At 42.2% G+C, this 142,199-nt stretch overlaps 12 protein-coding genes, 3 non-coding genes and 1 pseudogene across 15 annotated transcripts; 9 read left to right on the forward strand and 7 right to left on the reverse strand.

Annotated features, from left to right (window-relative positions):
• The first annotated feature begins 10,977 nt into the window (after positions 1 to 10,977).
• Positions 10,978 to 16,231, forward strand: LOC100981885 (histone H2B type 1-C/E/F/G/I). Its single transcript, XM_034961591.3, has one exon. The coding sequence runs from the start codon at positions 15,581 to 15,583 to the stop codon at positions 16,175 to 16,177; it is 597 nt and encodes a 198-aa protein (XP_034817482.1). The 5' UTR covers positions 10,978 to 15,580; the 3' UTR covers positions 16,178 to 16,231.
• A 3,396-nt stretch (positions 16,232 to 19,627) lies between these two features.
• LOC112440134 (histone H4) lies at positions 19,628 to 21,297 on the reverse strand. The gene has a single exon (XM_055113251.2). The coding sequence runs from the start codon at positions 21,082 to 21,084 to the stop codon at positions 20,773 to 20,775; it is 312 nt and encodes a 103-aa protein (XP_054969226.1). The 5' UTR covers positions 21,085 to 21,297; the 3' UTR covers positions 19,628 to 20,772.
• Positions 21,298 to 28,092: 6,795 nt separating this feature from the next.
• Positions 28,093 to 29,607, reverse strand: LOC129397928 (histone H3.1). The gene has a single exon (XM_055113248.2). It carries the CDS (start codon positions 29,269 to 29,271, stop codon positions 28,861 to 28,863), a length of 411 nt encoding a protein of 136 aa, XP_054969223.1. The 5' UTR covers positions 29,272 to 29,607; the 3' UTR covers positions 28,093 to 28,860.
• Positions 29,608 to 29,967: 360 nt separating this feature from the next.
• Positions 29,968 to 31,330, reverse strand: LOC112440133 (histone H2A type 1-D). Its single transcript, XM_055113249.3, has one exon. It carries the CDS (start codon positions 31,278 to 31,280, stop codon positions 30,888 to 30,890), a length of 393 nt encoding a protein of 130 aa, XP_054969224.1. The 5' UTR covers positions 31,281 to 31,330; the 3' UTR covers positions 29,968 to 30,887.
• A 197-nt stretch (positions 31,331 to 31,527) lies between these two features.
• LOC100979846 (histone H2B type 1-C/E/F/G/I) lies at positions 31,528 to 33,211 on the forward strand. Its single transcript, XM_003804434.6, has one exon. The coding sequence runs from the start codon at positions 31,596 to 31,598 to the stop codon at positions 31,974 to 31,976; it is 381 nt and encodes a 126-aa protein (XP_003804482.1). The 5' UTR covers positions 31,528 to 31,595; the 3' UTR covers positions 31,977 to 33,211.
• Positions 33,212 to 34,199: 988 nt separating this feature from the next.
• On the forward strand, positions 34,200 to 34,697 carry LOC129397927 (small ribosomal subunit protein eS10-like; annotated as a pseudogene).
• An 869-nt stretch (positions 34,698 to 35,566) lies between these two features.
• On the forward strand, positions 35,567 to 72,538 carry LOC100980546 (uncharacterized). The gene is made up of 6 exons (XM_055114394.2): positions 35,567 to 36,997; positions 42,295 to 42,424; positions 47,974 to 48,121; positions 48,648 to 48,998; positions 56,834 to 57,184; positions 72,199 to 72,538. The coding sequence occupies exons 1-6, from the start codon at positions 36,583 to 36,585 to the stop codon at positions 72,523 to 72,525; spliced, it is 1,722 nt and encodes a 573-aa protein (XP_054970369.2). The 5' UTR covers positions 35,567 to 36,582; the 3' UTR covers positions 72,526 to 72,538.
• Positions 45,756 to 48,489, reverse strand: LOC100985450 (histone H2B type 1-C/E/F/G/I). The gene has a single exon (XM_063605185.1). It carries the CDS (start codon positions 48,323 to 48,325, stop codon positions 47,945 to 47,947), a length of 381 nt encoding a protein of 126 aa, XP_063461255.1. The 5' UTR covers positions 48,326 to 48,489; the 3' UTR covers positions 45,756 to 47,944.
• LOC100980195 (histone H2A type 1-B) lies at positions 48,657 to 49,161 on the forward strand. The gene has a single exon (XM_063605184.1). The coding sequence runs from the start codon at positions 48,657 to 48,659 to the stop codon at positions 49,047 to 49,049; it is 393 nt and encodes a 130-aa protein (XP_063461254.1). The 3' UTR covers positions 49,050 to 49,161.
• On the reverse strand, positions 65,163 to 67,811 carry H1-3 (H1.3 linker histone, cluster member). Its single transcript, XM_034961589.3, has one exon. It carries the CDS (start codon positions 66,577 to 66,579, stop codon positions 65,914 to 65,916), a length of 666 nt encoding a protein of 221 aa, XP_034817480.1. The 5' UTR covers positions 66,580 to 67,811; the 3' UTR covers positions 65,163 to 65,913.
• Positions 72,539 to 83,418: 10,880 nt separating the features above from the next.
• LOC100979499 (histone H2B type 1-H) lies at positions 83,419 to 87,052 on the forward strand. Its single transcript, XM_055113250.3, has one exon. The coding sequence runs from the start codon at positions 83,464 to 83,466 to the stop codon at positions 83,842 to 83,844; it is 381 nt and encodes a 126-aa protein (XP_054969225.1). The 5' UTR covers positions 83,419 to 83,463; the 3' UTR covers positions 83,845 to 87,052.
• A 16,183-nt stretch (positions 87,053 to 103,235) lies between these two features.
• On the reverse strand, positions 103,236 to 104,395 carry LOC100985121 (histone H2A type 1-H-like). The gene is made up of 2 exons (XM_008959808.6): positions 103,991 to 104,395; positions 103,236 to 103,678 (listed from the first exon to the last, which is right to left on the reverse strand). The coding sequence occupies exon 1, from the start codon at positions 104,381 to 104,383 to the stop codon at positions 104,036 to 104,038; it is 348 nt and encodes a 115-aa protein (XP_008958056.1). The 5' UTR covers positions 104,384 to 104,395; the 3' UTR covers positions 103,236 to 103,678; positions 103,991 to 104,035.
• Positions 104,396 to 104,745: 350 nt separating this feature from the next.
• LOC100977261 (histone H2B type 1-C/E/F/G/I) lies at positions 104,746 to 105,385 on the forward strand. The gene has a single exon (XM_003804426.6). It carries the CDS (start codon positions 104,746 to 104,748, stop codon positions 105,190 to 105,192), a length of 447 nt encoding a protein of 148 aa, XP_003804474.2. The 3' UTR covers positions 105,193 to 105,385.
• A 12,909-nt stretch (positions 105,386 to 118,294) lies between these two features.
• On the forward strand, positions 118,295 to 118,366 carry TRNAM-CAU (transfer RNA methionine (anticodon CAU)). The gene has a single exon. It is a non-coding gene; the product is annotated as a tRNA-Met (tRNA).
• A 13,099-nt stretch (positions 118,367 to 131,465) lies between these two features.
• On the forward strand, positions 131,466 to 131,538 carry TRNAR-UCG (transfer RNA arginine (anticodon UCG)). The gene has a single exon. It is a non-coding gene; the product is annotated as a tRNA-Arg (tRNA).
• Positions 131,539 to 137,275: 5,737 nt separating this feature from the next.
• TRNAS-GCU (transfer RNA serine (anticodon GCU)) lies at positions 137,276 to 137,357 on the reverse strand. Its single transcript has one exon. It is a non-coding gene; the product is annotated as a tRNA-Ser (tRNA).
• Between the last annotated feature and the right edge of the window lie 4,842 nt (positions 137,358 to 142,199).

Genomic DNA, 142,199 nt, shown 5'->3' on the forward strand with positions numbered 1-142,199 from the left:
GACAAAAAAAAAAGCAACGTCAAATACTTGAATGAGCTTGTATTATAACATTAATATTATTGAAGGTATCTGCTTTCCAGGCCAAATTTATTCATTTATTATTATAGTGCTGCTTTAGTCCTTTGTACTTTGTGGTAATTATGCTTTCCTTTTCAATACCAAAAAAAAAGTGTATAAAAATAAAAACTTGGGCCGGGCCCAGTGGCTCAAGCCTGTAATACCAGCACTTTGGGAGGCCGAGGCGGGCAGATCACCTGAGGTCGGGAGTTCAAGACCAGCCTGGCCAACATGGAGAAACCCCGTCTCTACTAAAAATACAAAATTAGCCAGGCATGGTGGCACATGCTTGTAATCCTAGCTAGTTGGGAGGCTGAAGTAGGAGAATCACTTGAACCCGGGAGGCAGAGGTTGTGGTGAGCTGAGATCACGCCATTGCATTCCAGCCTGGGCAACAAGACCAAAACTCCATTTTTTAAAAAAAAATAATAAATAAATTAGTAAAAATAAAAATTTGATAAGGCAAAAAAAATGTAAAAAATTTATGAACATAATTTAAAACCACTTTACCTTTTTTATATTTGAAATGCTTGGATGTAAAAAGCATTTGTGCTTTAAAGACTACATAGAAATCAAAAGTACAATCACCTGGCTCTGATACCTTTATAAATGGTAGAACCTTTAAGAATTTCGACAGTTCAGACTAAAATTGACCACTACCCACAGAGACAAAGCCCATTAAAATCCCCTCATAATATCCTGATGGACTTTTCCCAGATATTGTAAAGGACAAAGTGGTGCCACTACAGTTTATATAAAACATTATCCCAGCACATAGCAGCTACTTTTTAAAAAATATGCATTGAATGTATTAATTCATTTGAGAAATCTTAAACTGCAGTCTGTAAAGCAATTCTCTAGTGCATGATTGTTGTTAGAATGTCCGAGAAACAGATTGGGCCTTTTTAAAGAAAACAAACTGAAGCAGAAAAATTAATACAATAAAAATTTTAAATCTTAGAAAATATTGCAGAGTATGAAAAAATTTTTTAAAACGGAAAAAACAAATTAATGAAATTTAAATTGGACAAGAAGTTAAAGCTAAGTTAATAATTTAATATATAAAACTTAAGATTAATGATTAGGTAATAGTAAAAAAAAGTTCCAAGTGTAAGATTAACAGATTAACACTCAGCAGAGAGAGGTATAAAGAAAAGAAATCAAATAGAAGAAATTAGTCATGAAGGATTCGTAAGGAAATTCATGAAGTACGCAAAACTCCCTAGGAACTGGCTTGGGCGCTGCATATACACAGAGAGATATGGTGGTCCTTGACCTCCTGGAGCCCTCAGTTAAGAAGACTTACAGCTAATGGTTTTCATTTACCTTTGTCTTTCACTAAAGCCTAAAAAAGTGTTTCTCATACTCTGGAAATCTTCAGCAAAATCAAATGAACGTGGGCTCATACAGGAACTACCAAATTAATTGCATCAAGGCAAACATATGTATTCTAATTTTTGAGTAATAAAATATTGTTTTAAAATTTCAAAATATTCTTTATAAATACAAAACAATATTTTATAAATATTATAGCCAAGTTACAATTACTTTCTAGGAAATTGGGGAGAGCATGAGAAAAAAGGTGAGAGAAATTGAGAAGGACTCAGAAAAGGAATGGAAGAAGCAAACTCCTACTAAAAAAGGGAGGGGCCAGGTGCAGTGGCTCACAGCAATTTGGAAGGCTGAGGCAGACAGATCACGAGGTCAGGAGTTCCAGACCAGCCTGGCCAATATGGTGAAACTCCGTCTCTACTAAAAATACAAAAATTAGCCAGGCATGGTGGCATGCACCTGTAGTCCTTGAGCCAAGAGGGCGCCACTGCACTCCAGCCTGGGTGGCAGGGCGAGACTCCATCTCAAAAAAAAGAAAAAGAAAAAGGTGGGGGGAGGGAAAGAGCTTGGAGAACTAAAAGAAACCCACAGCAGAATGTGGTAGAAAGATAGAGAAAAAACAAAAAGGGGACATGAGTAGATAGACCTTGTCATATACTTGGTGTCTCAGTTGTGTGTAATACCTGTCAAATAATAACTGAGATATTTCTCACATTTCTTGGGTTAAGTGGATTGATGAAAATGTCACCACATCTGAGAGGTTTTCTCTGACCATCAAATGTAAAATGGCACCCTTCTATCCTCATTCTTAACTTGCTGTGTGCATTCCTCATTATTCTTAGCACTATCTTACATTTGTTTATTGTTTGCCTCCCCTTCCAATCCTGAAAACTGTAAGGTCCATAAAAACAGGGAGTTCACCTGTTTTGCGCTTGTTTCCTAATGCCTAAGGCTGTTCCAGGCACATGGCAGACTCTCAAAACGTATTTGCAGCATGACATAATTTCTGACGTAATTAAAGTGCACAAATATCTATAACTACAGGAATAGAGGCCACTACTGAGTTGTCACAGTGGTTCAACTGAATGAGTGACTCGGATTTTCTGGGTTTCACTTTCCTCATCTATACAAAGAGGATAATAATAGTAGATTACTTCTTAAAGTTATTTTAAGATAGTTCATGTAAAGCTCTTAAAACAGTGATGGACTTTTAGTAAGCACTTCGCAATATTTAACAGTTATTATATTTTCCTTTTCACTGAGTTAAAATAAAAATCAGAGTGTTCAAATCTTTTCAGGTCAAAAATGAAAGGGAGAGAATATGAGCTTTTGAACTATTTGAATCCCACCCAAGAAGGGTAATTGGAGAATTTGAAACAAAGATCACATTATTCAGTGATATTTCTTGACTAAGCATGACTTATTATGTGTTAATGCTACTAAAGTGTAGCTAGAACTGAAGTAGAGATTCCTAATAGTTCATTATAGAAGCACATGTAAAAAGAATCCTCTTTGTATAGAAAATATTAATGGTGATGGCAAAATGGCACCTAATAACTAAACCCTTCTTATTTCTTCAATCAGGGGAGAGACATGAAGACAGAGGAGAAAAGAATGCATAAAATAACTGACAATATGAATCTATACATAGAACTTAGGAAGTCTCATCTGCCTGAAAATGACTGTGTGGATCCCACCCAAATCCAACTCATCCTGGTTTGCTGCACACTGGTTCATCAAAAGAAGGTTACCGAGGGGAAGGAACTAAAGGTGTTTGCACTTCATGTTACTTTTTGAGTTTATAAACATAAAAACAGAATTTACTTCTGTTACAGACCTAGTTACTGGGAATTCATTACTTGCCATGGACTACCTTTGCTAAGAAAAGTCTGAATGAGAAGATGGCAGGACGTCTGAAAAAAAAAGTTATAATTAATAAAATCTGCGGAGAATTGTAAATTCTGCCTTCATTGTTGACCCAAACCTTTCTTCTAAGACCTCCCCTTTCTAGACATCTATCTACCTATTTTCACTTTACTTTCCAGCATCAAGGAGGTCTGAGTGGATAAGGCCTAAGCACTGATGTGGCTTTGGTAATGAACCTGAAGTTAAAAACAGGTTAGCTTATGCTAAGCTGCCATTTGAAAGGTCTCCTCCAGCATCTGAATTAAGGGAAACAATGTTCTGAAGCAGTCACAAAACTTTTCTGATGCATTAGATCTGAGGTAGGACCTGATAATTTGTACTTCTAAATTATGCAGGTGATGCTGATGCTACTGGTCCGGAGACCACTTTGGAGAGTTTTACTTTAAAGGAAATGAAACTGCCCTAAAATGCTAATACTAAATAGCCACACAAAGCCGGAAAAAAGCAAAGAATTTCAAACCGAAGATGAGAGGTCCTGAAAAATAACAGCGGTCATCCTACTCCCGGTGCGGCTATGCGGCCATGAAAAGGAGTCTTGGGGCCGGTCGTGCCCCTCCACGCAGGCTCCCTCATAGGGTCATCCCATCAACCCTCGCCAAAAACGCCGGCCCCCTCATAGGGCCGTCCGGCCACGCCCCTCCGTGCGCTAACCACAGAGCCACACGTTACGCCGCCGCCCCGTTACGCCCATCCGGCTCCCGCAAAGGGCGTCACGTACGTTTAACGTCGGCCCGGCGCGCGCGTCCGGGAGGTTGCCCGTAGGCCGCTAACTGGTGGTTCCCAGTCCCCGCCGACTCGGCCTCTTTCTTCTGCGGCCACCAGATCGCGGGACATCGGAGACTTCGAACAATCCACTGGAGTCCTTTACAGTTTAAAAACAGAGGACCGGCCGGGCGCGGTGGCTCACGCCTGTAATCCCAGCACTTTGGGAGGCCCAGGCGGGCGGATCACGAGTTCAGGAGATAGAGACCATCCTGGCTAACACCGTGAGACCCCGTCCCTACCAAAAGTACAAAAAAATTAGCCGGGTGTGGTGGCACGCGCCTGTAGTCCCAGCTACTCAGGAGGCTGAGGCAGAAGAATCGCTAGAACCGGGGAGGCGGAGGTTGCAGTGACCGAGATCGCGCCGCTGCACTCCAGCCTAGGCGACAGAGCGAGACTGCGTCTCAAAACAAAAAAAACAGAGGATCGAAAATTTTGAAGACTGAGAGCAAGGCAACAATCTTCCCTTGACCTTTTTGCTCCTCTCACAAGGGTTTTTCAGACGGCTGAAACCAACGAAAAGAGTGAGGAAGCAGGCAGAAAATTTCAGCTTTAGTCTCTCAGCATCCTCCTGCTTTCTTCTCGGGGAGCTGGCACTTCCCCCTTCTCTAGTAGCTGTAAATACGCCTCCCAACTCCAAGGAGACCTTTCTTGCACCTCCCTTACTGTTCTCACGCCTGTAGGGCTCTTCGTGTGAGGATTCAGTGTATGTATGTATGTATATGAATGTGTGCGAATAATTATTTCCTAATTGAATTTTTTTAAAAAAAATCATCTTCCGGTACACGCAGTGCCGTACTCCGTTAAACAGCAGGCACGGTGTCTAGGGTCCGCAGTTCTTTTGGAGGCTCATGAAAATATTTTAATTTCTTCTAAAGTCAGAAGGAAAAAAATGAACATTTAAGTCGAAGAAGATGTTACATATTAATCTTCATATGACTTTAATTTTTTTTTTTTTTTTTTTTTTTTGAAACGGAGTCTCGCTCTGTCCCCCAGGCTGGAGTACAGTGGCGCAGTCTCGGCTCACTGCAAGCTCTGCCTCCCGGGTTCACGCCATTCTCCTGCCTCAGCTTCCCGAGTAGCTGGGACTACAGTCACCACGCCCGGCTAATTTTTTTTGTGTGTTTTTTAGTAGAGACGGGGTTTCACCGTGTTAGCCAGGATGGTCTCGATCTCCTGACCTCGTGATCCGCCCGCCTCGGCCTCCCAAAGTGCTGGGATTACAGGCGTGAGCCACAACGCCTGGCCTATGCCCACTAATTCCAATTCTTATTTGATCTAATTGTTTATAGATTCTTGTGAACTTTTACCTTGACAATTATGTTATTTTCAAAGATAATCATCTTTTCCTATTGAATCCTTGCTCCTCTGACTGCCTGTTCCTATCTCATGGTATTGGCCAAACCCTGTGATGCCGTGTGGAATAGGAGTACTTTCTCACCACACTTGTCTTCCTTCCGCCTCTATGGGAATCCTTCCAAAACGGCACCATTAAGTGTTATACTCGCTGTAGCTCCTCCTTATGAAGTTCTCTTCTCATTATAGTCTGTTAAGTGTTTATGATTAAAGAGTGTTATATTTTGTTAAATGCTTTCTCAGTATATTTGGAGATGATCATGTTTTTTCTTTATTAATCTCTCTTTTTTATTTTATTTATTTTATTTTTTATTATTTTAGTTTTTATTTTGAGATGGAATCTCACTCTGTCTCCCAGGCTGGAGTGCAGTGCCCTGATCTAAGCTCATTACAACCTCTACCTCCCAGGTTCAAGCGATTCTTCTGCCTCAGTTTCCCAAGTAACAGGGACTACAGGTGCGTGCCACCACATCTGGCTAAGTTTTGTATTATCAGAAGAAGATAGGCCGCCATTGGCCAGGCTGGCCTTGAACTCCTGACATTAAGTGATCCACCTGCCTCGGCCTCCTAAAGTGCTAGGAATACAGGCGTGAGCCACTGCTCTGGGCCTTCCTTTATTAATTTCTTAAACTGGCAGATTTAGAATACTCAACTTCCTTCTATTCTTAGAATAAACCCTATATAATCGGCTATTTATTTAAATAACATGGTCTCTGCAATTTCTCCTGGTTTCCATTTTTTCTCATAATAGGCATTTTTTTCTAAAAAACAAAAATGAATATTCATTAGTGAGACAAAACTATAATTTTGTTTTTTTCCTCTTTCTCTCTTCCTTCCTTTTTAAAATTTGTATTCTCCTCCAGTTTTGCTAATAATGTTATACAATTTTAAAAGAAAAAAGTAAGTAGGAGAGCTATTTTTCTATAGTAACAGATTCTGTGAAATAGGTATCATGCCAAGTGAGGTGGCACGTCCCTGTAGTCCCAGCTACTAAGGAGGTGAAGCAGAAGGACCACTTGAGCCCAGGAATTGGAGACTGTAGGGTGCTGCCAATCATGCCTGTGTATAGCTTCTGCGCTACAGCCTAGGCAACGTAGCGAGAACCATCTCAGAAAAAAAAAAAAGAGAGAGATAATCTATTCCTCATAAATTCACTAAAACTTGGAAAATCTGACCGGACTTGGCAGCATTTGGGTGGAAGGACGTAGAAAATATTTTTTAACTGCCTACCTTATTTTCATAATCATAATTTGTTTAGTCAGCGTGTCTCTTTTCTTCTTTTTCTTGAAAATTATTTTCCACTGAGTTTAATTTTTTGTAAAAGTTACACAGCATTCTCTTGTCATTCTTTATATCTCCGTTTTTGTAGTTATGTTCCTTAATTTCTGTAACTTTCTGAAACCAGGGTTAATTTGTTTTGAAATTGTCCAACGTGTGCTTTGAAAAAAAGAAGGGATGTTTTCTGTGTCAAATGAAGGTAATCATAGATCAAATTTGCTTATTGTCTTGTTCAAATCCTAGAAAACCATTAGCATTTTTCTTTGCTTGTAATATGAGAATCTAACACTCATACAGAATATTGAAAGGTTACCCTACAATTGTAAATTTGAAATTCTCCTTCTAATTCTGTCAGTTATTTATTGACATAGTAGTGGTTCTGTAGTCAAGTGCATATAAGGTTTTAAATGTTACATCTTATTTTTGGATTTTTATTTTATCATTATGGAGTATAGCAAAGTTCTATTTTGTTCTTTTTCAAATGTACTTGGTTTTGATTATCCCTTGGTCCTTGATTGTTTTATTATTCTATTTTTTATTTCATTAAACTTTCAGTAATAGTGATTTTTATAGTCTGTATCTAATCATTTCAATATCTGAAATCCTTTGTTTGCCTAGGGATCTAGGAGGAAATAGAAGGCTCTTTGCTTATAAGCCAAACTCTCCATAGTGTCTGTTTTTCTTCGATTTTGTGACATTTGTTATAAACTTATATTTAAACATCCTAAGTTCCTGACAGAGTGTCTGGCATATAATAGGTGTTCAGTAAATGATTGCTCCATAAATAGATAATGTGTGTAGATGTAGAGAACTTGGGTTCAAGATACTTTCTTCCTGTAGGGGTTTCTTTTGTCTTCATCAGGCACAAGGGGGCACTATAAGCCTGAGTCAGTTTAATTTCACGACTTCTTCACTGGAACTCAAGACTTCATTTATACTTAGGGTTAAATCTTTGGGGCCAATTTTCTCCATCCACCTCCTCAGAGTCAGAGTCCTGTAGAGACAAACAAGGTTTTATCCCAGAGATGTTTACGAGTTTTTTTCTTCTTTTTTCCTTTTTTTTCTCCAGTCTACTCCTTTTTCAAACCATTCTGGCTTTATGCTATGTCTTCACTTTTGTTTAAGAGCCTAGAATTCTATTCCCCAGGGGGCAGACTTTTAATTCCCAGAGCTCATAATCCTGATTAATGTTATTTGCCCCCAGAGAACCAAAGATGTCCTATTTGTCACCCTAGTTTCAGCTTCTAAGTTTTATTGTTCTGGATGGTTTCTGGGAATTTCCCTTGTGGGTTTTTTTTTTTTTTGCTTTTTTTTTCTTTGGGATATGTGTATGTTTGAGACAAGAGTCTTGAGCTGTCGCCCAAGCTGGACTGCAGTGGCATGATCTCGGCTCACTGCAACCTCCGCTTCCCAGGTTCAAGCGATTCTCCTGCCTCAGCCTCCTGAGTAGCTTGGATTACAGGCGCGCACCACCACGCCCAGCTAATTTTTGTATTTTTAGTAGAGATGGGGTTTCACCATGTTGGCCAAGCTGGTCTCCAACTCCTGACCTAGAGTGATTCACCCGCCTTGACTTCCCAAAGTTCTGGGATTACAGGCATGAGCCACCGAGCCTGGCCCCTTGTGTTTTTTTGTTAATTGAGTAACTAAGTACTAGTTTGTTGGTTGTAGTTTCTCTAGTTCATAGGTGTATTGCTTCAATAGAGTTTTCCAGAATATCTTCTTTTCCACATTGCAGATAAGAGTCCTTACAGTGTCCCTCTCTATCTCTATGAACACCTTTGCTTTAATATTTTCTCTGATATTAATATTGCTAAACTAGCGCTGTCTTGGTAAACATTTATTTTCCAGGGATATTTGTCCCTCATCTTCTTTATTATTATTATTATTATTATTATTATCTTTTAAAATCCACGCATGATTTGTTTTCAGGCCCAAATAAGAGGAGTACTCTCTAAGGCACATTATTACATATATTCTTTGCTTCAATTAAAAAAAATCATAAAAAGATAAAATACTGTTCATGTTCAAAAACTGACATTTACTTTTTTTTTGAAAGGCAAAATAAAACTTATAAAAATTCCATGAAATTGCAACCATATAGCAAAATACCTTGGATATATTCCATTTAATTTAATATCTTGCATCATTTTTGAGTTTTGTTGTAGGTAAACATGAAAAAAAATCACTGTTCTTGGAGCTGGAGAGAACTTTTATGGGAAAAATTTCTATCAGAGAAATCTACTTATTTGTAAGCATACTAGCCAATTTTGTTTTTAAAGTAATGATCCTGTGGTCCAGGTAACACCCTTCAGCTCATCATCAGTGATTACTACCTCAGAAGAGTTAAGAGCAATTGGGATTCAGGAAATATGACTAGACAGGCAATTTTCATTATATCCAACATATATTGCTTTAAATAATATATGTCAGTAATTTCTGATTACATTAAAATAAAACCAAATGTATTTAATCTTTTACATTTTTATTTTTTTAAACATCGGACCCAGTGAGATTTAAATGATATGTCATTGATTGCAACTGATAATATTGATATTATTTTTCATTTTAATTTTGCCTATTTTTTAGGCAGTGTTCAATGGCCTATTGACCTTTATCTGAGCTCTGTGATAAAAAAAAACAGCAATGGTTAGCAAAATCCTCCCCACCTTCTTTTGTTCCAAAAATGGCTTATTGCAAAAACCACCCTTCATCATATGTGATTTAAATAAGACTCATGGGTCAGGCATGGTGGCTCAGGCCTGTAATCTCAGCACTTTGGGAGGCTGAGGCGGGCAGATCACAAGGTCATGAGATCCAGACCATCCTGGCCAATATGATGAAACCCCATCTCTACTAAAACGACTAAAATTAGCCAAGCTTGGTTCAAGCGATTCTCCTGCCTCAGCCTCCCAAGTAGCTGGGACTACAGGCACGCGCCACCATGCCCAGCTAATTTTTGTCTCGATCTCTTGACCTCATGATTTGCCTGCTTCAGTCTCCCAAAGTGCTGGGATTACAGGCATGAGCCACTGCACCCAGCCAGGGAGGACATCTTCTATAGGGAGGTTTTATCTCCTAGGAAGAAAAATGGGAGATCAGAGTGAAGGAAAAGAAAGACCCTCTCATATTATTTTATATTGTTTTATACTCAGTACCTGTTTTAAGAAAAAACAACAAGGAAGTAAAACCAAAGACAGGCAGCCCGGCGCCAGGCCTGAAACCAGGCCTGGGCCTGCCTGGCCTAAACCCAGTAGTTAAAAATCAACTCATAACTTAGAAACCGATGTTATTCATAGATTCCAGACATTGTATAGAAGAACATTGTGAAACTCCCTGCCCTGTTCTGTTTCTCTCTGACCACCGGTGCATGTAGCCCCTGTCACGTACTGCCTGCTTGCTCAAATCAATCACGACCCTTTCATGTATAATCTTTAGTGTTGTGAGTCCTTAAAAGGGACAGAAATTGTGCACTCGGAGAGCTCGGATTTTAAGGCAGTAGTTTGCCGATGCTCCCAGCTGAATAAAGCCCTTCTTTTTACAACTCGGTGTCTGAGAGGTTTTGTCTCCGGCTCGTCCTGCTGCAAGAGCATCCTTCTTGTATCTGCTGTTTTTAAGTCCCTTTAGCTCAAAATAATCCTTATGCCACAATGGCATATTGTAATCTGGAATATTCTGCCACCTTTCACATGTTTATGTGAATGTACTATGTGGCAGGCACTATTCTAAGTGCTAGATACACATCAATGGACAAAACAAGCAAAAATTCCAGCCCTCTTCGATCTTAACATTTCTGTAGGGTTGTCATTCATTTTGTTTCTTTAACTTAAACAACCAAATCCTACCTGAATTAACACTGAAAATTTTCATTACTGATGCTTTATCTGTGTGTTGGTTGAATTATTTAAAAAAGAAATTCATGCAATTTATCTTATCAATGAAGGCAACTAATCTAATAAGATTAAAATTCACTAATCCATCTCTACATAATTTCCAGGAAAAAATGAACAGATTTAATTCATAGGATTTTGTTTTTAAAGTTCTTATCATCAATAGCAATCAAAATATCTTTAAAAGATTAATCAGGCCCGACGAAGAGTGGTGGCTCACACCTGTAATCCCAGCACTTTGGGAGGCCAAGGTGGGCGGATCACCTGAGGTGAGCAATTCGAGAGCAGCCTGGCTAGCATGGTGAAACCTCATCTCTACTAAAATATAAAAATTAGCCAGGCATGGTGGCATATGCATGCAACTCCAGTTACTGAGGAGGCCGAGGCACAAGAATTGCTTGAATACAGGAGGCAGAGGTTGCAGTGAGCTGAGATCAAGCTACTGCAGGCGTGTGCCACCCACAAAGGGAAGGGAAGGGGAAGGGATGGGAGGGCAGGGCAGGGCAGGGCAGGGAAGGGAACTCGGAAGCTGAAAAAAAAATATTACCTAGTGAGAAATAGGAAATGGAAAATGGTTCTCTCCATCCAGATATTTTTATGGTCGGTATTTATGATGGTAAGGGACAATTATTCAAACCTTACAAAGACATTAAGGGTTGAGGGATGGCAGGGTGGCCTGCCATTTTTCTATGCCAGGCTTCAGCCTTGAGCTCTAGATCTGTAGATGTATCTTCACCCTGAGCAGCTCTATGTGAATGTTTCAACCAGCCTCTCACCTTGTTATATATATACTAGAGAAATGTGTGCACATCTACACCAGGAAACATGTGCAAGAAAGTTCACAGAAGTAATGACCTCGATAATCCCAGACAGACACAATATGAAGGTCTGTTATAATAAATTGAGTAAACCAGTGTTACTATATATTTAGCTATTTAAAATAATGAAATGATGGTACTGGAGTAACATATATGAACATGAATGAATCTCAAAAATATTGGTTTGGATAAAAAACATCATAAAATTATATACAGCTTGTGATTCCATTTATGTGAAGATAAAAATAGGCAAAATGAAATGACTTACAATTTATGGATCCATTCTTAGATATTTAAACTAAGAAAAACCAAAAAACAAGCAAAAACAAAAATAAGATTGATAAAGACAAAATGTAGGGCCATGCTTGGTGTCTGACACCTATAATTTCAGTGACTGGGGAGGCTAAGATGGGAGGATGCCTGGGCAACATAGTGAGATCCCCTTCTCTAAAAAAAAAAATGTTTTTTTTTTTTCTTGAGACAGTGTCTCACGCTGTCTCCCAGGTAGGAGTGCAGAAGCACACAATCTTGGCTCACTGCAACCTCCACCTCCTGGGTTCAAGCAATTCTCCTTCCTCAACCTTCGAAGTGGCTGGGATTGCAGGCATGTGTCACCACGCTGGGCTAATCTTGCTATTTTTAGTAGAGACAGGGTATCACCATATTTGCTAGGCTGTTCTCGAACTCCTGGCCTCTAGCGATCCACCCGCCTTGGCCTCCCAAAGTGCTGGGATTATAGGCGTGAGCCAACGTGTCTGGCCAAAAAAATGTTTAAATAAAAAACATATATATAGGAGAGTTATACAAGGACTGGTTAATTACTAATGACATTCTAGTTTTTTTTTTTTTTTTTTTTTTGAGACATAGCCTCACTCTGTGGCCCAGGCTGGAGTCCAATGGCACAATCTCAGCTCAATGCAGCTTCCATCTCCCAGGTTCAAGCGATTCTCCCTACCTCAGCCAACCAAGTAGCTGGATTATAGATGTGTGCCACCATGCCGAGCTAATTTTTGTATTTTTAATAGGAACAGGGTTTCACCATGTTGATCAGGCTGGTCTCGAACTCCTGACCTCGATGATCCACCCGCATTGGCCTCCCAAACTGCTGGGAATTATAGGCGTGAGCCACTGCGCCCAGCCCAACATTCTAGTTCTTAAACTGCCCTTTATTTTGATGATGTATTTGTGTACTCTGTGAAAAGTGAGATATACTGTTCATAAGATTGTGTGAGTGATCGCTGTTCGCCTAGCTCGAAGTTCTTCCTGTCTCTCCCACGGAATTGGGGAGAGTTATATACAGGGCCTACTTAATTACTAATGACATTTTAGTTCTTAAACTGGGTTTTTAAGTACCAACCATTTATTTTACAATTCTTGTTTATGTTGCATATACCCTTTTGTGCAGATATAATATTTACGATAAAAATGTTTAAAACTCTCCTGAGATCTCAATCAGAGACAGGAAACCTCAATGCCACTCTACAGTTTTTGTCATTTTTTAAATTTCCCCTATCTTTTTCTTACTTATGTGCCACATCACCATTTTTATTCATATAGATATAAAAGTGCAATAATTTTAGTCTTTAGCAGGAATTTCAAAAATCACAAATGGCAATGTTACCTGCCTCATTAAAATAATTTAAGGGTCTCAATCCAATCTTGTCAGTTGAATATCTGATATGTGTAGTTTGGATGTAGCTAAGGGCCTTCATCTGCACTTTTCTTTCTGTTTCTTCTTGCAGTTGCACATTGTATCACTGGACTCCTCTCCCTCTGGTTTTCTTTGTGTATGTTCATTTTGTGTCTCTCCAACGTATTAGTTCATCCTCTTTAGGTGAATTTCTTTCTTTTTATCCTACTCTTCACGTCTGTCTCTCTTTCCATTGTGTCTGTTTCTTTTTTTCTCTCCCTCTGCCACTTTTCCCTTAATACGGTTTAAATTTTCTCTCATTTGTCTTTCTCCTTTTTCTCTACTGACTAGATATACCATCAGAGGTTTTTTTTTTCATTTCTAACAACCTCTTATAGTCATTAAAGAAATGCTTCATTTTCCATTCTTTTAACATAAGAAGAACAAGAAGCATTTTTCTCTTTTTGCAACACAGCCCACCAAGGTAGGTGAAGGTGTTTTCTAACAGACTAGATCCAAGCCAGACTGCCTAAATCATCATTCTGGTTACACCTAGTATAAGCGATGGGGTTTGGGGCAGGATGCTGCAACTTGGGTACTCTAATTTCCCCTTCTGTTAAATGAGAACAAAAGTAATATCACATGTTTTTTGTTTGTTTGTTTTGTTTTGTTTTTTGAGATGGAGTCTTGCTGTTGCTCTGTCACCTAGGCTGGAGTGCAATGGTGCGGTCTCGGCTCACTGCAACCTCGGCCTCCCGGGATCTCCCTCAGCCTCCCAAGTAGCTGAGACTACAGGCATGCGCCACCACGCCCGGCTAATTTTTGTATTTTTAGCAGCGACAGGGTTCCACTATACTGGCCAGGCTGGTCTCAAACTCCTGATCTCGGGATCCGCATGCCTCGGCCTCCCAAAGTGTTGGGATTACAGGCGTGAGACACCACGCCAGACCTTTTTTTTTTTTTTCCTCTCTCCCTCTTTGAGACAGAGTCTCGCTCTGTTGCCCAGGCTGTAGTGCAGTGCCAATCTCGGCACACTGCAAGCTCCGCCTCCCAGGTTCACGCCATTCTCCTGCCTCAGTCTTCCGAGTAGCTGGGACTACAGGCGCTCACCACCACACCCAGCTAATTTTTTGTATTTTTAGTAGAGACAGGGTTTCACCGTGTTAGCCAGGATGGTCTCGATCTCCTGACCTTGTGATCCGCCCGCCTCAGCCTCCCAAACTGCTGGGATTACAGGCGTGAGCCACCGTGCCCAGCCCTTTTTTTTTTTTTTTTTTTTTAAGAAGGAGTTTTGCTCTGGTTGCCCAGGCTGGAGTACAGCGGTGCAGTCTCAGCTCACTGCAACCCCCACCTCCCGTGTTCAAGCGATTCTCCTGCCTCAGGCTCCCAAGTAGTTGGGATGACAGGCGTGTGCCACCCTACTCAGCTAAGTTTTTGTATTTAGTAGAGACGGGGTTTCACCATGTTGGTCAGGCTGGTCTCGAACTCCTGCCCTCAGGTGATCCACCCGCCTCGGCCTCCCAAAGTGCTGGGATTACAGGCTTGCGCCACTGCGCCCGGCCCAAGATTTTTTGATTAAATAAATACAAATAAAGCACATTAGCTATTATTCTGAACACTGCTACATTAGCTACATTGAAAATTAAAAAAGATGTTAAACAGATTTTAAGGTTTTCTCGTCATCACTGAAGTGAGAAAAACAAATTATTTCGTGAAACAAAGATAAGACACAATAAATTCAGAGTACACTTTTGTTAGATGCTAACCCACAGAGCGGAATACTTTTTGCGCAGCACCTTCATTCCTGGAGACTTAGGGCCCGGGAAGTGGGAATGGTGGCAGGAGAGGAGAAGGGCTAGGGGGCTGGGGAGCGTGCGGTGAAGGAGTGGGGGCTTAAAAAGGACAGTCAAATTTAGGAAGAACAGTTTCTTAAACTGAAGTTAGCTAAGCAGCGGGCTTCAGCCAAAGATAATAATACTAACTTGAAAGTAAAGCTGTTTGTTAAATAGGCTTTCATTTTAATTTTTTAAAAAATATTTTCACTAGTTAGACGGAATATTTATTTCTGATCCTCGTTGTAGGGCTAAACTAGGTGTGACTTGCTTTTCCATTAAGGACTGTAGCCCTTTTGGCTAAGAAAGTCTTTCCTGTCTTAGCTCTCTTCAAGAGATGCTATTTACTTTTTTGTTGTTGTTGTTTTCTCCGGAGCTTTATTGCCTGCCCTTTATTTTCACGATGTGTTTGTGCATTCTGTAAAAAGTGGGAAACACTGTTCTCGGGATTGTGTGGGTGATCGCCGGTCGCCTAGCTTGCCGTTCTTCAGGTATCTCCTGCTGCTCCAGAATCTACATCTGAAGGTCAAGGCATAGCTTTTCCAGGAGCTTTTAAACCGACCTTTCAATTCGAAGACGTAACTGCGCCAGGAGCTTTGTCTCCCTGGCATATAAAAGCATAGAAGAGAGCAACTTCTGGTTTTTAAAATAAGTAAACTAATCTGAATTGTTTGCAATGGTAGGAACTTGTTATATAAAATGTTAATTAGGTGGCCCGCGCTCGAAAACTGCTCTCAGGATATGACCAATGGGAGAGTAGACCTAGGCTCCTTCATTTGCATGCAGAGTTCCCGACAAAATAACGAATCAGAGATGGAGAAACTAAATCTTCATTTACATAACGTTGTCTACAAATTCCGAGGATCAGGAGATGTAGATTTCGTTTTCTTTCCTACCTGCAGAACAGCAGATAGCATGCCTGAGCCAGCGAAATCCGCTCCCGCCCCGAAGAAGGGCTCCAAGAAGGCCGTGACCAAGGCGCAGAAGAAGGACGGCAAGAAGCGCAAGCGCAGCCGCAAGGAGAGCTACTCCGTATACGTGTACAAGGTGCTGAAACAGGTCCACCCCGACACCGGCATCTCCTCTAAAGCCATGGGGATCATGAATTCCTTTGTCAACGACATCTTCGAGCGCATCGCCGGCGAGGCTTCCCGCCTGGCGCATTACAACAAGCGCTCGACCATCACCTCCAGGGAGATCCAGACGGCCGTGCGCCTGCTGCTTCCTGGGGAGCTGGCCAAGCACGCTGTGTCAGAGGGCACCAAGGCCGTTACCAAGTACACCAGCTCCAAGTAAACTTGTCCCTGCAACTGCCTTAGTAAACCCAAAGGCTCTTTTCAGAGCCACTCACCTTTTCACAATTGGAGCTATATACTGACATGTGAAGATACTAGAAACTCCTGCAGCTGAAATAAGCATGTTTTTAAAACTTAAAATGGCACTCACTGTCTGGGCTGGTGGCTTTATGAAACTCTGGTTTCCATGTTTTATGAGGTATCACTCGATAGCACCTAAGAGGCAATAGTAATTTGATAGTTTTGCTCTACGAAGAGAAACTTCGTTTCTCAAGAGTCCTTAAAAATACGGGTTTTACTAAATAAGCCCATATTATGGGGGGCTGGAGCGGGGGTGGGGAAGGAGGAGAGGAGACTACTGCTTTCAAGTAGTTCTTAATGTTGAATTTGCTTTTTTCCTTTCCTCAATTACTTCAAAAAGGTCTTAATTTGGATTTTTATTTTAGGTTCTAAAGAAAAAAATAAAACCCTCTTCCCTCCACCGCCTCACCTGTCTGGTTTCACCAATTAGACTTGAACAATTCTCAGTGTGCAACCACACTCGCGCTCGCACACAAACACACATACACACATTGTTCATTGATCGACAATCCCCATCTCATCTTAATCATGTTCTTAGAGAAGTTGGGTCTCCATTGTTAAGGATTCTCCTAATCACAAAAACTGACTATATACCTATCCCCAATCCAATCATTAATAAGGGGCATGTGATCTTTAGGATAGGTGTAGTCAAATTAATCAGATCCCTGAGGCTAGAAGGAACTCTGCCTTCTCTGGAGAACAAGTCAGGGAACAAAGAAAGTTGTATTAGGAAGAAAGGAGGGGAAATGACTTTTGGGGAGGAGGCATCTGCACTGCCTGATACAAGCAGCTTCCAGGCGAAGGTGGATGGAAGGAATATCCAGTAGGTTGAAAATGGGTAGTCATTCCTTCATATTCAAGTGCCAAGCAGTGAATTTTGTACTGAGGACTTTTGCACTGAGAATAGTGGTTCTCAGACTTCAGTGTGCATCAGAATCACCTGGAGAGCTTGTTAAAGGAGATTGCTGAGATAAAGAATATGCTAACCAAGCCTCCTGCTCACGTGGAGTTTTCTTGTGATAAAGATGTGGGAGAAGATTGTGAAGAGTCTGAATGTCAAACAATGAAGTTTAGATTTATTTTGCAGACAATAAAGTTATAGAAAGCTTGTGAGCAAGGACTAACAAAATTATAACTAGTTCTAGGAATATGCTTCTGGTGGCAAGAGACTGGATGCAGTGGAGGGAAATGATGTTGAAGGAGGATAAAGTTTCAAGCCAAAGAAATGGCAGGAGTAATGGAGCAGGGGATACAATAAACAAATCAGAGAGTAGTTGAAGGGATTTCATTCAGTATTTCATCAAATATTGATTGCATTCCCTCTGTGCCAGGCATTGAAATACTTCAGTGAGCAAGACAGACAAGAGACTGCCCTTCTGAGGCTCATATCCTAGTGAAGGAAGAGAGATGATAGACTGGGCATGGTGGCTCACGCCTGTAATCCCAGCACTTTCGGAGGCCAAGGAGGGCGGATCATCTGAGGTCGAGATTTCAAGACCAGGTTGTCCAACATGGCAAAACCCTGTCTCTATTAAAAATACAAAAATTAGCTGAGCATAGTAGCACAGGCCTGTAGTCCCAGCTACTTGGGAGGCTGAGGCAGAAGAATAGGAGAATTGCTTGAACCCAGGAGGCGGAGACTGCAGTGAGCCAAGATCACACCACTGCACTCCAGCGTGGATGACAGAGGGAAATTCCATCTCAAAAAAAAAAAAAAGAAGAAGAAGAAGAATATAGGTCTATTTCACTCAGCAAATGGTAACAAACTCACTCCTGTTCAATGTATTATTTAGTATTATGTCTGTGATTCCTCTCTATCTTTAAATTTGGGATCTCTAGATCTCAGACCCTGAAATCCTAGACTTCTGGTTGTTGACAGGAATCCATGGAGCCCTGGGAGTTCCTTGAGTTTCTGAGAATAAATGAGCCTCATAAAATATCTATGTTCATATGTCTATTTTCAACAGATTCTCAAAGGAGTTTTTGATCCATCTATTACTACGAACTACTCTATTTTTTTTTTTTTTTTTTTTTTTTTTTTTTTTTTGATACAGAGTTTTGCTCTTGTTGCCCAGGCTGGAGTGCAATGGCACGATCTTGGCTCACCACAACCTCTGCCTCCTGGGTTCAAGCGATTTTCCTGCCTCAGCCTCCTGAGTAGCTGGGGTTACAGGGATGTGCCACCATGCCCAGCTAGTTTTTTATTTTTAGTAGAGACAGGGTTTCTCCATGTTGGTCAGGGTGTTCTCGAACTCCCAACCTCAGGTGATCCCCCTGACTTGCCCTCCCAAAGTGCCGGGATTACAGGTGAGAGCCACCGTGCCCAGCAGAACCACTCTTTAAGGGAAGTCAGCCCATTGAAATATACAGGTTACCACTGCTGAAGACATATGGACTATCTAGTCTACCCATTGATAACTTTTTTTTTTTTTTGAGATAGAGTCTCACTCTGTGACCCCGAAGTTGCTGGGACTACAAGCATGTGCCAGCATGCCCGGCTAATTTTTGTATTTTTATTAGAGACGAGGTTTCTCCGTGTTGGCCAGGCGGGTCTCAAATTCCTGACCTCAAGTGATCCACACACCTTGGCCTCCCAAAGAGCTGGGATTACAGGCGTGAGCCACGTGCCTTGCCTGATACTTGTAATTAGCCCCACTCTGTTCTGTCTATAATGGAACCCAACAGAGGTGATACCAAGTCGACAGGCTCATTTGGCATCAGCTTTTCTGTAAAGAGCTTTCAGGTCAATGGAAGGACATTCCACAATACTAAATAAGTTTAGTAACAAAACTGAATTTTGTGTGATAAAGTTATGCTGCTTACAAAGAGACTCAACAATAAATAAGCTTAAAGACAGATACTTTTGTTTCATGGAAGAAATCCATTGTGATTAGTCCAGCTTTGTGAAGCAGCTCTGCTCCTTGTGATCAATCAGGAAATTTCGTTCCTTCCAAGTCAATGTTCTGTCATCTCCTAGGGCCTGATGTTCTCTAATTGCTCAAAATGAAATCAATACCATTATACTTGGGGAAGAAGGTAACATGGAAGTTTCAAAGCCCAGACCTGGTAGTAACTTTTCTATGTGTCTCACCTGTGTTGGAAATAATGTAGCCACATGCTTACATCTGCTCCCAGAAAGACCAGGAAATGTTGTCTCTTGCTAGATAGCCACCTGTCCAGCTTTCTTTCTATTATGATAAAGTGAAAAAACTTTATTGGAAAAATAAGGGTTTACTCAATATTCTCCACAAATTAAAATCCATTTTGAGGACAGCGAATAATACAGTGGCATACTGATAGTCCTGAGATTGTAAGGACTGGAGTAACCCACCAGGGAATGGCTTACTTATTTTTGTCTCATTTCCTGAGGTGTAAAGGGAAAGAAGGTGGGAATTTAATCATGACAACCTCGGTTTTAAACGCCCATTCATGCAACCACAGTAACCTGATCTATGATTTAAGGTAAAATGACTTGTGTTAATAATAAAGTCTAAGACTATTTAAGATAAAAGGACAACAAAAAAAGAACTCGTTCAACATACCTTTAAATTGGCCACGGGTACATAAATAAAAAGTCCTTTTAAATTCAACAATAGAAAATCAGTAGATCTGGATGGAAGGCAGCTCAGAGGAACAGAACCAAACAAGTTGGCCTCTCACCATTCCACTAAAAAATGTTGAATCTTGTGTACTTTCATGGTTGTTTCTCCCACGGTAATTACTACTCTCTTCTTTAAAGAATGTATTTGCCAGTCAAGTGCCTCCAACACACCTCCCATCCCCCCACACCAATAACCATCTGAATGCCATTTTGTCTTCCTTTCATATAACAATGCCTTGGTAGGAACTAGTAACTACCTCCATTTTTTTCACTATTCTTCACGGCAGCATCAGCCTTTACCACTTGCCTTCTGAGATACAGGTTTTGCTACCTTGTTTCTCCAGCAGCTACAATCTTTGCTACCTTGTTTCTCTGATAGCCATGAAGAATGTTAGCGGCAGTTTGCCATGTTTCTTTACAGAAATACAGAAAACACAGGCCAAGCGTGGTGGCTCACGCCTGTAATCCCAGCACTTTCGGAGGCGGAGGAGGGAAATCTCTTTTGAGCTTGAGTTCAAGACCAGCCTGGGAAACATGGCGAAAACCCATCGCTGCAAAAAATACAAAGATTAGCCGGGTGTTGGTGGCGCAAGCCGGTTGCCCCAGCTACGCAAGAGGCTGAGGCACAAGAATCGTTTGAACCCGGGAGGCGGAGACTGCAGATTGCCGAGATCGCGCCATTGATTACTCCAGCATGGGCGACACAGCAAGAGTGAAAATAAGCTTTAATACACTATCCTCACTGGCCAGTAAGACATGAAGCCAAGGCGAAATAAGACCATTTAACTTGAAAACCGGAGCTACTAAACACGTGAAACTACATTTTTAGCAGTGACTACTACTCTTTCTGCTGAGTGGATAGGTGGCCCTGAAAAGGGCCGTTGGTTTTGCGGTAGTGTACTGTACAGGTAAGTTCAGCCGCCGAAGCCATAAAGAGTGCGTCCCTGGCGCTTGAGCGCGTACACCACGTCCATGGCTGTGACTGTCTTGCGTTTGGCGTGTTCCGTGTAGGTGACAGCATCGCGGATTACATTTTCCAGGAAAACTTTCAGCACTCCGCGAGTTTCCTCATAAATGAGGCCAGAAATACGCTTGACGCCGCCGCGGCGAGCCAGGCGGCGGATAGCGGGTTTGGTGATTCCTTGGATATTGTCACGCAATACCTTACGGTGACGCTTGGCGCCACCCTTACCTAGACCCTTTCCGCCCTTCCCGCGGCCAGACATCTTGAAAGTACAGCTGTTAAATCTGCAACGCAATACGTCTGGCAGAGCCACGCAGCACTTTTATAATAGCATGACGGACCTGTTTGAAAACCTCATGAGAAGGGGCGGGAACCACAGTCAGTTCCCGCCCTTCTGTGCAATTCTCCCTTGCTCAGACTGGAGGAGACCAGGAGGGGCCTGAGGCAACAAAAGAGCCTCAGCTGGGATTTAATAAATACTCCTAGGTATACACGTGTATATATATATATACACACTATACTTGCAGCCATTAACTGAGCCATCAGTTCATAAACTTTCGACAAAGAAGCCTGACAGTTGTCCCCCACTTTTCCCAGAATATCAAATAATTAGTACTGTTTCCCTCACAGGGTGCTTTTTTTTTTTTTTTTTTTTTTTTTTTTGAGACGGGTTCTTGCTCTGTTGCCCAGGCTGGAATGCAGTGGCACAATCTAGGCTCACTGCATCCTCTGCCTCCCGGATTCAAGCAATTCTCCTGCCTCAGCCTCCCAAGTAGCTGGGGTTACAGGCGCCCGCCACCATGCCCAGCTAATTTTGGTATTTTTTTAGTAGAGACGGGGTTTCACCATAGGCCAGGATGGTCTCGAACTCCTGACCTTGTGATCCACCTGCCTCGGCCTCCCAAAGTGCTAGGATTACAGGCGTGAGCCACCGCGCCGGGCCATAAGGTGCTTTCGAAGTATTTTAAGTAACTCATATCTTTATTGTCTCTGAGATTATTTTTATTGATTTATGCATTCCTAGTTAACCAAGCAGGGCTCTTTGGCATGCAGGCTAGATAGTGCTACTGAGGGAACTAAAAGTATATGAAAGTTACACATTTAGAGGTCAAATTAGGATAAGATCACTGAGGGCCGATTGAAAACATGACTATGTACATCCGTAAAAGAAAACCTTGTTGGGCTGAAATTTATGAAAATTTATGCTTTGATTGTGCCTTTAATCATGGACAGATTGTAGCTAGCACTGCATCATTCACCATATTCTATTACTCTAGCAAATTGGCATCATAGTATCCCTCCAAACTATCATAGAGACAGCCTGCTCGACATACATGCTGTGGGGGTGACCCTGGGCAAGCTACACTAAGTTTCCTTGTTGTAAATGTATTTTTAAAAATCTAACTTGTAAGTATTTGTTAAGTTGAAACAGATAATCCTATCAAAATGCTTAGAATAGTGTCTAGATTCCAAATAAGCAATGACTAAACATTAATTATGGTATAGTACAATATTGTGGGTGTTTTCAATTCCTATCCTTAAGGTTCACCCTTCTAAAGGGATGAGAGAGAGTATTCTAATTTGCTAAAATCTGATTTCGAGAACTCCTCAAAATAATAAATAATTAAAAACTTAACTCATCATTAATCCCCATAAAAAGTTCCAGGTCGTTTGGGTGGAATATTTGGCTTTTCCTTCATGACTTGTGAGGAGAACCAAGTTTATCACAGCTGTTTGCTGTTTGTTGAGTTTATGGTACATGGAAAAGATTGCAGAGTAAGGTTCTTAGCCTGGGATACATAGAAAGTCTTCAGGGGATCTGGGAATGAGTATAGAAAAAAAAAAAAAAAAGTCAAATCTTTGCTTTTTCTTTTTACTATTCTCCAACAGAAACAGCATTTTTTTCTGTGTATGAACTCAGGCAACAAACAGTGTAATTGGCAGGACAAGTGCTTTTATTTATATCACATTCTCATTGCCAATATCTCGAAATTTCATTTAAAAATCTCAATCCTAAAGCCGGGTGCAGTGGCTCACGCCTGTAATCCCAGCACTTTGGGAGGCAAAGGCGGGAGGATCACGAGGTCAGGAGATGGAGACAATCCTGGCTAACACAGTGAAACCCCATCTCTACTAAAAATACAAAAAAATTAGCCGGACATGGTGGCGGGCACCTGTAGTCCCAGCTACTCAGGAGGTTGAGACAGGAGAATGGCGTGAACCTGGGAGGTGGAACTTGCAGTGAACAGAGATCGCGCCACTGCACTCCAGCCTGGGCAAAACAGCAAGACTCCATCTCAAAAAAAAAACAAAAAAAACAAAAAAAAAACCTCAATCCTTCAAAACTATAATAAGTCTTAGTCATATGGGTAGATTATTATTTAATGTATTAATTTAAAAAGGACATATGCCAGGCCATGGCTTATGCCTGTAACTCCCAGGTCTTTGAAAGGCCCAGATGGGAGGATCACTTGAGGCCAGGAGTTCCAGACCAGTCTAGCCAACATGGCAAAACCATGTCTCTACTAAAAATGCAAAAATTTATCAGGCATGGTGGCGCACAGCTACTTGGGTAGCTAATCGCTTGAACCTGAGAAGCAGAGGATGCACTGAGCCAAGATCGTACCATTGCACTCCAGCCTGGGCAACAGTGAGACTCTGTCTCAAAATCAGTAAGTAAATAAAATAAAAAATTTAAAAGCACATATGTTAATATTTCACCAATTTAGATTTTTTATAATTTGATAATGGCATACTAATATAATTGTTTCACTTTGCATTCCTATATATTATCTAATGCATTTAAAACCATTATTCTGCGCAGGGCATGGTGGCTCATGCCTGTCATCCCAGCACTTTGGGAGGCCGAGGTGGGTGGATCACCTGAGGTCAAGAGGTCGAGACCAGCCTGGCCAACGTGGTGAAACCGCGTCTCTACTAAAAATACAAAAATTAGCTGGGCATGGTGGTGCATACCTGTAATCCCAGCTACTTGGGAGACTGAAGCAAGAGAATTGCTTGAACCTGGGAGGCAGAAGTTATAGTGAGACAAGATTAAGTCACTGTAATCCAGCCTGGGTGACGAGTGAAACTCCATCTCAAAAATAAATACATAGATAAATATTATTCTGGCCGGGTACGGTGGCTCACGCCTATAATCCTAGCACTTTGGAAAGCCAAGGCTGGTGGATCACTTGAGCCCAGTTCAAGAGCAGCCTGGGTAACACAGAGAAACCCTGACACTACTAAAAATACAAAACATTAGCTGGGCATGGTGGCATGCTCTTGTAATCCCAGCTACATGGGAGGCTGAGGCACAAGAATCACTTGAACCCGGAAGGCAGAGGTTGCAGTGAGCCAAGATTGCACCACTGCACTCCAGTCTGGGCGACAGAGTGAGACTCCATCTCAATAAATAAATAAGTAAATAAATAATATAAAATCCTTCTTAGAAGGAGAGGCATAGTATGGGCCACTCAGAGCTAAATGGTGAAAACTTGAGCAAGTTACCTATTTTATAATTGATCTGCATCCTCAGTGGTGTATAATGTCTCACCTAGTTATTCAGTTTAAAATGAAAAACAAGAGTCAAGCACTACTATGTCAACAATACTGCACAGGGCATACTGCTGCAGAAAACAATCATTTGGGGAGTAGCCATAAAGGCAAAATAAAGAAATGGAAAGTTAAGGACACTTGAGTTATGTTCTGGTTCCACACAATTCCCTGTATGCATTTCTGCAAGTTTTTTTACATAAATATTTGTATGCCGTACTATAATACTAATCTGTACTTTTAGATGTTTGTAAACTACTAGGAAGATTTAAAAGTGGACAAGTATGCAGATAATACAAGACAAATTATAATGGCCTTTTACGAAATCGATGTAGGGGGCCTGGTGCCGTGGCTCATGCCTGTAGTTGCAGCACTGTGGGAGGCGGAGGCGGGCAGATCACAGGGTCAGGAGTTAGAGATCAGCCTGGCCAATACAGTGAAACCCTGTCTCTAGTGTCTACTAAAAATACAAAAATTAGCTGGGCGTGGTGGCGCGCGCCTGTAGTCCTAGCTACTCAGGAGGCTGAGGCAGAAGAATCGCTTGAACCTGGGAGACGGAGGTTGCAGTGAGCCAAGATCACGCCACTGCACTCCAGGCTGGGCAACGGAGTGAGAGTCCATCTCAAAAAAAGAAAAAAAAGAAAGACATCAATGTAAGAATTCAAAACAGAGAGAGATCTCATCTATTTTGAGAGATGGGGAATGAAAAATATAAAAATTTCAAAGTATGTCATTAGATTAGTTTGAAGTTTAAAACAGGGTGGGGGAGAGAGAAAAAAAGAAGAAAAAAACTGAAAAAAGATACTCTGCAAGGTAATATAATTAGACCAAGATCACATAGCTCCTAAGGGGCAAAACAAGACTGAAATACATGTCATCATGTTTGCAAATTCCATGCTTCTACTAAACCACACTGCCAGATTGTTGATTTAAGGCCATATAAAAGAGTTTGATTGCCATACTAAGATTATTCTTAAATCTAAAGCTATATGAATCCAGCTTTTTCTTCACGGCTTATAAGAATAGAGAAAACCAGTTAAGTGAAGAAAACATAAAGCTACAAGGAGATGGGGCATATAAATTTGAAGCTCATATGAAGAATATTTCACCCAGAGCAATGAAGAGAATGAATGACAGCACAAAGGGATGAGAGAAAGGAGCCACCCATAAGAAGGCTATAAAAATAGCCAGTCCAAAGAAGAGATAGAAGAGCAAGAATTACAACCATGAAAAGGCAAATAAACAAGGAAAGATGAATTTAGGAAGAATTCACCAAACTTAGTAACAGATTGGATTTGGCAACAAAGGAAAGGGAATAATTGAAGTGTCAGTTAACAAAGCAATAGTGTTGTTGTGAACAGAATATATAGGAATGTCACTTGAAAGGTTGCTTCCTAGATGTGGTTGGATATGTTGAGGGTGTGATATACGTAAACAATGAAGCCAATATCCAGCAATCTTAGACAGAAGCTACTTAGATGAGGATGGTCATACTGAGAGTCTGGTATAGAAGATGAACAAGCAGATATCCAGCAATCATCCAGAAATCCAAGTTTGATACTTAGGCAAGAGGACAGGCCTGAAGGGAGAGACTTTAGTTACCTGTAAGAAACTAACTCACAAACCCATGAAGGCAAATAGGACAGTACCTTAGAGAATTCCTGCAGTTGGAAGGCTACAAGTCAGTTCTTCCTTTGTTGGTGCTCCAGGAAATCAAATATAAGTATAAAATATAAATATAAAATGGGTCAAAGCCATTTTAAGATTAGAAATACATGGGCTCCATAAAAAGTGAATACACACTCAAAGTAAATGTGATTCATATTTAGCTCATGTCTCATCTCAAACATTTGATTTTAATTTTTATTAACATTTATTAATTTGTTCATGTCCTAGTTTAATTTGCTACATGAAGTCATTTGTATTTTGATGAGATCAAAAAGTGTGAAACCCTCACCTTTTGGGCTTTACTCTGTCTGTTCCCAGCATTTATCTCCTTCATAGTCTTAGTAAAACATAGAAATGTATATGCTCCCCAGATCAGCATACGTTCAAGACATTGAGGAGTGAAGAAAATCAGTTAATTCACTTTCTGCCATCACTCCATTTTCTTCTCATATCGAACATAAGCTGTACTTCATCACTATAAGCCTATATCCTTGTTTAAACAAGAAATGTAGTACTGAATATGAAACATGGCTGTTTTTTAAATTTCTCTCTCTAGGGAATTTTGTGTGTGTGTGGTGCTTGTGTGTATATTCTTTGATCCTGGTACTTTAATTGTTTGCCAAATTCTATCTTCCCCGTGTCACCAAGCATGACAGACCCCTGAACCCAAAGACTCATGAATATTTTAATAACAAATTTCCCCCAGTAAAAATTAAAAAAAAAAAATTTTTTTTTGACCCTTAAATGAGTCAAACTCTCTCTCTTTTATGTCCTTTCGTGGATCTCTCCTGAGTTCAGCTATGCAAACAGTCCCAATATCAGGAGAATCACTGATCATTGTATTTCCCATTTTCCCAAGGAAACGTTGAACATTTACTGGAACCCTCCCAAAGTAACTAAACGTCCAAATAGTTACAAGAAGCTATCATGAAATATTTTCAGCCCCAGCTAATTTTATCAGAAAGGGCTGTTGTTCTAAGTATCCGTACTGCTGTTCTTGTGGAGAAATTCAAAAAGAACCTGTTGTTTCTCTTCTCATATAAAACAGATTTCCTCGTTAAATCTCAATGAAAATCAAGTAGTTGTTCAATGTATGAGAAGTCAAAAATGTGTAGCCTATTATTAGAAGACAGCAAGCAATTGAAGACACGAATGGAAGAATTTATATTTTAAATGAAAATCAAGAAGTTGTCCCTCTGAACTGTGAATCTCTGAAAGTTGGAGCTTTTGATAAAGGTCGAGGCTGCCTTAAATAAAAACTAGAGAAAGAAAATGTAAAGATCATAACACCGTAGCCGTTCCAGTTCATTGTAGAATAGAATTGGTGTGATTCCTCCTCAGGAAATTTAAACTATTTTGATTTTCTGAATTTCCGCAAACACAACTCAGAAACAGGGTTGAGACTAGGTTGCTGCCAAGCTGAAAGACTGAGCTGGGAACCAATCAGCGCGCAGCGTGTCTGTGTGTTACACACACGTAATCACAGACACACTCGCAGCCTGACTTTTTTTTTTTTTTAACTGTTAGATATCCAAACCTACAATCACGTCCGAGACTCCTGGTCTATCTCCCAAGTCAAAGACTGAAGTAAAGAAAAAGGTTTGCAAGTCCGAAGTTGCAGTGAAGTGCAAGATGTCCAGGCCCCTCCGGTATGTGAGTTCATCACTAATGACTTAGCTGTCTCCAAGAAGCGCAGCGGCCTTCTCTGTGGCCGCGCTCAAGTAGGTGTTGGCGGCTACGATATGAAGAGCGGCCCTTGCCGGTCGCGGTGGCCTACGCTTGTAATCTCAGCATTTTGTGAGGCCAAGGCGGGAGAATCTCAAGCTAAGGAGTTGTTTTTGGTGGTTTTGTTTGTGCTTGGGGATTTTTTTTTTTTTTTTTTTTTTTTTTTTGACGGAGTCTAGCTCTGCTGCCCAGGCTGGAGTGCAGTGGTGTGATCTCGGTTCACTGCAACTTCCGCCTCCCGGGTTCAAGCCCTTCTCCTGCCTCAGCTTTCCATGTAGCTGGGACTGCAGGCGTGTGCCACTACACCCGGCTAATTTTTGTATTCTCAGTAGAGACGAAGTTTCAATGTGTTGGGCAGGCTGGTCTCGAACTCTTGGCATCACGTGATCCGCCCGCCTTGGCATCCTAAAGTGCTGTGATTACAGGCCTGAGCCACCTCGCCTGGCCAAGCTGAGGAGTTTTGAGGCCAGCCTGGGTAACACAGTGAGACCTCGTCCCTAAAAACAAATACAAATTTTTAAAAATTATTTGAATAAAGTTGGGCCTTGAAAACAAACGAGGGCATCTTCGTGCTAAGGAGTGCAGCGCCTCGGGTTCGTTCCCGCCAAACCAGGCGGTGTTAGGAAAATCAAGACCGAGGCCAGAGAAGCCGCTGCAGTCATGCCCAAGACAGCTGTCCTGGCAGCCGAGAGGCCCAAGAAAGCTTGGGGCGTCCTTATTCCGAAGAAGAGTACTAAGCAGACCCCAAAAGCTTTTGCTGGTGGAGGCTGCTGGAGAAGGTTGGTTGGTCAAAGGTGGCCAAGAAAGTTCCCAAGCCGGAGGCATCCAAGCCTAAGAAAGCGGCCCCCAAAACAAGGAGATATAAGAGTACCTTAAAGGCTGTTTTAAGAACTCCCCAATTATAATAAAGCTTTTTGCACCAATTCCGTGAGGGGAGGGGAAACGGATAGAGGCAAGAATGCTTACTTACCTTGAGTGAACAGAGGTTCCAGTTTACGGACAGCAACAGTAAACAGCAACTTTTATAGAAAAGGTGGTTGGCTCTGAAAAGAGCCTTTGGGTTTTGGTTAGCACACATTCACAAGACAATTTACGCCCTCTCCCCACGAATGCGGCGAGCAAGCTGGATGTCCTTGGGCATGATAGTCACTCGCTTGGCGTGAATGGCGCATAGGTTGGTGTCCTCAAACAGCCCCACCAGGTAGGCCTCGCAGGCCTCCTGCAGCGCCATCACCGCCGAGCTCTGAAAGCGCAGATCAGTCTTGAAGTCCTGCGCGATCTCACGGACCAGACGCTGGAATGGCAGTTTGCGAATCAGCAGCTCGGTCGACTTCTGGTAGCGGCGGATCTCGCGCAGAGCCACGGTGCCGGGCCGGTAACGGTGGGGCTTCTTCACGCCGCCGGTGGCTGGAGCGCTCTTTCGAGCAGCCTTGGTGGCCAGCTGCTTGCGTGGCGCTTTCCCACCCGTGGACTTGCGAGCAGTCTGCTTGGTACGAGCCATTGCGAACTTCTAAACCCTGCTAAATGACGAAGAAACGAAAGTCTAGCCTTTCGTACCCATATATATAAAGACAGCCCTGTTCTGATTGGACAAGGCAGCCTTTCCCCTGCAGCTCGATTGGTGGAGACGCCCACTCCCTCACAGAACATCTCCTGCATGTAGACCAAATATTAAAACTTTCCTCCGTCCATCTCCTTTAACTGCTGGTGTTTTCAACCCTTTCCCCTCTGTGCCATGTTTCTAGCTTTTATTTAAAACGTACTTTGGTTTTCCTTGGCAAAATTGTGTCTAGCTACTAGGATGACGTGTCTTAATTTTTTTTTAAATGTTGGCGCTGAAACTGGCTTTGATCAACGTTTTAAAAAGACGCGCGCTAGTTGTGATTGGCCAAGTGATTTCTTTTTACCCTCTTAGGTTTAGAAAGGTTAATTTCATATCTTGATTTGTCTATTTAAACTTGGAGATATTTTCAATAATTTGTTCCAAATGCACCATGACTATTAACTCATAAGTAACAATATGAAACCTGATGTTAAGCTACATGAACACATTTAATTTCACCACAATATGACATCCTCATATGAAAGCACTCTCTTATCTTTTACAAGTTCAACTGGAATTTGTGTAATCTGCTGTAAAAAAATAAAATAAAATAAAGATAAAAAGCCAAATTTATAAATGGCACAAAAAGACCAGTGTGCCCTTTTAGTCATGCTGAACACTGTGCTAAGAAGCTCCACCTAAGGGCCGTCTGGCTCCAGGGGATGTAGGTTTGTATTCCTATTGATAATTAATTAGGGTTAGCTCAGTAGAGTTGAAAGTGGCTTGCAAAAACAAACCCAAAAAATACTTACAAATTACAGGTTATTTCGTATCATTAAGATGCATACAAAAGACAATAAAAGATTTGTTCTGGTTGTGTTGCTTTAAGTCACTAACTATATTTTTATGTAAATGTAAACACTGACAAACATTAACTTCTCTCCTGTATGTCTCAGGCCTTTTAACAGCTTTGCAATCCTAACGAGCTGCTGCATTGATCGATTTAAATTACATGTGACATAAAGTCTCTTTGCATTTTAATTAGTTTGCTTTTTGGGGTTTTTGTTTGTTTTGAGACAGTCTCGCTCTGTCGCCGAAACTGGAGTGCAGTGGCGCGATCTCGACTCACCGCAATCTCCGCCTCCGGGGTTCAACCTTCTCTCCTGCCTCAACCTCTTAAGTAGCAGAAATTACAGGCGCGCGCCACCACGCCCGGCAAATTTTTTTATTTTTAGTAAAGACGGGGCTTCACACCATGTTGGTCAGGCTGTCCTGGAACTCCTGACCCTGTGATCCGCCCACCTTGGCCTTCCAAAGTCCTGGGATTACAGGCGTAAGCAACCGCGCCCCGCCAATTTGCTTATGTATTTTTATGGCATCTTTAAAATGGACGGTTAGTTTCACGATTCAGTGTTAAGAACACCCACTTATAAGTGTAAAAGTTATTAAAGAAAACTGCAAAATAGCTACTTACACAGAGAAAATGTGAGCCCTTTTAATGAATACATGGGTGGCTCTGAAAAGAGCCTTTGTTAAGATTGCTTCCGTAAAAAGCCAATATAAGAGTTCTCGTTTTACTTGCCCTTGGCCTTGTGGTGGCTCTCAGTCTTCTTGGGGAGCAGTACAGCCTGGATGTTGGGCAGAACACCGCCCTGAGCAATTGTGACTTTACCCAGCAACTTGTTTAGCTCCTCGTCGTTGCGGATGGCCAGCTGCAGGTGTCGGGGGATGATGCGGGTCTTCTTGTTGTCGCGGGCCGCGTTGCCCGCCAGCTCCAGAATCTCGGCGGTCAGGTACTCCAACACCGCCGCCAGATACACTGGCGCGCCGGCCCCGACTCGCTCGGAGTAGTTGCCCTTGCGGAGCAAGCGGTGCACGCGGCCCACAGGGAACTGGAGTCCGGCCCGCGAAGAGCGGGTCTTAGCCTTAGCTCGGGCCTTTCCGCCTTGCTTGCCGCGTCCGGACATTTTGATTTCTTAAAAACGATGTTAAGCAATGAAGACAAAAATGTAAAAGTGAGTTTTGTTAGCAAGTGAGAAACTATTATACTTGGAGGTCGAATTGTAAATAACGCTATTTGATTGGCTAGAACAACCAACCAATTGCAAAGAAACGCTAGAATCACCTAATTTGCATACCACAGGGCACACAGAGACAATTCATCCAATCAATGTGTAAGCTTTTAAATGCCAGTTTACGATAGGAGCTCTACAAATATTACCAGCTGCAGAGTGAGGACACTTGCATTTCTTTTTAGGTTGTGGACGAAGTGTTTATTTATCATGCCTGAACCTGCTAAGTCCGCTCCTGCCCCAAAGAAGGGCTCCAAAAAGGCGGTGACCAAGGCGCAGAAGAAGGATGGTAAGAAGCGCAAGCGTAGCCGCAAGGAGAGCTATTCCGTGTACGTGTACAAGGTGCTAAAGCAGGTCCACCCCGACACCGGCATCTCATCCAAGGCCATGGGCATCATGAACTCCTTCGTCAACGATATCTTCGAGCGCATCGCTGGCGAGGCTTCCCGCCTGGCGCATTACAACAAGCGCTCGACCATCACCTCCAGGGAGATCCAGACGGCCGTGCGCCTGCTGCTGCCCGGGGAGCTGGCTAAGCACGCCGTGTCAGAGGGCACCAAGGCTGTCACCAAGTACACCAGCTCTAAGTAATTCTAACGTCTTCATACCCAATCCCAAAGGCTCTTTTAAGAGCCACCCACTTTTTCAGCTATAGAGTTGTAATTACCTGCATATTTTCTGTGTTTACCACCAACAGGTTTGGTTTTATCCTCATTTGAAGGGGTTGCTGCTGTGTAGGTCTAGACCACAGTTCTTTTGACTGGTTGAAGGAAAATGCTGTACTTAATCGTAGCATGTTTGTTTTACCCCAAGTGCTGGTTAGAAGGCTAGCCCATTGTGCTGATAAGCACATTTTCCTTATGTTGTGCTGTGATGTGTCCCTTGTCAAATTGGTTTCATAAGAAAACTTTTGAAATATCTCTTTTGCTACTGACATAGTGTGAGGGAAAGGAATGCCTTCCTTAATTCCGGTTTAGTCATCGCAGCATTGGCGAATTTAGCTGGTTAAAATAATGTAATCAAATTCTTCAAAATATAAGGAAAGCAAGACAAGTAATGTGCATGAAAACTGAAAAAATGTGAACACCCGAGCCTGGATGCAGCACTAATAATCAACATTGTTCTTGGTTTAGTTAAAGAAAATTTGGCCACTGGCAAAATACCATTTGGGAGTAATGAGACACACCCCTAATCCTAAAATATTTTCTTGTCACTTCCTCAAAGTTGTTTTTGACTTTTTTTCCTTCAGGGTTGACTTCATATGTGTTCATTTTATTCTAATAAGCAAAAGTTGTAATTTTTAAGTGAAAAAATAATTTATGTCATTCTACTTACAAATACAATTTTTCTATTCTATATACTCATATATAAAGATACTGAAGTTTTACTGTATTCTTGGTAATTACAAGCCTTACTTAAGATCATAAACTGTTATGAATGGCATCCAGTGTAGAATACTTAAAATTTTTACAAAATGTTTTTGTATCTTAAAAATATTTAAAATATTATATATAAAATATTCTTAGAATTTCAACCCAGTTAAGAAAAAAGGAATAGTATTCTATATTATTACTTTTTTTTTTTTTTTGAGGAGGAGTTTCGCTATTGTTGCTCAGAGTAGAGTGCAATGGCGCAATCTCGGCTCACAGCAACCTCTGGCTCCCGGGTTCAAGCGATTCTCCCGTCTCAGCCTCCCGAGTAGCTGGGACTACAGGCGCGCACCACCAAGCCCGGCTATTTTTTGTATTTTTAGTAGAGACGGAGTTTCACCATGTTGGTCAGGCTGGTTTCGAACTCCTGACCTCAGGTGATCCACCATCCTCAGACTCCCAAAATGCTGGGATTACAGGCGTGAGCCACCACACCCGTCCCATAATTATTTTTCAACTTCCCACTCCCTGTCCGGCACATAAATGGACACAGAACACAGCACATGCAAAGCATATATAAACATTCAAATAAACAAAACCCAACTGAAAAAATGAAAGCAACAAGAAAAACCTAGGAAAATGAAAACTAAAAATACTAAATGGCTTCATGTGCCAATTTACATTGGCATAGCAGTCGATTTTTGCTTTCTGTAGTTCCAGAAGTAAATATCTAAACTAAGGTCTACATCAGCTTGAGGGGAATACAACAACTTTCTGAAATTATATGCAGAAATGTGGCCATATGTGTTTCCCCTTCCCAGAACAAATTATATAGCTTTCTATCAGATTCTAAAAATATTGTGATCCACTATGTTAAGCAGAATAAGGATACCCCAGTGATGACCACATCCTAATCCCTGGAGTCTGCAAATTCCTGGAGTCTTTGTTAGGTAACATGACAAAGGGCAACTAAGGTTTCCATGGAATTAAGGCTACTAATTGGCTGACCTTAAAGTAAGGAGATTATATTGCATGTTATGAATTAGCCCAATTACAAAGATTCTTAAAAGTGGAAGAGGGAATTGGAATAGAGAACTAGAGATATGGCAGCATGAGAAAAATTTGGCCATAAATTGCAGACTTTGAAAATGAAAGAAAAGGACCATGATCTAAGGAGAGAGTGGCATCTATCAGTTAAAAAGGCAAGGGAAAAGATACAGGCTCTTTATTTCTTTACTTAATATCAAGCCAACACCTTGACACTTTTGCTCAGTAAGATCTGTGACTGAGTCCCAATTTTTAAAACTATATAATTATAAATTTGTATTTTTTAATCATAAAATGTGATAAATTTTCAAACCAGCAATAGGAAACCAATAAACCCATGCAAGTTTAAAAACTGAGTAATGTACCAGCCCCGGCCCGGGACCCTACAGCTGCTGAGATGTTGATGCGTAAGAAGAACTGGATTGCCATTTATGAACTCCTTTTTAAGGAGGGAGTCATGGTGGCCAAGAAGGATGTCCATATGCCTAAGCACCTAGAAATGGCAGACAAGAATGTGCCCAACCTTCGTGTCACGAAGGCCATGCAGTCTCTCAAATCCCGGGGCTACTTGAAGGAACAGTTTGCCTGGAGACATTTCTAGTGGTACCTTACCAATGAGGGCATCCAGTATCTCCGTAATTACCTTCATCTGCCCCCAGAGATTGTGCCTGCCACCCTACACCACAGCCGTCCAGAGACTGGCAGGCCTCCGCCTGAAGGTCTGGAGGGTGAGCAACCTGCAAGACTCACAAGAGGGGAAGCCGACAGAGATACCTACAGACGGAGTGCTGTGTCCCCTGGTGCTGACAAGAAAGCCAAGGCTGGGGCTGGGTCAACAACCGAATTCCAGTTTAGAGGCAGATTTGGTCGTGGACCTGGTCAGCCACCTCAGTAAAACTGGAGAGGATTGTTTTGCATTGAATAAACTTACAGCCGAAAAAACTTAAAAAAAAAAAATTCAGTAATGTATTAACTAATGTTCTATTAAATTACAATTTTATATATATAATACAAATATGTAAATACTATTAAAATTATTATAGAAGCATGTAAATTCTTCCTAAATATCACAGTCTCACAGAGTTTTGATATTGCTGGCATTTTAACAGCAGCGATTTACAGTTCCTTTTTGTTTAGTTTCTACATATTTGATTTCTTTTCACAGTATAAGTCCTAACATTTGCATGCCTAGCAGGGCATACAAATTAACTAACATGTACCCAGTAGCCTTCGAACTGAAGACCCAAAGATACAGGGGAAATCATACATTTTTATGCTTAGATTCAACAAAGTAGGGACAGCTGTGTAGAAATATGATTGGACACAAAGGGTACGAGCTAATGCTAATAGACTGAGCTAATGATACTAGCCCAGCAAGGCCTGTCTATATTCTTGGACTTTCTGGGCAGCATTCTCTCCTCCTGGGAATAGGACAAGCCCTCTCTTGAATCGGGGTCTTATGACCTACAATCAAACGAGGTAGGCCAGGCAATTTCTTTACTGCCAGTTTTTACACAAAAAGGCAGAAGGAAAGTTGGATTCATATTTTTTAGGTTTTATGGCTAGCTTTGAGTCTAGCTTTCGTTTATATGTTCCATCTTGGGAAGGAAGCAGTCTAGTTCCTATAGCTAGCTTCGGGGAAGAATGGGAGGGAGAAAGAGGAAGGTAGGAGAAGGAGAAAAAGTTACTACGGAGGCCTTCATTTTGTAGCATTGTTTTCTGAGTCCCAACACCTTTTATTTTAAAAGCCTGTAGGAAGTCGCCTATTTAATAACTTGGCCCATTACACGTTGCCAATTCTCTTGTGATAAAGGCTGCTACCAGCATCAAAGAGAAAAGAAAACTAACAATAGAGAAGTAAACATTAACACACCAGTGAGTTTCTAGGTTTAGATGTGCGAGTTGGCTAGATATTTTAATGAGAATTATAAATTTTAATAAACAGGGAAGAAAGAAAAATAAGCCAAAAATGTAATACGGGCGTCCACAGCGAGGACCAGAATTCATGGGATCAAAGATTTTTTTTTCTTTTCTTTGAGACGGGATTCCGCTCTTGTTGCACAGGCTGGAGTGCAATGGTGTGATCTGGGCTCACCGCAACCTCTGCCTCCTGGGTTCAAATGATTCTCCTACCTCAGCCTCCTAAGTAGTTGGGATTACAGGTATGCGCCACCAGGCCCGGCTAATGTTGTATTCTTAGTAGAGATGCGGTTTTTCCATGTTGGAGACTGGTATTGAACTCCCGACCTCAGGTGATCCGCCCGCCTCAGCCTCCCAAAGTGCTGGGATTACAGGCGTGAGCCACAACGCCCGGCGGGATCACTAATTATCCGTGTTTTTCTCTTCGGGAGGAAAATCCTTTTGGTCAGATTTCCCTTGGCTTGGTGGTGGAGAGGGTGAGATCTTGCAGTTTTCAAACACTTCCTAAGGGGGTTCCGTCCCCAAGAGAGCAAGCAGCAGAAATGCCAGAGGAACCGTGCCTATGGGGACAAAGCTGAACTCCTCATGGAAGGAGATTGCTGCAGTTCCGGTCTTGTGAGCCAAAGCTCCTGTTCTATCGTCCTAGAGCATCCCAAGCAGCAAATGATTTTGAACATGTTAATGTATTTAATCTCATTTAGTTGTTAAAATATGCCTAAATTTCCTCTTTGGGAACACAAGACTTGCAGAGATGACTCCATGGAGAGCGGACTCTGCCGGCGGGAACTGGAGTCGTTGGTGACGTCATCCCAGTCTGATCTGTGAAGGGTAGGGCCAGCAGGCAGCACCAAAGTTCCCGTATGCGCGTTTTCAGTCTTCATTTAGGTCCGAATTCCCGGCATATAAGAATACTACCGTCGCTTGTTTTCCAGATTTCTGCGGCTATTTTCGTTGGTGTGTTGGTCATGTCTGGTCGCGGCAAAGGCGGAAAGGGACTGGGTAAAGGAGGCGCTAAGCGTCACCGTAAGGTCCTGCGAGATAACATCCAGGGCATTACCAAGCCTGCCATCCGGCGCCTTGCTCGTCGCGGGGGTGTCAAGCGCATTTCTGGTCTCATCTACGAGGAGACTCGCGGGGTTCTGAAGGTGTTTCTGGAAAACGTGATTCGTGACGCTGTGACTTACACGGAGCACGCCAAACGCAAGACAGTGACAGCGATGGATGTGGTCTACGCGCTGAAGAGACAGGGACGCACTCTTTACGGCTTCGGCGGCTAAAGCTACCGCTTAAGCGACTCAGCATCTCGACTTCCCAAATCAAAGGCCCTTTTCAGGGCCGCCCACAGTTTTCCGCAAAAGAGCTCATGACTTGTTAGACGATTGGTTAATCTCTTTATAAGTTAATTGTTCCTGTCAACAGGTACGTATATTTTTCAGCCGTTTTTTTTTTTTCGCTTCAAATTACATTTGGGGTTTCGGCGTACGATTTTTTAGGCTACGATCCTTTTATGTTGTAGTAGGGCCTTAGATTGCACTGAAAAGGCTACGGTAATAGTGTCTGTTTACCTTACCACTTATATTTTGAGTACTTAAAAATGCATGGTTTTCGACATAAGTGGGAAAACCGCAAAACACTGCGTAACCGCTCAAAATGGCGGAGAGCGAAGAACAAAGCCGGTGCCTGGCAATGGGCCGGACCCGCGAATTAGCGCAACCAATCATCTTCCTGGGAAGGAGTGTGGGCCTTGAATCCTAGCGGCCTGTTTTCTATTACTTAACCTAACGACCGAGTTTAGGTGTGTAGAAGCTCCTGGGTTAGATAAGCTCACGCAAGGAGAGGTTGCAAGCATGCATTTCGGAATTCTATTAAGCCAACCCAGTTGTCCCTTAGAAGTTATGATATTTGCTGTTTTTTTAATAAAAGAATTTGACTCTCTTTAAACCCTAAAGCTTGAGATTTAGCATTTATCTCACATGAGACAAATGTTTAGGAACTCATGTTTAGGAACTCATGTTCCTGCCTGAGGCAAGGAACTGAAACACCAGATCACTTGCATCCAGACCGTGAGACTCCCTATGTCTCATCCATCATGATTGCGTCCTTATCCCTCCCTGATTTCCTGTTTTCTCGCCCTTCTCGCTACATAAGCCCCCCAATTTTGGTCGGGGAGACGGATTTGTGATTTCATCTCCTCCCTCATGAATACTCAGAATTTTTCCAAACCTACTGAATCTGTATGTAAGGTTGACTCTGTAAGGCATATATACATTCCAGCTCCCCTTCACTGCCACAGAGCGCTCATTCCATCCTGGGATTACTTCTCCCTCTGAAAATAAAGTCTTTGTTACTTCCTGCTTGGATCTCATTGTCTATTGTTCAAAAAAGATATGTCGTCATTCCACATTTATGCCCCAGATGTCTTGGAGATCTGGTTTGTTTAAAGAAGGATCCAGCCATAACTTCCGTTGTGTCTCCAGTTTTCTTATCTAAAACAGGCTCCTCTCCCCTACTTCCCCATTTTTGAACATTGATTTCTCGGAGACCAGACTTACAGAATGTTTTTGTTTTGCTTTTGTTTTGTATTGGCTTGATTCTTAATCGTTTTACTTGGCTTCTGTACTCTCCATGTCCTGTAAAGTACAAGTGACTTTCATACACTTAATTGAAATCGGGTGAATATGCCTGTCAGGAACAGTTTACAGATGTAATGTACATAGTGCACTACATCAGAAACACATGATGTCCGGTTTATGTAAATTCCAAGTGATAGAAAAATCGCAAGTTTGGGCTGGGCACAGTGGCTCATGCCTCTATTCCGAGCACGTTGGGAGGGCAAGGTGGGTCGATCACCTGAGGTCAGGAGTTCAAGACTAGTCTGGCCAACATGGTGAACACCTGACTCTATTAAAAATAAAAAAATTAACTGGGCATGGTGGCAGGCACCTGTAATCCCAACTAATCAGGAGGCTGAGGCAGGAGAATCGCTTGAACCCAGGAGGCAGAGGTTGTAGTGAGCCAAGGTGGTACCACTGCACTCCAGCCTGGGCAACAGAGAAAGACTGCCAAAAAAATTAAAAAAAAAAAAAAAAAAACCGTTGGTTTAGGGTGATAGTTCCATTGAAAATCAGATTTTTCTTCTAGCCAGCAAGTTGTCCGTAGGCTGATACTTTGAAATCAGGAAAATAAATAGTTACTTTGAATGTCATTTTTAAAAAGTGTGAGCTCGTGCATATATATGAAAAGCATCATGTTATTGGTGCTAAGGCACTAGTTTGAGGAGAAAAAGTTTTATGAGGATGTTAATGTAACAACAGCAACAAAAAAGGAGCACATAGCATGTACCAAGCATTGTTCTATGCTCTGGGAATTACAGCAGTGAATGAGAAAGAACAAAACAATATGTGTGCATAGAATTTATATTTATTGAGTGGGGGTACACACACAAAATAAGTGAAACAGTGTGTCAGATGGTGCTGACTGCTATGAAGATCACTGAAGCAGGAAAAGGCATAGCATGTGGAGGGAAGAGGTGATATTTTAAATGATATGGTCTTGGAAAATTTTACTCATAAAGTGATAAAGAAAAAATACATTGAGAAAGTGAGAGAGTATTCTAAACAGAATACCCAGCAGGAAAGCCTGGAGGTAAAAAGCAGGTATTATGACTGGAAAAAGGGGCAGAGGTGAGGCAGACAATGGAAGGCAGGACAAGGGACCCCTCCACACTTGTTTACTTGCTGTGCTGACTACAGCAGCACCCAGCTCCATAACCTTGCAGCCACTGAAGCTTCCGCTCATAAAATCAGCCAATCAGACATAAAAGAAATAGAACACTCTAACCACAAACATCCTCGCCATCAGCATAGGGACTTCCAAAAGACCTTCCCCAAATGAACATGTGCTGTAGGGACTTCGATTATCCTAACCTAACTTTTGCATCATGTTAATGATAAAATTCATACCCCTGCGTGGAGATTTAAGCTGCCAATGAGACCTGAGACACAGGAAAAAGCATGACAAGGGACTGCAAAGGTGTATCCAACAGACCACCCCAAACATGCCATGATGTCACCTAGACGAAGCTCAGAGAAGAATAACAAACTAGACTAGCTTGCTTTCAAGGAGCCAGCTGCAAGTATAGCTCTGGTTGCTGTCTCCCTTTCTGCTCAAGCCGAAAGCCCTAATAAACTTCCTTGCTCAAGTCCATCTTAGATTCTTGGTCGATTTCTATTTTCTGAGGGTCAAGAACCCACTGCCAGTATCAGACAGGGTGCAAAGAAAAAGCAAATATGATCTGCGAGGCAAATGGAGACGAGTCTCTATATGGCCTTGCAGACCAGTGTGACTACTGTTTTACTCTGAGTGAGATGGGAGCCACTGCAAGGGTTTGATCGGAGAACTGACATAATCTGATTTATAGACACACACACACACACACACACATATATATATATATATTTTTTTTTTTTTGAGACAGAGTCTCAGTCTGTCGCCCAGGCTGGAGTGCAGTGGCGCAATCTCGGCTCACTGCAACCTCAGCCTCCCAGGTTCCAGTGATTTTCCTGCCTCAGCCTCCCAAAGCGCTGGGATTACAGGCGTGAGCCACCACACCGGGCCTGATTTTTATTTTTTTAATGAGCTATCTGGATGCCTGATGAAGAATAAACTATGATGAGACCAGGATAGGAGCAAGGAGACCAGTTCGGAGGGTACCACAGTAATGCAGTTGAGATGGCAGTGGCTTGGACCAGTGTGTTAGTGGTAGAGGCTGTGAAAAGTGGTTGGATTCTATATATATTTTGAAGTAAGGTTGATAGTTCTTTTCTGAGCTACTGAATGCGTAGAGTATGAAAGACAGACAAAAATGTATGGATGATTCCAATGATTTTGCCAAAGCAACTGGAACTGGAGGTATCAATTGCTAAAATGTGGAAAAATAAGGAAGGAACAAGTTTTGGAGAGGATTCAAATTCTTAGTTTTGGATATCCAGAGAGAATTTAAGATGCCTGTTACATATCTAAGAGAAAGATATGAAAGATATGAAATAGGCAGTTGGCTATAAAAACCTGCAGGTTAGAAAAGAAACATGGAGATATAATTCACAGTCGTCAAACCATAATTGCCATAAGAGTGAAAAAGCCACAAGATGGGATTAAATCTCTTAAGAAAGAAGGTAGATAATAAAGAGAAAAAGTTTTGGGTCAAAGAAGTAAAGAGTGTTTTTTTGTATACATGACACGTGAATTCCTAACTTACAGTTTTACAATTTCTTTCTCCAGTAATTTTCCTTTTCTCCTGTAATTTTCAGAACAAACAATAAATATTATCCCTATTTTACAAATGTGGAAAAATTCCCTTACTAATAAGAGTATGAAATAACACTGGAATCCTCACTTAAATAATCTATTAAAGTTAGAGCCATGGGGAGATCACTTTGGAGATCCAGTTATAGATATTCACAGTTTTTCCAAAATACACCCACTCTCGCCACATATTTGGGGACATTTGAATCCCCTGATGCAATTCTATGTGTTCTCAGGCATCCTGAAGCCTATTCGTGGAAACCAGCTTCAGAGCTCTGTATCTGATGCTGCCTTTTCTCTTCCCTTAGCACTGCCACTTCTGATGGCTCTGAGAAGATGGACCTGGAGAATGAAAATCTCCATCTGATTCTTTTGAACTGATATTTCCTTGTTGCTGTGGAGATACTATATATATATATTTATGTCATGAACACTAAATGACCAGCCTACAGCGTTGTACTCCATACTCAGAGACCCTGTTATTTACTTGAAAGTCCAATTAATATGAACTTCCAATTTCAACAGAATCTCGTTATCTTTGCCAAACAGCTAATCTCATCATCTTGAAATTGCTGAATGGCATTTATACACTTTTAGTTGGAATCATCTCTTTTTCTTTCACATCCTACATAATAATCTATCAGTAAGTTCTATGAGCTCTTCCTTGAAAACACAAACAGAATTCAACCATTTCTCATTCCCACTGCTGCTACTCTGGTCAAGCCCTGCCATCTCCTACCTTTATTATTGCAACACCATCATCACCTGGTTCTCCCAGAGGAATTCCAATAAAGGGCAATTCAGATCAGATGACTCCTCTGCTGAAACCCCCCCAAGTGGTTCTCATGTCACTTAATGAAAAACTCAAGGCCGGGAGCAGTGGCTCACGCCTGTAATCCCAGCACTTTGGGAGGCCGAGGCGGGCAGATCACGAGGTCGGGAGATCCAAACCATCCTGGCTAACACGGTGAAACCCCGTCTCTACCAAACATACAAAAAATTAGCCGGGCGCAGTGGCGGGCCCCTGTAGTCCCCAGCTACTCGGGAGGCTGAGGCAGGAGAATGGCGTGAACCCGGGAGCCGGAGCACGCAGTGAGCCGAGATAGCATCACTGCACTCTGGCCTGGGCCAAAGAGCGAGACTCCGTCTCAACAACAACAACAACAAAAAAACACCTCAAGGTCCTTTCAGTGGGTTACAGCGCCACACTGTCTGATCCTTGTTACCTCTTTAGCCTCAAATCCCGCTACTCTTCCTCTCCTTCCTAGCCAACTCGACTAGTTCCTGGAACTTGCTAGAAGTACTCATCACTCTCAGGAAGGACGTACTAATGGTTCCCCTTGAGTGGTCCACTCAGCTTCTAGGTTTCTGCAGGTGTTGTTCAGTCACTTCCTTCAGGTTTGTATTCAAATATCATAGTCTTCTTGAGGCTATCCATAACAACACTGTTTAGCATTACAACCCCTCCCCACCACCTCCCTCTGTATTTTTTCCTGCCCTTGAGGAGCTTTCAGTCTATTTGGTCAGTCAAAACATGCCCTCATGGGAAGCAGAGCAGGAATTAAATATTATATAGAATGTCAGAAAAGAGGCCAGGCACAGTGGCTCACGCCTGTAAGCCCAGGAATTTGGGAGGCTAAGGTGGGTAGATCACATGAGGTCAGGAGTTCGAGACCAGCCTGACCAACATGGTGAAACACTGTCTCTACTAAAAATACAAGATTAGCCAGGCACAGTGGCTCACATCTGTAAGCCCAGGAATTTGGGAGGCTAAGGTGGGTAGATCACATGAGGTCAGGAGTTCGAGACCAGCCTGACCAACATGGTGAAACACTGTCTCTACCAAAAATACAAGATTAGCCAGGCATGGTGGCACACGCCTGTAATCCCAGCTACTTGGGAGGCTGAGGCAGGAGAATTGCTTGAACTCAGGAGGCAGAGGCTGAAGTGAGCCGAGATCGTGCCATTGCACTCCAGCCTGGGCAACGAGAACAAGACTCCATCTCAAAAGAAAATAGAAGTTCAGAAAATAGTATAAATCATGTCGGTATTGGAAGAGATGGTTGATGCTTGGACGAGTGGCTTTGTGCCAGGTTTGGAGGCATGTTAGGCCAATGACAGGAATGTGGACTTTCTTCTGAACATCGGGAACCACGCAAAATCCCTTTCCTGACCCCTCAACTGTTCTGATTATGTAAAACAATTCTCATATCTTTTACAAAACTATTTCTTGCACTGAGTATATTGAATTCAAATTATGTGTTTAATTTATCTGAACAAGTGCCTGAATGGATATGAATAAAATAAATACAAACCTAAATGAATTTACAAATGATAAAATGAAATACTTCAGCGTACATGTGAAGTATTTCCTTTCCCTGGCAGAAAAGGAAAATATTTCAAGAAGAATCCCTTACAAAACAAGTCTCACAGGCCGGGCGCAGTGGCTCAAGCCTGTAATCCCAGCACTTTGGGAGGCCAAGGCAGGCAGATCACCTGAGGTCAGAAGTTCAAGATCAGGCTGGCCAACATGGTGAAACCCCATCTCTACTAAAATACGAAAATTAGCCGGGCATGGTGGCACACATTTGGCCTGTAGTCCCAGCTACTCGGAAGGCTGAGGCAGGAGAATCACTCAAACCCGGGAAGTGGAAGTTGCAGTGAGCTGACATTGCACCACTGCACTCCAGCCTGGGCGACAAAGCGAGACTCCATCTGAAAAAAAGGGGAAAAAGGGAAAAAAAATCGAGTCTTATATAGTAGCAGAGATTTTTGTTAAGCGCTCACTCTTTTTTCAGCATCTACAGACTTTTGGAGTATAAGGGGAGATTTCCTTTTTCATAACCAAATTTTTGCTATAAGCAATATTTCATAGTTTACAGAAGTTCTTTTTATAGAAGTTGAAGTGACTTCTCCACAAACATGTTTGTACATTATTTTTTCTTGTTTCTTGTTTGTACTTCTAGATACATTTAAAAATGTAACAAATCGATATACAAGTTATAAAGAATAATATGATGGCCATGCTTGAACCCAATTGTCAATCAAATATATTTGTTATATCTGTTATATTTGTCATATTACCAAAAACTGCTTTGACCTCATCTGTCATCTTCCTGCTACTGCCCCCAGAGGTAACCATGACCATAAATTATGTCACTTTCTGGCCTTAATCCTTCTTGTTCCTCTGTTCCTTACAGTCATTTTGTACTTTTTAAATTAGCCTTCCCATTTGATCCTCTTTGAGGTCATTAGGACATTATTTCATAAACATGAACATGTGCTCAGAGTCACACATATTATTAGGTGGTTCACAAATAATTCTTAGTCTATTTTTTCCTGGTTTATTTCCTTTTATGCTAGGATATTCTATTCTCTTGATTTTCGATTTCTTTAGTCAGCGTATCTTAAATTTACTCTATTCATGTTTATATTGCATAGGATAATAGCTGGTATGTAGTTGGTGCTCAATAATTACTTGTGGAATAAATTAATTTTTCTTAACATACAGCAGGGAGACTTGGAGAGGAAAGGGCCTAGGGAGAGTTTCCTATTTCTTAACCACACCATTGATAGTTTGGGATAGAGACAAATAGAGAAAGTTATCTTTAGAGGAGCTGTCTGTTGCACCAAAAAAAAAATGTAACAGCACTGTTAACATCTTGACATTGACGCTTATAGTCACTCTTTTTTCCTAAAACTATAGTGTGTGTGTGTGTGTGTGTGTGTGTGTGTGTGTGTGTGACATCATGTAAATAAGAATACACTACTTGGCAACTTGGATTTACCCCATACAATGCCATGAGCATATTTTATGTCTTTTTTTTAAAGCATTCTTTTTTAACAGCTGCATAATATTCCATTAGGGATAAAACCTAGTTTTAGGCAAAGTCCAACTCTTCAACATTAGTATTTCCAGTTGTTAGCCACAGTAAACAAAAATATGGACAATATTAACAAAATGAGAAATTAAAATCAATGAGTTTGTATATTTTTAAATATTTGCAGAAAAGAAAAGGGAGTAGTCTGGAATGGGGACTAGATTTCAAACTTGGATGAGTAAGTGAAGCCAGGTAGAGTATCATAAGGTCTGTCTTGGTTGTGCTGAGTTTCAGATGCCTGTGAAATACTTATTTCATGTACTATTTAGAAGCCTAATCACCATAATTTTTGATATTGACTGAATTGCCTGACTGAAATCCAAGTCAGCCCACAATTCAAACATTGAAGTCCAATACCAACTACTTGAAAATGTGACTATTTGGAGATAAGGTCTTTAAAGGTGTAAAATGAGGTTTTAAGGGTGGGTCCTAATCTATTCTGACTGCTGTCCTTATAAGATGATATTAAAACACAAACCACACACACACAGGGAAGACCAGAGAGGGGAAAACCCAAGGAGAGTGGCCCCAGAAAAAATCAATCATGCTCACTGGTTTGATCTTGAACTTGTAGCCTTCAGAATTGTGACAAAATTAATTTTTTTAAGCCACACAGTCTTTGGTAGTTTGTTTTGGCAGCCCTAGCGAACACACTTCTCAAACATTTTCATTCTGGGAATACTTTTCTCCACACCTTTTCTATGTTATGCTGGCTTTTGTACTCCACAAAGACAAACACACAGAACACAGATGCACACCCACCCCTACTGTATGTTGTAGGGGAGGAAAGAGCGTTTCCTTTTACCCATCTTATGTTCATTGGCTGGGGCCCTGAAACAAAATACAGATTAACAACAGAAAAATATACACTTTATTTTTATTTTGATTTATTTATTTTTGAGACGGAGTCTTGCTCTGTCGCCCATGCTGGAGTGCAGTTGCCCGATCTTGGCTCACGGCAAGCTCCACCTCCCGGCTTCATGGCATTCTCCTGCAGCAGTCTCCCGAGTAGCTGGGACTACAGGCGCCCGCCACCACATCCGGCCAATTTTTTTCAATTTTCAGTAGAGACGGGGTTTCACCGTGTTAGCCAGGATGGTCTCGATCTCCTGCCCTCGTGATCCGCCCGCCTCGGCCTCCCAAAGTGCTGGGATTACAGGCGTGAGCCGGCGTGAGCCACCGCGCCCGGCCAAGAGAAAAACATTCACATTTAATATGAAGTTTTACATGACATAAGGAAATAAGGACCTGAAGAAGGGCTTAAACCTGAGTGTGTTTGCACTAGGTTTGATGAAGAGAGTCATGCAGAAATATAACAAGACAAAAATAATATGAGCTAAGGATAATAAACAAGGAGAAATCTAGCAAGGTTTATTTGTTCAGATTCCTCGCATACTCTGCAAGACTCACAGGAGGGTCTTAAGACCTGCTTCAGAGGAAGGTCATACGAACACTCCTGTCTATGTTGTTCTACTAATGTCTTAGAATATTTACTATGTCAAGGCGCCATACTTTGGAGTACTATGTTTTCAGAAACCTGAGGTTGCTCATGGAGTACTATGGAGTAGTGACCTTTTTCTTTTTTTTTGGTACCATTTTAGAAATTTGATTAATGAGTATAAACTAATGGTTTCTATGTTTGAGACGGAGTTTCGTTCTTGTTGTCCAGGCTGGAATGAAATGGCGGGATCTTGGCTCACTGCAACCCCCGCCTCCCGGTTTCAAGCGTTTCTCCTGCCTCAGTCTCCGAAGTAGCTGGGGTTACATAGGCGTGCGCCACCACGCCCGGCTAATTTTGTTATTTTTAGTAGATACGGGGTTTCACCATGTGCGTCAGGCTGTTTTTGAACTCCTGACCTCAAGTGATCCACCCGCCTCGCCTCCCAAAATGCTGGGATTACAGGAGAGAGCCACTGCGCCCACCCAGCCAAAACTGTAATTTTTTTTTTTTTTTTTTTTTTTTTTTTTATGAGATGGAATCTAGCTCTTTCGCCCAGGATGGAGTGCAGTGGCGCGATCTCGGATCACTGCAACCTCCGCCTCCCGGGTTCAAGGGACTCTCCAGCCTCAGCCTCCAGAGTAGCTGAAACTACAGGTGAGTGCCACCAGGCCCGGGTAATTTTGTTTGTATTTTTTTAGTAGAGACAGGGTTTCACAGTGTTAGCCAGGATGGTCTCGACCTCCTGACCTCGTGATCCGCCCGTCTCGGCCTCCCAAAGTGATGGGATTACAGGCGTGAGCCACCGCGCACGGCCGAAAACGAGATTTTTTAGCTCAACTTTACATTGCCAATGCCCATGGTATTCCCTCCACAACAAACTCCATAAGAGTGCTCAGAAAAGTCAAACTTGTTGTCAGGTGATCTTTAGGGACCCAAAGACTACTCTTCCTACCCTTTGCAGTGTTGCCCAGGCTGGAATTGCACTAGCGTATTCACATGTTCCTGCAGTCTCTAGCTCGAGAGTTTAAGCTATCCTACCACCTCAGCCTACCGAGTAAATGATAGTACAGACGCAAGCCGTCACACCTGGTTAGCTTCATTGTTTGCAGAGACGAGTTCTATGTTGCCCAGGCAAACCTGTTAAGTCCTGAGCTGAAGAAAGCCTCATGCATCGACCTCCCAAAGTGCTAGGATTACAGGATCTTGCCAACACAGGAGTTATCTCCTGATCAACTTTTTTTGAGACGAAGCCTCGCCTTTGTCGCCCAGGCTAGAATGCAAAAGCGCCATGTCTTTTCACTGCAACCTCTGCTTGCTGGGTTTAAGCGATTCTCCTGCCGCAGCCTCCCGAGTCGCTGGGATGACACGCGACTGCCCCACGCCCGGCTAATATTTGTATTTTTAGTAGAAACGGGATTTAACCACGTTAGCCAAACTGGTCTCGATCCGCACGCTTCGGCCTCCCAAAGTGCTGGGATTACAAAACCGGAAAAATTATTCCCTAGAAAACGGTGAAATTCAATATTAAAGCTCTTTATGTGAGAGTTGAGTGGCTCTGAAAAGAGCCTTTGAGTTTTAAAGCACCTAAGCACACATTTACTTGGAGCTTGTATACTTGGTGACAGCCTTGGTACCTTCGGACACTGCGTGCTTGGCCAGCTCTCCGGGAAGCAGCAGGCGCACGGCGGTCTGGATCTCCCTGGAGGTAATGGTCGAGCGCTTGTTGTAGTGGGCCAGACGGGAAGCCTCGCCTGCGATGCGCTCGAAGATGTCGTTAACGAAGGAGTTCATGATACCCATGGCCTTAGATGAGATGCCAGTATCGGGGTGAACCTGTTTCAGCACCTTGTACACATACACGGAGTAGCTCTCCTTACGACTGCGCTTGCGCTTCTTGCCATCCTTCTTCTGCGCCTTGGTCACAGCCTTCTTGGAACCCTTCTTCGGAGCAGGAGCTGACTTAGCTGGCTCAGGCATGCTGTCAGAAAACAATAACAGCAGTGAGAATGAACGCACTTAAATAAAAGCTCGTGTCTAGAGTCTCTCCTTTTATAGCCCTTTCATGCAAATAAAGAATTCAAAATATCCAGCTCTGATTGGGCAATGTGTTAGTGACGCATACATGTAAAATAGCCTTCACCTTATTTCCTTTCTAATTGGTTGGCTCGTCAAAGAACAATTTTAACCAATCAAATTGCGCCTTTCACAATTCTACCGATGACTATAACTAGCTTCTTATTCGTCCATCGAGCCCATTCTTTTTCCTTATTCTGTGGATTGTTAGTTCTTCTGCTGTTAGGAAGCCAGTATGTCTGGACGTGGAAAGCAAGGCGGCAAAGCTCGGGCAAAAGCTAAAACGCGTTCTTCCAGGGCCGGTCTTCAGTTTCCAGTTGGCCGTGTGCACCGCCTCCTCCGCAAAGGCAACTACTCCGAACGAGTCGGGGCCGGCGCTCCAGTGTACCTGGCAGCGGTGCTGGAATATCTGACGGCCGAGATCTTAGAGCTAGCTGGCAACGCGGCTCGCGACAACAAGAAGACCCGCATCATCCCGCGCCACCTGCAGCTAGCCATCCGCAACGACGAGGAGCTAAATAAGCTTCTAGGTCGCGTGACCATCGCGCAGGGCGGTGTCCTGCCCAACATCCAGGCCGTATTGCTGCCTAAGAAGACGGAGAGCCACCATAAGGCCAAGGGCAAGTGAAATGATTACTAGTCAAATCCGTCAGTGATCCCGAGTCCCAGAAACCAAAGGCTCTTTTCAGAGCCACCCACCCTTTCTGTAAAGTGCTGGAATACACATACGATGCTTGAAATCTCAATGTTCACTGTCCTAGTTTTTACGAACGCTTCTGACGTTACTGGTCAGTTCTTTATTGAAATCCTTGCTCACATTTCATGCACTGATATATCTTACTGGTGTTTCTTTGCAGTAAAAATGCGTTTATAAAGGTATACAAGAATAGAAACCGAGGTTGTGACACCAAGGTTTCACTGCGTTATTTTGTGTATAGGTCCATGCTGTGTATACAAATTTATCATTAATACACAGGCTGTTTATTCATGTGCACTTGTCAGAAAAGGGTGAAATATTAATACAGAAACGAGAGAACAAAGAAGGATAGCTGCCCATTAGCATTTCAGGGCGGGCTTTTTAAGTTTTAAAGATGACTGCATTCAGGCTGGGCTCAGTGGCTCATGCCTGTAATCCCAACACTTTGGGAGGCCAAGGAGGGCGGATCATAGGGTCAGGAGTTCGAAATCAGCCTGCCCAACATAATGAAAGCCCGTCTCTACTAAACAAATACAAAAAGTAGCCGGGCGTGGTGGTATGCATCTGTAGTCCCAGCAACTTGGGAGGCTGAGGCAGGAGAATCGCTTGACTCCGGGAGGCAGAGGCTGCAGTGAGCCGAGATCATGCTATTGCACTCCAGCCTGGGCAACAGAGCAAGACTACGTCTCAAAAAAAAAAAAAAAAAAAAAAAAAAGACTACATTCCTCTAGTGAGAATTGTGTTTGTTGGATTTCTCTTTTCAAAAGGAGCAATTAACACAGTATTCTAAAATAAACACTAAACGAAACAGCAGTAACGGCCTGACGCCCTAGTTCAGACCTGTAATCCCAGCAATTTGAAAGACTAAGGCAGAAGAATCGCTTGAGCCCAGGAGATCAAGACCAGCCTGGGCAATAAAGCGAGACAGCCCCCTCACCTCCACAAAAAGTAAAAAGCCTGCCCTGCCCGGTGGCTCATGCCTATAATCCCAGCACTTTGGGAGGCCGAAATGGGCGGATCACTTGAGGTCAGGAGTTCGAGGCCAGCCTGGCCAACGTGGCAAAACCCTGTTTCTACTAAACATACAAAAAAATTAGCCAGGCATGGCGGTTGGCTCCTGAAATCCCAGCTACTCGGGAGGCTGAGGCAGGAGAATCGCTTGAACCCGGGAGGCGGGGGTTGCAGTGAGCCAAGATCATGCCATTGCACTCCAGCCTGGACAATAGAGCGAGAGACTCCGTCGTCTCAAAAAAAAAAAAAAAAGAAAGAAAAAGCCTGGCCTGGTGGCTCAGTCTGAGATCTTAGATACTTGGGAGAATTAGGCGGGGAAGGATTGATTGAGCCCAGGAGTTCGAAGCTGCAGCGAGCTATGGGGGGCAAAGCAAGATCCTGTTTAGGAAAGGAAAAAAAACAAAAACAAAAAAAACCCAGCAGCAAAAACTTAGTTTTATGACCTAAATTTATAAATGGACTACACTGTAAAGCACAATTAATTATTCAACTTTAGTAGAAATCCAGTCACATTTCTCTGTAAAAAATCTCAAATCTAATTGGATCACACACCAGGCCCTATAAAGAGAGGTGATCTGTAAATCTGATATGAAAGGTCATGGCCTGCACCAAGCCAACCACACGGAAGTCCACTGGTGGCAGACAGCCTCCTAAGCAGCTGGCCACCAAGGCAGCCAGCAAGAGCACTCTGGCCACCAGCAGCTTGAAGATGTCCCTCAGATATAGGCCCTGAATCATGCTGAAATTCATCGCTACCAGAAGTCACTGAGCTACTTAAGGGAAAAGCTGCCCTTTCTTAAATGTTAGGACAAGGTTGCTGAATGAGATTATTAAAAAAATTAATGCCCCTAGGGTTCTAAATAATTGCAGTTATATGTGTTCCACTGAACAGAAGTTATTGGCATCACAAATAATTTGCATCAAAAATAATTTCTGGTGATACAAATAACAGAAATTATTTGCATCACCAGACAAAAGCCTCCAAGAAGTAACTTCGATAGTTTGATACCTTTAATCAATAGTAAATTGTGAGATGATGTAAGCACATTTCCCTGCAAACTTTGTAAAAACTATAAATTTTTTATAGTGGGATACATTCTTCCCCCTCCCTTTTTTCCTCACAAGTCTTACAATGTTTCTTAAATAAAATTTTCACTAAAACGCGATTAAAATATAGCAATTGCAAGATAAATGTCTATGAAGCCCCATAGTATAACTCCCTGACATTCTTTACTCAATCAAATTGGGGCTCAGAAACAATTCCCCAAAATGAAGGCCAAAGAAGCAACCTCAGAAGCAAAATTTTTCTGTGACTTTCTCCTGCCCTCTTGTCTCTCAGTCCCATTCTCCCCTGAGGCTAGACATAGAAACTAGAATTCCGGTTTCCCAAGGTGGCTTGTGACAACCAGAATCCTTTTTCCCCAAAGCCAACCATAAAAACTAAAAATATTACTCTAACTTCCCTTCCACCTTTTCGTGTAAAAACTGGACACAGAGAAATTATTTGATCCACCTTGTTTAATTGCAGCTCATAAGACCCCATTCCAGAGATGGAGCTGTCCCATACCCAATACCCAGAAGGAAGGAATGCATGTTCAAAGAGGTGAGGGATGAAATGAAAATTCTAAACCCCTTTGACAGAATAATGGACCCTCCTTTGGCTAAAAGACCCCAAAAGTTTAAGTTCCCAGGCATGACAGGATGGAGGCTGCACATCCTGTTTGTTTCTACCCCTCTTCCCCTTTCTAATCACTGCTAGATTTTCTCAAAGTCCGATTTGAGGGAATAATACACCGGAAAGCCCTTTTACTTACTTTATCTGGCCTCTTCCACCCTCCTCCATGGTGGTCCAGACAAGACAGATATTAAGGACCATAGAGTTTCTTGATAAATGACTGCAGGCCCACAACTGGTTGTGACCAGTCTCCTGAGAATGCAGATCATGGACTTCTGCCCTACATTTCAGTTTTATATATAGGACCTAATTATAACTCATTTAAATGTTAAATCTTCACCCCAAAGTGATCATGGGACATATCTTACATACATGTAAACCTAATACACATCTGATTGGGTGTCCTTCATGAATATTCATAGCTCCTCCTATAACCTGTTGAATATGTATATTTCTCCAACCCAATCCTCAAAAATTCCTGTTTTATCCCTCCCTGCTTCCCTCCAAGTGCCTGTCTCTCAGCAAACCAAAGCTACCCTTCCCAGCCTGTCAGAATGGCCACCTTGCAGGCTGCAACTCTTTGAGAAATAAAGCTCCTTTGCAAATGTATGAACCTTCTCATTCTTCAGTTGACAGAGGCCAAGAAGAGTCTAGACAAACAGGCCTTGCTGGGTTTCTCCACTCGGTTTATTAACATTTCATCATACCCTTTTTATCCAATCAAATTTCTACAAGGTTGTCCATATGTTGTTGAACCTAAGCATAGAAGTGGACAATTTTTCCTGTATCTTTGTGTTTTCATCCTAAAGGCTCCCTTGAACACGTTAATAAATTTGTGTAACTTTTCTCCAATTAATCTGCCTTTTGCAAGCTAATCTTACAGCAAAGCTTCAGAGCTCGCCTTGGCTCCTACATAATAATAAACACTTTAACTTTTTATTCTTTTTAGACTTCAAAGTAATTGACCTGATGTTCTCATCCGAGTTTTTCTTGGAGTTTATGTAGCTTCCAGGAATAGCAAATTATTTTCTGGACTTTCTTCTTTTCATGAAATGGCATTGTGCTTCCACAGTGATTTCTCTTCCTCTTTTTTTAAACACCAGAATTAGCAGTTGTAGAGGCTGTCCCTCAAAAACATATGATCGAGGGGAAAATATTCATATAACATTTCTTTTTTTGTTGTTTTGTTTTGGTTTTTTTTTTTTCATTTTTGGGTCTTGCTCTGTTGCCCAGACTGGGTTGCAGTCTCACAATTATGACTCACTGGAGCCTCAAATTCCTAGCCTCAAGCAATCCTCCTAACTCAGCCTCCTGGGTCACTGGCATTATCGGACTGAGCCACTGTGCCTGGCTAAAAGAATTTCAAATACTGTCCACTTACTGATATTTTGCTATGGAAAAATTCAAACATCAATAATTTTGCTAGTTGCCCACCTCTTCTTGCGTCATTGAGTAATGGCTTAACAAGCCCCCTTAGTTCCCTAACACAACTGTATAGACATGTAGATATAAATATAGATATTGATTTATTGTAAATAAAGTCCAGATGCTATAACTGGGTTCATAGAAATATATTGAATGTCCTCATTGTTTCAAGGCCTATGCTGTCAAGATATGGTAAAGAATCAAGAAACAGAGAAGAGAAATGAAGAATCCTGGAACAATGCTATCTACAAAGAATAATGCAAGCCATGGCCAGATGCGGTGGCTCATGCTTGTAATCCCAGCACTTTGGGAGGCCAAGGCAGGTGGATCACCTGAGGTCAGGAGTTCAAGATCAGCCTGGCCAAAATGGTGAAACTCCCCCCATCTCCACTAAAAATACCAAAATTAGCTGGGTGTGGTGGCTGGTGCCTGTAATCCCAGTTACTCAGGAGGCTGAGGCAGGAAAATCGCTGGAACCGGAGAGGCAGAGGTTGCAGTAAGCTAAGACGGCAGCACTGCACTGCAGCCTGGGTGACAGAGCAAGACTCTGCCTCAAAAAAATAAAATAAAAATAAAAAAGAATAATGCAAGCCACATATGTAATTTTGAATTTTCCAGTAAGCACATTTTAAAAATTAATAAGCAGGTAAAAGAATTTTAATAATTATTGTATTTAAAACAAAATACAAAATCATTTTTTCAAAATATAGTCAATATAAAAACATTAATGCAATATTTCATATTCTTTTTTAAATCTTAAGTCTTCTAAATATGAGGGACATCCTATTCAATTTGATATTACATTTTTGTTGGAAATAAATGGAATTTCATTTTGATTTCATAAAAATTCAGTGCTGAAAAATTAAATTCATATATCTGATTGTTTAAAACATATCTAACATTTTCCAATAACTGAAGTATCAGCCTTTGAATTAAAATAATGAAAATTAAGTAAAATAAAAATTCAGGCCGGGCACAGTTGCTCACGGCTATAATCCCAGCACTTTGGGAGGCCGAGGTGGATGGATTACTTAAGGTCAGGAAATCGAGACCAGCCTAGCCAACATGATGAAACCCCGTTTCTACTAAAAATACCTCCACCCCACCCCCCCCCCGAAAAAATAAGCCGGGCATGGTGACAAGCACCTGTAACTTCAGCTACTCTGGAGACTGAGGCAGGAGAATCGCTTAAACTCGGGAGGTGGAGCTAACAGTGAGCTGAGATCACCCCACTGCACTCCATCCTGAGTGACAGAGCAAGACTCCTTCTCAAAAAAAAAGAAAGTCAGTCCTCAGCAGCAACAACCACATTTCAAATGCTCAGTAGCCACAACTGGTTTCTGACTGTTTTATCACATAACACAGATCCTATGGGAAATTGTGTTCAGGTATGGAAATAGTGATGGAAATTACTGATTAATACAAGTGAGCTGCTAAGTTCTTATGTAATCATGTAAATTTTGCACTGACTTCTAAAATAAAGCTTTACACATATTTAGAGATGAGGATTATGAAAGGAACTGAAGGTAGGTTCCGATGGCAAAACACCGGATTGACAGATTTAAGAACACTGGGGAGGAAATAAAACTATGGGGCATAAAGATGGAATTTCCTTAATGGTTCTCACTGACTGTGACCTAAAGTTTATCTTTTGATTTTGGAAACATTTTTTAGATGTAGATATTAACATTCTAATAATAGAAATGAAAAAACTAAAATGAAAATGAGAAAACAGAAGATAATAAACAGGTCTTGGGCCTCAGAAGATGAGATGTAGCGAGTGTGGAGAGGAAAAGCAGAGAGGGTGCATAACTCTCATTAACAAACGGCCCAGCCAACAAATACGTAACCATATTATACAAAAGGATTTCAGTTCTTCCCTTGCTTCCTATGAAACAATTTTGCCAACATACCTAACCGTTTTACCTTGATTTAAAGTGTACAGAATTTTCTTTTTCTGAAAAGGAGAGAAGCAAGGGACTCATATATATTTCAGATGTGAGATTGAAACGCACGACAATGTGTCATTTCAGTCAAGACTTGCCCACGAGTCCTAAGATAATTCAAATTTGCAAAATAGACACTAACTTGAAAGGTGCAATTGTATCAATCCTGTGGTTAGCAGAATTTTGATGAATGCCCTAAAATAGGGCAGGTTTAACAGAATTCAGGGAATGAGCAGGAATGCACAAAGCATCCTTTGTCTCCTCTCCACTCCAGCTTGCAGACATCCGCGGGCATTTGCGGGCAGAGATAAATTTGGTTTAGCCGTTTCCCCTCCCTGGAGAACGGGGGCTCCAGCATATTCATGATGTCAATCGCCTTGGACTACATGCCAGCGTCATTGCGAACCTGCTACACTTTACAAAATAGCTTTCCAATGAGAAAGAAAACCTACTGGGAAAGAAAAACAAAAAGAAACTAGACCTTGCAACGGGCACGCACGCGCACTATCCCTCTCTGAAATATTTATAGTACGCTTACACAAACGCGAACTTGTAAATCAAAACTCTGCCTGAACCAAAGTAGCCAATAGATTAAAAGTATGTAAATTAGGAATTCCCAAACTGCTCTTTTTATTGGCTAGGAAAAGAACACCTTACAGGGAATCCGATAGGTTAATTCACAATAGTGTTAGGCTGTAATGTCATTCCTTAAGAATCTTTTCCAGTAAACATTTGTTACCTTTTCAAAGTAACTGGGAGCTGTTGAGTTTGGAAGCGAAAACCAAGTTAAGAAGTCCTGTTATTTGGGTGAGTCCAGTTCCTATAAAAGTTCGGTTGGATGTGCCTTAAATTGTTCGGTGCACCTCAGCTCTCTCCCGCAGGGATCCGGAGAAACTGCGCCATTGTTGTCTTACAGAGAAACAACCTTCTAAGACTCTCTTCGCCGCCATCTTTTTCAAGATTTTAAATTGAAAATACTTTTTTTGACGGCTCTTGCCATTATGTCTGGACGTTTTAATTTCAACAAAACGAAATAATAGTGTTAAGTTCTTTGAGTCAAGCCCGATATTACAGAGGTAGGGATTCCAGGATATTAGAATTTTACTATAACACAAACGAAACACAAAGTTCCTTATGCTTAACAGTGTATCTTAGAAAACCTTGTTTGAGTGAATTAGCCATGTACTCTATAATGAAACGAGGAATCATTGAGAGATACTTAGGCAACGGATTTTAAATGAGTGAATAGGGAAGGGAAAAACTTCAGGAAAATGAAGAAGAAAAAAGCACCGGAGATTTTTGAAAAAAAATTCTAAAGCACTTTCTAACGCAAACACATTCGATTTTTTATAGCTAAACAGGATAACGGATCAGTCTATTAAGTTAAATGATCAATGTCTTTGCAGGTCATGCTCTGTGTGAAACATCAAAGAAACCTGTAACGAAAAACGACTTGTTTAAAAGAGCCAGTTCTCTATCCAAATTTACCAATCAGAATCTTGCACTGAAAAAATAAACCAATCGTGAATCTCTATGGCCACTTCCGGAATTTAGCAACCGATCACTAACAGGGATTGTCCACAATCCAATCAGAGTGATTCTGTTCCTATATAGAGGGCAAACCAATCTTTCTAACTCACTTACTTTGCAGATGAACTATGGCGCGTACTAAGCAGACGGCTCGTAAATCCACAGGCGGTAAAGCACCGCGCAAACAGCTGGCCACTAAGGCAGCTCGCAAGAGCGCTCCGGCCACGGGCGGCGTGAAGAAGCCCCATCGCTACCGCCCTGGTACCGTGGCTCTGCGCGAGATCCGTCGCTACCAGAAGTCTACCGAGCTTCTAATCCGGAAGCTGCCGTTTCAGCGCCTGGTGCGAGAAATCGCTCAGGACTTCAAGACCGATCTGCGCTTCCAGAGTTCCGCGGTGATGGCGCTGCAGGAGGCCTGCGAGGCCTACTTGGTGGGGCTTTTCGAGGACACCAACCTGTGCGCTATTCATGCCAAACGCGTGACCATCATGCCTAAAGACATCCAGCTTGCCCGCCGCATTCGTGGGGAGAGGGCGTAAATTGTTTTGAGTACAAACCTTAAATCCAAAGGCTCTTTTCAGAGCCAACCACTTTGTCCGTGAAAAGGGCTGTAATCTTTTGAGACGCATTAGACCACTAAAGTGCACTGATCCAAATAGACATTTGAAATACTGGCATTCAGTTCCCTCGATGCTTCATTTAAATTTCCAAATTTAAGAGCTCCCTCAGGTTTTCGCCTAGGGCTGGGCCTCCCTACGCCGTTCTCCATTGGTTTAGCTGGCTTTGTCTTGCTGTTCAGGCTCTCTGCTGCTTTCTTGTACATTGTTCTCGTTTTCTAAACTCCTGGCCACTTAATTGTACCCTGCTTAACCCATCCTCTTGTTTTCTGGCTCAACGCTCTTTCATGTGGTGGCCTGCATTTTAGGTCTTAACTGCATAGGCTTTCAACGCCTTGGTTTTGCCTTTCCTTGATGTTTATTTCACCTTGCCCGAGGGGCCAGCGCTTTTGATCTGCATCAGGCTGCCTTACTCCACTAGTGTTTTGAGACCCAGCTACTTGCCGGCGACGGTCGGCGCCTTGGGTGCGGTCAACTTTACTCTCTGTGCGCCTGATACTGGTCTAAGGCTAAGGTTGTTAGCTGGAATACCTAGACCCGTGGCACTAACACACAGCTCTTGCAGACTTGACAGCCTTGCATAGGTTCTAAACTGCAGGAGTCAAAGCAACGAAGGTGCAGATGGGTGTGTCTCAAACCTGAGTGCGAAAGGAAAATGCAGAGATCATGAGCCTTTTCAACTTTCCGGTTGATATCTTTTGTTTGCTTTTTTCTTTTCTTTTTTATTTTATTTGTTTATTTATTTATTTATTTATTTATTTATTTTGAGACGGAGTTTCGCCCTTGTTGCCCAGGCTGGAGTGCATTGGCGCGATCTCCGCTCACCGCAACCTCCGCCTCCCGGGTTCAAGCGATTCTCCTGCCTCAGCCTTCGAGTAGCTGGGATTACAGGCATGAGCCACCTCGCCCGGCCTTCCGGCTGATATCTTAAAAGAACTTTTCAACTTTAGTAAATACCCTGTCTTAATCAAATCTCATTAAAAGTACCCCATATTTATCAACAAAACATGAAAATCCTTGGACGGCTTCAAAGTTCTTACAGAAAATATTCTGCCTTTCCTTTCCATACAAAGGCACAGCTTCGAAACTGGTAGGTGAGGGGAAGGAAAATAAGGAATTCTGTTCCGAAATCATACAGGCTGTTATTTGGAAATACAGAAGGGTGTATGTACTATATGGGATACTGCATGCTATTTGGAAGAATTTTGTTTATTTAAACATTTCAGCAAATTCCTCAGTTTTGATATGGGGTGCAGTATTTTTAACTCATTGAGAAATTTCTACTAACTTTTTTGAATGTGCTCTTTTCCCGCTAGTTGCACTAAGGAAAGAGGTTAGTCATGTGGTAAAATTAATAGTGACAAAGCTGTAAATAGCTCTGCAGGCCAAGGTAGCCATAGTAAGAAGTCCTGGAGATTTATGGAAGAAATTTTTGTTCATGGAAGCCTGTCAGACATGAAGATGTGGGTCTTGTGAATTGGAGATTCAGTGCGTGAGGAAAACAGCCTAACTATCCATAATTAAGGTAACTACTGTCAGATATTTGTAACATAGTGAACATCGTATTATGCTGGATAGAAGCATTCTCTATTTGAATGTTGTTTCCTGTATCCTGTACTTTCTTTAAGATTCTAGCTCAACAAGTTTTAACCTGTATTTCTCTTACAGCTACTGGAATTCAGTACATGAGGACTTGACTTGGTGGGCACAGAATGCATCTTTTTATATCATTAAATCCACCAGAACATCTAGCATGGTCATTTGCCTAAAACAAAGCCTCTGGAAATTTAGTCAAGTTGAGATGTAAAATAAAAGATTACTGAACACAATTTAACATTGAGTGCATTCCTATTTACAAAAATAAAAGATTAGATAAAGTTTATATAATTTTAATATATAGTTTTTCTAAATAGGAAAAATCCACACTTATTGAGTGGCAGCAATGGGCCAGAAGTCATGCAGTATTTTATGAAATGTAAAATGTAAGTTCAATAGTTATCTATTATCAAAAACAAATTTAAACACTGAAACTAAGAAAATTTCAGATAGTGCTGGAGCCAAAACTTTCCCCACTAGGCATTACTGTTTTAAATAAACAGCCTCAGCAGAATCCTCATCAGTTACTCCTGAGGGCTTTATCACCTGGAAGAGCTACTAACATGTTTAAATTTTTCATACACAATAAAATAAATGGATGTTTTAAAATTTACAGGGTCTTAGGCCAGGCAGGGTGGCTCATGCCTGTAATCCCAGCACTTTGGGAGGCCAAGCCAGGCAGATCACCTAAGATCAGGAGTTCAAGACCAGCTTGGCCAATATGGATAAACCCCATCTCTACTAAAAAAATACAAAAATTAGCCGGGCATGGTGGCACGTGCCTGTAATCCCAGCTACTTGGGATGCTGAGGCAAGGAGAATCACTTAAACCTAGGAGGCAGAGGCTGCAGTGAACTGAGACTACGCCACTCCACTCTAGGCTGGGTGACAAAGCAACATTCCATCTTAAAAAAATAATAACACCAGCCTGGCCAACATGGTGAAACACCATCTCTACTAAAACTACAAAAATTAGCTGGGCATGGTGGCAGACACCTGTAATCCCAGCTACTCAGGAGGCTGAGGCAGAAGAATCTTTGAACCTAGGAGGCAGAGGTGGCAGTGAGCTGAGATTGCACCACTGCACTGTAGCCTGGGTGACAGGGAGAGACTCCATCTCAAATAACAATACTAATAATAAGAAAATGAACTTTACAGGGTCTTATATGATTGTGAAGTTCTATTATATTATAATTAGTACTGCAAATTGCACAGAAATGTAACTGATGTACATACAGGAAAATATGACATTAACACTGACAAATTTTAGCCTTTCTGCATACTATTCAAATAGTAGCCTTGATTTAACCACACATACACAGGCAACTTTTTTCAAAGGCATACACTGAGATAGTAGTAAATAATACCAGATGTCTTTAAAATAAATTGTGATTTTATTTGGGGAAGATCTCAAATCTGACTCATGTGTAAGATCATACTTTCTATGTACTTGTTGGTACACTATATAGTATATATCCATTTCACAGTTACATAGTTGCCTGCAAGTACTTATAATTAAAATAAAACAAGTATGTAATCTCTGAATTTCCAATAGCTTCTTCATATTATAAAGATAATAGCTAAAACTCAAGACAATTCAGAAATCCCATTTTATTATTTCTCCATACTCACCCGACTCGACCTGCCAACAGTAAATATTGATATGTAACATTTTGGAATTTGCAAGGCAAAGGTGAAATTTTTTTTCTTTGTTTTTGTTTTGTAGTTGCCCCCACTAAAAATTGTATATATATAAAATGGTATACTTCCGAAGATAAGGTAGTCTGTAAATCAGGCCATGGAAACACGGGTCATGAAAGGGGCAGAGAAATTTGTTACTCTTGTTTTCCCACACAGGAAAACAGAAAATGAAACCACTGAATTTGATGAGTATCTGACAATAATGTAACCCAACTGATGGAATTTTTTAATTCAGACACACACACACACACACACACACGCCCCTAGAGTAGTGGAAAATAAGACAAATGCTCTAGAGTTCAGTTTAGTTAATGGGAGAAAATAATAGATGCATTAAAATTTTTCTATTGATAATAATTGTTCTCAACTATTAAATGTCATGAAAGCACATTTTCAGAGATAAGTTTATGTTTTGAATTAGAGGGATTTTTGCATGGACATGTAATTTCAGAAGGAATTGGAAGTATTAGAAAGATTCTCACAGGGAATTGTTCCTGAACAAAGTTGTAAAAAAAAAAAAAAATAATAATAATAATAATAAAGAAGAAGAAGAAATAGAAAGATTACATTGTTATAGTGTCTGTGAGTGCCAGCAGACAGTATTATGAAAAGGGGCTAAGATGCTACAGGGCTTTCCCTTGAACCTATGAGAAGCCAGTGACCTTTTTCATAAGGCATATTTGGTTTTTGTTTTTGAAAATGGGCCGGGCGTGGTGGCTGACACCTGTAATCCTAGCACTTTGAGAGGCTGAGGTGGACGAATCACCTGAGATCAAGAGTTTGAGACCAGCCTGAACAACATGGTGAAACCCCCTCTCTACTAAAAATACAAAAACAAATTAGCCAGGTATGGTAGCGTGTGACTGTAATCCCAGCTACCCGGGAGAGTGAGGCAAGAGAATCACTGGAACCCAGAAGGCGGAGGCTGCAGTGAGCTGAGATCGAGCCACTGCACTCCAGCCTGGGCGACAGAGCAAGACTCTGTCTCAAAAAATAAAGTAAAATAAATAAATAAATAAATAAATAAATAAATAAAGAGTTAAGAATTTAGAAATTGGAGGCTAGAGAAATTAGGGAAATAGTTAGTAAGCATTGGAATAATCCCAGCTATGAAAGAATGAAGAGAGAATGTAGACGGGAGAATATGTCAGAATTATTGAGGATTCTTTAAAAATCAACCTGATTTAGTGACTGTGTAACAGGGATGATTGAGGCCTCCCCACAATACCATGAAATTCTGCATCCTCCAGTTAAAGTAGTGACTTCAGGTTGATCCTAAAAATTACCTTTGTGTCAGACCTATGCCATACACATAAGTACTCTCCAACAGCTAAGATAATATGAAAATGCCCTTCATAACTTCCATGCTAAGACACTGTTAGTTTTCTTTACCAATCTCAAGATATTCATTATAACTGCTACCAAAATTTTAAGATATAGAGAAAGATTTAAACAAGTTCAGATTTCCTTGAAAACAAGTGCATGTCCTCTGTGGCAAATGAATATGAACATGAATTTATATAAATCAGAGCAACTCTGGAAGATCATTGATTGAATCATCACATTTAATTGCTTCTCTTGCATTCCAAACACATTGTGAAATGGATACTTCACAACGGGCCGGAAACAGAAATACATAAATTCTGCTTATTTCTCAATGAGCCTAAAAAGGAACCGGAAAATACCACTCCTTTTCCAGTTGATGTAACAGAATTGAAGCAGCGTTAAGAATGATTCCAGAAATCAAGAAACTTGTTTGAGACCTAGGTCCACCATTTACTGACAGCAAATGGTCATTTCTTGCCATTTCACCTTTCTAAGCCCCAAGTTTCTTAACAGTAAATCAAGCATTTTAGCTATACCTGATATAAATGCATTGTAACTGCCCAAGTGAGGCAGTTAAGTAAGTGCTTTGTAACAGTAAGAAACTAGAGGTATGTTATAGTCATTTGGACTGCTCTTGCGGAATGCCACATTCCCCAACTAATTCTCTTATTCCTTATCACTTTTCATCAAAAGCCTAAATCATGTCATTCTGGGTACTAAAGACCTCCCAGATCTCTTCTCCGCATTGGGAACTGGAAAATAATACCCCAAAACGAAGTCCTTAGAAGCAGAAGTGACCTCCTGCTATCCTTTGGCCTCTCATCCTCCGTTGAGGCTACACATAATAACTAGAATCCCTCTTCCCCAAGGTGGTTACTGAAACTAGAACCCCTTTTTCTTCAAAGCCAGCCATAAAACCTAAAAATCTTACTGTAACTTTTCCGCCTCCTTTCTGTGTAAAAGCTAGCCATAAGAAAGTATATGTCTTACGTTGTTTGGCTGTAGGTCATAAGACCCTCCCTCATTCCAGAGAGGGTCCCCTAGAATGAGGAAGGAATACCCAGAAGGAAAGAATCTTGCCAGAGGCCAAGAAGAGTCTAGACACAGAGGCCTTGCTATGTTTCCCCAGTCTATTAGCATTAGATGACACCCTTTTTATCCAATCACAGTTCTACATGGCAGTTGGTACTTTGTTGAACCTAAGCATAAAAATGGACAGTTTCCCCTGTACCTCTGGGCCTTCATTGTGAAGGTTCCCATGTCACATAAACCTATGATGAAGTTTGACTTTTCTATTAATCTGCCTTTTTTCCGTTGATTTTCAGTGAACTTTCGGAGGGTGAAGTTTTGCTCACCCCTACATACCTGTATTTTTCACTCATTTTCAAAAAGATTATTTTGAATAAATATTTCAAATCCTCCCATTTATTCAGATCCCCTTCTCAATCAAGCCACTCTCATACAGGGAGGTATTTTGGCTTTCTCTACAAAGAAGAAATTGTGTGATGTAGCCGTGGTTCCCAAAAAATTAAACTCCTGCTTGTAACTAGAAAGATATCACAGGCTACATCCTTTTCTTTGTGGGGAGGGAGGCAAATAATAATGTAAAATATAACAAAATATTAACTAATAAGCAGAATGTAAACAAAGAAGTAAGATTAAGAGGTATTATAATCATGAGGGATTTATAGTATTTGGTCCCACTGCAAACTTGTTCAAGAGTTCATGACTTGTTTTGTGCTATGTATTCTGGAGATTCTGGAAATCTATAGATGCCTTCTCAAAACCATGTTTTTAAAAAATACTTATACAGGGTAAGAAAGGTAGTGACACTAAATTTTTTTTTCTTAAAGTCTGTATATGTGCTTTAGTTACACATCAAATAATAAGATCTATCAGCAAGTATAATGTTGGCTTGAAAGGTTCACAATTAGTGTAAACTATTTCAAGACACCTGTAATAAGTACAAAGTGATATGAAAATATCTATGATTATCATTGATGTGAAATCCAGTGATTAGCTGCCTGTACTCACAAAGGAAATAAGCAAATTGCATTTAGGATTTGTGAAAATGTAATTTTTTCCCATCTAGAGTCCCATAACCATCTGTAGAAATCAGATTTTGTCGAGATTTCTCTGTACTGTTAAGTGGGCTTTTCTAAAATCAAAAACAAAACAAACAAAAAATAACCTCAGCCTCCCAAATACAATGTAAACAGTACTACATCCAAGTCAGCCCAACTTCCTATAGCCCATTTATTTGTCCTGGTAACCCCAATTCCAGGCTTCTTCCTCCCTTCTCCAAGTTTTTTCATTTATTTTTCCCTCTCTATTTCTTATCTAATCACCAAATATGTATTGGATAGCTAACTCTAGCTCCCTGGTTCAGCTCAATCTGTGAGAAAGCAATTTGGGAAAAGAAGCAGATTATAAGCTGACAGAGGTTCCTTTCATACTTTTTACTATCTCTCAGCATCAGGGTGGTAGCAATACTTGCGCAGATTGACGCAGAATGACAAGGTGAGTAGTCTCCAAAAAGAGAATTCCATTTGGAGAATTCCATCTGAGGGGGAGGTGGAAAAAAAACAGGCTTTTCGACTACGTCCCAGCATACACAACTGTTAATATCGCAACCTGATTGGTGAAAAATTTTCTCTCGGAAAAACCACGCAAATAAAAATCTAAGAATACGTTCTGATTGGTTAATTCAGCAGGCTCTGCAAACCAATAGAAAAAGCAAGTTTTACAAAACTGAGCCAGAGGCTATGTTGAACTATCCCTCCGATTGGCTTAATACAAGAATTGCATTTTTTTCTAACATTACCTGGACGTGGGAAGCAAGACCTGCTTTGCCACGCGGGCCTACAGTTGCCAGTAGGGCTAATACACCGCGTCCTCCGCAAATACAGCTACTCCGAGCGGGTTGGGCCACCATGCTAGTGTTACCTGGCGGCAGTACTAGGAGGTTAAGAGTAGGCAGAAATAAATGAACAAGAGAGCCCCTGGGAAAATAAGTCCTGGAGACGCTGGCCACTGACAGAAAAAGACAATGGCCACACTTTTTATTTTGAGACGGAGTCTCGCTCTATCGCCCAGGCCGGAGTGCAAGTGGCGCGATCTCGGCTTACTACAACTTCCGCCTCCCAGGTTCAAGTGATTTTCTACCTCAGCCCCCAAGTAGCTGGAATTACAGGCGCGCGGCACCACGCCTGACTAATTTTTGTATTTTTTTTAGCAGAGATGGGGCTTCACCATGTTCTTCAGGCTGGCCTCGAACTCCTGACCTCGTGATGCGCCCGCCTCGGCCTCCCGAAATGCTGGGATTACAGGAGAGCCACCTCGTCACGCAGTGCAGCCCCCACACTATTTACAAATACAGTACCTGAGGGCCGATATCCCAAAGCTAAGGCTTATCAAAGGCCTGCGAAAAGACAGACACCGGGCACCACCAGCAGTTGGCCATTCTCAACGACCAGCTGCACAAGATCGTGGGCCGCAAGCACCTTGGGCATGCCACGTACTGCTCACAACCAGGACGGGCTGTGCTCAGGAAGTCACCTCAACGCTAAAGTAAAGCATTTAACACCACATCCCTGTGCCAGAAATAAAATTTTTTCAGGGCCACTTTTAAGCGCCGCGCTTTAAGAGAAATCGGCCGGCCAATCACACACCACCGCGGGAATTTGAAGAAAAAGTAGGACCTGGTGGCTCAAGTAGCCTTAGCTATCCGGTGACCGTGGCTGAGACTGAGACGGAAGGGATCCTTGCGCCCAGGCTGCTTGGAGCTGTTAATAACTGACCCCCAACCAGCACGACTGGGATAGACCGTGGCCGCACAACACCGCAGCACCCGCACCCCTCTTCACCCCACTCCTCCCTCAAGAAAGCTTCAGCTCTTTTGACTGAGACCTGTGGGTGGCTCTGAAAAGAGCCGTTTAAAATTTTCAAAGGGGAACGTCCCGCCAGTTTCACTTTTTCTTCGGAGCTGCCTTCTTTGCCTTTGTAACCTTCGGCTTCCCCGACTTAGGTTTGGCCGCCTTGGGCTTAGGGGCTTTGGCCTTAGCTGGACTCTTGGCACCTTTTTTTGGCTGGGGTGTTTTCACCTTTTTCGCACTCTTGGCCACTTTCTTGGTCCCAGCAGCGGTTGCTGGCTTCTTCACCTTCTTAGGAGTCTTTTTGATGCTTTTCTTCGGGGTAGCGGCGCCAGCCACCTTCTTGGGCTTCTTGGCTGCCCCAGCAGGCTTCCTAGGCTTGGCTGCGCCAGCCTTTTTGGCCTTGGGTTTGCCTTCCCCGGAAGCCGCTTTCTTGTTGAGTTTGAAGGAGCCAGAAGCACCGGTACCTTTGGTCTGCACCAGGGTACCTTTGCTCACCAAGCTCTTGAGACCAAGCTTGATGCGGCTGTTGTTTTTTTCTACATCGTAGCCGGCAGCCGCAAGCGCTTTCTTAAGCGCGGCCAGAGAAACGCCGCTGCGCTCCTTAGAAGCTGCCACTGCCTTGGTGATAAGCTCAGATACTGGGGGTCCGGATGCTTTGCGTTTCCCAGCAGTTGCGCCTGCCTTCTTCGCCTTTTTCTTCACAGGTGTTTTTTCTGCGGGTGCAGAAGTGGTAGGAGCAACTGGAGCAGTTTCCGACATGTTTTTGTCTTACCAGAAAAGACAAAAGTAATCTCAAACTGTCAGGACAGCATGTCCTCTACGAGGGAGGCTGAGGGTTTATATAGAGAGACGCTGAGTGATGATTGGTTCCTTGCTCCATGCGCGGCACTGCTGGAAAAGGACTCCTCGTATCTACCGCGCTGCTGTGTTTGTTGCCCCTTAAAAAAGAGTAAAAATATAAGAAATCTGGGCATGAAATAATTAGAGATTTGGGGGAAACTGATCCGAGAGAGTTCGGGCTTCATTCCTGCCTTTGTTTCTATGCATAGTTTTAAAACCGGCATCTTGAAACTTTTCTTATTCCCCCAACTCTCTTTCAAACTTCGGTCAAATCGAGACAACTTTCAGGTTTTCCTTAAAAATACTATTTCTCCCTCTTTCATTTGCAAATCTCTCTTCCAGGGCATTGTTCTGTGAATTCTTACCGTCTCAACTTTATATAGATAAACTCATTTTTATCCAAATGTGCAGGGAAATTGGGTTTTTTCGCAGGAACAATAGCACAGGCTCTCTGGCGAGCTGTTTGCATCAACCTCTAGGAATTGGCACTGAGGTAGAAAGTTCTATGTACAAGAGGGGTGATTAGTTTAGAAAAGATAGTTTTAAAAAAAATAGTATTTGAGTTACCAGTGTGTAAGCTGGATTTGATCTCCATATTTCAGTGGTTTAAACATTTCCAGAAAGATAAGGGTGAGGCTACATTATTCCTCTTACAGAAAAAAAAGTCCTAAGTAGAGTTACCAACCTTCTCTTAAGAGTTAGGATCATGGATTTTTCCGACCTAGAATGGTCATTAAAGATCAACTACCACATCCCCAAAAAAGAAAACTGAACCACCAAATAATAGAATGGCAGGCCAACAGCAGGCCAACATCATTTTGGCAACTGTGAGCATTGAGAGCTTGTGTACATGTTCGTGTCCCATCACTTTATAAATAATTTAATGAAAGACACTATTTTTTTGCTAATATTCATCATAGAATTTTGTACATTTTTTATATTTTAAAATCATATTTATAATACAAATTTCCCTTCCTCTTTCTCTGTACAACCTGTTTGAATAACTGGTAAAAGTCACTTTAAAAAAATAAAATACAAATTTTCAACATTGCAAGTGTGGGCATCAAGGGTTAGAAAGAAAAAAATCTGATTTAAATCACTGTAAATTTTCATCATTCTACTTGGCTTTTTACACACAAAATATGAACTAAGCTGTCACACCCTAAATTAATTGGTTGAATATGTCCACCTAAGGAGCTGAACAAACATTTCAAAGCAAACATGAGTAACTTCAGTATTCTTTATCTGTTAGTTTGCAATACAGCTGATGGAATTAGGTTATTATTAAATAATTAAGCACAAAATTGATATTCTCCATCAAGTAATAAGATGCTGAAATGAACTCCTATGTTGAAGAAACAAGAGAAGTAGTTTGATGTTATGTTTCTTCTAACAAAAATACTCATTTCAAAAAATCAAGTTATTCTGGCCTACACTCAATAGTGATTAGAGGATTTTTTCATATAAATCCTAGATAAAATAATCAACTTTAAAGATGTCATCTCTCCTCATTCAACTAATTTCATAAAAATTACTTAGCTTGTCTTGGCCAGATGCAGTGGCTCACGCCTGTAATCCCAGCACTTTGTGAGGCCATGCTGGGCAGACCACCTGAGTCAGGAGTTCAAGACCAGCCTGACCAACATGGTGAAACCCTGTCTATACTAAAAATACAAAAATTAGGCGGGCATGGTGGCACAGGCCTGTAATCCTAGCACTTTGTGAGGCCATGCTGGGCAGACCACCTGAGTCAGGAGTTCAAGACCAGCCTGACCAACATGGTGAAACCCTGTCTATACTAAAAATACAAAAATTAGGCGGGCATGGTGGCACACGCCTGTAATCCCAGCTACTTGGGAGGCTGAGGTAGGAGAATCGCTTGAACCCGGAAGGCGGAGGTTGCAGTGAGCCAAGATAGTGCCATTGCACTCCAGCCTGGGCAACAAGAGTGAAATTCCATCTCAAAAAAAAAAAATTACTAAGCTTGTCTTAAGTAATTATTTACTCTCTTGCATGTATTAGAAACAAGTCTCTGGGACTTAAGACCGTGTTATATACCACTGAAATACAAATGTGGTTTATATAAAAGCTAAACTTATAGAATTGGATTAGTAGGACCCCACAATTCCAGTAGGGAAGCATTTTATAGGTTTCTGGAGGCAGGGGCGGTGCATCATTATGGATATCATTTTCAACAGTGATAGTCACAAGCATACTCTAAGTATTTTTTTTTAGGACCATAGCTTTATATTGCCTAGACGTAAAGATACAATTAAAATTCAGATTGTTTACTGTTTATTATTTTGATCATTATTGTAGTCTTAATAGTTGTTGAATAATTGTTGGAATTGTTCACCGTGTTAGATATAGTCAACAGATGCCACCATTTCATTCTTGTGCAACACTGACTGGTTCCCATGGCTACTTAGGATCTCAGTAAGTAAAAAGGCATTGGGCTAACTAATCTCTGCCCTTTCTGGAGGGCAATAACTGAGACTCAGTTTCACCAACAAAGTTCGCCAGATGTTCAAAGAGGAAAGGGGCTAGGCTACATAAGTTGGGACCTGGTACTTATCTTCTCTGTAATTGTAGCAAGGACAAGGTTCCTGAAAGCTGGATCACCCCATGGACTGTAAACTGGAAGTCCTGCAAAGTTTCACCTATTACTTTGGTAGCCCTCAAAAAGAGTTCTGTGTTGCTTTGGAATCCTAAATCTGAATATAATCTAAAACAGTAGATTTCCCATTACACTGAGGTTGGAACCATTTATTTTATAGATGCAAAAAGTAGCTAGGAAAAACTAGTTAGATAAGTGATAGCTATCTAACTTAAGGCCCAGTGTTCTCTTCATTTTGTGTTAACTCCCCCATCCCCACCACCACCACCATAGTAAATGACTATGAGAGTTGTAGGTAGTATTCAATAGATCAATCCAGTGACACTGTGCTTAAGCATCACACAATTCAGATTTTAAAGATTTCCAAAAAAAACAAAAGAAACTATGTAGAATAAATATTAAAAGGGGCAAAAACATATATAGACTATTATAGAAAATAAAGCTTTGTGTTAGAATCAAACGTGTTCAAAAAGTCCATGAGAAATCACATGGATTGTAACCGTCTATGAGGTAGTCTTACCTGAGGACACTGGCTCCTTGAAATTCCTCTTCAAGTACAACAGTATTGTGTTAATTTTATTTCCTAAGAAGGCCACTACTATACTCAAACTTACAATTTTCTCTTTACATGTCTCAGGCATCCACCAAACTCCCTCCTCCCTTCTAGACTGGATTAGAAGCTCTTCAGAAGAAACCCCCTTATCACAGATACAGCCCAATAAAACTTTCTGCGATGATAAAAATATACTGTATTAACACTGTCCAATAGGTAGCCACTAACCATATGTGGCTACTGAGTACCGTAATGTGGCTAGAGTAAGGGTACAAATTAATTTTTAATTTAAATTAATTTAAATAAAAATGAGCACATGTTGCTAGTGGCTAATATAGGACAGCAGAGCTTTAAAACAATTATTCTCAAACTTGGAAGAGCATACCTACCACCCACTTAGAGATCTCATTAAAAATGCAATATCAATTCCATTGATTTGGGGTTGGGACCGAAATTCTGTATGTCTAACAAGCTTCAGAGTGATGCCAGTATAGCTGGGATATGGCTGCTCCGCCCTTAAATACCTGACAGTAAGTAGAAGTATGCTGGTCTGATATCTGCCCCCTAACCCTGAGTGTACTTTTCCCTTTACTAAACTTTTGAGTTCTTTAAGAGAATAAATGTGATTATCTTTGTAAACCTGGTATTTGTACACTATTCTTGGCATGTAGTGGACATTAAATTGTTGAATGAATAAATGATGCTTGTTTGGTGCCTACCTCAAAAAGGAGAGCACTTGAGATCCTTGTGTCTATTCCTACAGGTAACTGAACCTAAGCCAAAATTTAAGTAGACTCTTAACTCCACAAAATGAATAATCTTCTCACTGCTTTTACGCACCAGCAGAGAAGGGATTTTTAAGTTACCCTTGCAGTATATAGGAGGCAATGAATGTGAAGCAGTAGACTGTAAGAGTTAATGTTGAATTTTTCTACTACACATACCCTATGATCTGTGTGTAGAACATTTCTTCCGGAATCTTTTATTAGGACAGTATTTCACAGAATTTATTAGTATTATTTTTGTTAATTTACAAACCTTTATTCACCATGATTTACCATGTATGCTTTAGTGGCATGAAAGCAGTGGTAGGTAGCAAGGTAGTGAGACTCCAGAATCGAGCCAACAATACACTGCCGTTTATTAGAGGATAATGTCTTCAAGCCTGGGGTTCCTTATCTTTACACCTCAGATATTGCATTATACATTGAAAAACTAAGAATGAAACTTCAATTAATATTGATTTCCCTTACTAGAGGTCTTTCTTTATTAGGAATGCCAAAAACGATGTGAAGGTATATGTCTCTGCCAAACACTAAGTCTCACGATTGGCCAAATTTAAGAAGTATTGCTACATTTTAAGAATTAATAAAAATGGCCGGGCGTGGTGGCTCACGCCAGTAATCCCAGCACTTTGTGAGGCCAAGGTGGGTGGATCACCTGAAGTCAGGAGTTCGAGACCACCCTGGCCAACCTGGCGAAACCCCGTCTTTACTAAGAAAATACAAAAATTACCCAGGTGTGGCGACGCGTGCCTGAAATCACAGCTACTCGTGAGGCTGAGGCATGAGAATCGCTTGAACCCAGAAGGCGGAGGTTGCAGTGAGCCGAGATAGCGCCACTGCACTCCAGCCTGGGCAACAGAGTGAGACCCCGTATCAAAAAAAAAAAAAAAATTAGTAAAAATACATTTTTAAAGAATCTTCACATTTAAAAATTAAAGCTAGGCGCCTGTAATCCCAGAACTTTGGGAGGCCGAGGCGGGTGGATCACCTGAGGTCAGGAGTTCGAGACCAGCCTAGTCAACATGGCGAAACCCCATCTCTACTAAAAATACAAAAATTAGCCGGGCGTGGTGACGCGCGCCTGTAGTTGCAGCTACTGCAGGGGCTGAGGCAGAAGAATCGCCCGAACCCGAGAGGCGGATGTTGCAGTGAGCCGAGATCACGCCACTGCACTCCAGTCTGGGGCAGAGCAAAACTGTTTCAAAAGAAATAATAATTTTATTCTCTTGTCTATCCATTCGGTAGACAAGTGTAGCGTTACTGCCTCCTTTTTGCAAATAATAAGGATTTTAGGAGACAGACATTATCAGTTCGAGAGCCCACAGGCACTGGACTAGAAGACACAGAAACCTACACTCAAGACCCAAACAAGGAAACAGGAAGGAGTCAAATCAACTTGCATTTCCCCTACCCTCACCGCCCCCTTTCCTTCCCAAGGCAATAGTGTAGGGGACGCCCAGGAAGTTACGGAAAAGGCGGAGACAGAGGTTTCGTTCCCGCCCCTCCGATTCAGTCTCCAAAAAGGTCCGCATAATTGATATATAAGGGGCTTCAGTGGGTAGCAAAGTTGCAGAGGTTAAGAGTTGTTGTCTTCGATCATGTCTGGTAGAGGCAAAGGTGGTAAAGGTTTAGGAAAAGGAGGCGCCAAGCGCCATCGCAAAGTGCTGCGTGACAACATACAGGGCATCACGAAGCCCGCCATCCGTCGCTTGGCCCGACGCGGCGGCGTGAAACGCATTTCGGGCCTCATTTATGAGGAGACCCGAGGTGTTCTTAAGGTGTTCCTGGAGAATGTGATACGGGACGCCGTAACCTACACGGAGCACGCCAAGCGTAAGACAGTCACTGCAATGGATGTTGTCTACGCGCTCAAGCGCCAGGGACGCACTCTGTACGGCTTTGGTGGCTGAGCCTCACCCCGGCTTTTTATTTAACAGCTCACCCACAAAAGGCCCTTTTCAGGGCCACCTCCTTCGTCACACGAAGGGCTGTAACTGATGACGACTTGGGTTTCGTTTTGTAAACTTAGGATTCTAACTGAGTTAAACCGAGCCGTTTTTAGCGATCTTCCTAAGATGGCGGATGTGCTAAGGAGAAAGAAAAGGCGAAACATTAGAAACTTGTTCAGGTATTTCGATCGCAAACATTCACAGGAAAAGATGGTGGAAATGGTTTAGGAATACCAGCAGCCTTTTATGACGTATGTGATGTGTTTTATTCCCAGGTTTCTAAAATTTACTCCTATGTTAGGTGGCTGGGACTTAACTACACTAGCATTACATGTTAAGTTTTTGAGACGGAGTTGCTCTTGTCCAGGCTGTCGTGCAATGGCGCAATCTCGGCTCACCGCAACCACCCTCTCCCGGGTTTAAGCGGTTCTCCTGCTTCAACCTCCCGAGTAACTGGGGTTACAGGCATGCGCCACCACGCTTGGCTAATTTTTTATTTTTAGAACAGACGGGGCTTTTCTGTGTTGGTCTGGCTGGTCTCGAACTCCCGACCTCAGGTGATCCGCCCTTCTTGGCCTCCCAAAGTGCAGGGATTGCAGGCGTGAGCCACCGTGCCCGGCCGTAGTGTTATTTATTAGCCATAGAACGTGAGTAATCTTAGGGCGGCTGTGGACAGATCAATTACTGGTAAACTTAATCCACTACTTGTGTCCGGGCGCGGTGCCTCAGGCCTGCAATCACAGCACCTTGGGAGACCACGGCGGGCGGATTACTAGAGCTCAGGAGTTCGAGACTAGCCTGGGCAACCAAAATGGTGAAACTCCGTCTCAACTAAAAAAGTTAAATAGGAAAGTTAGCCCGGCGTTGTGGCGGACGCCTGCTGTCGCAGCTAATCTGCAAGGGCTGAGGCAGGAGAATCGCTTGAGCACGGGAGGCGGAGATTTCAGTGAGCTGAGATGGTGCCACTCCACTCCTGCCTGGGCGACAGAGACCATGCCTCAAAAAAAAAAAGTAAAGTTTGGCCGGGCTCGGTGGCTCATGTCTGCAATCCCATCTGTAATTTCAGCACCTTGGGAGGCCGAGGTGGGTGGATCACTTGAGCTCAACGAGTTCGAGACCAGCCTGGCTAGCACTGCAAAACCTCGTCTCTACTAAAAATACAAAAATTAGACGTAGACGTGGTGGCACGCGCCTGTAGTCCCAGCTACTCGGGAGGCTGAGGCAGGAGAATCGCTTGAACCCGGGAGACTGAGGTTGCAGTGAGCCGAGGTCGCGCCACTGCACTCCAGGCCTGGGGCACAGAACAAGGCTCCAAGGCTCCGTCTCAAAAAGAAAAAAAAAGCCAAAGTTTTTGTCTTACCCAGTGAATTCTTCGTTGGGTCACTTACTGTGATTTCAGGTCATTGATAATTTTACTGCTTTATTTCTCAAGTACTGGTAATTTATAACCTAAACTGCTTCTCCTTGTGCTTTGTCAACCTACCCGGTTATCACCCGCGATCCTGCCTCCTAACGTTTTCATTTTTTCACCATACCGAAGAAGTGGCTTCTCATCTGTTCTTTTTGTGTCAATGGTAATTCATTACATACACTGTTCCACAAATATTCTTCAACTTGGGGTTTCCTCTTCAAGAAGCCTTTACCTGATTCCTATGGGCAAAATCAGTGTCTGGGGTTTCCTTACAATTCACGAAGCACACTCTACACATGTCCCTAGCCCTACTTCAGAATTCCCTATACGACTTAGGAGCTACTGCACACTTAAATAGTTGGCAGTAATTCTTGCCCTCTTCCCAAGATATTTTCAGGCCTTGAACAATGTCTTTAATTTAGTATCCTCAGGACGTAGTATTTAGTTCATAAATGTTTGTGCAATGACTGAAGGAATCAATGAAATTAAGCTATCTGGGCCATCACCAATATACCGTTATAAAAATCATTCCCCTTTAATTAAGCAATATCTCTACTCCCACAGAACCATCTTTTCTCTTCACCTTTACACAAATGTCAGTATTCATGGCTGCCAACAATTTATATTACAGACTTTAAAATGCAGATTGAGATCCATTCACGGATAATGAAAATAATTTAGTGGGTCCCAACCAGCATATAAAACGTAAATAGAATCCAATATAACAACTAGAAATTATCAAAGTATCCCATCTAGTAAGTAAAAATATTGTGTCATAAAATTTTAGTTTCAAATAGATGTACTTTTGGTTTTACTTTGGAACTTGAAGGAGAAAAGGTTCAAAAAATACTGGTCCATTTATTTAATGTATATATTTGTCAAATTCTCAGGTTAGGACATTGCCTCACTTCCCTGGGTTTCAGAACTTCAATACTCAGCCTCATTTGCAGCTGGAATGCAGATCTGTAACCTAGGCTTCACCAATGAGTCACAGGTTTAAAAGACTTATCTTCAAAAATGGGACCCAGGAGAGAAGAGACTGCCTAAAGCTTCTGTTTCTGCTGTGACAGATGTCAGATGGGCCAACTTTTGGTAGTAGCGGCAGCCATAGGTTACAGGTGAGTCAAGTTCTGATTCAGAAATAACAGGTGTGACACACCAGCACCTGACTAGTTCTGCAGCACAGCTTTGGAGTTTGTCCCTGGGAGTGTCATCAGGCGTGGTTCTACAGCCCTCCCAAGAATGCTAATATCTATTCAATATCCCTTTAAACATCACAGTTAATGTGCGATTACCAGTCAGCTGGCAACTAAGAATTTAGTTTCAAACAAAAAGGGTTTTAACTATTTTCTAATGGACTTTTGTGTATTTTAGGAATTTGGAGTCGTTTTACAACACTATTAAAAGGTTTTATGCCTTACTATACTTCTGGTAGCAATAATGCCTCCCCCCCAGATGCCTGCATCTTAATCCCAAAAGCTGCGAATATGTTTCCTTAAATGGTAAAAGTAACTTTCCAATGTTATTAAATTAAGGCTTTTGAGATTGGATGATTCTGGATTACCTGAGTGGTGCCATTGTAATCACAAGGATCCTTATAAGTAGAAGCGAGGAGAGTCAGAGTCAGAGAAGTGATAAGGGTAATGGAGTGTGATGCCTTTTGTAAACAGAGGAAGGGGCCACACTAGTTGCGCTTTGTTTCCTGAAACACATAAAGCTTTTCTCACCTTGAGATTTTCCACTTGCATGTCCTCTGGCCCAGAACATCCTTGGCATGGCTCCCCAATCTATGTGTGACTTCACACAAGAGCAGTGATATTTAAGCCAGTCATTTTGGCTACAATTCACTGTTTAAACACTATGTCATACTTTACAGGGCCATAGAAAATTATGGCAATTGCTGGAATGTTGTTTGACAGACCAGAGTGGAGAAACCCTGAAAGGTAAAAAGCTTGGCTTTGACAGAAAAAATAAATAACAATGAGAAAATGTGTATCCTAGAAAGGGTTTTTAAATTATAGATTGACTCTTGCATTAAAATCTATTTTAAAGAAGTTTTGTTGTGTTCTGCTTCATATGTTTGTTGTTGTTAAACAATGATTATTGTGTCGTTTCATTTACCCCTATGAAAGCGAAATAATACAAATCAAACATACACCATTGTAAGTTAAAAACTCATAGATTGAGAAAGTAAATATTTAATTCTGTGGAATTAAGTATATAAAGTTTTTCTTATATAAGAGTCTGTAGATCCTGTGTGGTTTACAGAAAAATTAAACTTTGACACCGTCTCTACAAGCTGTTTCCAGTGGCAAGGCAAAGGATTGGCCAAAAAAAAAAAAAAAAAACATAATAGAAACACAGAACTGTTCACGACGTTTATTTTATGAAACATGGAAGTGGTGTCATTTCCTCATAAAGTGTCTTCCAGTCGGACCTCTAGACTTATTTCCACTTTCTCCTCCAAGCCCTGGGCTTTGGGAGACTAACTGTATGGTTCTGACCAATATGCTACCCAGACCTCCACCTTCTGGAAGGATTCAGCCAGTGGAAACCCCACGCAGGAGACTGGAGGAAAGGAGGAAAATGAGATGAGGTATTTATTCCCCAGTTTCCCTTTCATTGGCTGTTAGCAGCATCTCTCCAGACCAGGGATCCCTCTCTCTGCAGCTATAGCAATTGCTTCCCATGCCCCTTCAGGGTTATAAGTGATCCTTACTAGACCTGGATGGAGGCACTACTTTTTTAGTTATCTGTATCCTGCCCTTAATTTGCAAATAATTTCTTTAAGAAACCCTCCTCCAATTATCCCATGTGAGTAGGCTACTTGTTTCCTGTCTTGACCTTAGCAGAACCCAATATTTTCACTACACAGCACAAAGTTTATGGCCATAATATCCAAAAGAATTGATGTAACTTAAATGCAAGTTTCTCCATGTCACACCTCGTTAACATGCTTCCAACAGCATAAGGTTAATTCTCAGTTTCTCAATTTGCAAGAGGAGGCCCTCCTCAATCAGGCAACTGCCAGGCATGCATCTTTGGTCATATATGTATTCCCAGTCTCCATGGCATCAAACTACTTATTGCCCCTTGTGTCTTCACACTAGTGGAGACCTATCCTCTCCCAACAGTACCTGAAATGCCCTGTTCCCATGTCCCTCCCCTCTGGCTAACAGCTGATCAGAGTGAGAGCAAGAGGAATAAATGTGCCTGCATATGACAAGTGTCATGCGGCTCAGTGTCCTGCTACTGGCATCCTCTCTCTGCAGACAGGTCTTTTACACTTACCTGTTCAGAGACCTCTCCCGTGATGGCACCAGAGTTTGTAACAGTTTATTATGTTAATTTTTCCCAAATTTTTATTATAAAAATATTCAGAATAAAACATAACAAAAGATGGGTTTATCAGTCATCCACTACCTAGATTCAATAGAGTGGATTTTACCACCATCCGAAAGTAAATGACAGACTCATGAGAATTTACACCTACACACTTCAGCATCTAACCCCTAACAATAAGGGAAATTCCATGTAATCTCAATATATCAAACCTTTCTTTAAAAACTTACTAAAATGACCTGTTATCCAGTTCACGTTCAAGTTTCCTTGATTATCTCCAAAATGCCCTTCAAAACTTTAGAGACAGAATGCAATTAATACATTTAGTTGCTATGTTACTTTAATCTCCTTCAAACTTAAAGTCCTCCAATTTTTCTCCGTGGCTTTTTGAACAAAGCCATTGTCCCAAATGTTCCACATTCTGGAAGGTTTTTTCCTCCTCTTGAGATGTTTAATTGGCTCTTTGACCCCTGTACTTTCATAAACAGTAAACTGAGACACGAATTATTGCAGTTACACCTTATCAAGGTGTTTCTATATTTACGATGGATCACAAGCAAAGGCACGAAACAGGTAAATTTCTTTTAGCGCTGCTAAATTAGATCATTGAACTAGCAAGGGGGCCAGTCCCTCCACTGCAGACACATTTGTCAGAACGGCACCTGGCAAGTTTGTGCTAATTATTGTGTATTCTCTGGTTATTGAAATTGCTTATTAAGCAGAATATAAAAGTCGGGTTATCTTGGCACTAAAACTACAATTTTAATTACGGAGGGTAATCCTAACAGTAAGGAGAAAAACACACTACCATAACCACATTTTGAGAGCTTTTAAGTGACAATGTAGCCGTTGATGTCCTCAGCCAGCCCACCAGATTTCTAATCTCTGAACACATGATTAACTTACCACCTGTATTCCATGTTGTATGTCAGCCTTGGCGTAAATTTATACTTTACAGCATTATACACTTAACAGCTTTTGGGCACCTACAGCAATAAAACACACAATATTGCTGAGTGCGTTAGTTAAGTTTCCACAATGTCAAACGTGAGCCCTTCGGAAGAAAACGTACGCGGCCCTGAAAAGGGCCATTAACGATATTGCAAGGAAAGGCCTGGCCTCACTTAACCGCCAAAGCCTTACAGGGTTCTTCCCTGGCGTTTGAGCACGTAGACCACGGCCATGGCGGTGACCGTCTTGCGCTTGGCGTGCTCCGTGTTGGTCACGGCGTACCAGATCACATTTTCCAGGAACACCTTGAACACCCGGGGGGTCTCCTCATAAATGAGGCCAGAGATGCGCTTGACACCGCCATGCTGGGCCAAGCGCCGGATAGTGCACTTGGTAATGCCCTGAATATTATCGCTCAGTACCTTGCGATGGCACTTGGCACCGCCTTTCCCAAGGCCTTTTCCGCCTTTGCCTCGAACAGACATGATAAACAAGTCAGAACTATCTCTAAACAAAACGATTACTCGCTTTCCGCAGCCTTTTATATAACGGTGGAGTAGACCTTTTTGAAAACTGAAAGACCAGGAAAGGCGGGAAAACGTATTCAGTCCCCGCTCATCTACTTCTAGTAATAACAAGACATAAGAAATTCTCTTGTAGTAGGGAGATTTGCTGGCATTTAGAGAATAAGGATCTCTAAACGAAAGTGTCAAACATGTACCTAGAGGAAAGTATCTCGATTTTTGATGTCTGTATGTGTTTAAAGATTTACTCCTGGCCGGGCGCCGTGGCTCACGCCTGTAATCCCAGCACTTTTGGAGGCCGAGGCGGGCGGATCACGAGCTCAGGAGATCGAGACCATCCTGGCTAACACGGTGAAACCCTGTCTCTACTAAAAATACAAAAAATTAGCAGGGCGAGGTGGCGGGCGCCTGTAGTCCCAGCTATGCAGGAGGCTGAGGCAGAGGAATGGCATGAACCCCGTGGGGTGGAGCCTGCAGTGAGCCGAGATCACGTCACTGCACTCTAGCCTGGGCAACGGTGAAGCCCGTCTCAAAAAAGAAAAAAAAAAAAAAAAAAAAAAGATTTACTCCTTCCCTGTATATTAGAGCATTTACCATGCTGAAGTTGAAACAAGCCCAAATTCCAAGACATAAAAGAATTCCTAATCATATTGCCAAGCCGCCCAGCTAAAGAGAAGTAGCCTGGTTTTTGGTTTCGAATCTGTGAGTGACTGCTCTCTCACCGATATAAGACATGTTAATCTGAGTTTCAATGGCCCTATCTGTAAAAAGTGTAAATACTTGTTAATAATTGAGTTACTTTAAGCAAAACACTGGCATATAGTTAGTAAATGATTTTTTTTTTAAATACGGAGTTTCGCTCTTGTTGCCCAGGCTGGAGTGCAGTGGCGCAATCTCTGCCCACTGCAACCTCCACCTTCTGGGTTCAAGCTATTCTCCTACCTCGGCCTCCCAAGTAGCTGGAATTACAGGTATGTGCCACCACTCCCGGCTCATTTTTGTATTTTAGTAGAGACCGGATTTCACGTTGGCCAGGCTGGTCTCCAACTCCTGCCCTCAGGTGATCCGCCCGCCTTGGCCTCCCAAAATGCTGGGATTACAGGCGTGAGCCACCTCACCGGCCAGTTGGTAAACGAATTCTTATTGCCACAGCCTTTTTTTACAGACAAAATAATAATGCAGAGGTAAAGCACACCGAAGGATTTTAAAACATTGCCTTTGCAACACCAATACATTCAGTGTGCTTTCACTTATATTAAGCACTATACAATTAAGCAATGAAGAATTGCCCAGAAAAAAGATAATGTAAATTGCCAGAGGCTCCATGCCCTGTTCTCATGTGGAGGACAGAAGGTACGGGGGTGACTGTCTTCTGGGGTTGATACAACAGGAAACTCAGGGAAAGCTGTCATAAATGTTAATAGGAGAAAAGGGGAATTTGCTCACAATCCAAAATAAAGACATAAGCACCACTACATTTTTACATTACAAAATACTTGCTGAGCTAGTTAAACGAGAGCATTTAAGTGGAAATAAATGATGTCTCTAAAATAGAATGTTCAAAATAACAATGGATTTTTTATTGTGCAGTTATGATGCACCAAACACACAGTCCTAAAGATCATGGGTTTTTGAAGCAGGGTCAGCAATATCTAAAAAATCATGTAACTGCATAAATGAATTATGGCCTAATGAGCACGTCACCACAACAAAAAGCCAAGAGTGCAAACAACTATTTGTGGGGAAAACAAACAAACAAACAAACTTGATAAACCATGGAATTCCAAGCAATAAAAGCAGCAATCCCATCACAGCCTATTTCTACATTATTTTGAAATAATTAGATTTTTTTTTTTTTTTTTTTTTTTTTTTTTTTTTTTTTTTTTTTTTTTTGAGGCGGGGTCTCACTCTGTAGCCCAGGCTGGAGTGCAGTGGCACGATCTCGGCTCACTGCAACCTCCACCTCCCAAGTTCAAGTGATTCTTCTGCCTCAGCCTCCCTAGTCGCTGGGATTACAGTTGCCTGCTACCACGTCCGGCTAATTTTTTGTATTTATAGTAGACAGGGTTTCTCCATGTTGGCCAGGCTGATTAAATAACTAGAATAACAAGAAATTGCGCTGGGCACGGTGGATTACGCCTGTAATCCTAGCACTTTGGGAGGCCAAGGAGTCACATCACCTGAGGTCAGGAGTTCCAGACCAATCATAGCCAACATGGTGAAACCGCCGTCTCTACTAAAGCTACAAAATTAGCCGGGCGTGGTGGCACACGCCTGTGATCCCAGCTACTCGGGAGGCTGAGGCAGGAGAATCGCTTGAACCCGGGAGGCGGAGGTCCCAGTGAGCCGGGATCCCGCATTGCGCCACTGCACTCCATCCTGGCTGACAAGAGCGAAACTCCGTCTCAAAAAAAAAAAAAAAAGTTGCAATAATATTTCCTTGAACCCTGTTTTCCCTGAGCATAGTGTACAGCTCCACCTGCACCTCGGGGTTTTAATTGGAAGGCTCCCATGCCACGTAAAATCTGTATTATATTAACTTGTATCCGTTTCTCCTGTTGATGTCTCAAATGAACTCTCAGGGCAAGCCAAAAAGAATAATAATGATTTAACTCCCCATACTGTCACAAATAAAGCTTTCGTACACTTTTGTCAACAAGTTGTTTCCTTTGTCCCTGTAGTTTTGGTTTTGCCTCAGCACACAACCATTTTCTGTTTTGTTGTTTTGAGACAGGGTTTCGCTGTCACCCATGGAGGAGTGGAGTGGCGCGATCTTGGCTTACTTCAACGGCTGCCTCCCAGGTCCAAGCGATTCTCCTTCCTCAGCCCCCGATATAGCTGGGACTGCAGGAGGGCGCCACCACGCCCGTATTTTTGTTTTTTGGTTTTGTACTTTTAGTGAAGACGGGGTTTCACTATGTTAGCCAGACTAGTCTCGAATTCCTGACCTTTGTATAAGTAACCCGCCCTCCTCGGGCTCCCACAGTACTGGGATTACAAGGCGTGAGCCGCCACTACCGGCCATTTTGAAGACAATGGCCAAGAGACAAAAGCCTAGTTTAGAAGAGCCACCGGCCCTGCCCCCATCCCCTAACCCTCCACCCTGCTTGTTTTAGGAGACATTACTCCCTAGTGCTACGGCGCTTTCAACTGAAATTGTTGGTGGCTCTGAAAAGAGCCTTTGGTTTAAGTTGGCGCACACCCTCAGTACAACTTATGCCCTCTCTCCGCGAATGCGGCGAGCGAGCTGGATGTCCTTGGGCATGATAGTCACTCGCTTGGCGTGGATAGCACACAGGTTGGTGTCCTCAAAGAGCCCCACCAGGTAAGCCTCGCAGGCCTCCTGCAGCGCCATCACAGCCGAGCTCTGGAAGCGCAGGTCGGTCTTGAAGTCCTGCGCGATCTCACGTACCAGACGCTGGAATGGCAGCTTGCGAATCAATAGCTCAGTCGATTTCTGATAGCGGCGGATTTCACGGAGGGCGACAGTACCAGGCCGGTAGCGGTGGGGCTTCTTCACGCCACCGGTGGCTGGCGCGCTTTTGCGAGCTGCCTTAGTGGCCAGCTGCTTGCGCGGGGCTTTGCCGCCAGTGGACTTACGAGCTGTTTGCTTCGTGCGTGCCATGAGAATGGGTTTCAAGCAACGGTCACAACTGAACAAACAGTTGTTCTTACTCCTATTTATAAAGGCAAAGTCCTTCTGATTGGTCCGAATCTTCCAGTTTCGCACACTAAATTATGTAGTGCGATAGGACTTGTGATCAGCTACTAGGTCTCATTTTAGAAAATCTTAACCTATCTAAATGCTTTTTTCCCCTAGTTCCTTACATTTTATTATGTTTTATGTGCCTACCTGTATTACGTACCTTCATTGATTTTATTTTAATCAGTTTGTTTGGGATTATGTTTGACAGACGGAAATGAACGTTCTGCAGTTCCGGAGCGATTTCAAAAATACCGCGTTTGAGAGTGATTGGTCCAGCTCAATTTCTCCTTAATATTTTTTAAAAAATTCTTACTTTGAAGAAATATTTTATTTTTAATATAAGTACCCTATTTCATATATTCTGAACCTTTCAACAAACACTGGTTTCACTTCCAGACACTCCGTTCCTAGGGGATATTAAAATCCCATCGCTCTTGAGATGTGTTCATCCTTTGATTACTGAAAAAGCTTAAATTTTTATGTAAGAATGCTAATGACCTTGATCAGATTATAAAAGAAAGCCAATGGTATAATTCTGGAAACACGTAAATCTTTAGCTAATTTCCATTTTAGAATTAGTTATTCATAGATAATTTTAAATCCGGAAGCTGCAATTTGGTAGGAAACTAGAAACATAGTATCCGTCTTTGTTTCTGTTTAAATTCGCACCTAAGGAGACAGAACTTATAGGTAGATGTTACTGGGAAGGCATTAGTTTTTCTAATGTTTTGAATGAAAAACTACGTTTTTTCCCCCGGGGGGTGTAGAAAAGGATTTAGGGTAGGTTTCGCATAAATATCCAATCAAAAAGTAGACTTGAATTTAACTTTTTTATTGGCTGATTTGGTCCAATCAGGGATTGAGAATGATTAAGCACCTATTTGCATAAAAGACCTACAAAAACGGCCAGCTGTGCTGTTGAGCCTCCACTTTGGGGTGTATTCTTACTCCTTTATCTTGTTGCAATGCCTGATCCAGCTAAGTCCGCTCCCGCCCCGAAGAAGGGCTCCAAGAAGGCGGTGACCAAGGCGCAGAAGAAGGATGGCAAGAAGCGTAAACGCAGCCGCAAGGAGAGCTACTCCGTATACGTTTACAAGGTGCTGAAGCAGGTCCACCCCGACACCGGCATCTCCTCCAAAGCCATGGGGATCATGAATTCCTTTGTCAACGATATCTTCGAGCGCATCGCCGGCGAGGCTTCCCGCCTGGCTCATTACAACAAGCGTTCAACCATCACCTCCAGGGAGATCCAGACAGCCGTGCGCCTGCTGCTGCCTGGGGAACTGGCCAAGCACGCCGTGTCCGAGGGCACTAAGGCCGTCACCAAGTACACCAGCTCCAAGTAAATGGACGCATGTTCAAACCCAAAGGCTCTTTTCAGAGCCACTTAATGATTTCAATTAAGAGTTTTAATGCTGGGTGCTGCTGTATTCTATGGGAGAAGTGTCGCCAATACAGGTAAAATTTTCCTACATCACCTGTTTATTCTGTGCGTTTGACAAACACTAAGCTTTTAGAGCTTATTTGTCTTTATAAAGGTGGGGTATAACTACATTGTTCAGGCTGGTCTTAAACTCAAGCAAGTTTTCCCACCTCGGCCTTGCCTTGTATTACTGAGCAGATAATTTGACACAGCAGGAAAAGTGGGCATTCTTGTTTAGGAACCAAAAACTAAGTTTGCAACCTAAAATGCAATCAATTTGGAGCAACACGTCCACCAGTCTAGAGCTGGTAAGTTTGAGTATTCAAAATGAGTTGAAAGCACATTTAGTGCCTATAATAACCCACTCTAGATAGCATAATGTGGTCTTTGTAGGAGTCTCGTGGAAGTTAATGTCAACTGGGATATTGTAGTTTACCAAGTACTTGAGAAAAATTTAAATTTCTTAATAGATAAGGATTAGGAGACAAACTTTATGGAAATGAAAAAAAATGCCATGGAATAAACCTTTAGTTATTTGGCAAGTAGTATGAGGGCTTTTAGCTGTCTTTGAAAAACTTAAGATTTGTAAGACAAGGAAGAGCAGAGAATATAAATAGTAAAGGGCCTGGCAACAATGTGTCATTGTTTTTAGGTAATGTTGGTTGGCAGTCAGCAAAAAGGCCAGGCTCAGGCAGTCTTAACTTGAAAACGCTAACAGGAATCACCAAAACTATGTATACAACTCCTGCTGTGGGTTTTTTAAATATCAAGATTACCGATTTTAATGGTAGGGTAATATAGACTGAAATCCCCACATTCCTCCACCCTCATGGGCATTTCTCTTGGCTCATAAAATGTGGGGGTAGCAGGAGGAAAGGGAAGAGTATATTAAGAGCCTATATCTGAGAGGTACGTTCAGTTTTTCCTCAGAAGTATCTGGTGGTTGGACTAGTAATTTATTCATTTATTGAGAACCTATTAAATTACAGAAAATACTTAGTAAAGAGCAGTGAGAAAGATAGAAACTATCCCTGTCCTTTACCTGGATTGAAATCTAAAGTGGATATTTGTACAATAAACTCACGAACTAAAGAAAGAAACATAAGTCTGAAGGTCACGTTTTTCTTTTAACTGGCTTTTGATGGGACTGAATTTAAATTGCCAAAAGGTGAATTAACATAATCTTGAAAACTTGCAAGTTCCTGGAGGCAGTTCTGGAGGGAGGGTGGAGCAAAAGAGATGGCAGAAGAAGAGGAGCCAGCAGCATGGAATTCAAAAGTAGACATTCTTGCCTCCTCCCTAGTGGACAGGGAGGAGGGGTGGGGAGAGCACAAGAGAGCCATGACAGAGGAAGGGAGAGAGCACAGAGTTTAAGTCTATATTGATGGAACTATGGTTACAAATAGGGGCTACCCATTTATATTCTCATCTGGCCATGTCTCATCAGTGATTTACAAGGATTTCATAGAAGTGCTTTAATAAAATGTACAACCTCACTGAAATATAGAAAGTAATACTATAAGACAGCAAATATTGTATATTTATGCAAATAATTTTTTAATAAAAGGTTTTTTTAAGTCCACCTGTGTGAGTATTTGATACCTCTGGAAGTAACAACTTAAAATAGTTACTACTTAATAAAAATGAAAGTCTGCTTTTCCCTCACACAAAGCTAATACAGCTCAGACATGGGAGTTCGAGTATCCTTAGAAATTCCCTCTCACGGCCGGGCGCGGTGGCTCACGCCTGTAATCCCAGCACTTTGGGAGGCCGAGGCGGGCGGATCACGAGGTCAGGATATCGAGACCATCCCGGCTAACACAGTGAAACCCTGTGTCTACTAGAAATACAAAAAAATTAGCCGGGCGCCGTGGCAGGCGCCTGTAGTCCCAGCTATTCGGGAGGCTGAGGCAGGAAAATGGCGTGAACCCGGGAGGCGGAGCTTGCAGTGAGCAGACATCGCGCCACTGCACTCCAGCCTGGGCGACAGAGCCAGACTCCATCTCAAAAAAAAAAAAAAAAAAAGAAATTCCCTCTCTCACGGCCGGGCCCGGTGGCTCACGCCTGTAATCCCAGCACTTTGAGAGGCCGAGGCGGGCGGATCACGAGGTCAGGAGATTGAGACCATCCTGGCTAACACAGTGAAACCCCGTCTCTACTAAAAATACAAAAAATTAGCTGGGCGTGGTGGCAGGCGCCTGTAGTCCCAGCTACTTGGGAGGCTCAGGCAGGAGAATGACGTGACCCCGGAGTTGGGGGTTGCAGTGAGCCAAGATCGTGCCACTGCACTCCAGCCTGGGCGACAGAGCGAGACTCCGTCTCAGAAAAGAAAAAAAAATTTTCTCTCTCTCTGTATATATATATATCATATATACATAAAATGTGTGTTTGTCCTCTACATATAATGTGTTTCTTATTATTTGGAATTCTCTCAAATATATTCTGCTATTGAATTCTCCCATGGAGGACCAACCTAACAAATGGGACAGATGAAATTCACAAGAAGTGTTAAGTATTACCTATACAAGAAGTCTGTGAGATGTAGACAAAATTCAAAACCTATATTCATAATCAATCATAGATCAGTAGCCTGTGAGACGTGTTAGACATAGAGAAAGTCAGTAGGGCTTGTGTGTGCACTACTCAGAGACAGGAAGAGATGAAAGAACCAAAAACTGCTGGATATTTATGAGACACCACATATTTATAAAGTACTCAATATTTATGGGGTCATAAATTGACCGCCCACTGTTAACATCCATTTTGGCTGGTTTCATTGGCCCTCTACAGACAGCATGCATATAAAAGGCATGGCTGGTCAGTATGCCACTATTGAGCAATATAAGTGGCTGTATACCAATAGAGCAAGCATGTGTTGGCTCCACATAATTTGCATCTGCTGACTCCTTTGCTTATCATGAACTCTGTTTCTCGAAATCACCCTCTCAGTGGGGAAAATATGCAAGGGGGAGAGAGAAACCTCACACATATGACATGCATAACCAAGGATTCAGGTAGTGAGACTGTGTCATTTGCAACCTATCTGAAATGTGTTCACTTGCCAAAGCTCTTTCCGCTTGTTTCTAGCTGTATGTTTCAAATTGATTCAATAAAATTAAATAAGCTGTGGAGCTCAGGAAACTCACATTGGGCTATGAGACTTTCTATTCATAGCCTCTGGAACAGCCTCCCTGGTAGCGTATTTGGAGGCTATCATTGCATTAAAGTAGTTTTCCGCATGACATTGTAATTTTGTCTTTCTGAATATATCCCTGTTCCAGCTCCAGCTATCATGTTTACATTTAATCCTGAAGGAAGGGAAGGCCTGTGCAGTGGCTCACGCCTATAATCCCAGCACTATGGGAGGCTGAGGCGGGCGGATCATCTGTCAGGACTTCGAGACCAGCCTTGGCCAACATGGTGAAAGCCCATCTCTACTAAAAATACAAAAATTAGCTGGGCATGATGGCCTGTGCCAGTTATCCCAGCTACTCAGGAAGCTGAGGCAGGAGAATCACTTGAACCTGGGAGGTGGAGGTTGCAGTGAGCCAAAATTGTACCTCTGCACTCCAGCCTGGGTGACAGAGTGAGAGACCCTGTCTCAAAAAAAAAAAAAAAAAAAAGTAAACATTGGCAAGAATTGCTTCAGTTAGGAAGATAAGAAAACAATGCATCTCTAACTAGAATCAAATGTTCATTTTAACATGAACAGACGGTGCTGACTTCAAATGTAGCTGTTTGCAATCAGCATAGGGCTTAGGAAATCAGAAAAACACCTTGAGAAGTGAAGTCAGGGCTACATGGTCAGACTCAATGCCTAACATGAGTGAGATTGGGCTGAGTTTGAAGTCCAATGGCACTCTGTTTTTCTGTTTTGTTTTTTGAGACGCGGTCTCACTCTGTCACCCAGGCTGGAGTACAGTGGTGTGATCACGGCTCACTGCAGCTTCGACATCCCTGGACTCAGGTGATCCCACCTCAGCTTCCCAAGTAGCTAGGACAGCAGGCACACAACAACATGCCCAGCAAATTTTTTAATATCTTCTTGTAGAGACAGTGTTTTGCCATGTTGCCTAGGCTGGTCTCAAACTCCTGGGCTCAAGTGATCCATCTGCCTTGGCCTCCCAAAGTGCTAGGATTACAGGTGTGAGCTACTGTGTCTGGCTATGCTATTTTAAATATCCATTCTAGCCAGCAATCTGGTGAAGTTCCAATTCTACCTGCCTTAGTCCTGTCCTCTATCTTCCTGGATTTTCTCAACTCAACATTGGAGACATACCTATTGGTGTCAATGTTCTTTATGCATTGACTCCCCCTGACCCTCACCAATAAGATTCAACCTTGCCTTTTGCTTACTTGCTTGCTTGCTTGATTTATTTATTTATTTAATTATTCTGAGACAGAGTTTTACTCTTGTTGCCCAGGCTGGAGTGCAATGGCTTACTGAAACCTCTGCCTCCAGGGTTCAAGTGATTATCCTGCCTCAGCCTCCTGAGTAGCTGGGATTACAGGCATGCACCACCATGCCCGGCTGATTTTGTATTTTTAGTAGAGACAGGGTTTCTCCATGTTGGTCGGATGGACTTGAACTCCCGACCTCAGGTGATCCTCCCGCCTTGGCCTCCCAGAGTGCTGGGATTACAGGCGTGAGCCACCACACCCAGCCACCTTTTGCTTTAAACAGTTCAGCTTTCTCATTTCAAGGTACTCTGCGTTGTTCCTCAAAGCCTTTCACATCTGAAATGCCCACATTACTTGAATCAAACCACAAAGGTGAACCACACATGGTCCTTATTATCTAGGATATGAAACATTGTCCCATGGAGAAAATAATGTCCCATGGAGAAAATATTGTCTCATGGAGAAAACAACTTATCAAACAAAAATAACCAAAAGGGTCAGAATATATTTTTCTTGTTTTTGTTTAAGCCCTTCTTCTTGCACACTGAAGAATATAAAGAATTTATTCAAGCACAAAGCATAAGGATTGAACACCTGGAAATACCAATTCCAAAGTGATAGAGATAGCATTCTGAAATAGGGAAGTTCAGATTTCATTTATAAAGTTAGAGGAGCTTTTAGCAAGGCTCTGCACAACTTCAGGGGAGAATAGCTGAAGGCAACTGTTCTCTAACCTTGAGGCAGAGGGTAAGGAGCAAGTCCAAGGGAGCAAGGGGAAATTATCTTGATCAGGCTTGTTTGAAGTTATCCTGGAATTGACCTTTGAACATCCGTGTGTGCATGACATTCCCTGAAAGGGGAACAATAAATATTAATTACCCACAGATTGTGTTTGCCCCAGGCTTTCGGCATTCTGCCTGCACTGAATAAAAGCAAGCAGCTCCAGCTTTTCGGGGCTGCACTTTGGCCACTTGAGCCAGGCAGTCTCCTAGCTGCTCTTACACACTGCATAGCTGTGTGTGAGTACTCTTTTCATCCATCAGTCAGCCAGGGTCTGCAGGACAGATCCGGCAAGTGGTGCCCTGTATGAGGAATGCTGCAACGGATCTGGACTGAACCCTCAGAAATAAAGTAAAGTGACTGCTCAGTAAGTAATTGGTCCCCACTGGGGATTTCTAAGTTCGAGGGGATTTTCAAGCTAGGGTTTCACATGGGACAACAGTTACAAGCTCAACAGCAACAGTAGATAAAAGTATTGAAACAGCTGCTTAAAGCTAGTGGAGACTTGGTTTCGGAGGCTCAATTAAGGGATGTAATGCAAACTGTTGTATTCCATAACCCATGGTTCCCAGAAGAAGGCACACTAGACCTAGGGCTCTGGGAGCAATTGGGAAGAAATCTCAAACAACATCATGTACAAGGGCAACAGGTCCCAGTAACATCTGTAATGTTATGGGCTTTCGTTAGGGCTGCTTTGGCCCTGCTCTACACAGAAGAGCCTAAAAAAGGAGGGGAGGAAGAACCATCATCTACCTTACTGCCTCCTCCTCCTCCCTCAGCCCCGCCATTACCCGGGTAAAGATACCAAAGAAGAGACGGAGGTTTTTCCTAATGCCCCTCCCCCAATAAATCGGGAAGAAGACGAGATATACTACAGTTATGGGACCCTGTCTTAGGCAAGCGGCATTAGAAGGGGAGCTCCTGGCTTGTCCTGTGATGGAAGATCAACAGGCCAATTGGGTACATGAGCCTATTACTTTCAACACTTTTAAGGAAATCAGGAAAAGCATTAGAGAAAATGGACGTGCTAGCCCATTCACAAGAGGATTAATTGAGGTCATAGCAGATAACTACCATATTGACTCCATGGGACTGGTCAGTGCTAGCTAAAACAACTTTAGAGGCCCGTCAATACCTCCTCTAGAGGGCAGAATATAATGAATTGTGCAAACAACAGGCTAACCAGAATCAACTGGCAGGACAGAACATCAGCTGCTATGCTCCAGGGGAGGGGTCCCTATGTTAATGTACAACAACAATTAAATTTTGTCCCTCAAGCCTATGCGCTACTGTCTTTGTGCACTCACAGGGCCTGGGACCAAATTCCCGAAGGTAGAGTTCAACAGGGATCTTTCATAAATGTTCCACAAGGTCGTTAGGAGCCATTTGTTGAATTTATCAATCAGTTAACCCAGGCAATTAAGAGACAAATTAGTCATGCCAAGACCGCTGATATCTTATTGTTGCAATTGGCCCATGAAAATGTTAATGTGGATTGCCAGCAAGCAATGCAAGCAGTCACAGGGAAAGCAGCTACAGTAGGGGAACTCATACGAGCATGTCAGCTGGTGGGGACTGAAACACACAAAGCCAGAATATTGGCTATGGCATTAAAGCCTCCAAAAGTAAAAAGGGATAAAAATCCAAATTGTTTTCAGTGAGGAAAGCCAGGTCATATGAAGCGAGAATGCCCCAATAGTAAAGACCAAAGTAACTCAGGAAAAGAACCCCCTTCTATATAAGGACAAGCCATAAAACAAAAAAGGGGGAATATGAGTAAGGACCCTACAACACTACTAGCACAAGGCTTATTTACCCTTAACTTCTTAAATTTAGACTTATTTACCCTTAACTTCCTAAATTTAAACGACAAATTTCAATCAGCCATAGAAAAGCACTTTGCAAAAACCTTTCAAAACATAAAACCTTTACTTTTTATGGAAAGATGTAAATAGTAAGCTATGGTGAGGTCCAAATGATTTGTTAACGTGGGGAAGAGGATATGCTTGTGTTCACACCCCCTCAGGTCCTCTTTGAATTTCTGCGCGACATATGAAACCATACCATGGCATGGCTGGAACCCAACCCGGTACCAAAAATAAAGGAAATGACCCTGCAGGACCCGCAGCCCCAAAACGATGCGGCTTCCTCGGACGACACAGGCCCCGGACATTATGCTGAAGAAGACAACTCAGGAAGCTGAGCAAATCCTGCTCCAGACACAAACACCATTCACTCCAGATAATCTGTTCCTTGCTATGCCCTCCGTTGTACATTGCAACACTCGCAGGGTATTGGTTTTTCTTATTCTCTCACTCTGCCTGCAACTCATACCTGCTACACTCTATTAGGCCCATCTTCTAGATCCACCTTTCTTCCGCCCTGTTACTTGGGCAGACACCCCCTTCCCAGCTTCTACCAATGTGACTGCTTGGGTAGGAGGGATAAACATACCCCTGGTGGGGTTCCTCAGTAACAGCCCTATAGAACAATGTGCAAAATCACCTCTCCTGGATAGACCCCCACTCCTGGGGGTCACTCTTTGATTGGAAATGAATATTACTGATGATACTCACGCTTGTCTTATGTTACCTACTGCTTCTGGGATGCAAAGCTGGAACACAATCTGTAACCGCTGCACCTGTCAAGCTTGTCACTGCACACATCTGTATTCTTCAATCAACAAAACCTGATGCAAAAACAGAAAAGGGGGAGATGTAGGAGATCAGTCAGAGTGGTGAGAGAAACTGTAGGGAAAGGAGCAGGCCTTCTGAAAGGTCAGAAGGCTCTGCATAGATTCGGGGGAGAATAGCTAAAGGCAGCTGTTCTCTAACCCTGAAGCAGAGGGTGAGGAGTATGTGCAAGGGGGTGAAGGTGAAATTATCTTGATTAGGTTTGTTCGTTTGAAGTTGTCCAGGAATTGAACTTTGAACATCCGTGTGACTGACGTCCCCTGAAAGGGGAACAATATGTTAATTACCCACAGATTGTGTTTGCTCCAGGCTTTCGGCATTCTGCCTGCACTGAATAAAAGCAAGCAGCTCCAGCTTCTGGGGGCTGCACTTTGGCCACTTGATCCAGGCAGTCCCCTAGCTGCTACACTGCATACCTGTGTGTGAGTACTCCTTTCATCCATCAGTCAGCCAGTGTCTGCGGGGCAGACCCCGCAAAGCAGGACAACAAAGGGGAGGTTAAACAAGGATCATTAATTAAGAAGCCAGGGCCAGGCAAGTTGGCTCACACCAGCGTTTTGGGAGGCCAAGGTGGGTGGACCACGAGGTCAGGAGTTCAAGACCAGCCTGGCCAAGATGGTGAAACCCCATCTCTACTAAAAAATACAAAAATTAGCCGGGTGTGGTGGCAGGTGCCTGTAATCCCAGCTACTCGGGAGGCTGAGGCAGGAGAATTGCTTGAACCAAGGGGCAGAGGTTGCAGTGAGCCGAGATCATGCCGCTGCACTCCAGCTTGGCTGATAGAGTGAGACTCCATCTCAAAAAAAAAAAAAAAAAGGCAGGAGACTTTTGTCCCTAATGCCTAATGTTGCTTAATTCTGGACATGACATTGTATATAACAAGAAAAAAGAGAACTCAAGTTATCTCATCTCTCTCAAGCTTAATGTGTTTTGGGAATTCCAACAGCTGGTTTTTTTGTGTGTTTTTTTTTCTTAAGGAAATGAGGTCTCATTTTGTCACCCAGCCTGGAGTGCAGTGGCACAATCATAGCTCACTGCAGCCTCCAACTCATATCTCTAATGACTCTCCCACCTCAGCCTCCAGAGTAGGACGGGCTACAGGAATGCACCATCACATCAAATTTTATTTATTTTCACAAACTATAGCACAGCAGTGGAATATGCTTACCATTAGGAGAGTTTTGAGACTCACTACCCGGGTTGAAATTTGTTACATCATTTTTATTAACTGGATGACTTTAGGCATTATGCAGAAACATTCAGCTTGTTTCCTCATTTACAAAATAGAAACAATGGATTTTCGTAATGATGAGGCGATTGCTCAAGCTTAGTTAGAGTTGGGTCTAACAAAGAATTCTGACTTCTATTTCACTTTTCTTTCTACCACTATCAAGAACAAAATGGGGGCTTCTGCACAGCGACTTCAGAAGATAAGCAGATTTTCTGGAAATGGATTTAGAGCAAGAGAGGATATCTAAAATCAAAGATATATGACACTGCTGGGGCACAGAAACTGATATCCCAAAATATTGCACTTTGACATGCTGAACTGAAGAAGCTACAAGGTCTCTCTGACCTTCTCCCCACCCCTCCTGTCTCTCAATCCTTTCCGTCTCCCAAAGCACAGGATGAAGTTGTTTTCAGAAGTTCCTTATCTGCCTAAAGTCCAAACCTGCCAAAGAATACAATTATCTTTAGTCTCTACCCTGAGTTTTCATTAAATGAACTAATATCACAGGGAGAAACACAAGCCTGTCAACAAACCTAGATAGATTTTGTCACAAACCACTGCCTACTCTGCAGCCCTAACAGACATTGTCCCAGGCCCTGGCATGTTCTTCAAGCCCATTGAATTCCCCTACAAATCATTTATTATATCCCTAAAAACACTTCTCAAGCTCCCATTTCCCTAGGAAGTAGAATAAACATCTATGTCCAATTGCAGTATTGGGTGACCACTCTATCCACCCCCCTCTGCAGTGTACACGTTAATAATTTCATATGCCTTTTATTAATTCTGGTCATTAATTTAACCTTTTTCTTCTTTGGGGCCCACGTTGAAACCTCTATTTTCAACTTCTCTTCCAGTTAGGTGTGGCCTTTTAGCTAAGTTCCTGCCAATGGAACATAAATACAAGTAAAGATTGACATTTCCAGGCCTGGGACATAATAACTTTCCACGAAGGATTTTTCCATGTTCTTTCCCCTTGCAGGGCAAATGTAGAAGCCACATTTAGGATGGCTAAGCCACAAAGACAGAGGGCATCTAGGTTCCAGAACCACTGCTAGAAGAAAGAGGGACCTGCTGATCTAGAATACCCTTTTTGAACCTCATATCCACAGAAAATAAACTTGTATTTATCTTAACTAATATGCTCTGCACCAAAGAAGGGTCTAGATTCTTAATTTCTAAAAGGAAATGCATTCACTTGTTGCTGGATGAATCTTCAGGTCAAAACACTTCATCTGTAAAAGAAACATAAGATTTCATGCAGAGAAACAAAGCAAAATGTGGACTTCTTAAGAGTTAACCAGAGGAGAGGAAGCTATATTCACATCTATCAGCAGTAGAACTTCTGTCCACAGCCTAGTGATCTTTCAAATGTGGATGTGACCATAAGGATGAGGTAGTTTCATTGGATATGTTGCCTCTTGGGTCCTCCATTAGAAAAGCATAAGGAGGGTTGGATGCGGTGACTCACACCTATAATTGCAGCACTTTGGGATGCTGAGGCAGGAGGATCACTTGAGCCCAGGAGTTCAAGACCAGCCTGGGTAATATAACGAGTCCTCATCTCTATATTTAAAGAAAAAAAAATTAAATAAAATCAGTAAGGCGGCCGGGGGTGATGGCTCATGCCTGTAATCCAACACTTTGGGAGAGAGAGGTGGGAAGATTGCTTGAGGCAAGGAGTTTGAGACTTCAGTGAGCTAGGATCATGCCACTGCAGTCCAGCCTGGATAACAGAGCAAGACTGTCTCAAAGAAAAAAAAAAAGAAAAAGGAAAGAAAAGAAAAGAGAAAAGAAAAATAAGAAAAGAAAAGCTCAAGGAGAAAACAGAGACTCTATAATATTGACATTGCTCCCCAAAAGTCTCGTAGAATAATCTGGGTAAATTTTGTAAGACACCAGACATGTCTTTTTTCCTCTAACTGCACTTAACCAAAAAAGTGAAAGTAATTGATAGTCCATTTTTGACAGTTATAATCATAAATAAAATCCCTGGATCTCATATCGGACAATAGTCTCACTCAATATGAAGGATTAAGAAGAAATGTGATCTCTCAATTTTTTGTCAAGGTTTATCTAGGGCTCAAAATCAGTAGCTGGGAACATGTATCATCTTCATCATAATTTAATTTTGTTTTATTATGGATTCGGCCATCACATTATAACCATTATAGAAATTTTAATGTGGAGTTCTGTTGCTAGTAGGAGCAGTTTTCTTTGTACTTTGGAGCTCATCTGTAGATATCTAGTATAATGAAATCTCAGAAAATGTTACAGCATATAAAGCCTTGTAAAGATTACATTAGTTTCTTTCATGTGAAAAGTAAAATGATAGCAATTTTGCAGATCTCTTATTTTTTATTTTCAATAAATTATCATATAATAATACTCTTTCCTTAACTACTGGTATCCTTGAATAAGGCGAGCAGTCCTCCATGGGGTTAGCACTCATTGCTTATCTTTTCCTGCCCCTGCCTCTTGATTCACTGTCCTAACTGAATGTCCTTGGGTATCTGGAGCAACACGTTTGAAAAATTAAAATGTATGAATCAGGCCAGGTTCAGTGGCTCATGCCTGTAATCCCAGCACGTTGGGAGGCCAAGATGGGGAGATCACCTGAGGTCAGGAGTTCAAGACCAACCTGGCCAACATGGCGAAACCCCATCTCTACTAAAAAAAAAATACAAAACTTAGCCAGGCATGCAGGCACCTGTATTCCCAGCTACTTGGGAGGCTGAGGCAGGGAGAAGTGCTTGAACCTGGGAGGCGGAGGTTACAGTGAGCCGAGATCCTGCCACTGCACTCCAGCCTGGGCAACAGAGTGAGACTCTGTCTCAAAAAAAAAAAAAAAAAAAAAAAAAAGAAGGCGGGGCGCGGTGGCTCACTCCTGTAATCCCAGCACTTTGGGAGGCCAAGGTGGGTGGATCACCTGAGGTCAGGAGTTGGAAACAAGCCTGACTAACATGGCAAAACCCCATCTCTACTAAAGATACAAAAATTAGCTGGACATTGTGGCACATGCCTGTAATCCCAGCTACTCAGGAGGCTGAGGCAGGAGAATCACTTGAACCCGGGAGGCGGAGGTTGCAGAGAGCCGAGATCGTGCCATTGCACTCCAGCCTGGGCAACAAGAACGAAACTCCATCTCAAAAAAAAAAAAGTATAAATCAGTACTGAGTTACCTGGAAATTCCAGCTTAAGAAAAACAAAGACCCTGGTTTTATGTAGTTGGCTATCAGAACAATGTCCATAGCCCAAATATGCACCCAACTCAGGATCCATGAATCAATGTTTCTTCTCTCTGGTATGATCTTCCTACAGCTGTATAAAGAAAGAACTCACTCTCTTCTCTGCTCAGTCTTGTCAGGACCAAGAAAAATCTTCGCCTTCACCCTCTGAAGTTTTTCTCAAAAATCAATTAACAAAAAACAGATTAATAGGAGAGAAAGGCACACAAGTTTATTAACATGCAGGAGGGAGAACCACAGAGTAATTACCCCAACCCCAGCAGGGGGTACAGAAGCTTAAATGCCATCTTTAGGTTAAAGAATGGGGACTCAGAGCATGGCCAAAAACAGGTTAGGGTGGTCAATCATGCAAGACAGGTTATGGGAGGGCTTTGCTAACAAAGGTGGTCTTGTTATGTAGATGAAAACTCATAGGTAACAGCCCTCAAGAAGAATACATATATAGTAAATGTTTCTTTCAGACCTTTAAAGGTGTCAGACTCAGACTTTTTTTTTTTTTTTTTTTTTTGAGAGGGAGTCTCGCGCTGTTGCACAGGCTGGAGTGCAATGGCACAATCTCGGCTCACTGCAACCTCCGCCTCCTGGGTTCAAGCAATTCTCCTGCCTCAGCCGCCTGACTAGCGGGGATTACAGACGCCCACCACCATGCCCAGCTAATTTTTGTGTGTTTAGTAGAGACGGGATTTCACTACATTGGCCCAGGCTGGTCTCTAACTCCTGACCTCAAATCTGCCTGCCTCGGCCTCCCAAAATGCTGGGATTACAGGCGTGAGCCACTGTGCCCAGCCTGGTGTCAGACACTTAATCTTTCCTAGATTGGACAAGGTAAAGCCTCAGAAAAAAACCCTGGCAGCACCAAAGCAGGTTTTCTCTACAGATGCACATCTCCACAAAAGGCAGCTCTGCAGGGCAACTTCTGTTTGCAGACCCTCCAAAGAGCCATCTCAAAATATGTCAAAGAAGTATACTTGGGGATGAAATAGTTGATTTCCTTCAGCCTTGTTGGCCTAAAAGAAAGATGCAGAGGCACAAATCATAACTTAAAGAATTTATGGCCGGGCGCGGTGGCTAACGCCTGTAATCCCAGCACTTTGGGAGGCCAAGGAGGGTGGATCACGAGGTCAGGAGATGGAGACCATTCTGGCCAACATGGTGAAACCCCGTCTCTACTAAAAATACAAAAATTAGCCAGGCATGGGGGCATGCGCCTGTAGTCCCAGCTACTCAGGAGGCTAAGGCAGGAGAATCACTTGAACCCAGGAGGCAGAGGTGGCAGTGAGCCGAGATCGCACCACTGCACACCAGCCTGGGTGACAGAGCAAGACTCCGTCTCAAAAAAAAAAAGAATTGGCGCCGGGAACGGTGGCTCATGCCTGTAATCCCAGCACTTTGGGAGGCCGAGGCGGGAGGATCACAAGGTCAGGAGATGGTCATCCTGGCTAACATGGTGAAACCCTGTCTCTACTAAAAATACCAAAAAATTAGCCGGGCATGGTGGCGGGCACTGTAGTCCCAGCTACTGTGGAGGCTGAGGCAGAACGGCGTGAACCCAGTGAGCCAAGATCACACCAGCCTGGGTGACAGAGCAAGACTCTGTCTCAAAAAAAAAATAGAATTTACTTGAGCCAAAGTCAGCACAGCAGCTCAGAAATCTCAGGCCCAAGTAATCTTGGATATGAGCTCCACTGGCCTTTGTTAAAAATAGGTTTTTAAAGGCAAAAAAGGGGGGACAGAAGGTGGGCTGATACAAAATTTTTTGTCAGGAATTTTCCTTGGTTTACAGAAATAGCATTAATTAGTTATTGGCTATACATTGTAAAGCTACAGGGTGTGGGTTACAGTGTGGGATGTGGCATTATTAGATAAACTTATAGCTATTTATAACAATAACAAGCAGTATCTAGAGATGAATACATAGCTCAAAGAGGGGAGTAGGTTGTGATTGCTGTCTCATTTTAATGTTACTGTGGGCCTGATAATTTAAAATGACTCCCATTCCTCAGATGAAAGTTATTTTCTTGGCCTGGTGTGGTACCTCAGGTCTGGTAGCCCCAGCACTTTTGGAGGCCAAAGTGAGAAGATCCCTTGAGCACAAGAGTTTGAGACTTGCCTGAGCAACATAGTGAAGCCTCCTCTGTACAAAAAAAAAAAAAAAAAAAAGTTATTTTCTTTTCCCAGTCTTATCTCAGTTGTGAGTTCTTCCCCATCCACCCTTTTTAAAATTACAGCTGTCTACCACATTCCCTCCTGTCCTCTGGCAGTCATTCCCTTTATCCATTCTAACTTTTCTACATCTTTTTTATATAAGAATATACTAAACTCTTTTTTTTTTTTTTTTTTTTTTTGAGACAGAGTCTCACTCTGTCGCCCAGGCTGGAGGGCAGTGGTATGATCTTGGCTCACTGCAACCTCCACCTCCCAGGTACAAACGATTCTCATGCCTCAGCCTTCAGAGCAGCTGGGACTACAGGCACGTGCAACCATGCATGGCTAATTTTTTGGTATTTTTTAAGTAGAGATGGAGTTTCGCCATGTTGGCCAAACTGGTCTCGAACTCCTGACCTCAAGTGATCTGCCCACCTGGGCCTCACAGGCCATAGACTTTGTGTAACTTGTGTTTCTTTCTCCCAGATGCATCTTCAACCTTGGCAAAAATAAACCTGTGAATCAGTGGAGATCTGCTCAGTCACTTTTTGGTTTACACTATTGGGGAGAACAAAAGAAGTACAGAAAAGAGCTTTCACTCTTATGGGCCTGGTGATGCACCAGAAGATTCTATAAAGCAAGCTTTACTAACTACCCTTTATCTATTTGTTTGCTTTCCCCAACATTGCCGCCCCTCGACACTCAAAGCACTTCTCCTTCGTCTTCTAAATTATCTAAAAATTTACTGTTCTTTGTTGAAGACACTACACAAAAGCTGGAATTCAAAGCCACCTCAATGTGTACTCATTCCCTAGGTGTCATTCATGTATATGTAATATATATGTTAATACACTTCTGCTTGTTTTTCATTTGTGAATCTGTCTTTTGTTACATGGGTTTGTTTCAACTAAGAACCTGTGTGAGAGGTGGGAGTTGAAGGGAAAATTATTCTGCCCTTTCTCCACCTTCATCTCCTGTTGTCCCCTGCTCATTCCCCATAGTCACCATGGTGCCTCAGCAGTCTCCCTCCTCTTCTCCCTGAACACATCCGCACAGGTTGCTTCCTCGCCTCTTTCAGCTCTTTGCTGAAATATTGTCTTCTTAGTGGGGTCTTCATTGGTTGCCTTATCTAAATTTCAGCTTCCCATGACACTCCTTAGTCTTGCTTTATTTTTTTTTCCTTCTCACCATCTAACATATTACATAAACATATCTAGTTTATTTTCTGTCTATTCCAGACTCAAATGTAAATTCCATGAAAGCAAAAATTTTGTGTTTTGTTCTCTGGGTGTATTTCCAATGCACAGACCAGCATCTGGTACATTGTAAATTCTCAACCAGTGTTGTTTGCAGTAAATAAAAATCAATGTTGAAGAAATATGTCACCCAAAATGGATCATATTAAATTTTTAAAAAAGAAATACTATTTGTTATAAAAGTAATGATGGCATCATAATTTATTTTTGTTTTTATTTTTGAGATGGAGTCTCGCTCTGTCACCAGGCTGGAGTGTAATGGCATGATCTCAGCTCACTACAACCTCCGCCTCCCAGGTTCAAGAGATTTTCCTACCTCAGCCTCCCCAGTAGCTGGGATTACAGGCGTGCACCACCAGGCCCGGTCCAGCTAATTTTTATATTTTTAGTAGAGATGGGGTTTCACCAAGTTGGCCAGGTTTGTCAAGAACTAACCTCATGTGATCCTCCCACATCGGCCTCCCAAAGTGCTGGGATTACAGGAGTGAGCCAAGGCACCTGGTCCATAATAAGGTGTTAAATAGCAGATAACATATATAAAATAGATGAAATGATATTGAAATTGTCATTGCAAAATTGTAACTGAGACAAAGAGATCTGACCTAACCAACTCCATCTTGCTTCTAACCTTCAAGCTGTCCTTGTTCATTCCTGGGTGTAGGCTGAATTACCTTTGGGAGGAACTTAGTTTATAGTTTAAAACTAATATGATAACAGCCCTTTCCCAAAACAAACCTCCTTGCCTGGGGACTAGACTGCCTTTGTAGGACTAACAAATTACTCACAAGATTAGAAATTATGGTTTAGGGGTAGGTCGTAATGGCTCACGCCTGTAATCCCAACATTTTGGGAGGCGAAAGCGGGTGGATCACTTGAGGTCCAGAGTTCGAGACCAGCCTGGCCAATATGATGAAACCTCGTCTCTACTAAAACTACAAAAATTGGCTGGGCATGGTGGCGCACACCTGTAATCCCAGCTGCTTGGGAGGCTGAACAGGAGAATCGCTCGAACCTGGGAGGCAGAGTTTACAGTCTCCATCCTGGGCAACGCAGTGAGACTGTCTCAAAGAAAAAAAAAACACACACACATTATGGTTTAGGAGTCCTGCAGCTGGAACCTACAAGATTCTGACCCCACGTAAACTGCTCCTAAGATCAGTGCTTGAGATATTTTGCAGACCTGATGGATCAGTTGGCCCCACCCAGATTGGTAAACTGACTCATCCGATCTTGTGGCCTCCACCCAGAAACTGACTCAGCCCAAGGAGACACCTTCAGCTCCCTATAATGACATCTCTGACCTGACCAATCAGGACTCCTGGTTCATCGGCTTCCCCCCATCTGGAATGCTGGGGAGACTGATTTGAGTAACAATAAAACTAGGGTCTCCCGCACAGCTGGCTCGGCGTGAATTACTTTCTCTATTGCAATTCCCTGCCTAGATAAATCAGCTTTGTCTAGGCAGTGGGCAAGGTGAACCCATTAGGCAGTTTCATTATTTGCTTTACAAAAATCAATAGATAAAACACTTAGCCAATGTTGTTATTGAAGCTGGATGAGAGGAACATAGGTTTTATTAAACTATTATCTCCTTTCCCATATATTCTGGAATGTCAAATAAGTTTTTTAAATAAAAGCAATATGTGAAAAAAAATGACAAGTTGCTAAATTAATAAAGATCATAAAGAAGGATCTGCTGAATACCCAAACAGGGCCTTGTGCTAATCTGTAAAGGAAGGGTTCTATATGAAAACATATCTTGGTTGTATGCCAAGCAGCCCAGGATGGTATGTGTTCCTCCTTGTAACATCCCTAAAAACCTGATACTTCCAGTCACTGAAAGGACCTCGGTGGTTCAAAAAAACAAAAAACAAAACAAAACAAAAAAGAAAAAACTTACATTAGTGTCGCCCTAAGAAATTCTTATAAAAGCCAGGTGTTGAAAGATAGTCAAGCAAGCCAGAAAGTCTTTAGAGACCAGTATATTCTCTCTGAAGGCAAACTACAAGGAAACTGATTCAATTAGAAAACTGCTAAGCCTAGAGTCAAACCAGAGCTAATAAGAGTATTAAAATTTATGTAGCAAGGAGTCTCAGCCCCAGCTGTTTGTTAGAAGCACCTGAATTTTAATAATTACCATTCCCTGGGCCCACTCTAGATTGCTATTAGTCTCATTGAACCCCAGGTAAAGATTTTTCTAAAGCCTTCCCATGTGACTGTAATGTTACATTGAGAAAACTGATCTGTAAAGAAATCAAACTATTTTAGGGGATTTTTCTGTGCACTTGCTTTAGAGAACATTTCATAGAATATTTCATTCTGTAACATAAATAAACATGCATTTTGCAAAAGCTCACTCCTTGTAAGAGTTCACAGGCAGGATGCCTTTACTGATGAGACCAAAACCAACAACCTAGGCTTCCTAAATCGGTGTTCATGAGAATCATCTGAGGTATATGCAGATTGACTCCAGCCCTAGATGGGGATTGAAACAAGCTCCCATGTAATGCCCTGGGAGCTTCTAACAAGTTCCCACGTAATGCCCATGCTGCCAGTAATGTAGAGGCCAATCTGGCTTTCGTTTCTGCTGCCAATTTCTAATATTGAATTAACTATCAGCCAAAAATGGATCATTTCACAGAAAAACCAAGAACTGTTTAAAAAAAGGGGGGATTGTGGAAATAGCTGCTTCAGACACGAAAAAGCAGCAACCAAGGATACCCCTACCTACTCTCAACTGCCAATGCTCATACCTGTAAAGTTTTAAAAGGGATTAGCCAGAAATACACAACGAAAAAAAATCCCATCTATAATGGGTGTTAAGTAGACAACGCGACTAACGCTTGAGACAATGTATATAAACGCCCCCCGGTGGCCCCTTCCACTACCAAATCTAAGCACCAAACCCCTAAAAGCCAGTTTAGAAAAGGACGCTGACAATCTGGCACTTTCGGGAAAAAGCACGGGAACAAATATAGCAAGCTTACCATTAACTTTAGCCAATCAAATGAGGACTTAAGTACTAAAACCAATGTTTAGTTTCAAAGATTTGATTAGTTAGTCACAGCTATTTTCGGGTGAAAGTAGGCGGCTCTTAAAAGAGCCTTTTTAAATTGGATAGAATTACTGCCCGGAAACCTCTACGCTCTCTCCCCACGAATGCGGCGAGCGAGCTGAATGTCCTTGGGCATGATAGTCACTCGCTTAGCATGGATGGCACACAGGTTGGTATCCTCAAAGAGCCCCACCAAGTAGGCCTCGCAAGCCTCCTGCAGGGCCATCACCGCGGAACTCTGAAAGCGCAGATCTGTCTTGAAGTCCTGAGCGATTTCTCGCACCAGGCGTTGGAAAGGCAACTTTCGGATCAGCAGCTCAGTCGACTTCTGATAGCGGCGAATCTCGCGCAGAGCCACGGTGCCGGGACGGTAGCGATGAGGTTTCTTCACGCCGCCGGTGGCCGGCGCACTTTTCCGAGCCGCCTTAGTGGCCAGCTGCTTGCGCGGCGCTTTGCCACCGGTGGACTTGCGTGCAGTCTGCTTGGTGCGGGCCATCTCAGACTACCTGAAAGAAAAACTCAGCCACTTGGCAGAGTGGAAACTGCCCTTATATATACTCAGAAACATTCTAATTGGCCTTGTTGATTTTCAAAAGTCCCGCGCAACAAAACCATTGGCTGAAGAGTCCAACGATGTGATTGGTGAATTACTGGAAAATCTGATTGGATGAATCACTTCATTTTTGAATCCTCTCTTCTCGGTTAGTCTGCGATCCAAGAACGTTAACTTCTTAAAGTTCTAATTCTGCGCTTCTCAAGCTGTAGTCCGTAAACGACTACTTTAAGACTTTGGAAGACGCTAATTCTCATTCAGTAGATGTGTTGTGGGGCCAGATTCGGAGGACCACGTTTTGAGAAGTTTATCTTGTGCCGTTTTCTTGAGTCACCTGGACTGCTGCTAGCTAGAAACCTTTGACCATTATAAGGCAGGATTCCTGGGTGATGTACCTGGGAAATCACGAGCCAAGAAGTCACCGACATACAACAGTGAGCAACAAATGTTAACTGAATTCTATTTTGTCCCAAATGGTGTTTTGCTTCGGTTGAGAATTTTTAAAGCACAGGCTAATTTTAGGTTTTCCAACGACTCTTATCATTTACTTTTCGTTGGGTCCTATTGATGATATTCCAGGATACCACCCCCCCCAGCCTCTTCTTCAGGATAACTTGAACACTGCAGTGGCCCTGTCCATCTAAACTTTACAAGGTTTTGTAAACGTTACTGAACTTGCTTCTTCCCGACTACATTAAAGCACTTACTTGAGATATTAAACATTTTCTCATTAGTCCTGTTTGCCTAGTCAGTCACTTGTATAGACAGGGCAACAGCACGGCCTGAATATTGGGCAGGACACCGCCCTGCGCGATAGTAACTTTGCCCAACAGCTTGTTGAGCTTCTCGTCGTGGATGGCGAGCTGCAGGCGTCGGGGGATGACGCGGGTCTTCTTGTCTCGGGCCGCGTTGCCCGCCAACTCCAGGATCTTGGCGGTCAGGTACTCCAGCACCGCCTCCAGGTACACCGGCGCACCGGCCCGGACCGGCTTGGCGTAGTTGCCCTTGCGGAGGAGGCGGTGCACTCGGCCCACAGAAAACTGGAGACCAGCCCTGGAAGAGTGCGTTTTAGCCTTGGCGCGAGCTTTGCTGCCCTGCATTCCACATCCAGACGCAGTGAAGTATTTAAATACTTGTTTAGAAGAAGGCAAGTGATTGATTCTAGTAAAACGCAAGCAGCTAAACTCTTATAATCTATATTCGGCAAAGTAGACTGTGCTATCTCCTCAACACAGATTTCAGCCAATCGAAAAGCAGGTGTTTAAAAAAATTTAAGAAAAAAAAAAAACACTTCTGACTTACATACTTATAGTTGAAAGGTCAAATTATGCAAGGTTGAGCTTCTGGGAGAGCCAATGAGATTTAGGAGTTCAGAAATGGCCTATCGTATATTCAGACACTAAAAGAACCAATCAGAAACCGAAACTCAGCCAGCCTCATTTGCATATACACGAAATAAATAATGAGGGCGTTTGGGTTCACCAGCATTTTCCTATGGTCATTTGACGGTATCACTTCGGCTGCGAACATGCCTGAACCAGCTAAGTCAGCTCCCGCCCCGAAGAAGGGCTCCAAGAAGGCGGTGACCAAGGCACAGAAGAAGGATGGCAAGAAGCGCAAGCGCAGCCGCAAGGAGAGCTATTCCGTGTACGTGTACAAGGTGCTGAAGCAGGTCCACCCCGACACCGGCATCTCGTCCAAGGCTATGGGGATTATGAACTCCTTCGTCAACGACATTTTCGAGCGCATTGCAGGCGAGGCTTCCCGCCTGGCGCATTATAACAAGCGCTCGACCATCACTTCCAGGGAGATCCAAACGGCTGTGCGCCTGCTGCTACCCGGGGAGCTGGCCAAACACGCGGTGTCGGAGGGCACCAAGGCGGTCACCAAGTACACCAGCTCCAAGTAAACTAGTTACCTGGGTAAAAGCGCCAACGACCCAAAGGCTCTTCTAAGAGCCACCCATGTTGTCATTTAAAGATCTGTAATTTTCCAGACTTGGCATTGGCAAGGTAAAATGGCTAAGCAACACATGGGATACTAAGGGTTTACTAAAACATCCAAGTTCGGCCGGGCGCAGTGGCTCACGCCTGTAATCCCAGTACTTTGGGAGGCCGAGGCGGTCGCGTCACCTGAGGTCAGGAGTTCGAGACCAGCCTCGCCAACATGGTGAAACCCCGTCTCTACTAAAATATACAAAAATTAGCCGGGAGTGGTGGCAGGCAACTTAATCCCAGCTACTTGGGAGGCAGAGGTAGGAGAATCGTTTGAACCCAGGAGGCGGAGGTTGCAGTGAGCCCAGATAGGGCCATTGCACTCAAACCTGGGGTATAAGAGCGAGACATCTCAAAAAAAATCCAGGTTCGTTGTTTTTTCCCCTATAGATTGTAAGCGTCACCAAGGAGTAAGCGCGTATGCAGCTTAATATGACACATTTCACTCAGCAGCTAAGGAAAAATCGTGTTCTAGATTGATCCCCACTTTTCTTCTCCCCGCACACCACCATCTTAAAATTTTGTTTTCGTTTTTAGTTTCACTTTATCATCCTATTGCCCTTGATTTGGAGTAGCCGGGTGGAAATCAAGTTTGGGGTAGTCTTAAATCTAAAATAAGGTCTGAGAAAGCGAAACTCGTCTTTTAGTTCGTTGTTAGCTTGCAAATGGTTGGAGCGGCATATGATGGAGGAAATCACCTCTGTTGGTTGCATTTCTAAACCATGGCAGATCGCTACCAGACGTTTTCATATCCCCCTTGCGAGTCCACTGATTTCTCTACAAATTTTACTGAGTTTATAATTACTGGATTACTTCACGTAGCTATATATATTACCTCTTGGCAAGACCAGGAACTCTACCATCTTCCTAGCTGAACATATTGAGGTTTAAGACAAAGAACAGGCAACAGGATAGCCTGAAGTTGGAGCAAAGAAATGAAAATTCCCGGTGCTACATTCAGACGCTTTGATCTGTAAGCCTTTTTAAGGCTCCAAGGACTGTGTTCTCCCTAAACCTCCTCCTCCGTGTCCTGGAACGACTTTGTCCACAGCTACTCCCTTTCTTGAAAATTCACTTTAAGAGAGGAGGGTTACAAGGAATTAACATTTGTGTGGTAGTCCTTAGAATGCATTATTTCATTCATTGATTTTTTTTTCCTACAGTCAGCTGTGAAATGGAAGCTCCTCTTTTACAGGTGAATGACCTCAAGAATTAAGGTTAAGTAACTAGCCCCTTACACATAAATAAAACTGAGATTTGAATCTACTCTGATTCTAAGGATTACTTCCAACTGTTTGTTAGAGACCATCCCAAGCAGGAGCCTAGTTGCTGTCATAGGAGTCAGGAAATTTAGGCTCAATTGTAATAAAAGAAAACTGGTCAGGAGATACACATATTCTTTGTTGCACAGCAAAGTCCTTACACCAGCAAAAGTTTCTTTTAAAAATAAAATAATATTAATGGTGACCTTTGGGCCCTAAACATCACCTGGCAGCAAGTTTAACTTTTCTGAGCACTGTATTGTGGTGGGGAAAACATGGGCATTGTCAGTGTAAATGTGAGCTCTAAGATCTTATTTTCTATCTATTACCTACATGTCATTATCTGCAAATACCCACATAGCAGCTTACTGTGAACATTAAGTGACCAAAATTTGCTTTAAATTTTTTGTTTTGAGACAGGGTCTCACTTTGTCATCCAGACTGAGGTGTAGTGACACAACCACAGCTCACTGCATTCAACCTCCCTGGCTAGTGTTCCCACCTGTCTCCCAAGGAGCTGGCACTACAGGCACGCACCATCACACCCACTGAATTTTTTTTTTTTTTTTTATGATTTTTGTACAGCCAGGGTCCCACTGTGTTGCCCAGGCTAGTCTCAAAGTAAATTTGTAATGGAATTTGTGAAGAAAATTCTCTAAGCCCCAAATATAACTAAGGCATTCATTTCTTGCTCCCCAAAGCTAATTTTGAATACATTTTAAATTATATATTCATGAAATATTCAAGCATGGATTGAGGGGGACATCACTCAGGAAGTGATATAGTCCTGACTGATTGTTTCAATCCTAAGTTTGGGCAATTTATCTAATTCTTTTGTAAGCACTTCCTTACCTGTTTATTCCAAACAGGAATAATAATTAGTAACTACTGCATGACATTGCTGGAGTGACGAATCAAAGAACACAGCTAAAGCACTTAGGACCGTGTCTGCACAGAGAATGACCCCCTAAATATTAGCTGTGGCTAAGCCTCTGGTTGAAGTGATAGGGAAGGTGCCTTTGGTCCTGCCCACATTTAAAGCCCAGAGTCCTGAGGCCTGGAATAATTAGCATTTGATGTGAAATGGGCTTCTTTGTCTGGCAGTGTAAATAATACTCTTTGAACAGTTCAATCCCATCTTTAAAGCCATTGTTTTCCTCTGAAGCATTTTGAAGACATCCTACTGCCTGTGGCTGTTTGATTTCCCTATCGTTGCTTGCCAGTTCAAGCAACATGTCTCATATTTTCCAGGGACTGTCTCATGCCCTCACTGGAACTAGGGGTGCCTCATTTAATGGTCAGATGTGTTGAGTTGTAAGGAAACCTAGAAATTCACATGAGAAGTGCTTAGTACTTTTTTACTCTTTTTTCTTCCCAAGTTTCCTATTAACTTTGCTAACCTTGCTACATTTATTTTCCATCCATTTGTTGACTAGGTTTCCCTCATATACCTCCAAATCACAGCCCTGTTTTCAGATGAACTTCTGCAGCTTGATAAGTATGTTCTTTAATTGGAACATAGGAAATTGGCTGGCTAATGAGGGCCACACATTCCTGAATCCATTGTATCCCTGAGACATAGGTCACTTCAAAGGAAACTGATTGGTATAAATTCCTGGCCTGAAAAGCTGAAGAACACCACCTCACCACTAGAGAAGTAACATCATTTTTAGGCTCTGATTTGAGTAGCTGCTACTATTGTATTTGTCACTCCTGCGGTAAATAATTTCTGAAAAGAACCAAGAAGTTACTATCTCCCATCTACCCTCAGCAGTGTGTATCTTGATGGCATTCAGAACATACTATCTCAAAATATGGCCCCTTGACATACCGAATATTTTAAGGTGAAAGAATATGAGAAGCATCGTGGGCAGGAAGATCTGATTTTTCCCAACTCTTCTCCCCTGAAACAGGTCATAGGACCCTCATATGAGTCCTAGAGAGTCTGAGAGAAATCTGAACAAAAAGACCTTGCTAGGTTTCTGTTTTACCCTTAGCTGACAATCTTCTTTTTGTCCTATTATATTTCTGCATGACTCTCCACTCTTCATCAAACCTAGTGTAAAAATACTCAGGTTTACCCCTTCTCCAGGTCTTCATTTCCTTACGAAGCCTCCCATGTCATGTGAAATTTATATTAAATAAATGTTGTATTGTCCATTCTCACACTGCTATAAAGAAATAACTGAGACTGGGTAATTATAAAGAGAAGAGGTTTAATTGGCTCATAAAACCACAGGCTGTACAGGAAGCATAGCAGCTTCTGCTTCTGGAGAGACCTCAGGGAGATTTTACTCATGGCGGAAGGCAAATGGGAAGCAAGGCATCTTACATGGTGGTGCAGAAGCAAGGAGAGAGGTGGAGGTACCATACTCTTTTAAACAACCAGATCACAAAACTCACTATCCCAACAGCTCCAAGGGAGTGGTATTAAACCTTGAGAAACACCCCTGTGATCCAATGACCTCCTACCAGACCCCACCTCCAACACTAGGGATTGCAACTGAATGTGAGATTTGGGTGGGAACACAGATCCAAACCATATCAAATGTATATGCTTTTCTCTCGTTAATCTGTCTTTTGTTACAGGGCCCCAGCCAATGAATTTCAGATGGGTAGAAGGGAAAGCTGTTTTCTTCCCTACAGCACACAGTAGGTGTGGGCTGGCATCTGTGTTCTGTATGTCTGTCTTGCTAGGGTAGAGAAGCAGACATAACACTGAAAAAATGCAGAGAAAAATAATCCCAGAATGAAAATGTTTGAGATGTGTATTCGTTTGCTAGGGCTGCCATAACAAAGTACCACAGACTGAGTGGCTTCAACATTTATTTTTTCACAATTCTGGAGGCTACGACTCTTAAGATTAACCCTGTGGGCAGGGTTCATTTCTTCTGAGGTCTCTCTCCATGGTGTGTCGATAACTGTCTTCTCCCTGTGTCTTCACATTATCTTTTCTCTGTGTGTGTGTCCAGTCTTCTTTACTTATAAGGACACCAGTCAGATTGGATTCAGACCCACCTCAATAACTTCATTTTATATCTTTAACGACCCTAACTCTAAATGCAGTCATATTTTCAAGGACTTCAACATATGCAGCAGGGAGGAGGGTAAATCAGTCTATAACAAGAAGTGCAGTAATTAGTCTTCCAAATACTATATGAACTAAGTATTCCACAGGTGGCTCAAACCCAGCAGGACCAAGACTGGCCTCATTATCCTCATAGCTCTGCTTATCCAAGTTTGAAATTTGGTCCTCATCCTAGATTACCACCATTCATTTTCATCATATATTTAATAATATACAAAATCCTATTCTATTGATTCTATTTTAACATATTTTTGTTTATTGTGGCTAAAAATTGGAAATATGTAGAAGAGCAGGAGTTTCACTAAAAATAGGTTTTATCAGGCCCGGCACAGTAGCTCATGCCTATAATCCCAGCACTTTGGGAGGCCGTGGTAGGCAGATCACTTGAGCCCAGGAGTTTAAGACAGCCTGGGTAACATGGTTAAACCCCATCTCTACAGAAAATACAAAAATTACTCCGGTGTGGTGGTGTGCACCTGTAGTCCCAGCTACTCGAGAGACTGAGGCAGGAGGATCACTTTAGCCAGGGAGGCAGAGGTTGCAGTGAGCCATGATCCCGTTACGGCACTCCAGCCTGAGCAACAGAGAGAGACACTGTCTTAAGAGAAGAAAAAAGACAAAAATGGTTTATGCATAATGAAATACTGTGCAGCTATTAAAACTAACGTCAAAAAAATAAACATAAAATATGCTTGAAGGATAGTACTTTGGGAAAGGTGCCAAATCATATATTCTCATTTATATTAATATATCATATACATGTGTAGTATAGTTAGTTACAGGAAAAAAAACTGACTAGAAGGCTCAATGCCAAAATGTAAACAATTCTGTTGCATTCTTTGGGATGAAAGGATCAGCTCCTCTGGAGAGAACTTTCTCTATTTGGCTGTCTCTAAAACTCCCAATAGTGTGGTTAGGAAAAAGGAAGTTCTCCATTAAGCCCTTTCCTTTTCCAAGTTTCTCTGTCCTGTGTTAAGAAAAATAAAAGTATTTTTTTCTTTTTTCTACTGCCTCCATATTTGCAGGAAAAAAAATTAATTAATTATTGGACACCAACTATGTATACAGTATTATTCTAGGTTTGGTATATAAAAAATTAATAGGATAATTGTAAGATACAATTCCTCACTAAGGAAATTGAAAAACAAGGCAAGAGACAAGTATCCTAACATTACAGGATAGAGTAAGATTAGTGAACCACTTAATAATCCATGTGACTCTATGTTCTTGTTTATAAAATAATGCACTGGTGACCTCAAAGAGGATCAAATGGGAAAGTCAAGCAAAACTTGCAGTATTAGTGTAAGGACCAGAAAAGCATAAGGAATTTTAATGCCAAGCAAGCAACATTTCAAGGCAATGGCTACCTCCAGGGGAAGTAGTGGGAGGATGAGAGATGAGGTCAAAGTTGTTATTTGTAGTATTTGTTATACCTGGTTGGCAACTGGGTTCAAGCATGGTCATCATATTATCCTTTATAACTTGTATGTGGATTTAATACTTTTTTTTTTCAGACGGAGACTTGCTCTGTCATCTAGGCTAGAGTGTAGTCGCAATCTCAGTTCACTACAACCTCCACTTCCTGGGTTCAAGCAATTCTCCCACCTCAGCCTCCAGAGTACCTGGGACTACAGGCACGCACCACCATGCCTGGCTAATTTTTGTGTTTTTGGTAGAGATGGGGTTTCACTATGTTGGCTAAGCTAGTCCCGAACTCCTGACCTCAGGTGATCCACCTGCCTCAGCCTCCCAGAGTGCCAGCATTACAGACATGCACTACAGTACCTGGCCTTACATTTTTTTTTTTTTTTTGATACGGAGTCTCGCTCTGTCACACAGGCTGGAGTGCAGTGGCGCAATCTCAGCTCACTGCAAGCTCCGCCTCCCAGGTTCACACCATTCTCCTGCCTCAGCCTCCCGAGTAGCTGGGACTACAGGCACCCGCCACTGCACCTGGCTAATTTTTTGTTTTTAGTAGAGACGAGGTTTCACCGTGGTCTCGATCTCCTGACCTTGTGATCCGCCCACCTCGACCTCCAAAGTGCTGGGATTACAGGCGTAAGCCACTGCGCCCGGCCTACATTCTTTTATATATATCTAGAATTATAAATTTTAAAGCAAATAAAGAAACAATAATGAACAAATGTATTCACGGAAAAGTCATCTCGCCTTCCATAAAAATACAGAACCTCCATAAATATTGCTGGTATTAGAAATTTGGTTATACAAAAGGCAATCTCCCCTTATACTCAAAGTCTGTAGATGCTCAAAAGACCAGGCACTTTACAAAAATCACTGCTAATATACAAGACTTGCTGTGTAAAGGATAATTCTTGAAATATCTTCCTTTTCTGCCAGAAGGACATAACCTAAAATGTACACTAAAGTATATCATTTTGTCAATTGTAAATTTAGATTTATGTACACTAAAGTATATCATTTTGTCAATTGTAAATTTAGATTTATATTCATTTTATTTATATTCATCTAGGCACTTATTAAGATAAACACATAATTTGAGTCTAATATGCTCAGTGCAAAAACTAGTTTCATGAAAGATGCTAGAATTGTGACATAATCAGAACCAAAGCAGGGAGGGGAGATTTTGTATGGTTCTCTGCTGTCCAGAATAAAGTCTACATTCCTGTCATTGGCCCAACAGGCCTCCAACATCTGGCACCAAGCCGGGAACTATCACTTCTGATACTGACTTGAATTACACTCATCTGACATTCCATATAATATTCCATTCCTGCTTTCCTTTTCATAAGCATATGTTTTCACTCTCCAAATAGACTGCAGGATCCTTAGGAGCAGGGAAAAATATAGTGGGAAGGCCGTGAGGAAGGGAGCAGGATTGTAATGCCAGTGGGGTCACAACCAGCCTCACACAGAGGGTGTTATTTGAAAGAAGTGAGGCAGCAACACTTAAATCTAGAAGCTGAGTTGCCCACACAAAGGGAACTGTCAATATATAGTCCCTGAAAGAGATACATACTTACAGCAAGTTTGAGGCTAGCAGAGCTGCGCGAGGAAGGAAAGGAGTAGTGGGATTTGAGGCCAAAGAGATAACAAGAGCCGGAGTGTGGGGCCTTGCAAGGTACTGAAAGGACTTTGGGTTTTCTTTTTAGCGAAATGAGAGCCATTGGAGGGTTTTCAGCAGAAGAGTGACCTGATTTTATTCACCTTTTATTGGAAATCTGTGGGACAGAACTAGGCAATGAGGGTGCTACAATAATAAAGGGGAGTGTTGGCAGTGGCTTGACCAGAGCAGAAGTGGGAATGAAACAGTTGGATTCTGTTTGTTTTCAAAGAAGAGCTCATAGAACTTACTGATGGATTGTTATGTAGGATGTGAAAGAAAACCACAGAAATGACTCCAACTAAAACAGTAAAATGCCATTCACTAATTTCAAGATGATGGGAGAAGCTGTTTTGCAGAGATAATGAAAGAAATTCTGTTTGAAGCCTATTAAAGTTTGAAGTGCATATTAATTGGACTTTCAAGTTGAGATGTCAAGTAAGTAGCAGGGTCTCTGAGTATGGAATACAAGGCTGTGGGCTAGTGACTTAACGTCTGCAACATCAACATATAGGCAGCATCTCCATAGCAACAAACATCAGTTCAAAATAATCAGACAGATTTTCATCCTCCACGTCCATCTTCTCAGATCCATCAGGAGCCACAGAACTAAGGGAAGAAAAAAGGCAGCATCAAATACAGAGCTTTCAAGCTGAGATCCACAAATACGTTTCAGGAGGCCTGAGAACTCCTGGAATTGCAAGCAAAATATATGGGGAAAGTGGGCACATTTTGAAAAAGGTGTGAATATCTATCACTGGGTCTCCAAAGTAACCCCTTCATGGCTCTAATAGGTTATTTGAATGAAAATTGCAATATGATTGCATACCCTTATTACCAAGGGCATTTTCCCACATTTGTAAAATAGGGATAACTTTTTCTGTTTGTTCCAAAAATTACAGAAACAGAATTACTAAATAAAGCACTTGTAAAACTGTAAATTAGGAATCCAGATGTCGTATGTACAAAGCAAACATTCCTTACTTCCTTAACCCAGGGCCCAGTCCTTGCACTGCTTCTTCTTCATTATCAATCCTCTTTTCCTAAACAGATATCATTTCACCTTCTGGCTTTTTTACCCTCATGGGAGTAAAAACTCAATCTATGTTTCCAGCCCAGACCTCTTTTCTGAAATCCAGATTTATATATCAAACTGTTTACTTCGTGTCTTCCTCTTAGATATGTGTAATAAGCATCTGACACTCTCTCTGGATGTCCAAAACTAAGATATGGAATTCTTTCCAAAACTTGTTCCTTCCGTATTCTTCCCCATTTTAGCAATTGATACCTCCATTTCAGTTGCTGTCAATGAAATCACTGGAATCATCCATAAATTTTCTTTCTCTCATACTCTACACATTCAGTGACTCAGAAACGAACTATCAACCTTCTGTCAAAATAAACAAAGAATCCAACAACTTTTCACAGCCTCTACCACTAATACACTGGTCCAAGCCACTGCCATCTCAACTCCTTTATTTTAGTACCCTCCTAACTGGTCTCTGCTCCTATCCAGGTTCCATCACAGTTTATTCTTCATCAGGCATCCAGACAGCTCATTCTAAAATATAAATCAGATCAACTCAGTCCTCTGCTCAAAACCCTGAGTGGCTCCCACCTCACTAGGAATAAAAGCCAAAGTAGTTACACCGCCCATATAGGAACTGCTCGCCTCCATTTGCCTTTCAGACCTCATCTCCTTTCCTCTGCACCCTTCTCGCCTCCATTTGCCTTTCAGACCTCATCTCCATTCCTCTGCACCTCTTCTGCCCTTTTGCCCAGACACAATAACTGTCTGCTATCTCCAGGCTTTGCTACTTGGTCGTCTATTTGGAATATTCTCTCGTCTTTTTTTCTGCAACCATCGCTCTATCAGTAAAGCTTTCCATGACTCTATCATTTAAAATTATCACGTTCTCGACTGGGCGCGGTGGCTCACACCTGTAATCCCAGCACTTTGGGAGGCCGAGGTGGGCGGATCACATGAGGCAGGAATTCAGGACCAGCCTAACCCCATATGTACTAAAAATACAAAAATTAGCTGCGTGTGGTGGCACATGCTTGTAATCCCAGCTACTCGGGAGGCTGAGACACTAGAATTGCTTGAACCCAAGCGAGGCGGAGGTGGAATGTGCCGAGATCGCGCCACTGCACTGCAGCCTGGGCAACAGAGCAAGACCCTATCTCAAAAAAAATAACTAATTAAACATCACCTCCTCCCTCCACACGTCTTTAGCCTGTTTCAGTGAAAGCACTTAGCACCATCTGATAGTTTCACTTACTTTGCGTGTGAACGCACACCCAACAGACGCCATGCGTACAGAAAATACTGTTTTGTTCACTGTCATTCACTCCTATAATTCTCAGAGCCATGAACAGTACCTGGCATACGTTATGTGCTCAATTTTTGTTGTTAAATTTATATCCTCATACAAACCAGTGCCTTAGCTCTGATAACATCGTTCTTTTCATATTAATGTACAAGTGCATATCTTTAAAAAAGATGAAACCCTAACTCCATTGATTTTCTCGATTTCAAAGTTATAACCCTACAATTTGCTTGCTGACCACAAAGAGGAAAAATCTGATTTTACAATGGAACTATCATCCTAAAGCAGCAATTGTCCTATTATCTTCAACGTAGATAAACCAGACATATGTCTCTGTATAAACTGACAAGCATATTAACCTGATTTCAACTAAGTATATAAAAGTCACTTCTGCTCAGGACAGAGTATAGAAGCCAAGTAAAATGATGCCATAAGAAAAGCCAATCCAGGCCGGGCGCGGTGGCTCACGCCTCTAATCCCAACACTTTGGGAAGCCGAGGCGGGCGGATCACGAGCTCAAGAGATGGAGAACATTCTGGCCAACATGGTGAAACCCCACCTATACTAAAAAATACCAAAATTAGCTGGGCGTGGTGGCGCGAGCCTGTAGTCACTTGGGAGGCTAAGGCAGTAGAATCGCTTGAACTCGGGAGGCAGAAGTTCCAGTGAGCCGAGATCACGCCACTTCACTCCAGCATGGCGAGGGTGAGAGTCCGCCTCAAAAAAGGAAAAAAAAAGCCAATCCAAATCTCCTACAGGTTTGGTCTCTAGCAAATCATTGTCCTGATGCCTGAATGTATACTTTTTCAAAAGGCGATCATTGCTGGTTAAGAATTTAAATTTTCGTGGCCGGGCGCAGTGCCTCATGCCTGTAATCCCAACACTTTTGGGAGGTCGAGGCGGGTGGATCACGAGATCAGGAGTTCGAGACCAGCCTGGCCAACATGGTGAAACCCCATCTCTACTAAAAACACAAAAATTAGGCGGGCGGCTGTAATACCAGCTATTCAGGAGGCTGAGGCAGGAGAATCGCTTGAAACCGTAAGGCGGAGGTTGCGGTGAGCTGAAATCGCGCCACTGCACTCCAGCCTGGATGAAAGAGCAAAACTCCGTCTCAACAAAAACAAAATAAGTTAAGTTATGGTGATGTTTCTATATTGCTCACTAAGCGATACCCTACCTTTTAATATTTTCGTAATATTCAAAAACACACTTTAGGTCTATTGGAAACAATACTTGCAAGCTCTCAAGTGAACATTTATATTGTTACCCCACACTGCCTTTTGTAGACGAGTTTTGTCACCAAGTCAAAAGCAGCAGCGCGCACGCCGCCTGGACTTGGGTCTGCGATCCTACTCACGCAGACGTGTTGCGCTCACGGATTCGCCTTGGTTTAAGGCCCGCCGTCTGGGTGCGAACTTTCTTAGTTTTTAGCCCTTCCCGCCATTTTGGGAAGGGTAACTTGCGGTCTCTCCGCGAGTTTCCAACTTCTGTAGTCTTTGAGAACTTTACGAACGCTTCAAGCTTAAACTGAAGGAGGAAGGCCCACGGGAATTATAAACTGTCGCAATCCAGCTTACTCACTGGTATCTAAAGTGTTAAAATGCCACAAGAAAGCTAAACATATTCAACATACCAACTTCCCTCAAGCAGAAAACAGTGGCTTTAAGTACTTTATGCCCAAATCCTAAACATGCGAGATTAAGCACGTGTAATTAAACGTTACCTGCAAATCTACACAAGTGCACAGTAACTACTTCTCAGCAAAAATCTGGAACAAAGCAGGATAACAAGATGTCCGCTCTTTTATGAAAAAAGTGGGCGGCCCTGAAAAGGGCCTTTGGTTGAAAATGAAAATAGAGTGCAGCAAGCAGGAGCCTTAGCCACCGAAGCCGTAAAGAGTGCGTCCCTGTCGCTTCAGCGCGTAGACCACATCCATTGCTGTCACGGTCTTGCGTTTGGCGTGCTCTGTGTAAGTGACAGCGTCACGAATCACGTTCTCCAGGAACACCTTCAGAACACCGCGAGTCTCCTCATAGATAAGGCCAGAAATTCGCTTGACACCGCCGCGACGAGCAAGGCGCCGGATAGCTGGCTTAGTGATGCCCTGGATGTTATCGCGCAAAACCTTGCGATGACGCTTAGCGCCTCCCTTACCCAAACCTTTTCCACCCTTACCACGGCCAGACATGACTAAGCAACTCCTAAAACCAACTTAGAAAACCTAAACGCCAAGGCAAAGCAACGCCCTTATATGCAGGGAATTCGGACCTAATTGAAGACTGAAAGCGCGCATACCGGAACTTTGGTCCTGCTTCTTGGCCCCACCCTGCATAGCCCAACCCTGGATGACGTCACCAACGACTCCAGCCTTTGGCATCTGAGCGCCGGCTCCGCGGAGGCGTCTCTTGCAATTGCTGGGAAATAGGAATGAGAGTTTTAAGGCTGTTTTAACAACCAAATCAGATTAAAGAAGTTTTAAGGCTGTTTTAACAACCAAATCAGATTAAAGAAATTAACATGTTTAAATTGTTATCAATTGTTCCTTCAGTTGCTTTAGGACGATTGGAGAGGAGCCTCGGTCCACAAGACCGGAAGCCTAAGGAGTGCAGCTTTGTCCCCAAGGTCACAGTGACTGGCTTTCTGCTGCCTGCTGTAAAGCACATGCGGACCGAAACCCCCCTTCGGAAGTGTTTGAAAACTGCAAGATTTCACCCTCTCCATCACCAAGCCAAGGGAAACATAACCAAAAGGGTTTTCTTCCCGATGGCGAAGGCATGATAGGTTAGTGATTCGTGGTAGAATTATTGCCCTCCGCGCGGAGGCCTGATTCTATTCCCAGTTTGTTCTCTTCTTTCCCTGCTTATTAAAATTTGTAATTGCCATTTAAATATCTAACTGCCCCTCACAACTGCACCCAGTGTGTAGGTTTCGGGGTGGGGTTTTTTTTTTTCCTTTTTTTAATTTTATTGAGACAGGGTCTCGCTATGTTGCCTGCCTGGGTCCCCCAAAGTGCAGTGACTACAGGCATGAGCTACCGCGCCTAGCCCACCAGTGTATTGATATTTATTTTTCTATCCCTAGTTTTGTTTTCTGTTTGATTCTGGTGATTCCTTTTTCCAAAGTGAGTTGGCAACCTGTGGTAGCCAAAGAAGTAGGCAACTGCTCGTAGGTTTTTTCTTAAATTACGAGGTAGTCTGAACGCATCGCCTGTAAGTAGTTAAGAGTACTGTGAGAGCTTGTCCTAGGCAGAACAGCAGAGTGGCGCAGCGGAAGCGTGCTGGGCCCATAACCCAGAGGTCGATGGATCGAAACCATCCTCTGCTAGGTTTTTTTTTTTTTTTTTCCCCCCCTTGTCTGTTTTCCTGAGGATCCCTTTTTTTTTTTAAGTTACAGTTTTTTAGGTTAAACAATGACGAAAGAAAACAAAATGAACCCGAGTATTTCTTTAATTCCAGAATTACAAGCATTTCCAGGAAATAATGTGAAACTACAATCTCTGCATGTACAATTTTGATTTTCATGGACACCCAAGTGTCATTAATCAATATTTCATCTGTAAACAAAGCAAATTTCTCTTGTTTAGAGGCTATACCACTGTTGCAGCCAGTTATGACAGTTGTAAGTTAACCTGCCAAGCAAGGAGAATGCTTATATAAACTGAGTGCCAAGGGTGGGGTGGGGTGGGAGCCCAGGAATGGAGTTTTATATCTTTTGATACATAATTCAGAAAGCACTATTTGCCAAGTAGTTAAGGCAATCGACTAGGAATTCCTAAATCCCCACACAGATTCTTTTCACCTACAAGGATCTTAATCTCGGAAAATGAGTTGCATTTTGAGGTGGGTGTGGAGTCTTCATAGCACTGATTGAACTCTGACCTGAGAAAAACATTTTTGCGGACCCTACTGGTAAATATGTCTCTACTCTCTACCATCTTTTAATATCTCAAATAGAACTATTCGCTGTGCTTATTTTTTAAACATATGTGTGGACTGCTTTATGCTTCTCTCTCTCAGAAAGGATTCCTATTCAGATATTTATGTGTCACATACTGTATTAGGAACTAAGAAAAAAACAACAACCTTAAGTAGTCTACAGTCTAGATATGCTTTTGTTGTTTTTGTTTTTTGTTTTTTGTTTGTTTATTTGTTTTTGAGATGAAGTCTCACTCTTGTTGCCCAGGCTGGAGTGCAGTGGCACGATCTTGGCTCATTGCAACCTCCACCTCCTGGGCTCAAGAGATTCTCCTGCCTCAGCCTCCCAAGTAGCTGGGATTACAGGTGCCTGCCATCATACTCAGCTAATTTTTGTATTTTTAATAAAGGCAGGGTTTTACCATGTTGGCCAAGCTAGTCTTGAACTCCTAACCTCAGGCAATCCGCCAGCCTTGGCCTCCCAAACTGCTGGGATTACAGGCTTAAGCCAACGCACCTGGCCCATATGCTTTTAAACAAGTAAATATGTAGAGTGCAATACGGTAATTCTGTGAAAGGATTGTACACTAAGTGCACTGGGAATAAGGAAAATAGTGCTTGTAATCCCATGACCACCCACTAATTCAGTAATTCACCAGAAGTAATCACATGACTCAGCATACTCTCAGTTAAGATTTATTATATCTATTGACCATTTTTTGTTTGGGTTAAAGAACATGTTTTAAAAATAAAAACAAAAAAGATTCATTATAGCACAGGATACAATGCAAGAAAAGCAGAAAAATTATGTATATACACAGGTAAATGTGGCTGTTACTATAGGACTGAATGAAAGAGGATGAACACAGAAATGAAGACAAAGACAAAAGGATTTGTTTAAAAGAAGGGGTCAGGGGGCTCCTAGCTTCTAGAGAACAAGGGCACTGAGCTTCTACAGCCCTTCGTATTTATTAGGTAGAGTGAACAAGGAGGAAGGGGTAACTGTCGGTCAGCTACTGGATTTATCACAGGCTGACGATTGCTTTCTTTGTTCAACAGACTCTAGATATTCCTATAGATACCTTAAGGAACACGGTGCCTGGGACATGATTGCTCTCAGCATTCCTTCTAGTGGCAGATGCACTTGTCAGTTTGCCAGCATGCTGCTTTCATGAGAACAGTTTGCTGTTTGCTCATATAGCCTCCAGTGGTATATTGAGTTGGTCACGTCCCTCATTCCTTTGGCCTCCAACATCTCCCCCTTTTTGTTTTTGCATTAATTGAATAAAGGCAATTCCAGACTGCAGCTTTCAATTGCCAGTTGGTGGTCCAGCCGATTTTACAGACCATGAACAGAAAACAGAGACACAATAACATTATTCCTATAATTATAAAAGAGACATTGAGGTGCTGTTTAAAGTAGGTCCAAGGGTTAAGCTTCTCTACACCTTGCTGGAATTAGCTCCAAGCTTCTAAAGAGGGCTGATACTCTTAAGTTTGCCTATTCAAATCAAGAATTTTACTCTGTAAATCATTAATATCAAAAGTAACATTGGATGTAAAAGCCCCCTGCAAATGGGCCTTTACAAGTCTCCATGGATATTCACTTTGATTATATTACACAAATTAGTTACACAAATATAAGTATGGTTAAAATGACAATGCAATTGCTGCTGCAACTGCAAACATTGTATTTGTTCTCCTAGCCACAGGACAGTAGTCTTTAACATTGCCACCTCTGTTTGTATTTTGGTGTTAATTTTATTTTGAAGCATCCGTGCCTGGTTGGCCATACGCGTCCAATTTTTCACATATTCAGCTGTTTGAATAGAGCTGTGCAGTGCTACTGAGGACACTACAATAGAGGTTATTAGTGTAACTAGGGAGACTGTAGCAAAAATTACCATGCCTAAGGCTCTACAAGCACAGTGAGTGAGCTGAGTAAGAAGGAGTTGTACAAAATATAAAGCCGGGATAGCCACCCAAGGCTGAAACAAATTGACAGGAATCCATAATCTGGGAATGCGACCCGGAATTATTAAGGTGGATATGTTGTGTGTTTGTATCGTGCTATGATTTATGCAGTGATACAGTTGACAGGACTCACAAGTCAAATGGGTGACGTTTACCTGGAGTTGGTCCTTTTTAGCCGCCAGAAAGATACAGGGATTAAAAACACAAATTGTAAATTGAGTGGTAATATTTCTTACAAAGGTAACATTAAAACTGTGTTGAGTCCTATTACTATTATTGGATAGTGTCCTGACCCAGATGCTGCCATTCATAAATGGGAGTGCTAACTTCCATATCGACTGCTGAATTGGGCCCCTCTTTCCTTGATGACGCCACTGAGGCAAAGACGGACTAAAGCCTGTTCCATGCCGAGCCAATTGCGTGGCAGATTAGGATTGAATCCCAATGCGATATAGCGAAGAAATGTTAAATGTTCACCACCAGTGGCAGCGAAGTTTGTTCCATGAGGTCTGATTCTCATCTCTCCCAAATGACCACAGGGACCCCAGTCAATAATGTCTCCCATTAACATAGACTTGTCTAGCTAAGGGGTCAAGACACTGGATCCAAGGAGGGGGGTGAGAATTATTGAAGGGAGCCCATTCTGTATAATCAATACAATTTGGACGATGGGGCTGGGAGAGATTAGTAAATCCACCAGTAATATTATTAGAGCTAAGGCCTAATAGGTACATAATGTTTCCATGGTGACTCAACCATGCCTGGGATTGGACTGCAAGGCAACTGCCATTGAGCGATGTATCCTTGGTGATGCATAAAGGGAGTCCCTCCAATGGGGCACTGTAATTGATACTATTGTTCTGAGAGTCTAATAGTTCTGTGTCAGGGGGAGTTAGGGGTCCTGGGGTCCATGCTCCCTGATCACGATATACTTCAGGAGGAGTGTCACTCCAGAGTACAGGTCGCACTACTCAGGGGTTAGGAACATATGCCCAACATGTTTTTGCTTCTACGCAGGGGAAACATACCACACAGGACACTACAGCTAGTATGGCCAAGAACATTGATTCAGGGGTTTTTGCCTGACCCTGGCACTCCAGCATTTTCTCAGCTTCCTGCATGGTTTTCTTGATCTGTCCCCATGTTATGAGGGTGGATGTCAATGTGACTCCAGTCGGCCCTTGTTCCATCTTTGCATTCAGATTCAACTGGCCTATGGCTTGTACTGGGGGAACCGGGCCCATGGTTGCGATCCACGGATCCCTCCAGTCTCCCGTTCCATGGTTGCACGTACCTGGAGGGCACCTACACAGTTTGTCCATCTCCTGTAAAAACACAAGCATACCCTCATCCCCACATCAGCAAATCCACTGGGCCTTTCCATTGTCCTTCTTCTGGGGATTTCCATAACACCTTTGGATAAACTTGCCTCTTTCCCTCTAACACTTGCCAATGTTGTTCTGCTAGAGTCTTACCATCCATACCAGGCATCAAAAAATTTAAAGTAAACAACGCTAAATGTAATTTTGTTTAAGGTGGTAGCTGGTCTCCTATTCCCCCTTTTTTTCTCAACATACGCTGTAGTGTTTGATGTGCCCGCTCTATAATGCCTTGTCCTTGGGGATTGTAAGGAATTCCTGTTTCATGAGTGATTGCCCATAACTGTAAAAAATTTTGAAAAGCATGACTAACATAAGCAGGTCCATTGTCAGTTTTTAATTGTTTAGAGACCCCCATATGGGCAAATGACGACAAACAATGCCATTGGACATGGCCAGCAATTTCCCCTGTTTGACATGTGGCATGTAACATATTGGAGTAGGTGTCTATAGTCACATGAACATAGCTAAGTTTGCCAAAGGCTGCTGTATGTGCAACATCCATCTGCCAGATTTCATTTGGAGCCAAGCCTCGTGGGTCGCATCCTTCCACAGGTGCAACACCAGGGACATGCTGACAAGTGGGGCAGGCTTGCACAATAGCTTGAGCTTGACTGCAAGGCAGATGGAACATATGAGTAAGGGCAGAGGTGTTTTGATGCAGTAATGCATGGGAAGCTTGGGCTTGTTGGAATACAGAACCAATTAATTTATCTGCTTTATCATTACCTTGAGATAGTGGTCCAGGAAGTTGCGTATGAGAGCGAATAGGGGCAGCACGAGAGAGAATAGCTTGCTGAAGTCTTAGAAACAAATTAAGCAGCTCTGGTTCTAGGGTGCCCTTAATAGTGGCAGTCTCAATGCAACTAGCTGCATTTACAACATAGGCTGAATCACAAACAATATTAATAGGAGATAAAGCCGTGAGCTCTAAAACCTGAATAACTGCGATTAACTCTGAGCATTGAGCTGAAACTCCAGAGATCTTTATTGTTTGAGTATGTTTAGTTGCATAAATAGCTGTGCGGCCTTTGTAAGAGCCATCGGTAAAATATGTCTTTCCACCTGGAATGGGCTTGTGATGGGTAATTACAGGGAGGATAAAAGGGTGAACTTTATAAAATTGCAAAATCTTGTCTGATGGATAATGGTTATCTATTATTCCCACAAAATCTGCAAAAGCAATTTGCCATGCAGTCGACATTTCCCATGCTGCGGCCTGTTGTTGGGAATCCAAGGGAACAATAATTTTATCAGGATCATATCCCGTAAGCATTTTTTACCTATGCCTACCTATTGTTATAAGTTGAGTAATTAAAGAAAGATAAACTTGCAAAGATTTCACTGTCAGATTGAATAAAAAAAAAAAGCCATTATATTACCATTACAGATTTGTCTATGAAATGGCCTAAAAATCCTGATGGAGAATGGGGGGTAGGAAGAATAAACAAAAGCAAAGGCTTTTGTGGCTTTAGCCGGGAGGCATGTTGTTGCTGAAGGATCTGTTCTACACGCTGTCACTCAGCTTCTGCCTCGTTAGTAAGTTGCCGAGGAGAATCTAATGAAGAATCTCTTTGGAGGGTTTGATAAAGGTGTGTGAGTTGGTAGATGGCAATACCTAGCATCAGGCACAGCCAATTGATATCCCCTAATAATTGTTGGAAGTCATTCAGAGTTTGTACCCTCTCCCTACAGAGAGTTACTTTCTGAGGCCGAACACTTCTTCCAGTAACAATAGTACCTAAGTACTGGTATGGGGAGGTTGTTTGCACCTTGTCAGGAGCTATTTTGAGATTCCATGCAGTCAAGACTCATTTTATTTCCCTGAATAACTGATGTAACATTTGATCTGTAGGAGCGGCCAAAAGAATATCATCCATATAATGAATGATGTAGGCATTGGGAAATATATTGTGAGGCTCCTTTAAAGCTTTTCCTACAAAATGCTGACATAACATAGGACTGTTGAGCATGCCTTGGGCTAAAACTTTCCACTGAGAGCGAGAGACAGGCTCTCTTTGATTAATAGAAGGCACAGAGAAGGCAAATTGAGGCTTATCCTTTTTGTGTAATGGTATATTAAAAAAAAAAACAATCTTTAAGACCTATTACTACAAGAGTCCAATCTCTTGGAATGGCTGCTGAGGATGACAGACCTTGCTGTAATGCACCCACTGGTTTAATCTGTGCATTAATAGCTCTCAAATCATGTAGCAGTTGCCATTTTCCTGACATTTTTGGATCACAAATACTGGTGAATTCCAGGGGCTGACTATTCTGTATGTTCTGCTTCCAATTGCTCTCTCACTAGCTGATGGAGTTGCATCAGTTTCTCCTGTGATAGGGGCCATTGATCCACCCACACAGGTTTGTCAGTCAGCCACTCTAGCGGCAAAGCAGTGGGTGGAGGAGAAATACCAATGACCCCCACCAAAAATCTTGATGACCTAGCCCTTTTCTGTTTTGTCCAGTTATTGATATTGGATCAGGGTTTCCCTGCAGGGGCTTTCCTAAGCCTTTTCCACTCTGAATCCCATTTTCTTTAACATTTTAAATCCTGGATTATCAATAGTTTCATTTTTAAGTCTCATGTCCCATGCTGTCAGTAAATCTCGGCCCCATAGATTAACAGCTATATTTGCAACATAAGGTTGAAAAGTACATGACTGTCCATGTGGTCTGAGACAGGATAAAATCTCAGCACTCCATTGAACACTTTGAGCTTTCCTAGTCCCACTAGGGATGTAGAAGTTAATTGCAGGGGTCAAGATGGTGGGCCAATAGTGTTTGGATATTACTAACACATCAGCTCCCGTATCCATAAGCCCATAGAACTTCTTTCCTTTAATTTGCACTGTACAGGTGGGTCGATTAAATGCTATGGGTTGTGATAGATAAATTTACCGCCTAGTTGTACTTCCAAATCCTTGATTCCCTCGTTTTTCCTTTCATGGGGAAGGGTGCAACTTGCAGGGAATAAGCAATAGTTGAGCAGTATATTCTCCCAGTTCAAAAACCCAAAGATCTTGTGACATTACTACTACTTGAATTTCTCCTTCATAATCACAGTGAACAACTCCGGGGACCATGGTAATGCCCTGTAAGTTAAGATGGCTTTTGCCCAAAATTAATCCCATATATCCTGTTGGCAAAGGTCCCCAAATACCAGTGGGAATCTTTGTGGGTTTGTCTCCTCCAACAAATGTAACCCGTTCTCTGACTGGAAGATCTAATCCTGTGCTTCTGGGTGTTCCTGGGGAGAGGGAATCAATGTTCTTCTGGGAACCCATCCCTGAAATGGGGCTGTGGCCTGGATGGGGAATGCCCTCATTGTTTGAGGGGCCCGGATCCAGGCCCCCTTCTCGTTTCCCAACAGGGGGGTGCTATTCTGATGAAATTTTGAGTGGCATTGATTAACCCAATGATTTCCTTTATTACAACGAGTGAAAAGTCCTGGCATTTTTTCTGTCTGGGGGAACTGCATTATAAGATCCTCTCTGCCCAGAGGTCTGATGGCATTCTTTTTTGAAATGTCCAATTTTTCCACAATTATAACATTTTCCTACTTTAGGGCTTGACCCTTGGCCCTTTCTAGATTTGTTACTACTAAATTAGCCATTGCTTGAGCCAACATTGTAGAATGATGGAGTTCAGTTCCCACATCCTGACAGGCTTTGAGAAATTTTCCTAAGATCTTTGCACACCTCACAGGTGCCAGAGCACGTTTACAATCTGCACTTGCATTTTCAAAAGATAGAGTCAAAGTAAGCATTTCTGCAGCAGCGGTATGAGGAATCTGATGCCTCACTGCCTCTTGTAATCGTACAACAAAATGTGCATAGGACTCCTGCGACCCTTGCATAACTTGTAGAAAAGATTGTACTGGGACTCCTTGCTCTGGAATGGTGTCCCAGGCGCGTTTAGCAGCCAAGGCAGACTGCTTGTAAGCAGTGCCTGGGAGTGTCCATTGTCGCAGCAGATCTGAATAAGGGCCATTACCCAGTTGCATATCCTCTGTAATGTCCCCGTGTCCAGCAGCACGATTCTGTCTAGTCTGGTCTGCACACAGTTCTAGCCAGTTTAAATTCCATGTCAGATATGCACTACCAGACAAACAAGTGTGAGCCAAATGCTTTATATCAAAGGGTGGAAGGCACATAGCACCGAGTACAGATTCTAGCAATCCTAAAGTAAATGGGCTCTGTATTCCATTATTAACTACACTAGCTTTTAATTCCTTCAACAACTTAAACTCTACCGGGGTGTGTTCATAAGTAAACTGCTGTGGATTATTCAGATTGGGCCTTATGGAAATAGGAAAAGCGCAAGGTCCTAGGGGCTCTCCAGCTATGGCAGCAGCGCAGAGAATTCTTTGTGTTGGGGTCTCTTTCTGCTACTGAAGGAGGCGGTATAGATGTTTCTGCTATTGGGGGGATGGTACAGGCCAATTTTCATCCTTTCCTGTTTATCATTTTCTTTTCTTTTTTTTTCTTTTTTTTTTTTTTTTGAGACAGAGTCTGGCTCTGTCACCCAGGCTGGAGTGCAGTGGCACGATCTCAGCTCACTGCAAGCTCCGCCTCCCGGGTTCATGCCATTCTCCTGCCTCAGCCTCCCAAGTAGCTGGGACTACAGGCACCCACCACCACGCCTGGCTAAGTTCCTTGCATTTTTAGTAGAGATGGGGTTTCACTGTGTTAGCCAGGATGGTCTCAAATCTCCTGACCTCACGATCCGCCCGCCTCGGCCTCCCAAAGTACTGGGATTACAGGCGTGAGCCACTGTGCCTGGCCTCCTGTTTATCATTTTCAATGCATGCTGTGGGTGAGACAAAAGATTCTTTCAATTTTTGAGATTCAGAACATGGCTCCTGTGGTCCAGCAGAATAAGAAGGGGACAATGGCAGAAGGACAGTACAGACTAAACCCCAAACAGAGAAAACAGAAGGATCAACTTTGAGACCTTTTTGATGAGCCCGTTTTAATCTGTCTCCTACTGGGTCCCAATTTTCCACATTGAGGGTGCCTGTCTGTGGAAACCATGGGTTATGCATAATAAACTCCTGCAGAAGTTAGTGTTTGAGAGCTAACCTGAGCATTAAGCAACTGCACATAATGTTGCTCCTCCATAGACAAATTCTGCCCCATGTTACCCTGATTCAGAAACTTCCCGCTCCCAGTACCTCCTCAGGGCACTGACTTTATATCCTCCTCTGGCTGACTCGTCCTGGGGTTCCTCGTTCATCTGATCAGTTTCACTTTCTCTGCTCCAGCAGACCTTCTTCATTCAAGTCTCTGTTTGGGTGCCATTGTGGCTGTTACTGTAGGACTAAACGAAGGAGGACAAATGCAGAAATGAAGACAAAGACAAAAGAATTTGTTTAAAAGAAGGGGTCAGAGGGCTCCTTGCTTCTAGAGAACAAGGGCCCTGAGCTTCTACAGCCCTTCATATTTATTAGGTGGAGTGAACAGGGAGGAAGGGGTAACTGTTGGTCAGCTACTTGATTTATCACAGGCTCACATGATTGCTTTCTTTGTTCAACAGACTCCAGATGTTCCTATAGATAACCTTAAGGAACACGGTGCCTGGGACGTGATTGCCCTCAGCATTCCTTCTGGTGACAGATGCAGTTGTCAGTTTGCCAACATCCTGCTTTCATGAGAACAGTTTGCTGTTTGCTCATATACCCTCCAGTGATATATTGAGTTGGTCACGTCCCTCATTCCTTTGGCCTCCAACAGGTGAAGGCTAAAGAAGGCTTTCTCATCCACCGTCTTCACTGAGGATAGGAAAGCCCTTTCTCTCCAATTGTGAACTGCACGCATGTGTGTAAGCTGTGCTTGCATAGCAAAGTCCACTTGGGCATTAGAGTCAAAGTTGTTAAGGGGAGCTAGTCATAGCTACCACGTGGCCAGCTATGTGGAACCAGACACCAGGCACACATCATGAATCATCATATTTACTTTAAATAATGCTGACAACCTAGTTCATAGTGACACACTACTTGAGATATATAGAATAACATTATTACCCAGTAAGTATGTGAACATTCCAATATTTTAGTAAGGGTCATCACCATGGCACTTATCTACAGAGATAAATGAAAACTAAAACAGGGTTGCTGCATTAATTTTGCCCTGGCAATTGTCTGATTCTAAAATGGTGGCAGGTTTTGAGCCAAAACTTGAATGAGTAAGAACTTGCCATATAGCCGAGAAGAGCACTCTAGCAAAAAGAAATAAATATAAGGAAGCATACTAGTTAAAGGTTTTTAAGGAACTACAAATAATTCAGTGTGATGAAGTATGGAGGTGAGGTCATGTGAGGGAGAGGGATTTGGAGAGAAAAGTGGCTGTGTTCCGATCACCTCCTGTGCACCTGTTGAAAGACAATAAATTCTCCTGCCCTAAATAGTAAGAAGGCTGGACACATGACACTCAACACTGAATAAATGAGACTGGCAGAAATTTATTAGTCATATGTACTCACAGCCTGGAAAAAAGAGGGCACTGCACACCATGCAAGGCCACAGAAGGTTTGCACTCAGGAACAGAATGAACCATTAGGGGCTGTGAGAGGTAGGCTTTGTAGTCATCAGAGGGTTGGGTGACTCCTGGTTCCCTCCAGAGAATGTAGTTGGCTTGCTTTAACAGTTTTAGGGACTGGCAGTGAGACGAAACCCATTAGGTTGAGGCCTGAGTGAGATGCAGCTGGTCTGTCAGATAAGGGAACTGGACAAGTAGGGAACCTTTCCTGCCTGTGGGAGTCATAGCTATCAAGACAGGGGAACTTGTGGATAAGCATTTTTGGGGAGCTCTGTGAGGGTCAAAAATCTCAAGGCAGCAGTTGAAATTTTAGGTCTTACAATACCTAAAATTGGTTTGGAGTTATGGCAGAACAAAAAGGGAAAGAACAGGTCATAAGGGGGTGAGTATACAAGGCAAACACTTGGATTTTATTTTTCAGTGGGCAATAGGAAACCACTGACCAATTGTGAGCAAAGAATATTATTCCAGTTCTCTCCTGAGAAAAAAAAGTCTCTGTCCCATTCCAGGAGGTGCAGCAATCAATCAATCAATCAATAAGGGGGGAAATAAAGGAAAAAAGTCTTTAGAGTTTTCATGTTTATGATCTGGTCCTTGATTGGTTTATTTTTCAGCAAGTCACTTCTTTTCTAACTTGGGAAAGGGAAAGTTTGGGACTGTATATATTTATTTAAATCTGACCACTCCACACTAGTCATCTCCACTTGAATGTTCAATACACAACTTGAAGTAAATGCTGAAACAGATTCTAGATCCCCACCACACACATACACACTCCACTCTCAAAATGCTCTTTCTGAAGTCATTCCTGTCTCAGTAAATGCAAACTGTGTTGTTACAGCAAAAGAAACTGGAGATATATATGACTTTTCTATTTATTTCACACCAATTTAATCACAAACCCTTTAAAAAATACCCAGAATTCAACCACTCCTTGATACTTCTACAAACACTACCCATAATGGTTTATGGGTCATCCAGATATTATAATAGCCTTTCAATCAATCTTCTCCAGGAAGGAGAAAGAGAGAGCAACAAAGATTTTTGCAGAATAGAAGAATATTGTTAAATAATTATCACATTGGCCGGGCGTGGTGGCTCACACCTGTAATCCCAGTACTTTGGCAGGTCAAGGTGGGAGGATCAGCTCAGGTCAGGAGTTCGAGACCAACCTGGCCAACATAATGAAACCCTGTCTCTACTAAAAATACAAAAATTAGCCAGGCATTGGTGGTGGGCGCCTGTAATCCCAGCTACTTGGGAGGCTGAGGCAGGAGAATCGCTTGAACCTGGAAGGCAGAGGTTTCGGTGAGCCGAGATGGTGCCACTGCACTCCAGCCTAGGCCACAGAGTGAGACTCTGTCTCAAAAATAATATAATAATAATAATAATAATAATAATAATAATTCTCACATTGAAGATGATTGCAGAATTCGAAAATAAATGAGAAATTCTGCATATTTTTATTGAGCTCCTACTATTTGTCAGATGTTATTCTATGGATAGGGAAAGAAAGACTATGTAAAAGGCCCAATTTCTATGCACCAGAAGCCGCTATATTTGCTAACCAAGAGAAACCAAGACTTATCGCAAATGAGCCAGGAGAGCCATTATTCCCAGTATCTGGGGTTTAGGAAAATTAAGGAAATGTCTTATATGTAGGCTGTTGACATTATCTTCAAATGAAGTACTTGACTTCACAGAGATTCACTGACAGGCTTGAAAGAAGCCACACAAAATAGAACTTTATATGCCATGATGGGGCCAAGAGCGCTACGGAACATTATAAATTCTATAAATATCTTCTCCATAGTATGATGCTAATGCATTACATTTTCGTGTTGATTCATCTATTAAATGTAAAAATTGTTAATAATAAAAATTTTTGCATTTCTATTTCGTGTTCCTTCACTTCTTAATATATGGGAACCTCAAAAACTGGTAATGGCTCTAGTCCGCTCGGCACTCCTGAGAAACCCCAAGGAAAGTATTTTCTTTCCTTTCTAAACAGAACCATACCACGAAAAGTGCTCTGATATCACATTATCACAATCAGAGAAAGTACCAGAACAGCATGGAGAGAGGGTAATTGTCTCCGGGGTCTGCAGATATCCATGCAGGATGGCGAGAAAGACCACGGTGCAGATGTTGCCTTGTGGTAAAACTGCCTTCCAGGTACAGTTTTCTTAACAACTATCTGGGCAGACCCTGCAAGAACCTAGTCTGTAAATGGTGAATGTGGATGAGCATCATAGGGAAGAAACCTTGAGTAAGCTTATTTTAACATATCCTTCGATGCAGACAATATGCAGAATTTTAGCATCTTTTAGATGCCATAAACTCCACTTCTTCTGCCTTGGGAGTCAGAACAAACGACTTTTCTCTCCAAGGAGTAGTCATATTACCACAAGACTAAAATAATTGTCGATACCAACCGTTTATAAATCCCGATTCTGTGGCCCCAAATATCCCACCTAATCTAAAGTTTTCATTTTCTCATTGGCGAAAACACGGGCGCTGTGGATGCCAACACGGGGGGTTGGGGGGGGTGGGGCGGGTGAGGGGGAAGCTCGTTTTATTTTCTAAGTATTGCAGCAACAACCGACCTGCGAGGGACCACGTGGCCTAATGGATAAGGCGTCTGACTTCGGATCAGAAGATTGAGGGTTCGAATCCCTTCGTGGTTAAGTGGGGTTCGTTTTCGGGCCTGAAAATTTTATTACCCATTTCATTCCAAGAAAAAAATAAATCATACACTCTCTGGGTTTTCTGAATCCTTTTTTTTCTTCCATCTCCTCTCCTTTAAAGGGAAGAAGGAGACATTCTCAAAGGCCTTAGGAGAACAAGTGACAGAGTGAAGAAAGACTGGAAAGTCAAAACTGAAATACAGCCATCTACTATTTTGGAGCTGTCAGGTTCTCCCCAAGTTTGGATTTTAAGCACCTGCGTTTCGGTTTTGTAGGCTTAGATTCAATTCAAGGATTCAATTCCTTGAAAAAAAGAAATTCAGATCTATAAGCCAAGCTGTCTCAAACTGTAGCGTCTCAGACTAATGCCAGGCCCCAGTGGCTAGCACAGTAGGAAACCTGTAGCACTAGGCCAAAAACTCTTCACATTTCTTTTTTAGTCTACATCCGCGTGTACCAAGGAGTTTTGGCAGCTGCTGAAGCCTATGTTACTAGTTCTTACTCTCCATTTTAACTTTTTTGTTGTGGGTGTGTTGCCATCAAAAGGATGAGAATACCTAATATTGAATTTCATATTGCAAAGCAAAAATATAAAGGTAATTAAAATAGTCCAACTGGTTACAGTGTGTGTGTGCAAACAGGAAAAGACAGGGAACACAGCTGTGCAAAATATATAAAAAACATTTTGTATTCCTAAATAACATTTTGTGTGCCTGAATTTAATAATAATTTAGGATTAAGGAAAAGTAATTTGCAATTGCTGACATCATGATGAAACATAAGACATTTGACTCCATCCAGATGAGATCATTGATTCAAATCACATGGAGTCCATAAATGTGTTTCTAGATCAAAGCAAAGAATATTAAAATTAGTAATAATTACCTCTCCCTGTCCCCAGCTTCTTCCATAGCTCTGTTTGATTCTGGTTTCCTCTAGTCATCTGTAGATTCCAAGTTGTATAAAAAATGTGGGGATTGAGCATTGGTTTCCAGACTTTGAAATTTATTGGATTAGAAAGTGTCAATGTCCTAATGTCATGCAAAACCATGTTCTGCCTTGTTAATGGCAAAACCCACCATTTGCACTGAGCATCCTTTTATAAACTAGAAAAAGGATATAACCTCAAAAGAAGAGTAACCTTTTAAAATGAATACAGTGATACTTGAGAATTACATAGCCCACCTTTTTTCTTGATTCTAAGAACAGGAAAAAGCTTCCTCCTCTCTCTCTGATCAGTATGTAACCCTGTGTACCAGAGGATGAACAAGACTTTTTCCAGGGGCCCCACAGCCTCCCTCAAGCATTTAATGAAAGTGGAAATTCTGATGCAAGAATATAAAAATTTGCCTGTCATAACCTTTTCTCTCTTCTTTTTCTTTCTTTCTCTACTGCACTGATAGCAAAGAATACCAAAAGGAGGAGAGAGACTTTCCAGACTGGGAAGTGCCAAAAGGGAGAAAACTGAAAAAGATAGGGAAATCTGTGGACATCCTGAGTCTTAAATGGTCACCGTGATTTAGGAACTTGTCGCAAATCCACCAAATAAAAATATATGCACCCTTTGATGAATGTGTAAGCCTTTGTGCTTTGAGAGTGGGATTCAGAAAATAAATAAATAAATAACATGAAAAACATCTTTTGGAGCTGGATTTAAAAAAAGCAACTGGAAGAAAATAAATCAAGAAGAAAGATTTCTAGATGTGTATCACAAACACTGGGAGTTGGGTCCAGTTGCACAGGGGATTAAGAGATTCATGAATTTAATAGAGTAGCCCCCCTTATTTACAGGAGTTATGTTCCAAGACCCCAGTGGATGCCTGAAACCTTGGATAGTGCTGAACTCTATATACACCATGTTTTTTCCTATACATACACACATATGATAAAGTTTAATTTATAAATTAGGCATTTTAAGAGATTAACAACAATAACTAATAAAACAATTATAACAATCTACATACAGTAATAAAAGTTATATGAATGTGATCTCTCTGTCTCTCAAAATACTTTATTGTACATTACTCACCTATTTTCAGACCTCAGTTGACTATGGGTAACTGAAACCACACAAAGTGAAACCTCAGATAGAAAGGGGACTACTGTAAATGTTTATGGAGCACCTACCCTGTGCCTGCTTCTCTCCCCAGCCACTGTGCTAGGTACTGGGATTCTAGAATATAGGATCTAGCAATCTAGGAACACAGTAACAAAAGTACACAAAAACCCATGTCCTCAAGAGGTTTGGAGTTGAAGGAAGAGAGGAGGAGACAACACAGAAAACACAAAATGAATAAGTAGATTATATAAGTAAATTATACTTTATATTAGAAGAGATATATTCTGAAGGAGTTAAAAACTATGCCCCTCTGGCATAGTGACTATTTTGAGTTAAAGGCACTTGAAAAATAGCAGGTGCAAGAATATCACTCTGACTCTCATTCTGTTTCTTAAAAGCAGAAGATTAAATTCCTCTGTGAAATAAGTCCTCCCTAAACTAGAATGACAGTATCATTCATTCTAGTTTCTAAGGTAACTGAGGCTGAGGGAAATCTGTGTAAACAAATCTTGTTAAATGAGCCTTTATCCTCTCAGCCACTTCTCTACCCAAGTAACTACCCAAGCCCAAGCCCCTTTGCCTTGTTACATTTACATAGTTTATCACTTTCTGTCTAATTCAGCATGTAAGTGTTCCACTCTCACTGCACTGTAGTATCTTCATTTTCCAATGAAGCCTCTTGTGCCACAGAAAACTATTAAATGAATTTGTATGGTCTTTTTGTATTAATCTGCCTTACATCAATTTAATTCTCAGGTTCAGCTGGAGAAATTGTAGTAAGAATAGAGGTAAAATTTTGCCTCCACTACAGTTCAAAAACATAAAGATTATATTATATATTTTTAAGACATAGGGTCTCACTTTGTCACCCAGGCTGGAATGCAGTGGTGTAATCATGGCTCACTGCAGCCTCAACCACCAATCCTCCTGCCTCAGCCTCTCAAGTAACTAGAACTACAGGTGTGTGCCACCACATCTAGCTAATTTGTTTTTTGTAGAGACAGGGTCTCGCTATGTTGCTCAGGCTTATCTTGAACTCTTGGCCTCAAGCAATCCTCCTGCCTCAATTCCCAAAGTACTGGGTTACAGATGTGAGCCACCATGCCCAGCCAAAACCATAAAGATTTTTATTATGACTTGCAAGGAGCAAAGACTATGTGTTTCAGTCAGCTATTGCTCCATTCACACACACACACACACACACACACACACACACACAAATGCTTAAAAACATACAATAAGCATCTGTGTGTGTCAGTTGAAGGTCAATAGCTCTAGGCCAAATTATATGAATGGCTGTACCTTAAGATGTAAGTACACTTCAGCTTACCTCCTTTGCGCTTCACAGTAGGAATTCTAGTTAGTTCAAAGCATGTTCTTTCTGGGGCCAAGGGTGAAAAGACAGCAGCTACCCAAGGGAAAATTTTTCTCATGAAGATGGCAGAGGTGCATATGGACACCCAACTATGCAGGCATATTCAAAGGCCCTAATTGACTCATGCCTGCTAACTACACATTGACCAAAGTCATTGTCATGCCCAAGGCCAAAGTCAAAGTGATATGGAAATATACCACATGTCTTTGGGAGGAATTGCAGAGTTGTTAGGCAAAGGGCTGAGATATGGAAAGAAATGAAGAATTTACCAAAACTTACAAATTAACCTATATCTTGAGGAAGAGAAAAACAGCCCCAGTAGCCAGAACATTAACAGCTAGGACTTGGAGTTGCTGGGAGCTGGCCTGGCTCTCACAGCAAAGCTCTGGTCAACTCCTATTGGATATAACCAATCTCAAAAAACACCAACAGGCAAGGACACTTTGTGGCCATTATGACTTGAGATAAAACAAGACAATTCATAATCATGGTGAGTAAAAATAAGAAACAAGGACATCGTCAAATAACAAAAGGAACTAAACATCTCCTCCTTTCTGGCTAATATGTCTACTGCTTCTTTACCAGTTATAGTGAGAATCCTGCTTTATCCTCTTGGTTTGTTTGTTTGTTTGTTTGTTTTTGAGACAGAATCTCACTCTGTCACCCAGGCCAGAGTGCAGTGACGCAATCGAGAGTCACTGCAACTTCCTAGATTCAAGCGATCTAGGCTCACCCACCTCCTAGGTTCAAGCAATTCTTGTGCCTCAGCCTCCTGAGTAGCTGGAATTACAGGCATGTGCCACCAAAACCCAGCTAATTTTTGTATTTTTAGTAGAGACGGAGTTTCACCATGCAGGCTCAAACCCTGACCTCATGTGTCTGCCCGCCTCTGCCTCCCAAAGTACTGGGATTACAGGCATGAGCCACCACACCCAGCCTATTCTCTCACTTTCTAGATAAAAATTATTAGGATATACAATCACAAAATTACGGTCAGCTAATGGTTCACCATGGCATTTTGTCTCCCTCTTTGCAACAAACCAACAAATCCAATTTTGCTTGTCTACAGGTGTGTCTCTGGTGGTCTTTGTCAGGAATTTGCCAACAGTCTTGAATTCTGAAACATTAAACATCACAGACATAGAGGCAGCTAACTTTTATGTAACACCTCCCCTTTGTCCACCACTAAACCAGATTAAGGGGAGATGTGTTAAACGTGGAAGACAACAGAGCCTCTGATAAACCACATGAATAAAAAAAAAAAAAAGAAAGATTTTTTTTTTAAGTTGAAAAGTTTTGCATGGCATAAGCATAACCAATTTTTCGTGTTTTTTGTTTAGATATGGGATGTTTAGATATGGGCCAAATGGCAGTTTTAAATATTTATTTAGCAAGTTTAGCAGTCTTTTTTGTGTGTGATTTTTATATAACATAAATTTTAATGGTCCTGTGGGCTTCATTATTTAGGAATGACATAGCATATGTAACCAATTCCTTTTTTCTTTCTTTCTTTCTCTCTCTCTTTTTTTGTTTTTGTTTTTGTTTTTGTTTTAATGCGGGGAGGTTGGGGTTGTGGGGGGGGGTGGCGGTCTTGATATATTGCTCAGGTTGGTCTCGAACTCCTGGACTCAAGTGATCCTCCAGTCTCAACCTTCCAAAGTGCAAGGATTGCAGGCGTGTGCCACTGCACCAGGCCCAATTCCTTATGATTACACATTCATGATGAAAACTGCCAAAACAGCGAAACCAAAACTAAGAAGGAAGTGAGGGCAGTGATGGTTCTTAACCCGGGAGACCCAAGGCACTTGCAAAACGACCACTAGACTCCACCCCTCTAAAGATTTCGATTTAAATGGGTCTAGGGGAGGGGAGGAGACACGAGCATTTTGAGAAATCTCCCCAGTTATGTATAATTAACAACCACCGGATCACAGCTAGATAAGGAGAAATGCTAGGCGCTACTCAGGGGGTTAAGCAAAAAATCAGAGGGTCGGAAATCAGTTTTCAACTACAAGAGTCTTGCGGATCTGGAGCAGCGGTGGATACACCTCTGCCTGCGCGGAGGGAGCAGAGCTAAAATACTGTAATTTTTCGGTCCTTTATAAAATGGAATCAGTAATCATGTTACCAACAGAAGGTTGTTAGTGCCAGCACACGTTAGTGTGCTAATACATACTGAAGAATACCTCTCTTAAAGGGAGCTAAAAACACCTAATTCTCAGTGAGCAAACGGGGAGGTCTAGCAGATGATACCTTACTGAGGGGAAACCTTTAAAAAAGCCCCATTGGCAAGGAAAGCCGAGCGACGAGGATGGGATTCGAACCCACGCGTGCAGAGCACAATGGATTAGCAGTCCATCGCCTTAACCACTCGGCCACCTCGTCACATGGCCGGGCTTCTCGTGATATGTGTAATGTTTCTCTTCTCAACAGTTTCATTTGGCAATTCCTATTCTTTTGTTAAATGTTTTCAGTGACGGAAATAATGGATAAATGGCCCTCTTACTCTCATAAAGGAAGAAAAACTAAAGAGGAGACTGGGAGGGAGGAATAGACCCTAATAAAGATGACAAAGTACACTTTCTAAGGGAAAAATAAGATAAATTAAAAAGGAAAAACGAATTAGTGACTGCTCCTGTTTTTTAAATCAAATTGGATTTTGTCTTTTTTCTTAGGTCATGTATATGAACACCATCATTAAACCAGGTATGTCTGTTGTTGCATTCCTGGACACTCCCTGGTAGGGATTCCCAGAGGGATGCCTGCCATATGATGGCACTAACGCATCTGAGAAATAACCATTGTCTCTCCTAGAAGCCCAAGTGGGTGACTGGTAAAGTGCTGAAGTGATGGGTTACAGTCAAATTGTGATTGGTTCTGAGTGTCAGACCCTAGATTTTGGACTGTATCTTAAAGAATCGTGGGGCCATCTGAGGGATTTTTGTTTTGTTTTTGCTTATTTTGCACAAAGAAATGTGATGAAAATGATACTTAGTGTTGTCATTTTTATTATCTGTTTGTATTTCATTTGAATTCTAAATTTAAAAAATAAATTTATTTTTATAGAGACAGGGTCTCACTATGTCACTCTGTTGCACAGGCTAGCCTCAAACTCCTAGGCTCAAGCAATCCACCCACCTTGGTTTACCCAAAGTACTGGGATTACAGGCATGAGCCACCGTGTCCAACCTTTCTTTGGTTGTTTCTGACTCATTTCATCACAATCAGAAAAGTCAGTCTGATGCTAATGTTCTGTGAAATTAGGCAAAACAGAAGAACCCCATGACTTAGCAGTGACTGCCTGGCCGATTCCTGACAATATGCAGGCCTAGCAAATACGGTCAGACCAGTTCCTGGATACCAGGGGCTGTTTTCTCACCTATACCCAATAAAATTACAAAAACAATAATACTGTGTATGTGTGTGTTTTGACATGATGTAGCATTAAAAAAATAAGGCCGGGCACAGTGGCTCACACCTGTAATCCCAGCACTTTGGGAGGCCAAGGCTGGAGGATCGCTTAGGCAACATGACGAAACCCCGACTCCACAAAATATACAAAAAATTAACCGAGTGTGGTGGCTGGTGCCTGTAGTCCCAGCTACTTGGAAGGCTGTGTTGAGAGGATCAGCTGAGCCTGGGAGGGCGAGGCTGCATCAAGCCATAATCACACTACTGCACTCCAGCCTGGGTAACAGAGTGACAGAGTAAGACCCTGTCTCAAAAGCAAAGCAAAGCAAAGCAATTAAGAATATGATCAAGATTCAAACTGTATCCCCTAGGGAGGTACCAAGGAATTACCTAACAAATATCAGACATATTAGGCATCAAATCACCATCAAAACATAGCAGGCCAGGAAATGTACGAATTTTCATTTTTTTAAAGCTTCAGTTAGCAACAAATTCTAAAGTGTTCTGAAAAGAAAAAATATTGCTTGGTCTTGATTGTGTTTGGATTAGAAATTATAAAGCATGATAAACAAACCTGGACCTGAAGGGTTCATTAGTTCTTTGATTCATTCAATGTTTTGATGAATATTTATTGAGCATTGCGTATGTTCCAGGCATTGTTCTAAGAACAAATGTATATGCCACACACAAAATTCCCTGCCCTGGTGAAACCTAATTATGTAGAAATAATCAATAAACAACTTATAAAGCAAAATATAGGCCAAGCACAGTGGCTCACACCTATAATCATAGCACTTTGGAAAGCCAAGGCAGGCAGATTCCTTGAACTCAGGAGTTCGAGACCAGCCTAGGCAACATGGTGAAACCCCATCTCTACAAAAAATACCAAAATTAGCTGGGCGTGGCAGTGCACATCTGTAGTCCCAGCTACTCAGGAGGCTGAGGAGGGAGGATCGCTTGAACCCAGGAGGTCGAAGTTCAGTGAGCCAAGATTGCACCACTGCACTCCAGCCTGGATGGCAAAGTGAGACCTTGTCTCACCAAAAAAAAAAAAGCAAAATACACAGTATGTCAGAGGATGGTATATGCATAGGAGTGGTGGCAAGTTAAATAGGGTGGTCAGGGGAAAATTAGCTCAGTGGTTTTCCATACTGCACATTTGAATCCATAGGGAACTTTTGAGAAGGATTCATGTCAGGGCATTATCCCTATAGATTCTAATTCACTTGTTCAGTCATGATATTAAAAGAGAGTAGCAGTCAAGCTCTTCAATACTGGCTTGATTATAAAGGAAGATACACAATGGAAAACTAGTTTTAAAAAGGTGACGGCAAGAGATAATTTTCCCAATCCAAAAGGTACCAGGAATTGCTCCCAATACAGCACTTCCTGACCAAGCAAAAGAAGGTGTCTGCAAAATATCAGTCATAGCATTAGACCAGCTCCAATTAGGGCTTATTCTGCCCTGAGGTCTCTATAGTGTTTAACAGTGTGGTGGCCACACTTCCTGTGTAATCTCCTCCCTTTGAATGTTGGCTGGATCTAGTGACCTGCTCCTAACCTACAGAATATAAAAAATGTGATAGGATATTACTTTCATGATATCTCATGTGAGATATGTGTCTGTTGTTTTAAGCTGCCAATTTGGGTGCAATTTGTTATACAACAGATAACTAATACATGCAGGAAGGCCTGGTCAGCCAGAGAGCAGTGGATCCTATGGCTGAAAGGGAGTATAGTTGAGAATGTAAAAATACAAGACATCATTGCCATAAATTTGCCAAATCTGAGTTCAGATGCTAATCATTACATCATAGACCCTTTCCATAAGATTCTCCTATTGAAAGACTTGTGTATAAGCTTGGTGTAAATCTATACATTATCTTTTTGAAAAAAGCCATGACCAATAGATTAAATCTAAAGAGCATTAACAAATGCCTGCTATTTATTAATAAAGGGTATGGTAGGCTAAATAATGACCCCCAAAATAGGTCCACAACCAATCACCAGAACCTGTGAATAAGTTACCTTATGTTACCTTAAGTGGTCAAAGGAATTTTGCAGATGGGATTTCATTGAAGATTTTGAGATGGGGAGATTATCTTGGATTATCTAAGTGGGTCCAATGTAATCAAGAGGGTCCTATAAAAGGAAGGCAGGAGGTTCAGAGTCAGGAAAAGAAAATGTGACTACAGAAGCAAGAAGTGATGCAAGGAAGGGGCCACTAGAAGCTGAAAAAGCCAGGAAAATGAATTATCTCATGATGTCTCCAGAAGATACACAGCCCTGCTAATACTTTTATTGTAGACTTCTGATATCCAAAACTGCAAAAAAACATTTAATTCACGTTGTCTTAGCCAGGGATGGTGGTGTGCACCTGCAGTCCTAGCTACTTGGGAGGCTGACAGGGAACGATTACTTGAACCCAGGAGTTTGAGGCTGCAATGAGCTATGATTGTGCCACTACAGTCCAGCCTGAGTGATAGTGTAAGACCCTATTTTAAAAAATAAATAGGCCGGATGCGGTGGCTCACGCCTGTAACCCCAGCACTTTGGGAGGTTGAGGCGGTCAGATCAAGGTCAGGAAGTCGAGACAAGCCTGGCCAACATAGTGAAACCCCGTCCCTACTAAAAGTACAAAAAATTAGCCGGGCTTTGTGGTGGGCGCCTGTAATCCCAGCTACTCAGGAGGCTGAGGCAGGAGAATGCCTTGAACCCGGGAGGTGCAGGTTGCAGTGAGATGAGATTGTGCCATTGCACTCCAGCCTGGGCGACAGAGCAAGACTCTGTCTCAAAAACAAATAAATAAATAACAAAAAATAAATTCATATTGTCTTAAACCACCAAATTTGTGGTAAGCAATAGGAAGCTAATAAAAAGCCACTAAGATAGTACCATGAATAGGGCTAAACAGGCAGAAGGAAGTCTACAGGGCTTTTTTCTGGAACAATTTTTAGAGGCCAGAGGAGTTCACGGAGCTCACTTTTGTTGTCATTGAGAGCCCTGGAGGATATGTTTTGAACTGTAGAGAGAGTCAACAGAAGGAATTTAGAGTCCCACCAACAGTTGGGATTTCTGTATTTGGAGTCCAGAGTGTTAACCGTTATACCATGGTATCTTTGTATAACAAAGGTTCTAGGGAAGACTTGTATACTATTGCATCTGGTCAGTTAACCTTTAAAATGGGCATAGATTCAATGTAAGGAACACTAATAGCTTCTCATAGGGAGAAAAATGCAGGCTCTCAGATGACTCAATTTGTGGTTTGCACATTTTCATGCCCGAGTCCAGAGATAGCATAGAGAGCATTCGGAGTGAGCTCTGAAGAAGAAAAAAGTCATAGGTGGGGCCTCTGACACATGAACCTTTACTCATCCCAGCAGATGATTAACTTACAGTGGTCTAACTGACTTCAGGCTCCAGCAAAGCAAAGCAAAGCTTTCAAAAGAAGAGCTTCTAGGATACATGAGGGTGATGGGCAGTGGACAACTTTCAGTAGCCAGAGAAAAGAGCAAGAAGCGGGATGTTGCTCCAGAAAAGAAGTGCAAATATGTGAGACTATCTATACATGCCCAAGTGTGCTTCTCCATTTGGGTAAACTCAAGAGCAAGGTCACCAAAACTGAGATAGGTCCACTGAAATTTGAAGCCTAGGTGCTAGCCATTAAGTCACCAGGACATGGAAATTGAATCCCTACTGAAAGACTGATGTGTACTTTTAACATACCAGCTAATCTTTCAAATAATGTGGACAATGCATTAGCTTAAGGAGTTTGGATGGCGCCCCAACTGAGTACAAACGGTAGAGGCTCTAAGA

Source organism: Pan paniscus, chromosome 5, assembly GCF_029289425.2.
Source record: "Pan paniscus chromosome 5, NHGRI_mPanPan1-v2.0_pri, whole genome shotgun sequence".
Taxonomy (NCBI): domain Eukaryota; kingdom Metazoa; phylum Chordata; class Mammalia; order Primates; family Hominidae; genus Pan; species Pan paniscus.

What these genes read in the sequence shown, in the direction of transcription:
- LOC100979499 (XM_055113250.3), top strand. Translation starts at nt 83,464, where the DNA reads ATGCCTGATCCAGCTAAGTCCGCTCCCGCCCCGAAGAAGGGCTCCAAG.
- LOC100980546 (XM_055114394.2), top strand. Translation starts at nt 36,583, where the DNA reads ATGCGCGTTTTCAGTCTTCATTTAGGTCCGAATTCCCGGCATATAAGA. An exon ending in TCTTTACGGCTTCGGCGGCT is followed by an intron (nt 36,998 to 42,294) that starts AAAGCTACCGCT and finishes TCTCCTTCCTAG; the next exon opens with CCAACTCGACTAGTTCCTGG. An exon ending in GCGCTATTCATGCCAAACGC is followed by an intron (nt 57,185 to 72,198) that starts GTGACCATCATG and finishes AGAGGTTAAGAG; the next exon opens with TTGTTGTCTTCGATCATGTC.
- LOC100977261 (XM_003804426.6), top strand. Translation starts at nt 104,746, where the DNA reads ATGAGGGCGTTTGGGTTCACCAGCATTTTCCTATGGTCATTTGACGGT.
- LOC129397928 (XM_055113248.2), bottom strand. Translation starts at nt 29,271, where the DNA reads ATGGCTCGTACCAAGCAGACTGCTCGCAAGTCCACGGGTGGGAAAGCG.
- LOC100985450 (XM_063605185.1), bottom strand. Translation starts at nt 48,325, where the DNA reads ATGCCTGAGCCAGCTAAGTCAGCTCCTGCTCCGAAGAAGGGTTCCAAG.
- LOC100979846 (XM_003804434.6), top strand. Translation starts at nt 31,596, where the DNA reads ATGCCTGAACCTGCTAAGTCCGCTCCTGCCCCAAAGAAGGGCTCCAAA.
- LOC100981885 (XM_034961591.3), top strand. Translation starts at nt 15,581, where the DNA reads ATGTTAATTAGGTGGCCCGCGCTCGAAAACTGCTCTCAGGATATGACC.
- LOC100985121 (XM_008959808.6), bottom strand. Translation starts at nt 104,383, where the DNA reads ATGCAGGGCAGCAAAGCTCGCGCCAAGGCTAAAACGCACTCTTCCAGG.
- LOC112440134 (XM_055113251.2), bottom strand. Translation starts at nt 21,084, where the DNA reads ATGTCTGGCCGCGGGAAGGGCGGAAAGGGTCTAGGTAAGGGTGGCGCC.
- LOC100980195 (XM_063605184.1), top strand. Translation starts at nt 48,657, where the DNA reads ATGTCTGGACGTGGAAAGCAAGGCGGCAAAGCTCGGGCAAAAGCTAAA.
- LOC112440133 (XM_055113249.3), bottom strand. Translation starts at nt 31,280, where the DNA reads ATGTCCGGACGCGGCAAGCAAGGCGGAAAGGCCCGAGCTAAGGCTAAG.
- H1-3 (XM_034961589.3), bottom strand. Translation starts at nt 66,579, where the DNA reads ATGTCGGAAACTGCTCCAGTTGCTCCTACCACTTCTGCACCCGCAGAA.